Source organism: Podarcis gaigeae, assembly GCF_964106915.1.
Source record: "Podarcis gaigeae genome assembly, chromosome: Z".
Classification (NCBI taxonomy): domain Eukaryota; kingdom Metazoa; phylum Chordata; class Lepidosauria; order Squamata; family Lacertidae; genus Podarcis; species Podarcis gaigeae.
This window is the reverse complement of record NC_139691.1, coordinates 47183379-47292084: the sequence shown is the minus strand read 5'-3', so window position 1 is coordinate 47292084 and position 108706 is coordinate 47183379. Positions and strand designations below refer to the sequence as shown.

General features: G+C 49.9%; 1 protein-coding gene and 1 long non-coding RNA gene across 7 annotated transcripts; one reads left to right on the top strand and one right to left on the bottom strand.

Annotated features, from left to right (window-relative positions):
- Nucleotides 1–21754: 21754 nt before the first annotated feature.
- NLGN3 (neuroligin 3) lies at nucleotides 21755–85805 on the top strand. Of its 6 annotated transcripts, XM_083721022.1 has the most exons (8): nucleotides 21766–21951; nucleotides 53766–54477; nucleotides 55753–55812; nucleotides 62821–62883; nucleotides 66841–66990; nucleotides 69766–69951; nucleotides 80649–81438; nucleotides 82799–85805. In XM_083721022.1, the coding sequence occupies exons 2-8, from the start codon at nucleotides 53997–53999 to the stop codon at nucleotides 83643–83645; spliced, it is 2577 nt and encodes an 858-aa protein (XP_083577148.1). In that variant the 5' UTR covers nucleotides 21766–21951; nucleotides 53766–53996; the 3' UTR covers nucleotides 83646–85805. The 6 variants fall into 6 exon arrangements, with proteins under 6 accessions (XP_083577153.1, XP_083577151.1, XP_083577148.1 ...); XM_083721025.1 differs by lacking the exon at nucleotides 66841–66990 and having other exon boundaries at nucleotides 21765–21951; XM_083721023.1 differs by lacking the exon at nucleotides 55753–55812.
- Nucleotides 85806–96568: 10763 nt separating this feature from the next.
- On the bottom strand, nucleotides 96569–99634 carry LOC310836138. The gene is made up of 2 exons (XR_014559881.1): nucleotides 98429–99634; nucleotides 96569–96966 (listed from the first exon to the last, which is right to left on the bottom strand). It is a non-coding gene; the product is annotated as an uncharacterized lncRNA (long non-coding RNA).
- Between the last annotated feature and the right edge of the window lie 9072 nt (nucleotides 99635–108706).

Below are 108706 nucleotides of genomic sequence, written 5' to 3'. Positions count from 1 at the left end.
TTTGGGTTGCAGAGCTGCCCTCCGTGCAAACCACGTGTGAGCTGGCTGGGCCCACAAAACCTGATCAGAGCTGAAAGAGACAGACTTCTCTGCTAATGAGGGGGGACAGCTCTGGGCAGAGCTGCTTCCTGTGCACTTCCCAACCTGTCCTGTTCAATCAGCTTCCAGGTCTGGGAGCAGCCACCTCTGCTGGGCTGCAGCACACCACCCTCTTCCCCCAGAGCCTTCTCTGGGCTAGATGAGCCCCCTGCACCCTTTCGTAATGGGGCCAAGTGTGGCCACTTGTGCATGGCCCCAAGAGAGGACATGGGTCTGCATATGCTACCACAAATTTATAAAAGCAAATTTATAAATAATCACTACAATTTCAAGAAAACAGGGCAAGTATGCCCATGCAACATTTTTTTGGGCAGAAAACAGTGTTTTGTGCTGCTCACCTTGGAGCAATTGAAATCCAGAGGCCCTTTCATGAAGCTCCCTTTGGAGGAAAGCTTCTGGAGACTGTAGCAGTGCCTTTGTAATACTTTTATGTGTAACCATACAGGTTGAGCAGACTTTGAAAGGACACAGAAGCAAGCACACATTCAGGCTGGCCTGCTTCCAAAGAAACCTCCACCCTGTTTTTGGCTATCCGGCCACATCTCAAGCTTGGTGTTTAGAGCTCCATACACAAGGTATATTTGTTGCTGAACAGCCCTGAAGCTGGCAGAGATCATGGAGTCTAGCAGTGGATGGCAAGTACCCTATTCCACTGGGGTTAGTGACCTCCTGCCTTTGTGACATGAGATGTTTTAAGCAGAGCAGAGCCAAGGGCCAAAACATACAGGAGATGCCTGGAAAGGGGCGCTGCTCAGTCAAAAGGGAAAGGCTCCAAATCTGGTCCTGAGGCTGGGCAACAGGTCTTGCAAATGTACTAATGTTCAGGTTGAGTGGGCTTTGCAAGGGCACGGAAAGAGCCAAGGCAAGCCCCACCCACCCCAATGTCTGTGTTTCTTCTGCCATCATTATCAGACTCTTAACAGATCAATCAGAACTACCAGAGTCTTGGCGCACCTGCAGGGCTGTTGGATGGCAGGCTGAGTTCCATGTGACCCACACTGATCCAAGCAAACTTCTGTTTGGAGGCAGACACACACAGAGAGAGCCCATGGTCTGTCTGCCTTTTCTTGCTGCACTTTGGTCCCTGCTTTCATCTGCAACTGGAGTGTATCAAACCTGCCCCCGCCCCACTATAAAGCTTTAATCTGGGCTAACAAAGACAGAGACGCTAATCTGGATTTCAGCAACACAGATGAACTAATCAGGATTCAGCTATAACCCACCAGAGCTAATCTAGGCTAATGATCCCAGGCCAGCTAATCTAGACCAGCTAACAGCTCTTTGGCCAGTCCAGCAACAGCTGCCAAAAAATCTGCCATCGGCATCTGCCTTTTTTTGAGTTTGTGCAGATCCTTCACAAGGGCTTTGCTGAGCTGAGGTTTCCAGGAGCTGGGTGTCCTCTCCCAGCTTTCACCAGCTGCTCTGGACTACAAATCCCATCAGCTGCAGCCAGCACAATTGGAAGTCGCTTTCCAAAACAGCTGGAGGGCAGTGCCAGGCTGAGCTTCCCAACCCAGGGCCTAATTTGGTGTCAGTATTGCTGCTGCTGCTGCTGCTGCTGCTGCTGCTGCTGCTTGATGCTATTATTATTATTATTGATATAGTACCCTTCATCAAAAGACCACAGCATGGATGGAGGACTTGACCTGGCATGTGTAACAGAGACTTGGTTGGATGAAGCAGATGGGCCTGTCCTTGCCACTGCTTGCCCACCAGGTTTCTCTTACACACAGCAACCCTGGTCATGTGGGCGGGGAGGGGGGGGTTGCAGTGATTTTTAGAAAGTCACTAGCTTGCATCAGGCATTCTATTGGGAAGACCCAGTTCTCTGAGTGCATATTATGGAAGTTGGGCAATAGGGGCAGTGCAGGATTCATTTTGGTGTACCAACCTCCCAGCTGCATCAAGGATTCCCTGCCTGAGTTGCTTCAGGTCATGGTGGATGTTCTCCTGGAGACACCTAGTTTGGTTGTCCTAGGGGACTTTAACACCCATTTCTACACAACCTTACAAGGGGCCACTCGGGACTTCGTGGAGAGCATGGCCTCCATGGGGCTGTCCCTGAATATGTTTGTCCCAACTCATAGTCGCAGATATGCCTTAGACCTGGTGTTCACCTCTAGTGACGTGGGTAATCTGACAGTAAGTAAAAGTGAAACAAAAGAAGTGCCATGGTCAGATCACTTCCTAATGCAACTGGACTTCTCCACGACCCTTCCCCTCTTCAGGGAGGTGGGACCAATTTGGATGGTCCGCCCCTGCCACTTAATGGATCCAAATGGTTTCCAGAGAATCGTAGGGGATGCTTTATCCCATGTTGATGGCCTTTCAGCTGATTCCCTGATGGCCCGCTGGAATGCGGAGTTAACCAGGGCTATCAACTGTCTGGCTCCGAAGCGCCCTCTCCGATTGCATGGAGCCCGGACAACCCCATGGTTTTCCATGGATCTGAGGGCAATGAAACAATCGCTGAGATGGCTAGAGTGCCGGTAGCAGAAAACTCATTCTGAATCAGACTGGACACTGGTTAGAGCTCAACATCGAACCTACCAAGTGATGGTAGCAACGGCGAAGAAGACTTTCTTCACCGCCTATACTGCATCTGGTGTTGCTGGTGTTGACCTTTAAAGCCCTAAACGGCCTCAGCCCAGTATACCTGAAGGAGCGTCTCCACCCCCATCGTTCTGCCCGGACGCTGAGGTCCAGCGCTGAGGGCCTTCTGGTGGTTCCCTCATTAGGAGAAGCAAAGCTACAGGGTACCAGGCAGAGGGCCTTCTTGGTAGTGGCGCCTGCCCTGTGGAACGCCCTCCCATCAGATGTCAAAGCGATAAATAACTACCTGACATTTATTCAACATCTTTATCAACGACTTGGATGATGGACTCAAGGGCATCCTGATCAAATTTGCAGATGACACCAAACTGGGAGGGGTGGCTAACACCCCAGAGGACAGGATCACACTTCAAAACGACCTTGACAGATTAGAGAACTGGGCCAAAACAAACAAAATGAATTTTAACAGGGAGAAATGTAAAGTATTGCACTTGGGCAAAAAAAAATGAGAGGCACAGATACAAGATGGGTGACACCTGGCTTGAGAGCAGAACATGTGAAAAGGATCTAGGAGTCTTGGTTGACCACAAACTTGACATGAGCCAACAGTGTGACGCGGCAGCTAAAAAAGCCAATGCAATTCTGGGCTGCATCAATAGGAGTATAGCATCTAGATCAAGGGAAGTAATCGTGCCACTGTATTCTGCTCTGGTCAGACCTCACCTGGAGTACTGTGTCCAGTTCTGGGCACCACAGTTCAAGAAGGACACTGACAAACTGGAACGTGTCCAGAGGAGGGCAACCAAAATGGTCAAAGGCCTGGAAACGATGCCTTATGAGGAACGGCTAAGGGAGCTGGGCATGTTTAGCCTGGAGAAGAGGAGGTTAAGGGTTGATATGATAGCCATGTTCAAATATATAAAAGGATGTCACATAGAGGAGGGAGAAAGGTTGTTTTCTGCTGCTCCAGAGAAGCGGACACGGAGCAATGGATCCAAACTACAAGAAAGAAGATTCTACCTAAACATTAGGAAGAACTTCGTGACAGTAAGAGCTGTTTGACAGTGGAATTTGCTGCCAAGGAGTGTGGTGGAGTCTCCTTCTTTGGAGGTCTTTAAGCAGAGGCTTGACAACCATATGTCAGGAGTGCTCTGATGGTGTTTCCTGCTTGGCAGGGGGTTGGACTCGATGGCCCTTGTGGTCTCTTCCAACTCTATGATTCTATGATTCTTAAGGCAGCCCTGTTCAGGGAAGTTTTTAATCTGTGATATTTTAGTGTATTTTTGGTTTCTATGGAAGCCGCCCAGAGTGGCTGGGGAAACCCAGCCAGATGGGCGGGGTACAAATAAATTATTATTATTATTATTATTATTATTATTATTATTATTATTATTATCTGCAGAAAATAGTAGCAGGAGACCCTTGGAGACTCTGGTTAACAATTTAACGGAACCACCTTTACCATTGGGGATTTGTAAAGACCCCAAGATCTCCTGCAACGATTTTGCAAAGTTTTTTGCAGATAAAGTTGCTCAGATTCGGAAGGAGGTAGACACCACCGTGGGAGCAGGGCCAGGGCGGGAGAGTGCTAGAGCCCTGTCTGGTTGAGTTAAAGGTAAAGGGACCCCTGACCATTAGGTCCATTCGTGACCGACTCTGGGGTTGTGGCGCTCATCTCGCTTTATTGGCCAAGGGAGCCGGCGTACAGCTCCCGGGTCATGTGGCCAGCAGGACTAAGCCGCTTCTGGCGAACCAGAGCAGCGCACGGAAACGCCATTTATCTTCCCGCTGGAGCAGTACCTATTTATTTACTTGCACTTTGACATGCTTTCAAACTGCTAGGTTGGCAGGAGCAGGGACCGAGCAACAGGAGCTCACCCCGTCGCAGGGATTCGAACCGCCGACCTTCTGATCGGCAGGTCCTAGGCTCTGTGGTTTAACCCACAGCGCCACCCGTGTCCCTTGTCTGGTCGAGTTGCATGGAATCAGTTTCAGTCTGTTACCCCTGAGGATGTGGACAGGCTTGCTTGGACGTGTGAAACCAACCATCTGTCTTCTTGATCCTTGCCCATCCTGGCTAATAAAAGCAAGCCGGGAAGGGCTGAGCAATGGGCTCTACGGAGTGGTGAATGCTTCCCTTTGTGAGGGAACATTCCCAGACCTGCTGAAAGAGGCGGTCATTAAACCGCTTCTTAAAAAACCATCTTTAGACCCGGCCAATATGGCCAACTATCACCCAATCTCAAATCTTCCATTCTTGGGCAAGGTGATTGAGCGGGTGGTTGCTGAACAACTCCAGGCACACCTGGAGGATGCGGACCATTTGGATCCCTTCCAATCGGGATTCAGGCCTCATCATGGGATTGAAACTGCCTTGGTCGCAGTGGTTGATGATCTCCAGTGGGCTAGGGACAAAGGTGAAAGCTGTTTCTTAGTTCTGCTGGATCTCTCAGCGGCCTTTGACACCATCGACCATAACATCCTTCTGGACCGTCTAGAGGAGCTGGGGGCAGTGTTATACAGTGGTTCTGTTCCTTCCTCCTGGGCTGTGTCCAGAAAGTAGTGTTGGGGGGTGAGTGTTCAGACCCCTGGGCCCTCACTTGTAGGGTGCCTCAGGGTTCCATCCTCTCCCCCATGCTTTTTAACATCTACATGTAGCCACTGGGAGAGATCAGGGGGTTTGGGCCTGGTGTCCCATCAATATGCAGATGATACTCAGCTCTACCTCTCTTTTAAATTGGAACCAGTGAAGGCGGTGAAGGTCCTGTGTGAGTGTCTGGAGGCGGTTGGAGGATCGATGGCGGCTAACAGATTGAGGTTGAATCCTGACAAGACAGAAGTACTGTTCTTGGGGGACAGGGGGTGGGCAGGTGTGGAGGATTCCCTGGTCCTGAATGGGGTAACTGTGCCCCTGAAGGACCAGGTGTGCAGCCTGGGAATCATTTTGGACTCACAGCTGTCCATGGAGGTGCAGGTCAATTCTGTATCCAGGGCAGCTGTCTACCAGCTCCATCTGGTACACAGGCTGAGACCCTCCCTGCCCGTGGACTGTCTCGCCAGAGTGGTGCATGCTCTAGTTATCTCCTGCTTGGACTACTGCAATGCGCTCTACTTGGGGCTACCTTTGAAGGTGACCCGGAAACTACAACTAATCCAGAATGCAGCAGCTAGACTGGTGACTGGGAGCGGCCACCAAGACCATATAACAGCAGTCTTGAAAGACCTACATTGGCTCTCAGTACGTTCCAAGCACAATTCAAAGTGTTGGTGCTGACCTTTAAAGCCCTAAGTGGCCTCGGCCCAGTATACCCGAAGGAGCGTCTCCACCCACATTGTTCTACCCGGACACTGAGTTCCAGCACCGAGGGCCTTCTGGCGGTTCCCTCAGTGTGAGAAGGAAAGCTACAGGGAACCTTCTCGGTAGTGGTGCCCGCCCTGTGGAACGCCCTCCCATCAGATGTCAAAGAGATAAACCTGACATTTAGAAGACATCTGAAGGCAGCCCTGGTTAGAGAAGTTTTTAATGTGTGACATTTTAATGTATTTTTAATCTTTGTTGGAAGCTGCCCAGAGTGGCTAGGGAAACCCAGCCAGATGGGCGGGGTACAAATAATTTATTTATTTTTTAATTATTATTATTATTATTATTACAGCACAGAACACAAAAGTCAACAAAGCAATATCTATAGAGCATAATGCAAACACAATCATAGTAAGAAATACATGATAAGAAATATATGTGTAACAGTGTTAAAAATTAGAAAGGAGAATGAGCATCTAAAATACAAAAAAATGCACAACTGTAAAACCTTCTATCTATCCAAAGGTCTTAATCTCCACCCCTACAGAAAATGCAAGAACTTCCCAGCTCTCATTTGGGAGCTCTCTTCTTCTCTCCCAGTCTCTCACTCTGAGATATCTTCACTTCCCTGTCTTTCACTCAGGGTTCTTCCACCATCTATGCCACTTGGATGTGGCTGTGGTCCGTGGCCCCCAGTGACATCCCAGAAAGACAGTGAGAGGTCAGGCTCTTGGCGCTGGAAGTCCTGCCTCTTATTCCACATGTGTGATGGAATTTTTCCCATTTACTGAAGTGGGTGAGGGGAAGCAGTGCACATGTTCAAGTGCACTCCCTTTCATTGCAATTCATGAGGGCCAAGGCTGGGCCATGGAAATAGCTTCTGGAGGAGTTCAGGTCTGCCTACATCAAGACACGTCTTCACCAGGGATGGGGAACTTGCGCCCTCCAGGTGTTGTTGGATTCCATTCCCATAAGTCCCAGCCAGCATGACCCAGTGGGCAGGGGTGATGGGAGTTATAGTCCAGGAACGTATGGGGGACCACAGATTCCCCATTCCTGATCTCCACCAATATACAATTCGGGGAAATAGTTTGGATGTCTTTAATCAAGTGATCCCAGCCACATAAAAGAGGGTATCTGAGTTGCAGACTACATGTTCTTTGTCACTGTAATTGCATGCTCAGTTACAACCTGTCTCCTATGCAAAGCTGAAATGGCACATAAGATTATGCAAAATGTAGAGAAAAGTGGGTGGCAGTTTATTTATGTTTATTTACTACATTTATATAGTGCCTTCTCCTTCAAGGTGGGGTGTATGGTTCTCCCTTCCTCATGAGGTAGGTTAAGCTGAGAGATGGTGACTGGCCCAAGATCCCCCAGTGAGCAACCCTGGTCTCCCAGGTCTCAGGCCGACACACTAACCACTATGCCACACAACACTAGAACTGTATGAATCTATCCAATGAAGCTGAAGATTCAGGATGGACAAAAGGAAGTACAGTGGACGCTCAGGTTGTGAACGTGATCCGTGCGGGAGGCATGTTCGCAACCTGCAGCATTCGCAACCCGTGACCCACATGTCTGTGCATGCGCAGGTTGCAATTTGGTGCTTCTGTGCATGCGCAAAGCACGATTTAGCGTTTCTGTGCATGCACAAGTGCCGAAACCCGGAAGTAACCATTCCAGCACTTCCAGGTTCGGTGTGTTGCGCAACTCGAAATCGCACAACCCGACGCATCTGTAACCCGAGGTATGACTGTATGTTTATTTGCTCAGCACGTAGTTAAACTACGCAGTTCACCAAGTTATTCCTGATGGCCACCAACAAGGGCAGCTTTAAAGGACGGTTAGATAAATCCATGGAGCATAAAAGTATCAGTGGCTACTAGCCACAATGAATCAAAGAATTGTAGAGTTAGAAGGGACCCTGAGGACCATCTAGTCCAACCCCCTGCAATGCAGGAATATGCAGCTATCCCATAAGGGGATTGAACCTGCAGACTTGGTGTTAGCAGCACTATGCTGATGGCTACGCTTCTCTAGTGTTGGAGGTGCTTAGAGGACTGTTGGTTTCAGATCTTGCTTGCAAGCTTCCCACAGTCTTCTGGTTAGCCACTGTGAGAACAGACTCAGCTGGATGGGTCTGTGACCTGATCCAGCAGGTTGTTCTTATGTTAAAGGCAGGCCTTTGTTTGGACATAGGGCTTCTTGGGTTGTGGGCCAAAGACAGGGGCACCAGGAACTTTTTGCGGGGAGGGGCAGCTGAAGACTGACATCAGCCCCAGTCCTCAACAAGGGAGCGCATATTCAGTATGTGTGCTGAATTCTTAAACTAGCCCACTGCATATTGCTTTTTACATGTCCAGATCCCAGTTTGTTATGACGTGACAAACATAGGGTAAAGGATGAGTACCTATGCCAAGACAAGTCAAGATCTGAGTACAAGGCGAAACACTCAGTGCAGAAGGAAGCTATGCGATTTCCAGTTGCTCAAGCAAGCCTCCTCTCTCCCCTGCTGTGGATACCCACTTCGCCCTGCCAATGCACCATCAGCCTTGCTGGAAGCCTACTTGCTTTATAGCAGACCATGCCTGCAACATCATACATGGTAGCCAAATGTCCTTTCTTTCTGAGATTGCAGAGCTGCAATACCCACTTGCACTCCAACTACAAAAACATTTCCCCTTGTCCCAGCTTGGGGGCCTGATGTTGGGCCAAGGCTTTCCTGACCCGTGCAGGGGCCATGCCCCTCTGTCCTGACAGACACACCAAGGCCAGGCCTCTGGCAGCTTAGCTGTCAGGGTGGGCTGGTACCCTGTCCATTAGCACCAGCCAGCTTCTATGTTAAGCTGGACTGACAGATCCCAGCCTCTTTTCTCTTGACTCTCATCTTCTTCAAGTTGCTGCTAAACACTACTTGTGCCAGAGCCAGCGGGGATGAGCAGTCTCCTTGCATGCCACTGTCAGAGCTGTCTCCTTGCCCTTCTGGGGGCCTGTTCATCCCAGCCCAGTTGCTACTCTCAGTAATAGACAGGCTGGGGCTCTAGAGTGGCATATGCTGCCAGACTCTGGGCATTGCTGCTGTCATGATCCAGCTAAACAACCATCTGGGTTATAGGGCAGAGCCCATGGGCTAGTGGCATAGATGATCCAGGATGTTTGGAGTTGAGAGTTCAACTCAGGAGCATCTGAAGACTATGTTTCTCCCCACATCTCAATTGTGTGTGGGCGTGGGAGCTCTTGTACCTCTCAGTGGTTGGTAAGAATGTATTTGCTAGGAGACTTGCAAACCTGATAAGGAAAGCTTTAAAATAATAAGGAAAGCTTTAAACTAAACCCTGAGACTGTGGTGCAGGCACCAAGTACTGGAGATAATCACTTCATTGATGTACAAGAGACTGTGGCACAAGAACCTGCAAAAGGTTGGGGGGGGACCATAAAGTAATGAGGGGGAATGACTCATCGTTTCACTTTTCTTTGTACTAATGCACAGAGCATAGGAAATTAAGATGAACTTGAGCTCTTAACACAGGTTGGCAAATAAGGCATAATGGGCGCTACTGAAACCTGGTGAGATGCAACTGATGACTGGAATGCAGTAATTGAGGGGTATAATTTATTCAAAAAGAAAAGACCAAACTCGATGGGAGGAGGAATAGTATTAAATGTAAAGGATATGTACACCTGTGAGGGGTTTCAGCTTGGAAGGCATGTTGAAAGTACTGGGGTAAAATTTTTAGGAGGGGGAAACAACAGTGACTTCAGTGGGGTATACTCTAAGCCAAACTGAAGTCATGGATGATACCTTCCTAGAACAGATTACCAAACATTCCAAAATGAGAGATATAGTAGTCGTCATCATCATGGGAGACTTCAACTACCCTGATATCTGTTGGAACTTAACCTCTGCCAAGAATGTAAAGGTAAAGGGACCCCTGACCATTAGGTCCAGTCACGGACGACTCTGGGGTTGTGGCACTCATCTTGCTTTATTGGCCAAGGGAGCCAGCGTACAGTTTCTGGGTCATGTGGCGAGCATGACTAAGCCGCTTCTGGCGAACCAGAGCAGCGCACGGAAACACCGTTTACCTTCCCGCTATTTATCTACTTGCACTTTGATGTGCTTTCGAACTGCTAGGTTGGCAGGAGCAGGGACCGAGCAACAGGAGCTCACCCCGTCACAGGGATTCGAACCGCCAACCTTCTGATTGGCAAGCCCTAGGCTCTGTGGTTTAACCCACAGGGCCACTCATGGCCAAGAATGTAAGGGCCAACAAATACCTTGAGATAACAATCATTTTCTGTGATCTGGCACTGCAGAAACTGGGCTTAAGGTTAAGTAGACCCGGGATGTTGGTCTTGGCCTCAAATCTGTGTTCCACAACCACCCATGCCACAAAATAATAACAATAATAATAATAGCCCAGTTGTCCAAGTGATGGAGGGAGTAAGCTCACACCTTGCTTGAATAAGCAACAGTTTTTAATTAATTAATTAGTACTGAGAGAGAATAGACGCTAAATGGTTAATGTGTGGCCTTCCTGAGCTGTGAATTTAGCTTCTCTTACATTGTTCCTCCTCGCTGCTGGCGTAACCAATAATGGTGGGTGTTGTTAAGTAAAAGGATCCAGTTTAAAGCTTATAGCAGTGTCTGGGCTCACCCATGATTCCTCTTGTCCAGGTACTTCCTCCTGGAGAAACCGGCTCCTTATTGTTGAATCACAACAAACATCAGTTGGGTTTGCTGTGGATTCATATTTACTCTGATTCAGCAGTAAAGAGTGGGTTTGCCTGGGGAAGACGGTGGGGCAAATGGAAAACCACTTGGATCCATGCCTAGAAAGCATGCAGAAGTATGGGTGAGGCATCTGTCTTCATCAGAATGAGACAAAGAACCTGCTCTGCAACACTTCTTTCCAGAAAAGAGGACAAACATGGGGCATCTTCCTGGATTGTGTGGTGCATCATCCTGCTACTGCTATTGCTGTAGCAAAGCCTCCAGCACTGTCAGATGAAATTAGAGACTTGTCATGTTTTCGGAAGGAAATATCAAACAACTGTTACATTTATATCCTACATTTCTCCCACGCACCTCAAGGCAGCATACAATGGGTTAGGTGGGGATGCTCCCAGGTGGTCCCCTATCCAGGCACCAAGACCTGCTCAGCTTCACCCAGTGGAAGCTGGCCTATTTAGGGCAGAGGGTGGCACTGTACTACCAGCTTCAGACTGCTCTCAGCCAGCTGCCTCCTCCTTAGTCTCAGTGGTGCCCTGGCAGAACTCAGCAGAGAGCAGGAGGGTGAGGACGAAACTAGGGTGAGTTGGCTTTGCTTATCTCTGGCTCTGGCTCTAACTGCAGTTGGGCTCCCTGCCTTCCAGTCCAGATTGGCACCAGCAAAGTGTCTGACCAGGTATCCTTATATCTCTACAGCAAAGATAGGGTGCCTCAGGCCTGGGGAGGGCCAAATGGCCCTGGGAACCCTCCCCATGCCACATCCCTCACTGGCTCTGCTTTGCACCCTCCATGAGTGTCATGGACTAGTTGAATGCAGAGGAATGGTGGGAGGAACTAGCTGGGAACCACCAAAAGAAGAAGGCTCAGAGCCCAGGGAGTGGTAGTGGGATGATGATGTTTAGTCAGAGGGAGAGGACTGGGAGGTGGTGTTGGAAGCTGAAGGGGTAACAGGGCTTAATGAGCAGAGAGAGTCTGTGGCAGAGAGAAATCCAGAATCAGAGGTAGAAGCTGAAGCAAGAAAGTGGGAGGAGGCAGGCCAAAAGGCATTGAAGAAGCTAGTGAAGAGTCACAGGTGTCTCCCACTCCTGCTGCAACAAGCTCCCCTTCTTGCTTGTCTCCCAGAATCAGGAGAGGCGTGAACCGGGCAGAGCAAAGACAGATGGCACACAGGCACTGTCTCTGATTGCATGGGAAAAACCCTCAGAGTTGCACTCTGTTCAACCAACAACTCTGGATCACAACTGGGTTTGTTCTCACTATCACTTGATGCTCTTGCTCTCATTTTGAAAAGACATCTATCCATATTCTGCAATTAAAAATGATTTTTTTATATACTATACTACGCTTCACTCCCTGGAATGTTTAAATGTTTCTTTGATTGTCCTTGAATCTTCCTGCCACATTTGCCACCCTCTCCTGCCACACCAGGGTGGCGCACGCTTCGAGAACCATTGCCATAGACCAATGGTCCATCTAGCTTAAAACTGGGTGGTATTCTACAAATAAGTCCCATAAGCGCAAGGGATTCTCCTTGTGCAATGGGAGTCCCTCTTCCTCATGCATTCCTTGTCCCCGCAATCTGATCCAGAGGGTTGAGGATTTAAGACAGATTTAAGGGGAGCAGGGGTGGGTGAGAGAGGGGGGAACGTTTCATTGTGCAAAGATGTGCTGATAGAACAATTGCTTTTGCGCTTTCCACTCATTGTCTTCACTGACTGGCAGCAGCTCCTGTGGGTTTCAGACATGGAACATTCCCAGCCCTACCTGGATATTGCCATTGGAGATTGAACCCTGGACCTTCTGCAGGCTCTGCCGCTGGGCTATAGCCTGTTCCTAACCTCTCCAACAATGCCTGCCCAGAGAATGGCTCCTCTGACCTCTGTTCTATGCAGGGGGGAGCAGAAATATTGGTTTAGTTCAGGGAAAAGAACAAGGGAAGGCCTGGGGACCACAGATGCACAGCAGTGTTTTGAGCACACGGAATAATTATGTAACAATTATCCCTTCAAATAGCAGCCGCTAATCAGGATGAATTGCTTGAGCTCAGCAAGGGCCATCTCTTGGGGCTCCCACGTGCATGCGAAAACCAGCCTCCCTCTTGGCAGCTGCTCCGGATTCCCCCACAGGGCAGGTTCTCAAGCAACCTGATTGGGGTTTTCCAAAGCAATTCAGGCAGAGGATTCGGGACTAGGCAAAGCAGCGCTACTTTGGCCATCCCACAGGCCCAGCCATGGATGTGTGGGAAAGCTGAGTGGGGAGGAGGGGCTGTCCAGGCTGCTCCTCACTTTTAAATCGAATCGAACAATAAACCTGGACAACAGCTCTCAGCCCAACTCCCCTTACTGGAGAAAGGGACGTCAACTCTGGTGCAAGGCCACAAATGTACACTGCACCCACCCACATGGAGTTATGCCATGTGGAATGCTATTTTGCACTCTCCAAATGGAGGCGGTACTCTTTTAAACTAGCACAGAGACTTTCATCCTAGATGGATGGGAGAGGAGGAATGTGTGAATCTGGCAAAGCCCTGGCTCTTTAGGCCTGGTAACAGGCAGCTCAGGTGCGCTGCATTTTGCTTACAGGGCTCAGAACCCCTGAGACAGCAACAAAGTCTCTCTTCTGATGCCACCCGCCTTCTGGCCACCTGGCCAAGATCCCGTTCTCAAGCACATGTGACGGTGGAGTCTCCTCCTTCTCCTATGCATGGGAAATCCAGGGAAGAGGTGCCTTCCTCTCCCTCTGTCTATGCCACAGCCTGGCTGGCTGTGGGTGATTGTGGTTATTTTGCTGTTGACTCCTGACCTGATCATTTGCAGTAATGTGTGCAATCTACTGAGCTCCTGGTGGTGCAAAATACCAATGGAGTTGCCTCTGCTGTTTTGCTATCCCCAGCTGGCTGCCCCAGATAAATCATTGTCTCTGGCCCTTGTGCTCTGCAGTAGATTCTGCCTCAGCAGCAGACACAGCACCGTCCACCTACATCAATTGCAGGCTTTGAAGAGGAATTGCACCTTCTGTGCAAGGTTTGCTGACTGCCTGTCAGGTTGTCTCTTCCAAAACCAGGCATTCCTGAATGGAAAGCAAGTACCCTTTTGGGGATGGAGAGCTATTATCAGGGCTCAAGCATGTCATCAGATCTGCAACTGATGTTCATACAAACCTCTCTCACAAAAACACATGCCTGCACACACGCACCAACCACAGTAGCCAGGGCAGAGCAATGCCGGCCTCAGCCACTTATATGAGATTAGAAGGTGCTGTGCTTTAAGGATGCATTAGCAGGTGGAATGTACCTAAGATACAGGAGGCAGCCAAATGGGTTGCTCCACTCAGCATGGCATATTGAGAGGCCTTTTGAAAGACAGTGTTAAGTGCATTTCAGGAGAAATGTTGATAAATTGAGAGGGTGGGTGGGATATAAGAAAGGAGAAGGGAAGGATCAAAGAGGAACCTGCTATGTTTAGCTTAGATCAGCAGCAGAGAATCTTTGGGCATCTGGGTGTCTCTGGATTCCAGCTCCAATCAGCTGCAGCCAACCTAATCAATGGTGAAGAATGATGGGAACTGTAGTTCAGCTATATCTGGAAGGACACAAGCTCAGTGCCCCTGTTTCAGAAGAGTATTAAACTGGCACAAGGGAGGTGCAGGGGGAAACCCTATTAGGAAGAGGTAGCTTGTCCAGGTTTTCACACCTGCACATTCACAAAAAGCAGGGCTGGGGGAAGCTCAGCTGAAAAGAGGGGCACCTCCATACACCACGAGGCACCACTTGAAAACATTCCTCTTCAGCCAGGCTTTTGGCTGATTGACATCTTATACCCCTTTTATATGTGTTTGTGGAAAAGGATGGGTTTACTGGTTTTGTTGTTTATATTATATATTTTGTGTTTTTATGTTGTATTTCTCTGTTGTGAACAGCCCTGAGATCTACAGATGAAGAGTGGTATAAAAAATTAATAAATAATAAAAACAAGAAGCATTTTCTTTTATGTCTGGAATCTTCCAACATTCAGCTTCATTGGATGTCTTCTAAAGGCAAGAACATCTTTTCTGGTTATGCTTTTTAAGGTAGTAGATTTTCCACTTGTGCAATGGTGCTCTCCAAGGTCCTGACACTTTCCTCTCACTTCATTTTTGTTTAAGGCGCTTCTCACAGTAGAGTCCCAGATCATATGCACCAGACAGAAGGTGGAGAGCTGCTGATTGGCTTCACCCAAACTAGGAATTAAATTTCATCAACATCAAAGCAATCTACTTTTCTTTTCTGGGTTAGGGTGTTATACCTGGGCCTTATAATACAGATAGACTTTAACAGAGATACTTCTGTCCATAAATTTAGCTCCTCTGAATTGCTCTTCCCATACTCAGCGACTCCCAGAAGTGGGTGCTTCAGTTTCTTCTGACTGGTTCTGTGTTTGCTGCCTTCTCCTCCTACCTTACAACTCCCAAATAAAACTCCACTATTCCAACTTCTAGGCATGTTCCTTCATATAAATGCCAGACAGAACTTGCTGGCTAGCTAGTGGGTTTTGGTTTCTTTGATGCTTAGGGCTTGTTTATTTAGAGAATGGACCAGAATCTTGTAATGGACAGGAAATAAGAGAGGTGCCATGTTACTGGGCTGCTTTCAAGTCAGGAGAAAGAAAGAAAGCTATATACTTCACAGGCACCCAAAAGGAAAAGCAATCAGAGCAAAGAACACAGTAAATAGGAATGGCAGAATCAGGCCACCAAGGCCCATCTTGTCCACTGTCCTGATCTCACTGTGGCTAACCAGATGCCTGTAGGATGTCCACACTCAGGACCATCGTGCAGCAGCAGCAGCAGCAGCAGCAGCAGCAGCAGCAACTCTCCCCTCTTGTGATTCCCAGCGACTGGTACTGAAAGGCATTCAGCCTTTGACCGTGGACCCACCTTGGCTAGTGGCCACTGACAGTCTTACTCTGCACAGATTTGCCCAATCCTCTTTTAAAGCTGTCCAAACTGGTGACCATTGCTACATCTTGTGGGAGCAAATTCCGTATTTTAACTACATGCCATGTGAAGAAATGCTTCCTTTTATCCACTTGGAATAGTTCAACATTCAGCCTCACTGGATGATCCCGCTGAGTTCTAGCACTCTGAGGGAGAGAAAGAAACATCTCTCCATTTCTTCTACACCACAAATAATATGAGGCGCTTCTGTCACATCTCTAAATGGAGCTGAAACAGTTAAAGCTTCAAGCCTCCCCCCTACCCTACTTTTTGCTATGATCACCTGTGTCTGGTGGACAATAGAAAAGCAAAACCTACATGTGGCTAAAATGCTTGCAGAGGGGTTTGAAAGGTCCAGGGCCTGTTTGACAAAAAGCTATCGCCTCAGTATCACCTTCTGTGCTTCTCAGATGTGACCGTTCTGTTGTGGTTCTCATTTGTTCTGTGGCAAAAGCAGGGCTCCACAGAACTCAACGGGAAGAGGGATGAGAGAAATGCCAGATCTGCAAAAGAGCATCACCCCCCCTCATTCTACACACACACCCTCTTTGTTTTTTGGGTCTTAGAGCATTTGAGCCAGTGATAGTCCAGAGGTTGGACTAGGACCTGGGAGACAGGGATCAAGTCCCTACGGAGCACCCTCTCAATCAAAGGAAACTGGTGCAGGCCTGAGGAATGGAGAAGGGTGGACATTATTATCCCTTGCAGCTTTCTGGGAATGTTTGGCCCAAATGTGACTGGCAGGCAAAATTCCAGATGGCAGGTACACATCTAGATTCCTGTGGAGATAGATGCAGCCCTTTTGTGCTCCCCAGCAGAGAAGGACATACATGGCTTCTAAACAGGAACATTTTGATTTGTTTATTTATGTCACCCGAAGGTCTACAAGCACCTTAGATTAAAGAAAAATATATGTGAATACATTATACCACATGAAAAAATAAATTGTATGATATGTTGACATTTCATACAACGTATGGGTGAACACACCAGTCCCCTAAACAGTAATGAAAACAATAGTAATACTCAAACAATAAACACAGCAATACTCCCACCCACTAACTAGCAGATAAAAAACCCTCAACCCCTACCTCAACACCATGTCAACCCAACATTTCTCTCTCCCCCCCTCCTTTTAGCTTCCACATCATACCCAGAAGTTTCACATCAGGCTATCTGCTTTAAGATGAGTGGGTCCAGGGCTTCTGGCGACTTTTTTCTCCTTTCAGGGGGAGCAGTGGCAAAGCAAAGCAGGGAGATGGTGGCAAAAGTTTTACCTGCTTTGCAGTTGTCCCAGCTGTTGCTCCTCTCCTGCTACTGGAGGTGCTGTCAGACCAATGGTTCATCCCATCCAGCATCCTGTTCTCACAGGGACTGACCAGATGCCCCAATGCAGGTGTGGATAACCTGTAGCCCTCCAGATGTGGCTGGACTACAACACTCACCTTCCCTGGTCATTGCACATGCTGGCAAGGCCGGTGGGAGTTCTAGTTCAGCAGCACCTGGAGGGCCAAAAGTCTCCTGCACCTGCCCTCACAAGAAGCCCCAAAGCAGGACCTGAGTGCAGTGGTGCTCCCCCCATGTGCGATTCCTAGAAACTGGTATAGGGAGACATACTGCCTCTGACACTGCAGGGCTGGCTTAGCAGAACTTTTTCTAAAATGCCCCACTGTGTAAGCCATCTCCTCAAAGTAAAAGCTGTCAAGCTACTGTTTTGGAAGATGAAGGTGAGCCCTCCCGCAGGAGCAAAGCTGTCCCTTGTGACTGCATTGTCTCTGACAGATTTTGCCCCCCCCCCAGCCCTTCTAACATCCCTTGCATGTGTTTCAAAGACAACTTAGGACACTTGCATTTCCCACTTTCCTTTTGACAGCTTGGCATCATTCAGACTGAAGGTAAGGCTGAGGGAGGGCAAGGGCAGATCTGCTCATCAGGGGAGTGGTTGTCTTGGCTGACCTTGGTGGAGCTTGAGCCGTATTGTTTGTGGCTCAAGAAGCACCACCAGGGCAAAAATGGAAAACCTTTGCTCCAAAGAGTCAATTGCTTCTGAGGCAACTGCTGGCAGAAAGCAGCACTCTTCAGCTGAGGGTCGTGCAGGCTTGGTTTCATGGAAGATCCGAATAAACTCAATTCACACAGCAGAAAATGGACAAGGGAAGGTTAATTGGCTGTTAACCGAAATAGAGGTGCTCTGTGGAGTCTCCCTTACTGGTTTATGTCTCCGGTTGTCTTAAAACTCTAGACAGGATCTGTGATAGTTTACCCAAAATGACTCTTCCAATGCTCCCCCCAGGGCCAGATTTGTCCATTCCTTTGCCTTGGTGGTGGGGGCTTGGGATGCAGTTTCCTCTGAGAACAGATGCCTGGGGGCAGCCTCAGGAAGTTCCACCCACCTTGGTGCCATAAAAGCAAGCCTAAAATCATAACGGCTAGGGCCAGTGATGGTGAGTTAGTTTGGGCCCCTGGGCAAGAGGCAGGAGGCCAAGAAGTGTTGTATGGAAAGGTGTGTCAAAGGAAGTAGTATCTGCATATATTTATTAGTAATTTGTATTTATGGTGTGTGGGTGTGGGTGTGGGTGTGTGGGTGTTGCAACATTTTTTAGTTTTCTGCATGCTGCTTACAGATATTTTTACACAGAATATATTCTAAACAAGCAAAATAGAAAGCGTCTAAATGAATAAATGGGCCCTTGGAGGCCACACGGCAGGGTCTTGCTTGCCCCCCACCCAAGTGTGTGCCAGACTTTGAATCTCTCCAGATTGTTGTGGCAAAAGGAAGGTCAAGAGAGTTCCTCTCCCACCCTGAAATGCACCAAGCTTATCAAACACCTTCCATGGTTTCTTACCCCAATGGGAGGATTATTGAATTTTTCTATATATTCTCCAGGATGCACAGCCTTGTCGTCCCTGCCCCCCCCCAAGCTTAGGGTGCAATCATAACCCCACTTTTCTCTTCTTTTTTGAAAAAAATAATATTTATTAACAGTTTAAAGACTACAAAAGAGAAAAAAAGAATTAAACAAAACAATACAATACAATACAAAAATAAAAACACTACATAACACCAACACTAAAACATTGAATCAACAAAACAAAACAAACACAATTCAAACCACATCCAATAATTTCAGTATCTTATCTTTCCTTCACTTGTTTCCATGACCTCCTCACACCTCCCTTTTTGTATTCCACTTCAATTAACTGTTTCAGCAATTCCTTTCCATCTTCCTCTGTTTTCTGTCCTGTAATTTATCTTAACATATTCTAACCTTATTTTTTCCCTTTAATACATTAATAATCTATTTGTACTTAGTTCCTTATAACATTTCTGCTAAAGCCATATAACTTCATTCCAACATCATATCCCCACTTTTCTGGGTGTAAACCCCAATGAATTCTATCGGACTTACTCCTGAGCAAACACAGGGTGCTTCCAGACGGTCACTATTTTGGAGTGGGATTCACTCACATACTGGCAACTGTGGTTGTGCAATCCGTGTTCATTGAGAAGGCTTATGCAATAAAACCATCTCCCCCAAAAGATCAGGCTCTTTGCAATATGGAAATATTAGACAAATTCATGGTGGGGGACAAGGCTAGTGGTTACTGGTCATAATGAAGGTTGAATACAACCACCACCAGGATCAGACACAACATATCACTGAATGCTAGTTGCATTGGGAGAGTGCTTTTGCACTCCTATCCTGCTTCTGGGCTTCCCCGAGGCATCCAGCCTGGATAGCTCAGTGTGGTGCTGATAACACCAAGGTTGCAGGTTTGATCCCTGTAGGGGTCAGCTGCAAATGATTGGACTAGATGATCCTCCAACTCTATGATTCTATGGTGGGGAAGCAGCAGGCTGAATCCAATGGCTCCTTGGCCTAATCCAGCAGGGTTCCTCTTGTGTTTGAGCATTCCTAATTCTGAGCCTCTATCAAGAACATTGGCTTTTTAGATATCTTTTACTTTTCAAAGTGCATCTGGATGTGAAGAATACCATATTGTTACCTACTCAGAAGTTCTTTGAGAGAAGAAAAGGCTAAGGAGTAAACCCTATGCAAATTCAGTGTAAAGTCCCTAAGCTGATTCAACGGCACCTTGTACACTTCCTTCCAGCCACTCCTGCAGCCAAGCTGATGCCAAACATCTTGCTCTCCTTTCCTTTGAACCATATCAGCATGGCTGGTCTTGTCATCTGGGCTGCCCAGGACCTCCAGACACACTGCCCAGGCTTGCACCCGGGAGAGGTCATTTTGGTGCTGCTAATGCAGCAAAGGCAACGCAGGAGGCAGGAGTTATGAGTTGCTGGCCTCTGCAGCCACAGCATGCACTGTGATTCTCTAGCAGTTTGACTTCACCCCTGAAGGCAACTCCATTGTCTCCCAATACAGATGGATACCAACAACAAGGTCCTTATCTTGGGCTCAAGCCAGGAGACCCAATAGGTTTCGCTCACCCAAGGACAAGAAAGATAGGCTACCAGTAACTCACCACCTGTGTGTCAGCCACCAGAGGGCGACAGCACTACATTAACCCAGTGGCAAGAGGCTTCCAATCTTGACCCTTGTTCCATTCCAGCTCTTCTCAGCACTCCCCTAAGGTGGGCACCCAAACAGACAGCTACCAGGTGTCAAGAGGCTGTGGAGTCTTGTAAACTTTCTGGAACAGCCAATAACTAGTAACTTTTAAAGTTGCTGACCAGATGGTATCACATTTATGGATGATTGATCTGGAATAGGTCCCAGTCATTTTCTTGCAGTGGTTCCCCATGGGACTCCTGCCTTTCTGTAACTAGGATCAGGGCCAGCCCTACCATTAAGGTAAATGCCTCAGGTGGCAGATGTTGGGGGGGCAGGCAGCACCAGCAGCTCCCTGGCTCACCTTCCTGTTGCCGTCCTTGACATTCTAGACACCTCCCAGATATTGGGATGACCACCGCATGTTGCCAAGTGCCTATGCATGTGGCACTGCACGTGGGGTGCAACATCTCCCCTCTCACACGGCCAAGTTAGTCTTAGGCGAAACTTAGGAAGATGCATTGCACAGAGTCAAACCTTTGGTACACCTGTTGTCTGCATGAAGTGGTCTTGTCCAGCCCAGGCCAAGGGTGGGCCTTCCGAATGCAAGGCAGGTGCTCTACTTGTGAGCAACTTTCCTAAGCAGTGGTTTCTGATTCTGCTTTGCGTTTGGACATCTCAACAACCTGGGAGGGAGGGAGAGAACTGGAGCACAGGAAACCTCCTTAAATTGAGTCAGACCACTGGTCCATCTCACTCAGTACTGCCTATGCTCGCTGGCAGGAACTCTTTGAGGTTTCAGGGAGGGGACATGTCCAGGCCTACCTGGAGATAGGGAATTGAACTTGGGACCTTCTGCTGGCAAAGCAGGTGCTCTCCCACCGACTCCCCATGTTTCCTGCACAGGACCAAAGTCTGTTCCCCTTTTGGGGGGCTGGGGATTCCACAGTGTCAAAGGCAGAGCCGATCCCGCCTCCTGTCCTGCGTGGGCGACTCACCTCCAAGGCTGGGGGGGGGGGGCTCTGGGAGAAGGTGGAGCAGACTCAGAGTTCCACAGCAGGAACTTGCTTGCCCCCTAACCACCCCACCCCTCGGTACAATATGAATCGCTTGCGCAACCATGGGACGCAGGGGGAATGGGGGAGAGTCATAGGCCGAGCCTAAAGCGGGCGGTGGGCGAGACTGTGCTCCAGGTGAGCTGCAAAAAGGAATAGGATGCTCTGGGGGGGGGAGGGTGGTATCTCGGGAGGGGGAGATGCCCAGACGACCCTTCTCTGCTAGAAACAAGCCCCTCCCCCCGCAAAGGCGAGTCTCAAAAAGAGGGGGTCCCTTTTTGGGGGAGAGGGAGGTGGTCCCTCCTTGCATCATCGGGCAGCGGCGATGAAGGGGTTACCGGCCCAGCAGCCCCTTCTCCTCCTCGCCCCCCTCTCCGCCGTGCACGCGCGCGCCCCTCGCTCCCGCGTGCTCCGCCCGGGCGCGCTCTCGGGGCCGGCTGGGCGAAGAGGCGAGAACCAAAAGACGCCGACGACTAGGCGCCTGGCGAGGGGAGGCAGGCACGCGCGTGCGGGGCGGGGACTTCGGCGGCGCTGACGGCGGCCGTTGCAGGAGCCCTCCCGCGCCCGCCTAGCCGCCCCTCCTCCCGCGCCGCCGCCAAGCCACCACCGCTCGCCACGGCTCGGACTGGACTAGCCCGGCATGGCTGCCGCCGCGGGGTACCCCGCGCTACCGCCTCCTTCTCCTCGCCCCAGCCCAGCGCAGCAGGAGCGCGTCGGGTGAGTGGCCGAGCAAGGAGGGAGGGAGGGAGATGGAACGACCGACCGACGGACGGCAGGAGGACCGACAGGCAGAGCGAAGGCTTCCCCCCACCCCCTCACCCGCCCAGCGCCGCCGGGTGGGTTGCAGACAGCGGGAATCCCCCTTCGCAATCCTTCCCTCCAGCTGCAGCGGCAGCTTCGAGCGCTCTCCCCGATTCCCGTCTCCATTTGAGGGGCGATGTCCGTCGGTCTGGGTGGAGGATGGGAGCAAGTGCGGGGGTGGCGGAGGAGCGGGGGGGGTTGCTGCTGCTGTGACCGGTCTCTGTGGCGTTGCCATGGAGACGGTGCGGAGGAGGATGGCATAGAGGAGAGCCTCCCCCCCCCCCATTCTTTTTTTTTTTAGGCGTAAGAGGTAGAAACACGGGTGGGGCGGTTTTCCCCGGACAGGAGCCCCGGACATGAACCCCGGTCCATCCAACTGTCGGTCCAGGCGCGCGTCTCCATCACCTCTCCGCGCACCCTCCCCAACCCCCATCCCGAAATTTCTGTAACCGGCGATGGTTGTCGGTGTGTATGTGCCTTGGGGGCGCGTGACCGGGCGCTCGTTCCCTCACTCCCCGCCCCTTGTTGCCGAGGACGGGGTCTGGGTGGGTGGCCGGCATCGAGGTTTGTGCTTGCGGGGGAGGGGGAGCTTGGCGCGTGGGGTGGCCCCAATCCGCCATGGTTATGGCTGGAGGGCCTGCCCACGAGGGTGCACAGCCTCCCCTGCGCGTCCCCGTCGCGCGCCCTCCCCCCCTTCTCCTTGGGGAGCCCCGACAGCAGGCCTCGTCACCCCTCCTGCTGCCGCGGCGGACCAGGCCTGCTGGGACGCCGCTTTCCGGCCCTTTGGCCTCGATCCTGGGCTACGGAGGGCCTCAGGGCAAGCGGGCAGACTAATGGGGGTGGGAACTCGGGGCCCAAAGCTGGCAGACAGGGCCCTTAGGGAGCGGCGGCCTGCTCGGCCCTCCTCCCCCAAATCTCCGGAAGGCTGGGGAGCCTTTCCCTATGGAGGCAAGAGGAGCATTGGTGATGTCCCTACGGGAGTGTGGCCATTGGATTGTGCATCCGTACCAAGGTTGGTCCAGGCACTCCTTTGGCACGCAGAAGCCTCCCCCTGCAGTGGCGCGTAAGAGAGCCAGGGGCCCGTGAGCATGTGCAGAGAGTGCCTTTCTCGTATGCTCCCTCTTGGCTGGCTTTGGGAGCCTTCCCGGTCCCATCCTGGTTGAGGTACTTAGGTACCCCTGCCTCCGTTTGTGCGTGTGTTGGTGCAGACGAGCACACCCTCCCCTCACCTGGTGGGTGAGGAGAGAAGGAGTGGCAGACCTGCAGTGTTGGGCTTCTGTAGAGAAAGAGGGACGGGCTCCAGCAGGGGCATCTCCTCCTTGCAGCTGAGCCATGTGAGCCCGACTTTTGCAGCCTGGTGCCCTGCTGTGCCACCCAGGGCATGCTGGCTGGGGCGGCTGCAAGCTGTAGTTCAAAACACCTGGAGGGCACCTGATTGGCCCTCCTTCCGGCCTAGTTCCCATGGTTACACAACTCCCTCCCTCTAGCAGAGGGCAGGAAACTTTGCAGCCCCTGTCCCTGTTCCAGTCTCCTCCGGATTTCAGCGCTGGAGACCTGGAGGTTGACCCTTTCTCAGGAGTGAAACTGCAGGGAAGACCAGATAGGACTAGCTGTAGCACTTACCCTTGGCTTCATGCTTGCCAGCACACTGTGGTGTGTGTTAAGATATGCTTCAGCGTGCTGTAGAATTAGGTCGGTGTCTCTCTCCTCCCGAGGGACTAGTAACTTCGATTTGACCCTCCACGTGTTTGTCAGAAAAGGGCTCATTCCGCTTGGGTAGAGCTTCTTGCTGAGACTCTCTTGAAGCAAGGATGGAGGAAGCCTGGCTGGACAAGGGGCTCCTGCCACTCTGTCTTACAGCTGTGTGGGCATCACCAGTGAACCAGGACTTGCTGAAGCCTCCCAGCTGCCTCTCTGCCAGGATACTGGGGGGGAGGGGGGAGTGATGGCCACGAGTTTGGATGGACTTAAAAGAGGCTTAGACAAAATTCACAGGGGAGCAGAACACTACTAGCCAGAATGGTCCTGTTCTGCTCCCACTGCACACCATTTAATTCCGCTTGCTGGGAATCACAAGCAGAAAGAATGATTCTTAGGTCCTTTATGCAGGCTTCCCACTGGCATATCTAGTTGCAAGCTGTGAGAATGGCACAGAATCATAGAACTGTAGAGCTAGAAGGGACCCTGTGGATCATCTAGTCCAACCCCATGCAATGCCAGAATATGCAGTTGTCCGATATGGGGATCGAATCTGCAACCTTGGTGTTATTAGCACCATGCTCTAACCAACTGAGTTATCCAAAAACTTAGGACCAGGGTACCTCACGGATCATAGAATTGTAGAGTTCGATGGAGCCCTGAGATAGGGGTGTGTGTGTGTGTGTGTGTGTGTGTGTGTGTACAAAATTTACACCCTTTTTTGAGGGTGTTCCCATTTTGCAATTCCTTTTCCTTGTTCCAAACAAAATTCCTTTTCATTTTTCTAATGCAACTGAAGCGAAGGGAAAGGACTGCAATCAGGAAGATTGTGTGTGTCTCTACTCTTGACCATCAGCATAGCAGGCTCTGGGAAGGAGATTAAAGAGATTCTCCCTGCTCCATGGAAGTGAACTTATGTCTAGTTCACATGTATGGATGAAAGGGACACGGTTGCCCTCATGCACACCCTGTTGCCACAAGGCTTTGCTGATGGCAGTGGGTATTGCAGTCACCCCAGAAGATTTCCGCCATAAACCCCTTCCCCCATGGTTCCTGCTATAATAAGCTGCCTCCTGTACTGGATCAGGCCAGTCGCAATGTTTCAATTGTGCTGGTGTTGTTCAGAAGCACAGATGATCTGCTGAGAACTGGATGTGGTTCAAGGCTTGGAAGTCCAAATCCCTGAGCAGTAACCACATGTGCTAAGCCTAGGACTTCATAGCCCTCGTCCAAGGATCTGTCCATTGAGGTAAGTGGCCAGGCTCGCACAGAGGTTACTGTGAGGGTCAGAAGGCAACTGGCCAGTGGAAAAGGGTCTGAATCAGGCCCCGGCAAACAGTGGTTAATCTTGGGTTGGAGATTGCCTGAACTCAAGCCATGCTCTCGGATAAGCCTATAAATCACAGAATCCTAGAATTGTGGAGTTGGAAGGGACTACAGTTGACGCTTGGGTTGTGATCGTCATCCATGCGGGAGGCACATTCGCAACCCGCAGCGCCCCATCTGCGCACGCACGATTAGTTGCTTCTGCGCATGCGCAAAGCACGATTTAGTGTTTTTGCGCATGCGCAAGCACCGAAAGCTGGAAGTAACCCATTCTGGTACTTCTCGGTTTGGCGTGGTGCGCAACCTGAAAACGCACAAGAAGCGTCTGTAACCCGAGGTATGACTGTACAGTGGACGCTCGGGTTGCGAACGTGATCCGTGCGGGATGCACGTTCGCAACCACCCAGCGGCATGTCTGCGCACGCACGGGTTGTGATTTGGTCTTCTGTGCATTTGCGACTGCCGAAACCCAGAAATAACCCGTTCCGGTACTTCCAGGTTTCGGCAGTCCGCCACCCAAAAAACCCGCAACCTGAAGTGTCTGTAACCCGAGGTATGACTGTACAAGCATTCTCTAGTCCAAGGGTGTCCAACTTCCAAGAGTCTGCGATCTACTCACAGTATTTAAAAAATGGCAGTGATCTACTCATTGTCAGAGCTGTTGAGCTTTTTTTAGGAAGCCAGAGTTGTTGACACCCCCTGATCGAACAGTAGATTGCGATCCACCTATTGAACAGCCCTGCTCTAGTACAACCCATGAACATACGACCCTGACCCTCTTCCTACTGCAGGAGGTTGGACTAGACCAGGGGTCTGCAAACTAAGGTCTGCGGGCCGGATCAGGCCCAATTGCCTTCAGGATCTGGCCCATGGACTGTCCGTGGATCAGCGTGGGGATTCTGTTTGTTTGGGATGCGCCACCCCGCACCATTCCATTCCCCCCATGGCAGTGCCTCCTCCCTCCCTCCTCCTGGCTTCTCCCCGCCCTGCCTAGAGGAGGAAGGGGGCTGGGCTGAGCTGGCTTAGTGCCATTTTAAGCAGCCCCTCTCTGGAACCAGCCCTTTTGCGCTGCTCATCATCCCTCCACCACCGCCCTGGTGCTCCTGTGGCCAGAGAGCAGAGTGGACCCACGAGAAACAACGGCAGTGGTGGTGGTGGCAGCGGCAGTGGCAGCCCCTGGGAAATTTAGTGCATCAGTTGGGGGGTGGGGAGGAGTACTTGCCCCCCTCATCTCTTCCTCCAGTCCCCCCCCATGCCTCTTCTCCTGCCCGCCACAAGGTCAGAGGGACAGTGGACCAGTCCGTGGCTAAAACAATTTGCTGACCCCTGGACAAGACGATCCTCAGGGCAGGGGTGGAGGAAGGGGTATGTGCTGGCTGCAGGCCACCCCAGGTGTCACTACTGAGGGTGGTGACAAAATGCTGGGCAGAACTCACTGCGGGGCCTGCAGCATGCCTGAACCACGCATCTTTCCTGGGAGAGATGTGGTGGCTTGAGCACATGCAGGCTCTGTGCTGCCCAAATGGTCTGCCTGCTGCCTCCCTCCAGCTGTAGGGCGGTTGAGACTCCAGAGGCCCTGCAGTGCACCCCGCCCCTATGGGTGGCTCACCCCGCCCAGTGCCAGATTTACGCATAAGCTAAACAAGCTATACCTTAGGGCCCCACTCTCCTGGGGGCCCCAAAAATATTAAAAAGAATTTCACTATTAATATGCTTCTTAATTGTATTTCATATCAACAATTACTTTGATAAAATACATATTTTGTTATGTGCAAATGGCTTTAGATACCTATTAGGTCCATCAATGACCATATAGCATATATTCAACACAAAATAGCAATAAGGACAGCTGGACATATAAAGGGCCTCATTACCTTCATCATCAAACCTAAATCATCACATCCGGTCCTGCCCCCATGCCTATGGGCTGCTCGCCCCACCCCAGGCACCCAAGTGGCTCCCTCCACCATGGCCTCAGGGTCCCTTCCCCCCTACAATTCCAAGATTCTATGCTCTACTGACTGAGCTATTCAGTGGTACCTCGGGTTACATACGCTTCAGGTTACATACACTTCAGGTTACAGACTCCGCTAACCCAGAAATAGTGCTTCAGGTTAAGAATTTTGCTTCAGGATGAGAACAGAAATCGTGCTCACATGGTGCAGCAGCAGTAGGAGGCCCCATTAGCTAAATTGGTGCTTCAGGTTAAGAACAGTTTCAGGTTAAGTACGGAGCTCTGGAACGAATTAAGTACTTAACCTAAGGTGCCACTGTATATAGGAAGCTGCCTTATCCTGAGTCAGACCATTGGTCCATCTACCCCAGTATTGTCAACACTGACCGGCAGCGACTCAATGCGGTTTCAAGCAGAAGACATTCTCAGCCCTACCTGGAGATGCGACATTCTGCATGCAAAGCAGGTGCTCTGCCTCTGAGCCACAGGCAATGAAGGATCCTCTCTAGTGCCCTGGCAGAGAACCTTTTGGAAATGTGGAAGGAGTTCGTCCTCTCCCTTTCTCATTGAAGCCGTTGGAAAGCCGCAAATGACTACTATAGTGGGGCGGGTTGGTTAGTATTTTTTATTGGCCAGTGGCGTTTGTACTCTTACTTGCTTAACTGTAATGTCCTGTTTTTTCTCACTTCCTCCAAAAAAGGATAAATTGGCAGCAGTAGCAATACTGCAATGAAAAGGACCTGACAGCAGATTCTGGGGTTAAAACAAAACAAACCCAAAGTTTATTTGTATGTGTTTGTGTGCATCTTTATTGACATTCCCTGCCAGGTATGGTTTTAGGAGGTGCTGCCTCCATTTACCATGGGTCCCAAACTCTTTGCTCTTATTTATTAAAGGTAAAGGGACCCCTGACCATTAGGTCCAGTTGCGGATAACTCTGGGGTTGCGGCGCTCATCTCGCTTTACTGGCCGAGGGAGCCGGCGTACAGCTTCCGGGTCATGTGGCCAGCATGACTAAGCCGCTTCTGGCGAACCAGAGCAGCGCACGGAAATGATGTTTACCTTCCCGCTGGAGCGGTACCTATTTATCTACTTGCACTTTGACGTGCTTTCGAACTGCTAGGTTGGCAGGAGCAGGGACCGAGCAACGGGAGCTCACCCCGTTGCGGGGATTCGAACCGCTGACCTTCTGATCAGCAAGTCCAAGGCTCTGTGGTTTAGACCACAGTGCCACCCGCATTATTTATAACATGTCTATAAAACTCAAGGGAGCCTATATGATTCCTCCAGCTCCCTTTTCTCCTCACAACGATGCAATGAGGAAGGTTAGGCTGAGTGAGAGTAGCTGACCCAAGGTAACCTGGGTCCATCTGGGGAATTGGTCATGGCTCTGCTCAGTCTAAGGCTTAAGTTGTTTAGCTCAGGAGATGATGGAGGAGTGTCTTTGTGTGCGAAGTCAAACTGAAAGTCACAGCGCCTGCTGCAGAGAGACATGTTTTGTTTCAGGTGGGGAAGATGAAGGCGTCCTCTGCGCTCCTCCTATTAGTCCTTCTTCAGTCTGACTATATATATGTCTATATGTCTATATATGTATATATGTCTATATATGTTCAGAGGCAGTCAGAAACTTGAAGTCCTCTTCCCTACCATTCTCCCTATTGGCCCGAGGGCCGCATTCCCTTCGCCTTAAACTTCCAGGGGCCACATGCCAGCGGTGGGCAGGGCCAGAGGCAAAAGCGAGTGGAGCATTGTGTGCAGTAGACAAGTTTCTACACACACCGCCCGCCCTCTCTCTCTCTCTCTCTCTCACACACACACACACAGTCTCAGAAACTCTGGCATATACTTCAATCGCCAAACGGCACCTTAAGCCTAGGCCACACAATGGAATGTCTAGGCACCTCCCCCCCATGGAGTTTATTATTATGATAAATTTCATTTCTCTAGTGCTTTATATTTTAAAGAGCAGGTCTCAAAGTGGTTTGCAACACGTTAAAGCATCAAATTAAACAATTCGGAATAAAATAAATTCAAGCTTCAAGGAAAATATTTCAGATCCTTCTCCAAGTGACATTTTGCTTCCCCCAGTCGCCAGCCTGGCATCCAGAGAGCTCCACATGGTCACAAGTGGACCCATGTCAGTCGCAATATGCGCCCGGCACCTGGCTGGTTCCTAGCACTGCACACACCTGTCTTCCATCCAGGCAACTAAGCGGTATGAACAGACTTCAAGGGCACATCTCTGGCCAGGGGAAAGCTCTCAAGAATCATACAGAACAGGCCCAGGGAGGAATGGGGTCTGTGGACAAGTGGGAGGTGCGCCTTTGAGAAGGCCCCGAGGACCTGATAGAGAGCCTTTTGGCCCCTGGGCCAGAGATTCCCTCCCATACATTGTTCTCTGCTGTCTGCAGCAGGTGATACCCCACATGACTTCAAAGAGCCTTCTTCTCCTGAGTGTGTTTGTTGTATCAGTTGAAGTTTCTCCTCCCAGCTGCAGTAGCAGGATTGGAATCTTAGTAGAGCTGTAGGAAGGAGTCTGCATTTGGGGCCAGGTTATCTGGGTGGACAGGAGCCGCAGCAGGAGGATGTGCATGGTGCCAGACCAATTCCAACAGAAAAGCTTATTCTCTGCACCACTCTCTTGCTATCAGAGCAATACCCTCCTTTTTTTAGGACAAAACACAACATCACAAAATAGTGTGCCAACTTCCGAGTTCTTCAGAACTGTTCCTCAGGCTAGATGGTAAACAGATCAACCACAGGAGGACAACTCTGGCCCATAAGGAAGATTCCAAAGTTCAGGATTAGGGCAACGCCTATGCCAACCAAGCTGCCACCAAAATGTCTTGGAATATGCAGCCTGTGGCTTCATTGGTCAGAGAAGGAAAGGCCTACCTTGGTCGGATAAACAAGCAGCACTCTCTGTGGATGTCATCTTATGGTGAGTGAGACTCTTGGTCCAGGGTGGTCTATGCTGACAGGCAGGGTTTCAGGCGGACAGGAAGGGGAGGAGGAAGCATTTCCAGATGGTCCCGGGCTCTATTCCTGGCATCTGCAGGTAGGGCTTGGAGAGACAGGAACCTGCCTTGTGTTGAATCAGACAATTGGTCTGCCTAGCTCTGTATTGTCTACACTGACTGCCAGCCGCTCTCCAGCGTTCCAAGCAGGGTTGTCTCCCGGCTCTACCTGGAGATGCCATTGCGGATCGAACCAGGGACCTTCTGCATGCAAAGTAGGTGCTCTGCCACTGAGCCCCTCCCCCTTAGGAGCCACAAGCTCTTGTCATATATTGACCGATCCTGGTGGCTGCTCAGGGCCCCGTGCAGGATGCACCCAAAGAGTCTTCAGCTAAAGAACGTAGCTTATTTCTCTGCCTCAGAGAAGCAAGGGCTTTGCAGGTGTGATGTAGAGGTTGCTTTAAGGTGCTCCTCATGGTCACAGATGCCACATGCAGAGATGGTTGTGCTCCACTGCAAATGGTCCATAAAGTGGGGATTATTGTGGTGATGTGCTATTGTAAAGGTGTTTTCTCAGGGATGGTCCATTGCTCAGTGGTGGAGGACATGCCTCTCCAGTTAAAGCAGACCTGGAAGTGCCTCTTTTTTGCATGAGACTTTGCTGGTGGGGCAGGGGTGTGTGGTTTCTGCTGGCCGGAGTGTCCAGTAGCAAGCCAGCTGGGCCAGTGGTTTCACTCATGCACTCAGATTACAGAGTCTGGGTAATAAGACCAGACTAACAGCCACCACAGGAGAACTGATGTAACTGCAGTGGCTGAGAGCATTCCTTCCCTCGTTCATGCCTTCATTCAGAGCATTCAGCTGGAAAAGCTCACAGTGGCTTGCAAAGCAGTAAATGGACATGGAGCACGCCATCAGGCTTGCAGTGTAAAAAAGACTTGACACAAAAGGAAAAACGGGATGAGGAGAGAAGAGGAAAGTGAGCTAAAATCAGGCACCACATGTTTGATGTTATAGGGTTCTTATAATGACTTGCTCAGATGGACAGTCTATTCACAGTTCAAAAAAACGGTTGTTCCTCTTTATTTTATACCCCACTTTTTACACAAGATTTCTTCTCTAAACAGTTTACAATTAGGATACATCCTATTAGGAATTTGTGGAGGTACACAAATGAGCTGACAATTTTTAGATCCTAAGTTTAGCCAAAAAAAAAAGTTTATCCCCACCTTGCTGTCCTCCAGATGTGTTTTCAAATAAGCACTCTTGATCAGTACCAGCAACGTTGTCTAAAACATCTGGAGGGGCCCAGATTTGGGAAGGCAAAGTACTCTCCTCTTAGCTCTGCCCTCCAGTCCACAATGTAGGGATGCTGCTGCTTGCCTACCCTATGTGGTTGTTGTAAAGATTACTGAGAGCAACCGCTGTTGGATAGCTCAGTCAGTAGAACATAATCTCAGTGTTGTGGGTTTGAGCCCCACATTGGGCAAAAGGATTCCTGCATTGCAAGGGGATGGACTTGATGACCCTTGTGGTGCCTTCCAACTCTAGGATTCATTGTGTGTGAAACGTGCAGAAAAGTGGCACTGATACGCAGAGTATGTCTGCTGCCACCTAAACCAGCCTCTGCCTCCAGGTGTGGAAAGCCTTTGGCTGAACTACAACTCCCATCAGCCTCAGCAAGCATGGCTTGTGGCCAGGGATGGGTGATGGGTGTTGCAGTTCAACATTTCAACCTTGTGGGCCATTGGGTCCCCACACCTGATCTGTACAGGTGGCTGCCCCAGGTGGGATGGCCGCTTGCTGGGGAGAGGGAGGCGGAAAGGGACTTAGATGTACTCAGTGACCAGCTTGTGTTCTGCACGGGGATGATTCGCTTGGCACCTTGTGAAAAGAAATACCGTGTTCGCGTACTAATCCGTTGACTCATGCATTTTGCATTAGCTCTCCCTTCTCTCATGCTTGACTCTGACACCAGGATTTGAGCCTTGGCAGGAGTTGGGATTTCATGGCCAAGAGTGGCACAGAGGCTGGAAGGAAAGAGGCTAGTGAGCGATGGAAGCCACCAGGCAGATTGGCCACTGGGCAGCATTATCTGCAGCTTCGCAGATGTAAAGCCAGAAACCTCCCCCCCCCCTTCTTTCTTTCTTTTTTTTTTTTTTTTTGCTGGAGGGAGAGATTTAAGCCGAGTTTCCCCAAGAATACAGATTCTGTGCCAGTTGCCCGACTTCCTTTGGCATATCAGGACACTGAGTCCTATCCACATGTTGGTGTGCTAAGCTGATGCTTATCATCCGCTGGCTGATGGCTCAAGGCTGGTCCAGACACGTCTCCCTGCTTCTCTTAATGAGTCTCAGCCGAAAGTGTGAAATGCTTCCTATTAAAGTGAGATGTGGGCTTGGGGTAAGGCATGTCTGGTCTCAGACTCTACACAGAAAGACTCTGGAATTTAGGAGCCTGACGTCTACTGAGTCAGACCATTGGCTCAACACTGCCTACACTGACTGGCAGCGCCTCTCCAGGGTTTTAGGTAGGGGACATTCCCCACTCTACCTGGAGATGCCAGGGATTGGACCTCAGACCTGAAACACGCGAAGCAGATGCTCCACCACTGAGCACCTTCCCTCAGCAGTGGTTTCTGGAGGCAGAGATTGGTTTGAATATGCCTAACAGCTCAACAAACTATAGTTTGTTCAAACATGGGAGGAAGAGAATGGGAAGCTGCCTTGTACTGCTTCTGGCCATTGGTCTATCTATCTCTGTACTGTTTACACTGGCTGGCAGCAGCTCTCAAGTCTTTCCTAGCCCTACCTGGAGATGCTGAAGATCGAGCTTAGGACCTTCGGCATGCAAAGCAGGTGTCCTGGCCCTGGCCCAAGGCCCTTTTATCCAGGGGTCAGCAAACCTTTTCAGCAGAGGCCGGTCCACTGTCCCTCAGACCTTGTGGGGGACCAGATTATATTTTGAAGGAAAAAAATGATGCAAGAACACCACAAGCCTCAGTGGCTGCTTACCTGTGTCTTGTGAGCAGCAGGGGCTGGCAGTGGCGGCAGGATGATGAGCGGCGCACGAAAGGGCTCCGGAGAGGGGCTGCTTAAAATGGCGGCTGCTGGAGTGCTGCTGCTGCTGGCACCAACAAAGCCCAGCCCCGTTCCTCCTCTAGGCAGGGCAGGGAGAAGCCAGGAGGAGGGAGGAAGGAGGTCCCGCCGTGTGAGGGAGAGGGAAAGAGTTTTGGGCAGGGGGCTTTTCCAGCTCTATCAGGAGATGCCATCACAGATTGAGCTGAGCCTGAGACCTTCTGGGTATGGAGCAGGTGCTCTGCCACTGAGCTATAAAAAGAAAGTAAGATTCAAGTCCTCATGGTTCTGAATGAACAGCTCGTTCAATTGGGAGCATGGGAATATACCCATTGGTCCATTTAGCTCTGCATTGCCTATGCAAGTAGCCTTCAACCTTCTTGAACCCAGGACCCACTTTTAACACAAACATGCATGGAGGGTGGCATTTCTCAATCCTTTACAATATATTTCCATGGTGAAAATGCTGCTGCTGCTGCTGCTGCTGCAACCCACCTCGGACCAAGCCGTGCCTACTACCCTCCAGTTCTAGACTAGTGAGTGATCTCTGCTGACTGACAGCAGCTCTTGGGGCTTTCAGGCCAGGGGGACATTCCTGACCCTAAGTGGATTGAACCTGGGACCTTCTGCATGTGAGGTGGGTTTTTGTGCAGCCTCCCCTAAAACAGACCTGCGACTCAGCCAGTTCTTTCTCTCCCCAGTAGCAGGTCAGCCAAGGCGTGCTTGTGGTTCAGAGGAAGGGGCACCGCAGGTGGCAGAAAGGCTGGGCCTCCAGTGAGTATGCAGGCCAGCACCACTCAGGAAAGCCTGATTCAGCCACCTCTACCACCCTCCCTCCAGCCAACCTGGGCTTTGTTCAAGGGTGCACAAGTGTGAAATTCAATTTGTAGGCAACCTGTGGCTAGTGAAGAGCAGGCCTCTTTCGCTGGGCTTTTACACCAAGTCCGGGCAGGTTGCTGGCTGCATGCTAAATGCAGCCTCGCTGCCTGCCTCCCCCGGGGAGCCTTACGTCATGCTGGAGGAGCAGCAGCTGCCGCAGGAACCTCTGGGAAGCCTTTGGGGGGGAGGTGAAGGGGAAGCTTGCTGCTGCTGTGGGTCTTTCCTTCTGCTAAGACGGTCAGGATCCCTTCATGCCTCTTTGCACCACGAGTGTCCTGCTGAGGCTGGGGGTTCCCTGCCACTTCCCCAATGGCTGCAGTGACTAATCTGAACACGAGGATGAAGCTCTTGGTTTCCTTTCACCATCCTCACATCTGACCAGGTTAGTCTCCCGCATCTGAGAAGGTGGAGTGGTCCTCTCTGTCCACCAGGGCTTGAAAGTTGTCGTTCTTACTTTCCGTGGCTCCTCTCCTAATCACACATAGGCCGTTTAGCTTTTATTGTTCTTTATTTGTTGGTGAGATCTTTGGGGATCTCTCGGGAGCAAAGGAAGCTACCTGATAGTGAACCAGACACATTGTTCCATCAAGCTTGGCACTGTTTGCACTGACTGGCAGTTGCTCTCCAGGGTTTCAGAGTCTCCCAGGCCAACCTGCAGATGCCATTGGGGATTGAACCTGGAACATTCTGCATGCAAAGCAGATGTTCTGTCACGGAGCTATGATCGTTCCTCTAGGCAAATGTCTTTGACATTGGAAGCTGCCTTACTCTAAGTCAGACCATGGCTCCACCTCACCCAATATTGTCTACATTGGTTGGCAGTGGCTCCCCAGGGCTTCGAGTCGTTTCTGTTCCTACCTGGAAATGTCACTGGGGATTAGACCTGAGGTCTACTGTGCGCAATGTAGAGCTCTTCTAATTTTGTTAGTCTTCACCTTGCATTGCAAAGTGTTCCTAATGGAATAAAGCAGTAGCTTTGCTTTCCTAAGTTGACCAGGGGCTGAATAGGCGACAGAGAATATCCAGGTAGGTCTCCCATTCTTCTATTCGTCTTCTGTCTTCTGTTTTCTGCTGAGACAGGACTGGGTGGCACTGAAGGGACCCCTCCTGCCCATTGCTGTGTGAGGAAGGAAGGTGAACTTTCTTATCACTGTTCTCAAACTTGCAGAACGTGTCTCTGGCCTTTGCCACTTCAGACTGCAAGCAGAGCCTCACACCATAACCTTAATGTCTTCCTTAAACAAAGAAAGCCCATGCAGATAACAGAAGTAGCATGTTGGGGGAAAGGCTATATATGGGTCCCTTCCTGACACCTAATTCTGCAGTGGGTGTGCTTTTCTTGTTCTGTATGGAGGAGCAATCCATCACGTGGGTCTAAAGTGGTACAGGCTGCTTGCGGCAAATTCAGAAGTGAAGGCCCCCTTCATGGTAGCCACAGCCATGCCCCCTTCTAAGATTATGCAGCAACCCAATATTATGCAATAATCTTATAACCATACAGTGATAATAATGAGGGGTGCATTGCAGTGATCAGGACAGATTTTTCCGCACTACCTTTCTGCTAGAGCTAGTGCACAGCAATGGGCAAATGGTTTGAAGTGCTCAAGTGTCTTCTTTCAGAGTGCCTTAACTTGTGTTTTCCTTGAAGTTCCATCATGAGCAACAGCACTTGCACACCACACTCTTGAAACTGAAGTGTTCCTCAGCTTTGGAGCACACAGAATGATTCCTCGTGGGGACTCTTGCCACATGCCTCCCCTGGAATGACCCCGGGAGCCAATCCTCCGTGTCTGACTCGCCTCCTCTCACTCTGGGTGTGAAGGCTTCTTTGCAGCAGCTATAAAGGCTCCCCTTTCATGCTGATTGGACAGCTGTAGGAGGCTGGAGATGGTGCAGAAATAAGAACAGATCCACGACTCCCCATGACCCTGGCCCACTTCACCTCTGTTTGTGAGAAGGGTTCTAGGCCAGGTTTGCTTGTGCCTTGGAGCAGAGCCAGCATTCAACATGTCCTTAGTCGTGGGCCATTCAAGTAAGATTCCCTCACGGTTTGACTTGCTAAGATGGGCCTTGCTTTACACTGAAGCTCTAACCCAAGCAGCATTTACTTATTTCATGAGATTTATATCTTTTTGATTGTAATAAAATACCCAACAGGTAGGGAGAGACCCTCCCTGTAAGATTTTCAGGGATGACCCCAAAGGTTGAGACTTGGGATGGGGAACCTATTGGGCTTCTCCAGATGCTTTTGGACTTCAAATCCCATAGGTCCTTGCAGCCAGCATGGCCAGTGATCAGCGATGATCGCACATGGGAGTTGTAGTCCAGCATCTAGGGAGCCAGAGTTTCCCCACCCCTGGCCTTAACCTTTGGGGTAATTCCTGAAAATCTTACAGAGAGGGTTGCTGAGGTTCTTCCCTCTCCTTCTTACTTATCTAAGTAATCTGTAGTATCTTGAGGGCTGGACTCTTGGGTGAAAATCTGAGTTCCAGGGAGTCCTGCATATTTTTAGTATCCCTGCTGTCAGCTTCCTCATTCTGTCGGGAGAAGGACCTTCTGCTTCACCTGAGTATTCCTGGGTAAATATTTAGATAGGCAGTCAGGGGTTTTGAATGTTGGGAAGCAGAGGGTCATCTTGGCTCAAAGAGAGTGGTCAGTTCTGGGAAAATATAAAACTGTTTCCTACCTTGCACTTTGACCGTGTGTGAGAGAGAGAGAAAGAGAGAGAGAATTCCCTACATTTGGTAGAACAGACTGTAACACTTTGGACTGCAAGTTAATAGCTTAAAAACCCCCACTCCTGTTTGCTAAAAACTCTGCTCAATGAGAAAACCTTGATGTTGTTGCCACTCTAGTTGCTACTATGTCCCATTCCTCACCCTAATTTGCTGACCCAGCAGAACTTAGTGTTTTATGCATTGATTCGATTGCTTAAATTTTGACACTTGTCCTTCTTACAAAAAATAATAATGCATGGGTTGTACCCAGCAAAGTCCTACTCAAAGTAGAACACACACCAAAGTAGATGTGCAACCCCCCCCCCCCGTGTTTTTCATAGAATCTTAGAATTGTAGAGTTGGAAGGGACCACAAGGGGTCATCTAGTCCAACCCCCTACAGTGCAGGAATCCTATGTGCAAGGTGGGGCTCAAACCCACAACCCTGAGATTAAGAGCCTCATGCTCTACCAACCAAGCTGTTAGGTGACTAGCAGATTACATAAATAGCAATTTCTGAGGGTCGGAAATTCCTGGTTGCTGGGGATGCCAGCAGCCCACGAGAGAAGGGGTAGCTGCTGCTGCTCAGCCCAGGGTTCTTCCTGGCAGGGCTGGCACTGTGGCCCATGAGCAGCTGCTCCATATGTATCAGGCGCCAAGGCTTTTGGAGACAAAGGTAGGATTCTCTGCCATCCTGCTACAGAGAACTGTGGAAGACCAGAGGGGTGCCGCTCTGCTGAAGCCAGGATGGGGTTTTGTGTTTGCTTGTTTTTAATCCGTGGGGAAGTGGGGATAGAGGCAAGGGCTTAGTCTGGTAAGGGATCCAAGGTTGAAGGGATCCAGGAAGGGATTCTGGCAGAAAGGGGTTCCCGTGTCGGCTTCCTGGATAAGCAGTCTGTAAGAAGCCTCTGGATCATTTGAGCCTGGCATCAACGCCAGAACTGGCACCAGAATTCAGGATGCCAGAAAGGTTGCTGGCATTTTCTGGGGGGCAGAGCCTCATTCTTCCATATTACCCAGCTTCCTTTCGAGAGCAATTCTTCGTGAGACAAGCAGAAGCAGAAGGAGGACTGGTTTCTTCTATGGGGAGGCTCACAGCTCTGCAACAGAAGAGGAGGGCTGGGGGTAACCCAAGAGGCTTTAGTCAGGAAAGCCTTTTAGGATTTTTATTGTGGCAGGCTGACTTGTTTTGTTGTTGCTTTTTTCGTTGTGATCATTTTTAGCTGTTTTGCAAGTTGCCTTGTTGTGAAACTACCTCCCTCTGCTTAAAAGCAGAATATAAATATGTAAAAACAAGCGATAAATGTGGACAAGAAATTCTTGAACTGTCAGATACTACCATCTTAGGATAACCCTTGAAGATCTGACTCTTGATTGTATAAACAGCCCCCACCCCATTGGACACAGGCAGTATTACTTAGCCATCAGGACGCTAACTGTTCCCAGAGGGCTGTGGGATTTGGGGTGTGTGGTTTTGTTGTTTGTTTGTTTGTTTGTTTGTGGTCATAACTGCTTGTTTGTCATTGTGGCCATAGCTGGTTTTCTGACCCAGGCATTAGCCACTGTGTGCAGCTCATGCATTTAAAGCATGTGGCTTCCACCAGATAATCTTGGGAACTGTAGTTTAACACCCCCCATGGAACTACAATTTCCAGCATGCTCAACAAACTACAGCCCTCAGGGTTCTTTGGAAGAAGCCATGTGCTTAAAGGTAGGATGTGTGCCACAGTTAAAACAGTGTATTTGTTGTGTAGGTGGGCAGTCTTAAAACAAAGACCAAACATGCTTTCTGTGGGACTGCAGTTTCAGCCATGTCCCTTCAGGGCAATTCCTTGCCTACTGCCTTCGCAAAGGCTGAGATCCAGTGCTTCTAGGGTGCTCTCCAATGGCTGTGAAGAAATGGTGGCTATCTTAACTGAGGGCACCAAATGGCTGCTTTGCTCAGCAACAGAGAAGTGGTAGGCTGGGGCTTGTGTCTTGAGGTTAAGCAGGGAGTCTGCTTAAGCAAGTAAATTAAGGTGGACACTGATAATTTGTGCCTTTCTTTAGAGCTTGGTGCCTCTTCAGCAGGAGCTACTCCTCCAGCTGAGATTAGGGACAGGAGTGGGTTTTTTGAGGTGGTAACACCTTGGGCTACATGCAGCCACAATATAAATAAATGGACTGTTATCGTGATGGAAAGATGTGCGAAGCTATTCATTAGTTTGGAAAAGCCTTTGGTTTTCTGAAATACCTAAGGAATGACAGCATTGAAAAAGGAATATTCTTCGGGGGGGGGGGGTTGTGGCTGCTGTTAAAAAGCATCCATCAGAAGGCCGGACTAAACAGCTCCTTCTTACAATGGGGGCGACAGTTTTCAGCCTCCCTACTCCCAAAGTAATGATTGCGATATACCAGACAATGGCACATTATTGTGGCTTTCACAGACTCTGTGGTTTCTCCCTTCCAAGCAGACTGCACTGCTGTCCCTAATCCACCTAGATGTACCATTGTCAGGAAACCATCTCCCCTTTTCTCCTGAGCACTCAAGACTGCTAAATGTAGTTGCCGGGAAAGAACCTTTTGCCCTGGGGACTGGCTGCCTTGGCACCTACTGGACAGCACTCATGGCATCATTATGGGCAGATACGCCACAAGTCCATTCCCCTGCCCTTGCGCCATTTTGAGCAGCCCATTTATTTGCCAGCTGCTGCTGCTGGAACCTGTGAATTTTCCAGCACTTGCTGCCATTTTCACGGGTGGGAGGTGGGAAATAGCATTGCCCTCACTTTGCAGGGTGACACCAGGGCTGCATGCCAACCATGTGTTTAAAGCATGTCCCTCCAGAGACTCCTAGGAACTGTAGCTTATCCCACATAGAGCTATAGTTCCCAGCTCCCTTAGCAAGCTACAGTCCCCAGGATACTTGGGGGTGGGAATACATGCTTTAAATGTGTGGGGTGTGTGCAGCCAAGATTTCCCCTCTTCCACTGTGACTGGAAGAAGGTGGCTGTGTTCCTGCAGGCAGCACTCACAGAAGAGCAAGTGGGAGGCAGGCAGGAGCAATGAGTTGCTGCACCAGACTCCTCTGGAACAGGTTGGCTTATGGAGATGTCACCTTGTACCGTATTGGCCTGAATATAAGCCTCACTTTTTGCCAAATTTCGACCTTGAAAAGTTATAGTGTGGCTTATATTTGCGATCTTACAGTGGGCAGCCAGGAGCACGGGGCAAACAGTGCCAGGAGTGCAGCAAAGCGGTGCCTGCCCCATATGTAGTCCCCCATCCTCTCCCCCAAGGCCAGGAAGGGGGAAAGGGAGGAAGGGGAAAGACTGCCAACAACGCAGCTCCCCCCCCCCCCCACCTAGTATGCAGCCAGAAGCAGCAAGGAAGTGACTGGCTTATATATGGGTATTTTTTTCTTTTTCTTTTTCTCCCCCCCCCCTCCAGCTTTAAAGGCACAGCTTATATTCGGGGGTGGCTTATATTTGTGCCAATATAGTAACAATAGTTTTTGGGCTTAGTGTTGCAAACGTGCTAGGAGAGGGAACCATAGCTCTGGGGGCAGAACACCCAGTGGAAGCTGTTCCATTAGGACAAATGGAGCACTGCCTTACCAACCTGCCTCTTGATTCCTTCACGCTCACTTGCTTTCTTCCTGCCCACTTCCTCCTCCTTGGTCCCGGTGTTGCCCTTGCAGAACTCAGCAGGGAGGAGCAGAACTCAGCAGGGAGGAGCACAGGGATAAAACGAGAACCATTTGGCTCTGGCTGCCTTTGTCTCCAGCTCCCCCTACAGCTGGCCTCCCTGCTTTCCCCCAGTCCCTATGGTCACCAGCCACCACTGAGATCACCTGCTTTGGGTGCAGAAGGCCCCAAGTTCAACCCCCTGCACCTCCAAGCAGCCGGCACCAGGGAAGACCCTTCTTCTTTGCCTGAGGTCCTGGGGAGCCGACAGTCCTGGACTGGCGGGATGAATAGTTCAGCCTAGTATTAGGCAGATTTCCCTTGTTCCCAGTTCTTGCCCTGTCTTACTGGGGTTTCTTGCTGGGCAGTTTCCTAGGCCAGTAGTTCTCAAAGAGTGCAGCAGGAGAGGTTGGCAAACGTGGCAGGAAGATTCTAGGACAATCAAATAAACGTTTAAACATTTCAGTGTAGTTTAGTATGAAAATATTTTTATTTTCAGAATATGGATAGAGATTATTTTTTTTCCCAAAATGAGAGCATCAAGGGATACTGTGGACAATCCTGGTTGTGATCCGGTGTCACCATTCAGAGTGCTGGAGAATGGCATTGTCTATTCTTCTACAGTTCTCCACAACATTTTGTTGCGAACATGTGAATGATCAGAAAAGAGAAAGGCTCCCTTGTGTTGATGAGGAGATGAGAGCTTGACTGTCTCAAATTAGACCTCGTATAAATGAGATCACCCAGCAAAAGCAAGTTCACACCTCTCACTGAGTTTGTCTACATACTTAAGGTACATACGTAAGAGGCTCGTTTATAGTTATATTTTGGGAGCAGTTCATGTTCTTAGGTAACCTGCTTTGTTTTTATACTTTCTGATGCTCCGTGATGATATAATAAAGTAGTTGTGTTCTGTGTTGTATAAATCAAGCCCTGATCAGAGTTGCTCCTTTTTTGTTTTTCCAATGTATTCCTTACCAATTAAAAAATCGATGTGGCACGAGAAAGTTTTTATTCCGAAATCATGGCCCAGAGGAAACAGCTTGAGAACCACTGGCCTAGGCAACTGGTGCTTCTGTAGCCACACTGCCAGGCACTGGGAGTCTCTGAAGGCCATGCCTGGACAGATGGGGAGAGGGGTGTGTTGATGTGGAAACCTCTGGATTTTGCATGTGGCTGCAATGTAGCCTCCCATGCATAGGAAAGGGTCCAATCCATTGTTCCTCCCCTGGAAGGCTGCCCATAATGGAATGTGGCCTCTGGGGGCTGGAAGATGGCCCCCACCTCCTTTGTAGGCTGTGGCCTCTGAGCACGTGCAGGCACTGAACAAGAGGAGGAGAGGGAGGTCCATGGGAGGAATCTCTCCTGCCAGCTTGTGTACAATGGAGATAGAGCATTTGGATGGTTTGTTTGGACCATGCTGAACCTGGGTCGCAGGGCTGCCACCTGGCCAGCTGCAGCCCTCTGCCTGGAAGCACTCCTCACCTCTCTAGCTGACCCTCTTCCCACCAATGGCATGGTGGTGCTCAGCACTGAGCATGCTTCCCTGGGTTTCGTCCTGGCCCAGTCCTGGCTCCATTGCAACGCAAGCTCCTCGGGTCTGTTTCCCTGCCCCCACCCCGGCCACTCCGCTACCCCACATTGCTGCTTTCAATGGAGCCGCTCTAGATGTGAGCAAGCGCCACTTGCCCAGAGCTGCCTCTGCAGCCGGCAGGCCACTTTCTCATGCTCCAGTAATTCAGAAGCGGCTTGGCGGAGCCCTTTTGAGCCCTCCCCAAAGAATCATCTGCCGGATTCAAGGAAATTACTGTCTTCCTCCCATCATCTCCTGTGTTTCAGCGCCCTCACAAGAACATAGGCAGAGCCTGCTGAGTCAGCCAGTGGGTCATCCAGCCCAATACCCTGTTCTCACAGGGGCCAACCAGGGGCCTCTTGGGAAATCTGAGCGCAACAGCCCTCTCCCAACCTGCAGTTGCCATTAGCAGGGATTCAGAGGCATAACACCTCCAACAGTGGAGGCAGAGCATAGCTACCATAGTCATGGCCGCCTCCATTAATTTATCTAAATCCCCTTTTAAAGGCTGGCCGCTTTCACTGCTTCCTGTGGCGGCGAGTTCCACAGTTTAATTATGTGACACATGAAGGGCTCTCAAATGGCTACTGGGCACAATGGGGCACAGCACCAAAGCGCAGGAGCATTCTTCCGTCCTGCGGCATTCAGAAGAATTGTCTCCAACTGCAGTGGCAGAGCAAAGCCATCATTGCTAGGAGCCACTGATAGCCTTGTCGTGCATGAAATTGTCTACTGCTTAAAGCCATCCAAGTAGGTGGACATCACTATGTCCTTTGTGAGTGAATGCCGTTGTTTGAACTATTTGCTGGGTGAAAAAAGGACACTTTCTTTAACCTTCCAACATCCCGCTTCACTTGATGTCCCTCATATTAGCAGAGAGAGAAAGGAAAAAAATCTTATCCCAATCCACTTTCTCTGCAACATACATAATTATAAGCCCGTCTGTCCTGTCTCCTTTCACTCTGCTTTTCTCTAAACAAAAGAGCCTCAAATGTTATTATCTTTTCTCATAGGGGAGTTGCTCCATCCTGCTGATTATTTTGGCTGCCCTTTTCTGAATCATTTCCAGGCCTACCTTACTGCTTTTGAGACGAGGCATCCAGAACTGTGAACAGTATCCCAGGTGCGCCTTGCACCACAGATTTGTACAATGGTATTATTGTTCTAGCAGTGGTGGTGGGGAAGCCTCACGTGGTTTGGTCCGCAGTGGTCCCCACCTGCTACATAGGGTGCAATTTAAGCAGTTTGGCTTGGCCCTTCCACCTCGTCCTCTTACGGCTTCACCAAAGGAGAGATGGTGGACTTCTCCACATGTATTTCTCCATAGGGATATAAGGCAGCAGCTATTTCCATTCACAACCATCACTGTTTTGTTCCACTGCAGTTTGGTGCCTGCCAAATACGACGTTATTCATCTCATTGCCTGCTATTTAATGTAACTCACCTAATTATTTATGTAAGCTGTGCATTTAATGTAATGAATGACGTAATTAATTCCACACCATTCCTTTCTATGCAAAGGCCGTTTAGTTCAATGCTAAAGACACACAATTTAAATGGGAACCCCCTCCCCCCACTATAATTTGTGGACTTTAACCCCTCCACCCCCAACAGCGAATACCAGTCAGTGTTCGCCGGATCAGTTTCTTTTCTGCTGGACAATAAATCAAACTTTAGCAATTTTTGCGTCTGTTTCCATTTTCATCAGGGTTCTCCCGACTTCCTGATTTCTCTGCTTCCCTTCTCTGCAACCTGTGCTTGCTTCTTTCCTTTGCCTGCTTCCTTGCAGAAGGCAGCTCTTGTCTGGGGTGAGGGGAAACCTGCCTTGCTGCTCATTGCATGATGCTGAGATGCTTCGGGATGATTGTAGGTGAGATTTGGCATTGCCGGTCTAAGCAGACTGGTTGCCTTGCTGGCATCTCCCTGCCCTACCCATCCAAACTCTGCACCACCCCGTGTCTTCCCAGATCAATGAATTTCCCCTCCCCCTTATCGCCAGGGCTGCCAAAGGCAGGTGTGTTTACTTTCTGTTGCAATTGTTCTTGAAGTTGTCACACTGACCTGGTTCCACTGCTTCCCTGGTATTGAGAGGGATGGTTGTGCCCATCTCAGAGCCAGGTGCCTCCCAGAGAAGAGGGGTTGAGCTGGCAGATAATGAGGGCCCATGGCAGGGCCTAGAACATGGTCCACTGCCATCGTCATCAGTGATAATATTCATGTTTATTTGTCTATTTACTGATTTCTTTTATTACAGCATTTCTATCTGTCTTTCTGCCAGGGAGTTTAAGGTGGCATAAATGGTTCTCCCACCCACCCCATTTCCATTTTACCCTCACAACAACCCTGTGAAGTAGGTTAGGCTGAGATATAACAGCTGGCCCAAGGCCAGCTAGTGAACTTCATAGTTAAGCGGGGATTTCTCTGCTTTCCCAAGCTTCAGAAAACAGCAAGCGTAATTATCAAGGGGATGGAGCAGTTCTCTTATAAACGAAGGCTGCAGTGTTTGGAACTTTTTAGTTTAGAGAATAATGACAGGAGTTGGGGACATCCAATGAAGCTGAATGTTGAAAGATTCAGGGTGGATAAAAGAAAGGATTCTTTGTGTGGTGCACAGTTATGGCCACCAGCCTAGGTGGCTTTAACAGAGAATTAGACACATTCATGGAGGTAGAGCGCTTTCAATGGCTGCTAGCCATGATGGCCAGGCTGTGCCTTCATAGCGGGAGGCAGCAATGCTTCTGATTACCAGCTGCTGGAAACCACAGGAGGGGAAAGCGGCTCTTGTGCTCGAATCCTGTTTGCAGGTTTCCCACAGGCATCTGGTCACCACCGACTGTGAGAACAGGACGCTGGACTAAATGGGCCATTGGCCTGACCCAGCAGGCTCTTATTAGGTTCTTGGGTTTCTATCCCAGCACTCACCACTATGCTGCTCTGGCTATCAATATATGGTGCTTTCCCCAAGTGCACGTCATGCGCATTATCTTGGCATGCCTTACAACTGCAGTACTGCAGGTAGGCCAGTGTTCGTTTTTTAGAGGTTTTAAAATCCCAGCCCTTCCCCATCTATGAAATTCCAACTCAAGAAGACGTAAGTTGGATAAAGTTCGCGCAGAGTGAAAATACCTATCCTATCAGAAGCCTTTTTTTCTTTTTAGTGACTCCTTTGAACAGTTCCTACAAACTAAAGAAACTAAGCATCAAGTTTCCATTTTCTGGACTGGTGAGCCACTGTCTGATGTAGACTGATGGATGCTTTCCTGCCCAGGCTCCAAAATATATAACTTAATAAGCTTTAAGATGTGTCACTTGATCTGCTTTGCATGTCCTGGCTGGCATCTCTGTAAAGCACAAAGTCTCACAGGAACACATCTCACACTGCCAGATTCAGAGATCCAGAAAAAAAAATTAAAAAAATCCTGGCATAGCAAAGCTTTTATCTAAAATATAAGGCGGAAGAACATAATGTTTGCATCTGAGATTTGGACTTACTAAGGACACAGGCCAAAAACCTCATTTAACGAGTGACGGGGGAGGTGAGCAAGGAGGTACTGGGCTGGTTCCAAGGTGAAGTTAAGGATGCTAATTGTAGCTTCAGACACCTGAGTAAAGCCAGTCAAGTGCTTAAATTGCGTTAGCCTTGTGGAACACTAAAGCTGTTTAAACAAAAACAAAAAAAATCCTTCCAGTAGCACCTTAGAGACCAACTAAGTTTGTTATTGGTATGAGCTTTCATGAAGAAGTGTGCATGCACATGAAAGCTCATACCAGTGACAAACCTAGTTGGTCTCTAAGGTGCTACTGGAAGGATTTTTTTTTTTATTTTGTTGCGAATACGGCAGAGGAGCACAGCTACCTACCTGTAACTAAAGCTGTTTGTTCGGTAAAAATGATCCAGGGGAATAATGATCAGAACAGTGTGTTAGGGAAAGACCCCTCCATGTGCAAAACATAGAGGCAAGGTAATAAGATATGTAGGAACCCACCAGGAGCTGCTTTTGTGGGGGCTCTGAGCTGTGGTTGTGTCAGACCCCTCCAGCCCTCGGTGCTTTCCTTTTGAGTCCTCATGGATTCAGTTTCGTTGGCGCGAACCATGCGTCACATTGCGAACGATGCAAACACATTGCAAACTCTGCCTAGTGCAAAGCTTTGGATAGTAGCTTAAACTCAGCTGGCAGGATTAGCCCTGAAACTTACAGAGTTATGCTGAAGACATATGAGCATGTACAGAATACATCTCTCTTGCCCCTGGGTCATTCGTTCATTGATTGATTGACTCCAGTTAATTGCTTGTTGCTTTTCAGGTCAAGTCTCTCTCAAAGCATTTTACAGAGAGGAATAGGAAGGCTTTTTGACCCCACAGCTCTGGAATTCACTTCTAGCTGACCTGCGTAAAGTTGCCACATTTCAGGATTTCAGAATGGTCTTGAATAGCCACTTGTTCTCACAAGTGTTATTCCCTTTGCTTTACTGTACTCCTTTTGCTTGACGGATTTGCTAAAAGTGTCCTTTGTTTCCATGCTAGATATGTACGTGCTGTTCCTGGTTATATCAGTGTTATGGTTGTTTTGAAAGTTTTGTATTGCATTTTTTTTTTATCACTGTTTAAAAGTTGCATTTTTATTTGTGTGCAGGTTGCCTTGAAAGTGTTCTGATCAACAGTAATCTATACATATTTTTAAATAAAAGCAATAGACTCTCAGGCGGAATAAGAAGCAGTGCCCTGGGGTTGTATCCAGTGCAAGTTCTACTCAGAATATAGTGGTACCTTGGGTTAAGAACTTAATTCGTTCTGGAGGTCCGTTCTTAACCTGAAACTGTTCTTAACCTGAAGCACCACTTTAGCTAATGGGGCCTCCCGCCGCTGCCATGCGATTTCTGTTCTCATCCTGAAGCAAAGTTCTTAACCTGAGGTACTATTTCTGGGTTAGCAGAGTCTGTAACCTGAAGCATCTGTATCCTGAAGCGTATGTAACCTGAGGTACCACTGTAAACTTGTTTAAATTAATGGACATGACTAACTTACATGCATTACAATAGTAATAACAGCTTATTATTTATATGCCGCCCATTTGACTGGGTTGCCCCGGCTACCCTGGGTAGCTCCCCCCAAAAATGATAAAAACACAATACAACATCAAACACTAAAAACTTGTTTTAAATGGGTCTATTCTGAGCACCGTTGGAAACTACCCCTGGTTTGCTCATAAAACTAAGGCCTGGCTTCTTTAAGAAACTAGATGGTCAAACAAACCATGGCTTGTTTCCCTAGAGTTTGTTTTGTTTTCCGGCCAACTCTTGCCTTGTGAACTTTGTAGCTTGATGAGTATCCGGGGTGGTGTACCAAACAAACCATGGTTAAAGGAAGGGTGCTGGGTTCTCCTGTAACACTAAGTCATAGTTAAAGCAGAGCAAGGTTCATAAGCAAACAAGAAGCCACAGCTTCAGGTCACATCTGTTGGCAGTAAACAAACCATGGTTAGGCCACTGAGCAGTGTCCACACATGGTACAAAATCATGGTTTAATGAGCCATAACTTACTGTTATGTGTGAGCTGAGACCACTGAGCCATGAGTGATGCTGAATTAGACTACTGAAATTGCTTAAGGAAAGTCAGCAGGGAAAGTTTTTAGGCCTTTGTGACTGCCATAAGAACGTAACAAGGGCCCTGTTGCATCACAGCCAAAGAGGACTTGTCTAGTAGTCCCTCATCCTGTTCTCACAGTGGCCAATCAAATGTCCTAATGGGAGGTGTGAAAGCAGGACCTCTGTGCAACAGCACCTCTCCCCACTTGTGATTCCCAGCTGGGGATGGGGCTTGTTTCTTGTCTGTGCTCAGCTAACGTTTGTGGTTTTTTTGTCATGCCGCCTGGGATAGTTTCAAAATGCAGTTTGCATTAGAGCAGGGGTCGGCAAACTTACCGCGCCTCGGGCCGGTGCCTCCAGCACCAATCACGCAGTGGGCCAGAGGGTGGGGGAGCGCATGCCCATATGCATGAGCACACGCTATTTCTGGCACACTTCCGGGTCGGAGGAGCACAAGCTATTTCTGCAGCACAGCGGGCAGTAAGACCGGGCGGCTGCAGCAGGCGGTGAGGGTCGCCGCGGGCCGGATAAACGAGTCCTGCAGGCCTTATTTGGCCCGCGGGCCTTAGTTTGGGGACCCCTGCATTAGAGGTACCTCTCAGCCCATCACAAAAAACATTGTTAGCAATCTCAGTTCTATTGTTGAGCTCTGATCTGCCAAGCTTGAAAATGTCTTCATTGATCTCTGCTCTGCTGCCCCATACCTGCCTATGAAAAACGAAGTGCCACTGAATTCTGTGCAACTTACTTCTGAGAAAGTGGCATATTTGTTAAACAGATATATTGGTTTAAGAACTATTCAAAGCCTTAAGCATGCAGCCAGATAATGATGGAGAGGGAAAGGTGGAGATGTTTTTTTTAATGAAAGGTATTTGAGTGGGGTGTTAATACTACTGTTCCTCATGCTTTCATTGAGAAACTGAGAATCTTTTTTAAAAGAATCTTACAGGGTAATTCTAAACCTTTCTACTCAGAAGTGAGCTCCGTGAAACGTGGCATATTTGTTAAACAAATAGACATTGGTTTAACGACAGAGCTCTTCAAAGGCTTTAACATGCAGCCAGGTAACAATGGGGAGCAAGGAACACAGAGAGTTCTGATGTACCTTTAAGCAAATCGGTTTGGACGGGAACCAGAAAAGCAGTTACAAGAAGTGCGGCAGCTTATTTTCAATCTCTTTCCTAATAATCAGTGGCGTAGCGTGGGGGGTGCAGGGGGGGCCGGCCGCACCGGGCGCAACATCTGGGGGTTAGGGAAATCCACGGGTTAGGGGGCGCAAATCCATGGGTTAGGGGGCGCAAATCCATGGGTTAGGGGGCGCAAATTACTTGCCTTGCCCCGGGTGCTGATAACCCACGCTACGCCACTGCTAATAATCCCAAACATGCTATTTCTTTTAAGCAAGTGCCACACACTGGGTCAACATATTTACTATGTTGTCCACTGTGACTTTAAGGTCACCCCAGATCCTGCTTATTCACCACCAGTTCAGATACCGTTTGTGTCATGCCCAAGACTGGGGGGCTGACTTGTGTCGCATGTGCATGATGTCATGCACACATGACATTGGGAGGAGGCCCAGTGCAGAGCCCAGTGTGGCAGAGCTTCCTCTCTTGTGCTCAGGAGGAGTCAGCCACTGAACCGCACTGCATTTGTCGTCCTCTGCCCCCTCAACATTGAGGAGGGCAGGCCCCCTGCCAGCAAATATTGAGGGGTCAAAGACCCCTCCACCCCTAGGAGTTGGTGCACCTGATTAGAGTACAGTGGTACTTCCGGTTGCAAACAGGATCCGTTCTGGAGGTCTGGCTGCATCCCGAGGAATTTGCAACCAGAGGACTGCTTCTGTGCATGTGTGTGGCGCCATTTACTGCTTCTATGCATGCGTGTGGCGTGTAGAGCACTTCTACTCATGTGCACGGGGCGAAACCCGGAAAAATACTTCCGGGTTTGCCGTGTTCGCATCCTGAAGTTTACGTATCCAGAGGGATATGTAAGCGGAGGTACGCCTGTATGTTCAAACTAGGGGGGGGGGGTGTTGTGTTGCCCCATTGTGACCATTTTACCCTTGTTTACATGGAACTGCATTTACCATGTTGCTGCCAACACAGTTTGGAGAGGTCATTTTGGAGCTCCTTACAATCCCTTTGTTAAAACAAGAAACAAAACAAAAAACCCAATCTCTTTGAACAATTTGGTATCATAAGCACATATGCCGCCTCATAGCTCACCCCCAACCCTGGATCATTTAGGAAGAAGTTAAAAAGCACAGGTCCCAATATTGATCCTTAGGGGACTTGGCATTTTACATCCCTCCATTAGGAAAAATGACCATTTATTCCTGCCCTGTGCTTCATTTTGCTTAAGTAGTAACTGATCCATAAGAGGACTTCTCCTCTTGTCCCATGACTGCTAAGCTTACTCAGGAGTCTTAGGTGAGGTAGTGTATCAAAAGCTTTTTGAAAGTCTGAGGACACAGTGTTGACTGGATCACCTCTATGTGCTTATTGAAGCTATCAAAGAACTCTAAAAGGTTAGTGAGAGTGGTCTGCTTCAGTGCAGTGGATCTTCTATGTTTTTTTATGATTCTATCGTTAATAATGCATACCTCCGGTTTCCCAGAGCAGATGCTAAATTGGCCACTTCTCTCAGGTGCGGAAGCTGATCTTAAAGACGAGATACAAAATTTTGTTAGAAGCGCAGCAAATTCACATCTGCATTCTTAAATAACTCTTGCGTGAATGCCATCTGGACCCAGTGATTTGTCAATTTAAAATTTGTCAATAAGGGTGCATTTTACACTGTGGAGACAGATGCAAAGAGTTCATTCAGCTTCTCTAAAATCTCCTTTTCCTCCTTGAGCACTCTTTTCACTCTGGTGTCATCCGAAGGTCCAACCACCTCTCTAACTCGTCTCCTGCTACTAACGTATGTAAATAATTTTTATGTTGTGAGTCTTTATTTTTAGCCATATGCTCCTTGAAATCTTTCTTTGCACTCCTTATTGTCTGTCTCCATTTCTTTTTGCCAAATTCCACATTCCTTTTGTTCCCTCTTGGGCAAGATGTCCCTTCTCTGAAGGAAGTCTTCTTACCTCTAATAGCTTCCTTGACTCTGTTCTAGCAGAGATTCTGATATAGTGGTTTCAATCAGGACCAGAGCACAGCAGCACTCTCCTCACTTGGGATCCTAGCAGCTGGTATTCAGAGACATACCACCTATGATGGTAGAGGGAGAACATATAGTTGTAGCTTTATTCTCCATGGACTTATCTGATCTTGTTTTAAAGCCATCCGATTTGGTGGCCATCGTTACCTCTTGTTTGCGGACCGTACCTCCAGGTGCGCCTGGTGCATCAAAAGCTTTCATGTTGATTCTGGGGGTGGGTGAAGATAATTTGTTCCAAACCTTCCTCTGCAATCAGTTTAAAATCTATTGGTTTTAAGTACAGCAGCCTGGTTCTGTCCTGGTTCAAGTGGAGCCCATCTTATTTTGCACAGGTCCATTTCATCTGAACACATGGCCCAGTAACTTAACAAATCCTAACCTCTCCCTCAGATGCCACCACCTCATCCATGCTTTGAGACTGCATCTCTGTGCCTGTCTAGCTGGTTCTGCACATGAACACCAGAAGCACTCTGAGAAAGCTACCCTGAAGGTTCTGGCTACCAACCTCCTACCTAGCAGCCTGCTCTAGCGGCCAAAATTGTGGAAACCTTTTGGTGAAAATCTATTTCCAGGGTTTGATGGCTCATAACACCTGATTGGCTCTCTAAACACTCCTACTCATTGGCTACATTCAAATGAAGGAAAGCTGCTGCATATCAACCTAAGCAAGTTGTGCCTCCCTTTTCTGGTTATTTGGCTATAACTTTTGATAGGATACAGATAATTGAACAAACCTTGCTGCATTACATTCTTCATTAAATATCTTTCCATTGATATATAATTTTATGGTATTACTCCAAAAAAGTGGTGTTGGTGAGCCAACAAACCTCAGAAATACACTTTCCCCAAAAGGTTTCCACAATTTTGGCCACTAGTGTATACTTTGCTTCCTGGACAGCACAACTAGCATTTCTCCAACTCCCTAACATGGACCATGACCACACACTACTCCTGAGCACTATCCACCAGGCTGTTTAGATCGCCTAGGACATCTGCAACTAGGGCAGGCCTGTTACGTTGCAATCTGCACACCCATCACAAACAAAGGCTGTCTGTGTCCCTAATGGTGGGCTCCTTCCATTACTAGGAAAACTCCAGCCTCTGGAGGATAACCCTTGGCATGAGATGCTAACGACTTGCTCCCCCTCCCCGAAGAATGAGTTCCTATGCTAAGGAATAATAACTTCTTCACCTGAGTTGATGCTCTCCTTCACCAAGACAATTGTTCTCCATGGCAGCAAGGAAGTTGTCATACTGTGGAAGCCGGACACAAGCCATCACAACCCTAGAGGCCTCACCCAACAGCCTCTGTGCCTCTCTCAGCTTCTTCAGGTCGTCCACCCTTTGTGGCCTCAGGGAATGAGATTGTGAGCAATCTCATTCCCTGAAGACCAGAAGCTCATTGCACTGAGCACACACACACACACAACTTCTGTTCAGCGGACAGGTCACTGTACATGTGACATTCTGTGCAAAATAGCTCCCACGCCCCTATTGACTTTCCACCTGCATATATGTTTCTGTAGCTTATTGGGTTGATTTACCTGCAAGCCTGGGATTTGTTAGGACACTTTGAGGAGGAACTGCCTTCACATCTTTGCCCTGCTGTTGCACATAATCAGCTGCTTAACTCACTTGTTACCTTGATGCTTTGTCGCTATACCCTTACTCTTTTGCTTATATGCTTCTGTTTTCACCTTAAAAATGCGATCTTTTTGACCCAAAAAAACCTGAAGCCTTAACACTGAGCTTCATCTACGCCTCTCTTCTACTTTTTTTATTCTAATCCGTCCCTCCCACTAGCTAGGGCCAGACTGTGGAATGATCTATTAGTGGACTATTTACAAAATGCTTTCAAAACAGCCTCACACTGCACTTTGTAGTCCTGGCAATCGGGCTTGAAAGCACAGCAACATCTGAACCTCTGGTTTTCTTGGAAATTCAAGGAGCAGTCCTGGAAGGGAGAAGCAGCTTCCCCTGCACTTCTGTGACCTCCCATAACCCTTCAACTGATATGTGGGTGGGAGTGCACCATAGACCAGCAAAGGAACAACCAGGAGCTCATTTTAACCTCCTGATTGTTCCCTTGAAGCCCCAAAGGAAGGCTCCCTACCCCTGGCTCAGCACCTCCTCTCACAGCTACATTGCTCAGATGAAGGATCCAAGCCTGGGGCAACAGTTATATAGGTCCGACCAACCCCATAAATAGGCTTCTCAAGGCACCTGGGCAGGTTGGGCTGGCAAAGCAGTAGTGTGGTCTCCGGCCATTGCAGGGGTTGTTCTGCTTGACCAGGCCAACCTGTTTGGACTACACCTCTGCTGCTCTGAGCAGAATTGCCCTGCCCTTTCCACTCAGTAGGTGGAGGGAGCTGGGGGCATACTCCTTGGGGGGGCATGCAGAGTTTGTTTCTCTGAAAGGTTGCTCACCACCCAACCTGGAACCTATAAATTATCGTTGCTTATTTATCTTGTTCTGTTTCATTTATCTCAAAGCAGACATTGGCTGGCCACCTTTCATGTATGATCTAGCTGAGATCCCTGCATTGCAGGGGTTGGAGCAGAGGGCCCTTGGGGATCCCTTCCAACTCTTATGATTCTATAAAGCGATTAACAATTTAAAAAAATTATAAAAGCAATAATAAAAACATCAACAATGAAAACACAAGCCATTTAAAGTTCAATGCGGTTGCAGACTAGAATACGGACCTCCACTTAAAAGGCTTGTTGAAAAAAGGAAAGTCTTCAGTAAGGTGCAAAAAAGACAGAGGGGGTCTGGTGCCTGTCTGATATGAAGCAGCCAGGAGACCCAAATGTTAGGTGTCACCAGGCTAAAGTCCCAATTCTTTCATTGTAGCACATGGACCTCCTGATAGGTTGGCATCGCTGCAATGTATAATGATTGGGGATATAATCAGCAAGAGTGCATCTGAGGCTGCATTCACATGGCAGCTTACCCTGTTTTACTTATTTTCCCCTAACATTTAATATCTGCATTGTATTTGAGCTGCCACACAACTTCAAAGCGAGTTCTAGAAATATGCTGTAATATAGCACATGTTTAGTGCCTGATGTCACCCCCAACGAGGCTGTGGCTATTGAACTCCTGTGTGTCCTCCTCTTCTTCCTCCTCGCAGAACCATTAGCACCGGAGGAGCTGCAGCACCTGCCAAAAGGGAGAGGTCATCGTGGGCACACCGAGGACTCTGAAGACAAACCCACTGGCTGCCACCTGCCTTGCTCTGCCTTGCTTCTGGACGACGCACCCCCCACCCCCTCTCAGAAAACCTTCCCTCTCTGCCATGGGGGTTCTGTGAGCCCCAAGAATCTGCTTGAGGCCTGGCTTCCGGTGCTACCCTCCCCAGACCATGTGGTGGTCACTCCTCCGAGGCCCACCGCTCCTTTCCCCCTTTCTGCAAGTGACCGAAGTTGCCACCGGCTGGGAGGCCCGCCTGGCACTGTGGATCCTCAGCTTCGCCTCAGCCGTGGTGCAGATGGAGAGCCAGGCGTACTCTCCCACCGTCAACACGCACTATGGGAAGCTGCGGGGCGTGCGGGTGCCCCTGCCTAGCGAGATCCTGGGGCCCGTGGACCAGTACCTGGGGGTCCCCTATGCAGCGCCCCCCATCGGGGAGAAGCGGTTCATGCCCCCCGAGCCACCCCCCTCCTGGTCGGGGATCCGCAACGCCACGCACTTTTCCCCGGTGTGCCCGCAGAACATCCACACAGCCGTCCCCGAGATCATGCTGCCCATCTGGTTCACCTCGAACCTGGACATTGTGGCCACTTACATCCAGGACCCCAATGAGGACTGCCTGTACCTCAACATCTACATTCCCACTGAGGATGGTGAGTCCCCAGCGGGGTTGCCTCCAGGAGACGCGGCGGCTCTCTGTTTCTCGGTGGTTGGTCTCATGCGGTTGCAGCATGCCAGCGTTGACCCCCTTCCCTTCCTGCTCCTCCCTCCCCAGCCGCCCAACGCATGTCTGTCTGTTCGTGGAGATGCTTCTCTCTGCCCATGCTGCTTGCATTGTGCCCTACTCCTGGCTGACATTTTTTCTCCCTGTTCCCTCTCTCTCTCTCTCTCTCTCTCTCTGCCGCATACACTCCTTTCTCTCTGTCTCATATGTGCTGTGCCTCTGCCCATCATGCCCCTCTCCTGCCATGGCATCCTCATCCTCATCACGGCCTCCTCTCTTGTGTTGCAATAACAACAAAACAAAACAAAGAAAACTCTCTGGCTGACTGCAGATCTTCATGGCGAGTGGCTGGTTCCCGGGCACCCAGGTTCGGCCAAGTTCGGCCCTGAGTTTGGTTTGGGGTTGTCCTTCCCTCCTTCCTGTTCTCTTTCTCTCTCCCCCCTCCCCACACCTTTTCTGAGGTTTCATGTGCTGTTATTCTGCAGAGGGCAGGGAGTAGGGACTGTCTCTCTTTTTCTCCCTCTCTTCCCTTTCCTACTTTCTCTCTCTCTCTTTCTCTTTCTTGCTGGGACAGCATTGCTTCTGAAACTCCCCAGAAACCAAGGCTGAGTTACAGGACTTCCCTCTCTCTCTGGTGCCACTGTTAGTGACAAGGGCTTGCATGGGGGGGGCACAAGGGGGCCTGGCCCTTTGTGGTGAGGCTGGGTGCCCTTCTCCTTTAACCCTTCCTTTCCAGGGGGTTCTCCTTCTTCCAACCGTAAGTAGCACAGCATGGAAAGGACCTTTTTTCAGCCTCACCACAAGGGGAGGGGAAGCCCAGCCATAGAGACATTGGGGAAGACAGGGCAGGGGGGGGCTTTTGTCTGTACAGAGCAGCACTGGGGAGGGCTGGTGACCCCTTCCCCCCCCCATGGGTGAGGTGGCAGCTTCCTGCTTAGCGTGCCCTCCCCTCTCCCCCCCCCAGCTCACTTTTTCTTGGCTCCAGAGTTTTTCTCCCAGAGCAGCAGCAACCCCCACCCTGAATTTCCCCCTCTCCTTCCTCCTGCGGTCAGTCCCAAGGGTGGGGGGAGGGAAAGGCTGCGGGTGGAGGGGGGACAGGGTGTGGGTGGTGGGGGACCGGTGGGGTTACAATGAGGCTGGATTGCATGCCTGCGCCGTCCGCTGGAGCCTCCTGTTATTTTGTAGTCTTTTATTCATTTTACAGTAAAACGGATTTCCAAGGAATGCGCCCGAAAACCCAACAAGAAAATATGTAGGAAAGGAGGTAGGTAGCGAGCCGGGGGGGCGGGGCTGGCAAGAGGGGCGCAGAGAGAGGCAAGAGAGAGGGAGCGAGCGCGAGGGGGCGCCTGGCCTGCCCCATCCACTGCAGCGTTCCCCCCTCCTCATTCTCTGGGAGGGAGGGGGAGGGCCCTCCTCTGGAGCTCACACTGGAGGGGATCTGTCTGTCTTTCTGTCCGTCCATCTTCTGTTGGGAGGGAGGTGGCTCCCCCTTGGAACACCCCACTCTCTCCCTTTGCCATTCCCACTCTGATCAGGGCTTGTCTTCCTAGTGATGCAAAGCTGCCCTGTAGGTGTGGGCTGCCTGTCATCTGGGGAGGGGAGGGGCCTTCAGATATGGGGGTTCCCTTTGCCCTCCCCACTGGCAGAGCTGTGAGAAACACCCAACAGCATCCGTCTCTGGAAAAACCGTTCTGCTTCTTCTCCTGCAGCAGACCAGGGATGTCATGCATGGGGGTGGGTGGGCAGCGTAGCAGCAAAGCGGAGAGGGCCATACAAAATGGAGTCTGTCCCCCTCCCCTGGCATTCCCCCCCCCAGGCCCCGAGCTTTGTATGTTGGGTGTGTGGCTAGGGGGACGTGACTGGCTCGGGTTGCCATAGGAACTGCCTTGTTCCCTGTGCCATCTCTGTCCTGGCATTGCATCCTGTGTAGAGCTGCTGCCCGCCCCCCCAGTTTCTTTGGTGGGCTGTGCTGTCAAACACACCTGGGCACCCAGCCGCAACCCCCTCCCTGCCTTTCCTCTCTTTCACGCGCTCCCCCAAGAGACCCTCCTCTCAACACACCTCACTTTGGGGGTGGGTGGGTTTCCTCCTTATCTCCCCTCCTTCCTGCCGTGGCAGAGATGGGTAAGGCAGCATGTGCATCTCCTCTGAGAGGGGGTCCTGACCTGAGCCATGGTGAGCTTGGCCTTCTCTTCCTCAGCTGGTACTTTACAAGGCAAACTGCCTTTGCTCTCATTCCTCACCCTGCCCTGGTCCTCTTCGGACTCTTCACTTTGCTTCACCAGCTTCTGCCTGCCCCGGCTATTCAGACAGTATCTCTCTGGGCACCAGGGCTGCTTCTCAAGGGGCCAGCATTGGCACATTGTCATGGCCACTCCAAAGCTCTGGCTCACCTCCTGAAGCTCCTTGGCTGGGCCTGTTAACTCCAGGTGTGCAGAAGCGGGCAAGGAAAGGCTGGCTGGCAGGGAAGGGAGATCCAGCTCTGCCTGGAGGGGCTCCCAGCACGGGCCCTCAGAGCGATCTCTGGTCTTCCAAGCACTTGCCAAATCGGCATAGATCCACAAAGCCCCAGAATGGCCTGCACACCCTGTTCCCTTCTTCCTTAGCAAGCATTTGGCTCAGCTTTAGCAATGGAACGGCAGCTTCCAGATGGATAATGCGACAGTAAAAATATTGTCAGGATATATATTTCCATTATTCCACAACTGAGTCCCCAGGGTGTCAATGTGGAAGCCCCACAGCTAATGAAGTTCCCTGGAAATGTCCTCTGCTCATATCCTTCTATGCATGGCAAGAGACCTAAAGCACTTGGGGTGGTGGAAGAGGGGGAAACCACTTGGGAGGTTGTCAAAGTCCCCCAAACTGCATGTAAGTGCACTTTGTTTTTGTTGCAGCACAATGAACTTGCATGGTGCATCACGAAGGATAGGAGAACAGGTCACTTTCCCCAAGGAGGATGTGGTTGTAATGTTCAGCAAAGGAGGAGCATGGGTTAAAGTGGGGAAATGAACATAACATTATATCAGGGTTACACCTGAAGCACTGTGATATCACTTTAAACAATTATGGTTTCCCACAAAGAATCCTGAGAACTCTAGTTTTCTAAGGGTGCCGAGAGTTGTTGAGAGACCCTTGCAGAGCTACAGTTCCCAGTACCTTTAACAAACCACAGTTCCTGGGATTCTTTGGGGGAAGCCAGGGCTGTTAAAGTTGTTTAAGAGTTCTTTAAATGTACACTGTGGATGTGAGCGTCTGTGTACTCAGCCTAGGATGGGAACAAGGAGATTGTTGAGTCTTGAAGACTTTGAAGAAAAGGTGGGTTTTAAGGCAAGATTTGAAGGAAAAGATGGAGGAGGGAGTAGGTTGCTATCCTCAAAGTTTGCCAAGCTTAGGAAACAAACTTTGCAGAAGAACAAGACTTGGCTCCTTCAGGATCCTTGAGTCTACTGAAATATCCAGTACAGCTGTGTCAGTGGAAATACTCCACTGATTTCTCCAGGGGGGTTGATCTCAGATGGGCCCAGCCAGGTTCCCAGGCCACCTGCAACTGGGGAAATTGGAGGCATAGCCACGAATACTGAGACCCCATTGAAGAAAGGTGTGCCAGCCCTTTGGTACAGCTTCCAGTGTGGCCCTGTGCAGGTGTGTCCACTGTTTCAAGCTGGGCAAGCATTCCCATATTTGCTCAAAGACTCACTGGAATGAGCTTGTAAGAGCTGTTTGACAGTTGCACCCACTCCCTTGGAAGCCAAGGGTCTCTCCTTCATTGGAGGTTTTTAAACAGCGGTTGGATGGCCATCTGTCAGGGATTCTTTGATTCCTCCATTGCAAGGGGCTGGATGAGATAACCCTTGGGGCCCCTTCCAGCTCTACAGTTCTTTGGTTCTGTGATTATAGGTCTGTTGAGAGGAAGTCCAATGAGAGAAAGAGATGGGGATTGCTCATCTGCAGAAATGTTAACTTTTTTGTTGACTAATGCTGAAGTAGAATTGCATTGGAGGTTTTGGTGCTGGAAGGGCAGAAACTTGACTGAAGCTAGCAGCCGGAAATGTTATCCATGAGGCCATGTCCCTTGACTGCCACTTTGGAGTCTATGTCCTTCTCTGTTTTACAGGAATAATGTGGCCCTGGGCAGCAGCTTGTGGGAGGGGTGTTTTTGATCAGGACTGCAATGCAGGAAGAAAGTGTTAAACCCTTCATTCCACTGGCAGCAGCCTTTACTGTTCTTCAAGATGAGATCTTGCATTTCTCTTGCCTCTTGTTTAGAAGGCTTTGGTTAAAGCAGGCTGCATGCGTCCCTTGCTGTTAGTCCTTACATCCTGGCTACTCTGTAAAAGTTAACTTGAAACAACAACCACCTTCAAATTATTTAAGAGACATGCAAGTCTTGAGTATCAGTCTGCAAACTGGAATGAACCCTGATTCTGTGCCATTTCGATGAATTGCTTAGTTTTTGCTCCTCTGTGGTGAGATTTCAAGTTGAGGGCCACACCATTGTGCACCATTCACAAACAAAGGAACCAAGATGGTCATTTCAAGTAGTATAGCCTTGCACACTTCCATTCAAACACAAACACTCATGCTTCTGATTCTGATTGTAAGTAGAGAGATCTGTTATGTTCTAATGACTGGGATAATTTTTACTTGTTCCTCACCCACCCTCTCTGGGTGTGGGGGACGGAGGCTGCATTCTCCACTTCAGAGAAAGGAACTCAGCTAGCCAATGAAGGCAATGAGATGCCCAGGGCTGTCGGGTGACACCATTCTCCTCCCCTGCCCTCTTTCAGGACTGGGCTGGCAAGTACATAGGAGGGTGAGTACCCTCTGCTGCAAACATGCACCTGCACACACAGAGGGAGTTAAGGGCAGTGGGGTAATGAGCCATTCCTGAGGCCCCAGTCTGGAGCACAATAGAGAGGCATGTCCTTTACAACTCTTGACTGCATTTGCAAATAAAAGGGCTGTTTCTCTGGGCCACGCTTTGTTGCTGAAGATGCCATGGGAAGTTTTTGCCAAGGACCCTGGTTTTTGTCTACCCTCCTTCACCCCTGCATGCCTGTCTCCTCTGCCTGGTGCAGCTGAAGCTTCATCTCCCATCTCTGCCTGGCTCTCCGTGGTGACAGCAGCAGCAGCCCCAGCCCATCAGCAGAGACTGGTCCCTGGGTGCGTGAGTGTGCCTTTCTCTTTCTGCTGCCGGCAGTTGGCCTTGGGAATGATGCATTGCATTGTCTAGGCCTTCTGGGGTCCCCAAAGGCTGCCACGTCCTGCGTGCAGCAAGCGGGGATGCGGGGAGAGGAGTGGTGGCGGGAACAAGGAGCTACCACCTCCCGTGGATTCCTCTTGTCTCCAAAAGTCCGCTCCTTTTGAGGGGAGAGGGGGGTGACAACAGGAGGGGAAACGGGTAGATATTGTGCCCAGCCCCAGCAGGATGGAGGTCCCTATAGGAGCGAGCGGAAGGCGGGAGGGACTCTGGTGCTCCTTGATGGGAAATGCAATCTCTTTCTGCCTTGGTTTCCATGGCAACAGAGCAGGCCTGGAATCTGAACTGCGGCTGCAGACAGGGGAGCTTTGTTCAGTCCAGGCAAGGCTTTGTTCTGGCCCCAGCCTATCTCCTGCCCCCCAGCGTTGCAGGGTCTTTCTTACCCCCCTGCCTCATGCTTTTCTACGCAGATTCCCTTGCGCTGTGGTGCAAGTGTTTCAGGTTGCCAACGGCTTTGGCCGGGGTGGGGGTGGGCATTGGGAGCCCATTTGTGTTGCAGCAGACCAGAGAGAGATGGTGATGCTCAGGGCCACTAGTTTAACTGTAGCCCTTTTTTTCCTGCCACTAGCTTGCCTGCAGCCTGGAAAATCAGAATGGTTTGCTGCAAAGTGTGCAGGCAGGTGATCCCCTCTGACCAGGGAATTGTGGCTCAGTCACAGTGACACCTGTGCAGAGTAGAAATGGAGGGGATAAATTCAGTTTGGTTCACATTGTAAAGCAAACCTGTGTACTTCATACTTCCCAAGACGCTATGCAAACCAAAGCACTGCTATCCTCCAAAGTTTGTGCTTTCCCAAATATTGAAATGCACTTCTCCAGCCAAACGAAAGGTGCACAAGGAAGCAGAAACTAAGGGCAAGTCTGCATTAAAATGCATATATTTCTGGAAATAACATGCAGAAATGTGTTGCATTGGGGGAACTGCTTGCAAAATCTTTACATTAGGATAAATGAGGACTTTCCCCCCAAAGATTTTTGCAAACTGATGTGGAAATACCAATGCACTGAACATTGCAAAAATGAAAACTTGGAAAAACAAATTGACAAAAGTCACTCATTGCTTCTGTGATATAGGGCTAGGTGGCTGGGGCTGTTAGCCTGTGCTCTTGTGTGGGTGGTTAAGGTCAGGGTTTTCTGTCTTCCAGAGGCAGTGGTGGGGAGCAGCATAATGGGTCCTGCAAGCTGAACTGATAACCTAGTTCTTCTGGGTAAAAATATGTTGGCTTGTCTTTGCTTGTGGCTGCTCCATGAGCCCATGGCTCCCTCTCTGCATATCCTTTGGCTTGCCCGTTTTCCAGCAAGCAATAACTTTTAAGATGACCACAGCCAAGTTTCTGTTCCCAGCTGTCTCCTGACAGCCATGCCAGTGATGGGCCTGCAAGGCAAAGAGCCCTTGGCTGTCTACATTTGGAAAACCAAGCTGGCCTCAGACAAGGGAAACTAGAAAGGTAGTCTGTGCTAGGTGGCTTTCTGGAGTGTGCATTCACAAGGGAAGTGAAAAATAAGGGAATTTTTTTAAAAAATAAAAAATGAAAGGGCTACTCATACTAGAATACATGTCTTTGATTCAGCAAGTGGCTCATTTATGCTTTCTGGAGCGCATGAAGAATGCTCAGGCATTAGAGAATAAAAGGCGTCCGTGGTGCCATGCGTGTGAACTTGCTAGGAGCCATCCTGTGATTTGCCAGGCGAAGAAGTAACTTGCTGAACTACCTCTCTGCAGTTCTCCTAAAGTAGCAATCTGCCTGCCTCCTCCACAACACCACCCTGCAAAGTGATGGAAAGTTAAATGAGCCCTCCCTGTGGCGAATATTGTATCTATGCATTGCATGCAGAAAGTCCCAGTCTTTGGCAACTGCAGTAGAAAAGATCAAACAAGTGGACAGGAAAGGCGCCCCCCCCCCGCCCTCTCTGTGCCTGATACCCTGGAGAGCTGCTGCCAGTCTGAGTAGGTGGTATATTGGGCTTGGTGCATCAACACTCCAAGGAAGCTTCATATGTTCATAGAAGGCTCTACTGCCATGAGCAACTAAGTTGTTGGCCAGATGAGATGGACACAGCCTCTTATCCCCAGGAACCTGGGGAAGATGGGGTGGTCCTCTCTGTCCCTTGCTAGGACTTCCCACTGTCCCACCAGCCTCTGCCACATGCATGTGAGCATGCTCACACCAATGTGCACGCACACACCTCTTCCTCCCCTCCCTCCTTCCCTCCCACAAACACACACTGGAATTGTGCATGTACAGCGTGGTTGGCAATCGGCAAGTGAGGGCCTTCTTGTTCACTGGCACCCATGTGCAAACAACCAATGACTTGAGTCTGATCACAAGGCATACACTGATCACGTATGCTGCTGCCTCCCCAGGCAAAGGCAGCTGTGGCAATTCTCTCTCCTTCCCCCACAACTTCCCCTCTGGTCTCTTGAGGGTTGTTGACTTTTCCAAGGGAACTGGTACCTCCCAAAACTCGGGCATCAGTCCTGGAGTCATCCCCGCCCGCCATGGGATAAGGAAGGGAACAGGCGGGTACCTGGCCTGAAGCCGCAGTGTGAAGGGTCCCCATGGGTTCTATCAACCCCTCTCTTCCCATGCCTTCCTCGGGCTTGACTTCCAGAATCCCCTGCCTGGAAGAGGGCAGGCAGGTGAGCACCCTGAAGGAGGTGTCCCTGCTTGCCCTTCTCCCCTTGCTGTGAGTAGCCTCTTGCCTCACCTGGAAATGGAAGGGAAACTGCTCCAGACAGCCCCTGCCTCCCCCCCCCCCCAGTGCTGCTTTTGGAGGTCAGAGAGAGTGGGGGGGCAAAAAGATGCTTTTTAGTGTGGAGCCCAAGCGCTACCCAGGTAACGTGCCACTTTCTCTGCAATCATGCTATTTTTGAATTCTCTTTTTGTTTCTTTTTCTTTTGTTTCTCTTTTTCTTCCTTTTTTGTTTTTCTTCCCTTCCCCCCACCCTCCTCTTCATTTTCTCCCCCCTTTTTTTTTTTGTTCTGTCTCCTTCATGTTTGGTCCCCCCCAGGCGGCTCCAGCGCTAAGAAACAGGGCGAGGACTTAGCGGATAATGACGGGGATGAAGACGAAGGTATTTGTGTGCGCGCCAGGTGGCTGTGGCTGCATGAACCTGCTCTCTTTCTCTCTTTCTCTCTCACGCTTTCCTTTTCATGCGCGCTCCTCATTTGCTGCCATCCCAGGAAGTCCCCGCTGGTTTTTTCTTTTTGTGTGTGTGTCTTTCTGTCTCCTTGTGCTGAGCAGCTGCATGGGAGGGGCATGGTGGTGATGCTCTCTGAGCCTCGGCCTCCTCTTCCAGGGAGGTGGGCAGGGTGGGCAGGCAGGGGGCAGTGAAGGAGGGAGATGGAAGGGGCACCCAGATCTGGGCGTGTGGTTGCTTATGGGAGCCTGCTCACTGCCCCCATCCCCAACCCCACCTTGTCTCACTTGGCGATGTGGGTAGCATGGTGAGCTGGGATAAATGTTACATACCAGCTGTCACCAATCTCCTGTTTGGACAAAAAGGTGTCCCCTTTGGATTTCCTGCTCAGCAGGTCTGGTCTCCCAAAGGCCTGCTGCCTGCTGGCTTGTTGCAGGGAGCATGTATTGTGGTCGCAGGAGAAGGCTCAGGTCTGAAGAACCTCTGTGCACCCTGCAACCAGCAATGCATGTCTCTCACAGCTCTTTCTCTCTGTTTCTCTCTCACACTTGACACCTGCCCCCCACCCCCAGGAGGGAGAGTAGCCTTCCACTCAGCTGTGCCTGCCAGCATCTTTTCCCAAAGCAACTATACCCGGAGGGGTGGGGAACAAGATTGAGCCCCTCTGGCACAAACAGCCTCTCTCATGTTGGTCAGAAGGGGCTGTGCACCTGCCAGGGGCAGGAGGACATTGTCACCTGACTGTTGCAAAAAAAAATTGCTGAAAAGAGACTTGTTCTTTTTTGCACCCAGGCAGGCATCCTGAGGACGCAGCCATCCCGTTGCCGAGAGGGCAGACAAAGCGATCAGGAGATGCAGAATCGGGGGGGGGGGGGATGGGGACAGACCTTCATGTGCCCAGGGTCCAGGTCAAATCACTCTGCAGCAGATGGAATGCTCACACCAACACCCAGGTGTGGAGAATGAAGCTGTCCTTAGGCAGTGGCTGTATTTAGGGCAGGTAGATGCAGTGGATGATGGAGAAGCCAGAGACTGCAGCAAGCCATCCCAGGCCCCCCTCCTGAATTGCAAGATGTGCACCTCTTTGGGGCACTGGCAGATTCATTGCAATGAAGAACTCACTCATGAATTAATTGCGTGTGTGTGCAGCCACCTTTCAACAGCCGAAGCTACTAAACTTGGAACCAACAGTCGCAAGTAGCCATCTGACATTTCCCCAGATGCCGTGCAATAACCACAGAATGGTTGCCAGTCTGGGAGACTGTAGCCAGGGTGGTGCCCTCCAGGTGTTATGCCTGGTCATTGGCTCTGCTGGTTGGGACTGGTGGGAATTTAAGTCCACAGCATCTGAAAGGCTCAAGTTGGATACCATTGCATACCTTGTGGTGTCCTTTGAAAGAGCACATGGTAACTCATGCCTACTACTCACCACTCCTGAACCATAATCAATCAAGGGATAAACCTGTCTTCCTTGATGGGCACCAAATTTTACAAAACAGCTACCATGCTGGGGGGACACTGTAAGCCCCATTGTATTGGTTCACTCTTTGGGTACGCTGAAAATGTCAAGAGACGTTCAACCATTTTCCAGACGCTTCTCCTGGCTTTTCCCCCGTATGGGTTCATAATGCTTTGGGGAGCATTATGTGTTTCCTTCTAGGTGGTAACTTCCCAACTGTTTATACCACCCTGATCAGGGCACTGAGGCATCAGCTGGAGGCTGTGAAGCCACCATAAGACTGTGTCTGTAACACCCAGAGACCAGCAGAATGGAAACCAGGCATGAACAGCATTCTGCATCATGGAAGGTTTCGGAGGTGCTGCAATGATATATTGGAGGCAAGTGGGTGGGTGGGCGGGTCGACATTGAGATCATGCCCACTGTTGACAAGGACCTGTGGCTTCACTTCAGACTGATGAACTCGACCTCCACCCAGCTGTACCCATGTTGGAAGCTGATTATCAGACTTGCCTTTTTTCCCAGCAGGGGGTCAAAATTCTGAGTTCTTCATGAAACACCACTGTGATAAGGCATTTCACCAACCCCATGGAGCAACTTTGCCACCCATGATGGTGGGCAGCCTCTGTGAAAAGCAAACAGGGACTGGACTTGGAGAGCCATTCCAGGAGCCAACACTCTTCTTTCTTCCCCTTCCCTCTCTTCTGCAATGGAGGACTCCATAACCTGAACTTGTTTCAGAGCTCAGAAGGCCAGCAGCTTCCATTTGAGCTTGTTGTGAATTCCGGCTGGAGGTCCATGCTTGGTGGCACAGCGTCCTCTTTGCCTGGAGAAGGTCCAGGGTTCAATCCTTACCATCTCGTGGTGGGTCTGGGAGAAACCCTTGCCTGAAACCTGAGAGCTGCTGCCAGTCAGGGTGGACCAGTGGCCTGGTTCAGGATAAGGCTGTTTCCTGCATTCTCGCCATCTTCCTACCGGATTCTCAAGGATGCTGCTCCAGGGCCAGCCCTCAACCTCAACCTTCAGCCTCGGTTTGGGTTTTGGGGGCAGAATTTGATGATGAGTCTCTGGATGGAGTGTTGGAAGCTTCTGGAGGTCTGGACCCTTCAGGAGCAATGCTGACGCTTTGTCCTTTTTGTCTTGTTTGCTGCCCTTCTGCTTCTGGACTTGACCTGCTTTGGCTGCAAGACCCCCCCACCCCACCCGCCCAGTCCGTTTGGGCCAAAGTCGTATGCAGGGGCCTCTAGCACACAAAGACTAAATTAGGCAGTGCACTTCTTTCTGAGTCCCTGTGCTGCTCTCCCCTCCTCTGCCGAGGCTGCTGCCTCGTGGCTGTGCTGAGAACGTCAGCAATAAGCACCTGGATAGAACCACAAGGGTCCTCGCTGAGCTGTTATTTGGGGGGACAGGTGGCTACTGAGAACAGGGCTTCCTTCAGTCAATTGCATCGCCTCTCAATTGGATTTCAAAGAAAGCTCCCCTCCCCCCTTCTGTCCATGCCTGGTGTGCCCTGCGCAATGTAGGCCTCCCTGTTAGGACGCTTTGATCTGTGCATGTTGGAGTGAGGGGTCTGGTGCCCGTGAGTCACCTTGGCAGGTGTAGAGTCCAGCTCCGTGAAGCTGGGTCAGGCACAGCTGTTGTGGATGCAATGGGGCCATGAGAGCAGAATGGGTGGGCTCTTTGGGAGGAGGCGTTCCCAAGCCTCTTCCCAGTACAAAGCTTGCTTGTGATGGATGTGTTGTCTTTAAGGAACAACACCCCCCACCCCACCCCCACCCCACACACATACACACACACACACACACACACAGAGAGAGAGAGAGAGAGAGAGAGAGAGAGAGAGGAATATGGAGGCTGAGCAAGGTGGGATCACTCTGGTGCAAGCCCTTTCTGGCAGCATCTGTGGAAAGGGCTGGTTCCCTGGCAGAGCGAAGAGGCGGTGTTTGCTTTCTGTCCTCTCCCTCTGGCCCTGAGACCTTATTGGCCCCAATCATCCCACCTTTCAAATCACCCTCTTATCACACAAATCTGGGGGGAGGGAGCGGGCTGCCCATTTCCCTTCCTGGCTCCCCATGCCCCCTCCCAGGGGAGGCAATGCAAACCACAATAGTTTATTCACAAGGTGGAACGCTGGTCCTGCGCCGGCCGCCCCTGGCCCTATTCCATCCTGGGTCTGGCTTTGGAAGTGCAGCAATTTGAGACTCAACCGAGCTGTGCATCCTGCCAAGTCCTCAGGGTTTCCTCATGCTGGCTGCCTTGCTGGAAAAGTCATTGGGCTGAGCATCAGCCCGGGGTCTCTCTGGATGCAGTGGGCGGGCTGGGCCTCTTTCCCCACACCCCTGTGCCAGGAGCTGCCCCCCATTGGCTCAATGAGGCTGGAGGTGAGGAGGTGGTTCTGTCGGACTCCTGTCTCTAGCTTCTCCCCCTTGCAGACATCCGAGACAGTGGGGCCAAGCCGGTGATGGTGTACATCCATGGCGGCTCATACATGGAAGGCACAGGCAACATGATTGACGGCAGCGTGCTGGCCAGCTACGGCAATGTCATCGTCATCACCCTCAACTACCGTGTGGGAGTGCTGGGTATGGATCCAATGGGCCCGCTTCACAGGGGGGCAGAGGTGCTGTGGGGGGCAGGGGGGGAAAGAGGTGCTGCAGTAGGTCATGAGCATCTAGATGGGCAGAGATGCTTCGACCTGTGCCTTCAAGACCAGAGTGGGTCAGAATCTGGGTGACCCAACTTCCCTGCTGGGCCAAAGGCATGCTGGTTTCCATGTGGCTTCTCTTGACACCGTGAGAGCCACATTGGTGGATGGCCACAACCACAGCCATTCAGCAAGTTGTCCTTGCCTATCTCCATCACATCCTCGTAGGCTCCTTTCCATGTTGGGAGCAAACTTTGCAAGGATGAGGAAGGGAGTGACCTGTTCTGCTCTGCATGGAGCTGGTGCCTGGATACAAGCAAGACTGTTCAAACCCGCCTTCTTCTCAGTAGCCACCCCTTCCCCCCAAATGCTATGCTTCATGCTGACCCCCACCACCCCAGGACCTGGCCTGGCGAATTGAACTGAACCTTTTATCGCTTAGAGCCTTAGCTCTATCGCAGTCCGATACCCACAGAAATATGGTCAATTTTAACACATTGCATCAGGAACATTCCATCAGATGATATGCATAAGGAAAAGAAGGGGGGGGATTAAAATAAGACTTCCTCTCCAGAACAAAAGGGACATCATATAAATTAGTGCATGATGGAGCAAAAGAACATCCCACCCGCCCTTCTAGGTTGGTTTGTTTCTAATGCCTCGCCCTTAATTTTCTAGCAGCCAGAGCATTTTGCAACCTCGATACTAATAAATACACCATCACCTCCTGGCAGTGTACATATCTGTGAAGGGTGGGAAGGGCATGTCTGACCAGGTGTTTATTCCAAATGTTTGAGGGGCGCAGACATTGCCCCAATGATGTTTCCTTGGCAGGGGACCCTCTTGCCTTCTTCCACCCCTGCCCAACTGCTCCACATATGTGCCAAAGGCATGTTGAGAAGGTGTGGTGGAGGAAGGTCCCCTGCCCCATACCTGCTGTCTAGCTGGCGTGGGGGCATTTCTCCACAGGCAACGTGTCTCCAGCACAGACCCTCCATTTCTCTCCAAGCTAGAAGCTGTGGCAGTGGCCAGTTGGCTGTGCAGAAGGGCGTTAGGTCCCTTGCTTGGGAATTCTTTCTCATTTACACATCCTGACACAGCACAGAGCAAATATTGATCTGCGGTTAAATATTGAATAAACGTGTTTACTCACCTCCTCCCTCCTGCGGGGCCTGGCAAGCGGCACTAATGAGCTGCACCAGAGGGAGTATTCTATGTCCCCATCGCTGGGGTGCAGCCAAGCTTCCTCTGGAAATGGACTGGCAACATTGCTAGACCTTTTGGGGGACCTGAGGAGGCTTCCACGTTCCTTTGCATTCTGAATATGGGCCTTTCCTTTTCCCGAAGGGAGTATTGCTCACTGTACCCTGGAGCTCACTCTGCCCTACAAAAAAGCAAACAAGCCACGCTCCCTAACAAGTCCCTACCCGAGGCCCTGTTTCTTCTGCACCGGAAGACAGAACAGTGGACCTTGGCCACTGTTCATGGCAACTGCATCTCTGATTTTGTGGGTGCCTGTGTGGTAAACTGGGGCACTGTCTGGAAATAAGATACATTTGCTACTTTAAAAGAAGATTTTAGTGAGTTGGCAACCCTTCTAAGCAGGAGTACTAGGGTCAACTTGTGCATTTTGCATCCTAGCAAATTAATGTTTGTTAGAGACATTTGCTCTTAAGATATATATCATATACAATAAATAAATAAAAACAAGAATCACACAGCATTCATAACTACATGGGGAGGGAAGGCCTGGGCCAGAAACCAAAGGAAATATCCACCATAAAATCAGGGGAGAAGAACAAACCCCACCTAGCTCATTAAGATTCATCAGGGTGTGGGTGTGTGTGTAAACAAAAAAGTAAAACATCCCACTTGACTCACTAGTGTCCAAAAGCTGCTTTTCTAAACGTTGCCCAAAAGCAGCTTGCAGGAAAGTATGTCTATAAAATATATCAATTGTTCCAAAAGGGGGGGGGGGGGAAGCATCCAAAAGGAACCAGATAAAAATTCCCCCAACAGGCTAACTGCTTTGTTCAGTGCGCCAAAGTAGGTAAAGGCTCTGCCCTAGTTAAGGCCTGGAGGCCTTAGATTCCCTCAGCAGGCCCAAGATGGCAGAGGGCGCCTGGGTCAGCTGTGAGGGAATAGAGGACAAGTCTTGACCCCAGACAAGGTCCTAGCTGCCCCCTCGCACAGAGGCTGACTTGTTTTGACCCAACACCCACACAAACACGAACCATCACTTCTCCCAAAATACGGTGGCTCTCGTTCCTGAGGCAAGCCCTCCAAAATGGCTGTACGCCACAGGCAGACACCAAAAGAGCCACAGCCGCATGCAGAGCAGACTGCACCCATTTGTTCTTCTTGGCTGTGTATGCACTGTACATTTAAAGCACATTAACTCCACCACCACCCAAAGGAATCCCAGTAACTCTACAGTTTGTTACGCATGCTGAGAATGGCAGTTCTGTGGGGGTAAATGACAAGTCCCCAAGATTCTTTGGGCCAGGGTGAGGAGGTGCGCTTCAAATGCACGGTGTGGGCGATCTCCGCAATATTGAGAGGGAATGGAGGGAAAGGGTCAGTCGCAGCTGAGAAACTGGGAGCCACGGCAGTGGCCTTTGCCCTTTGTGGTGCGTAGCATGGGGGGCAAGGGCAGGCAAGAATTGCCTTGGGGCCAGTGCTGCCCATTTTACTACTATCATCTTGCCTGCAGGATTCCTGAGCACCGGGGACCAGGCTGCCAAGGGCAACTATGGGTTGCTGGACCAGATCCAGGCTCTGCGTTGGATCAGCGAAAACATCGCCTTCTTTGGCGGCGACCCCTTGCGCATCACTGTCTTCGGTTCGGGCATTGGTGCCTCCTGCGTCAGCCTGCTCACGCTGTCGCACCACTCCGAGGGTAAGAGACCGGCGTCATTCCAGCACCCAGTTCTGCATTTGCCAAGTAGGTGGAGTGTGTCGGAGAAGGGTTTGGAAAGAGCGCAGATTTTCCCCCATCTCCGTCCTGAAATTACTGGACTTCTCTGCCTCTCCAGCCATGCTGACATGAGAAGCCGTGCTATTCACCCTCCTTATCCTTGTGTATGGCTGTGCACAAACACACCATATACATTTAAGGCACATGACTTTCACCCAAACCCAAGGAATCCTGGGAATTGTAGTTTGGCGAAGGTGCTGGGAACCGTAGCTCTGTGAGGGGTAAGCTGCAGCTCCCAGGATTCATGTGCACCTCCCATTGATGCATTAGCTCCTCTGGGAATGGCAGGTTCCAGTGTGCTTAGCCGGTATGTGTATGCCTCTTTGCTCTTGTTGTTAAAGTAATTCTGAATTAACGCTCACATAATCTTGACTGCAAAGATATACCATAGGCGTTGGCAGATCAGGCTCTACTTGTAGAGGTTTGGGCGATTGGCAAGGATTTCGGACCCCTAATTGTTCTAACAATATCAATCACAAAATGAGTGCCCTCCACTCAAAATGAGACTGTCAAAGAGACCTTGGGGTAAATAGGAAAATAATTTTTTGTGGAAATTTGTAATGTTCTGTTGAAAGCCACCCAGAGTGGCGGGGGAAACCCAGCCAGATGGGTGGGGTAAAAATAATAATAATAATAATAATAATAATAATAATAATTGTTATTGTTATTACTGTTAATACAGTGGCCTTTGCTCAGTCCTGGTGTTCAGAACAAAACCCCATTTTTAACCCAGCAAGTGCTGAGAGGCACCATGCCCTTCAAGTGTGTGGCTCTTGTACCTTGGTCCAGATCTTGGAGATCTAAGTAAAATGCAAAGTGGATTCAGGAAAGAAGGAGTGGCGCATGGTAACAAAGGCTTCTGAAAGTGTCGGCACTGAGGGATCAGGAAGTGCCTAAGCTGCTCCTCTGCTTTACAGGAAACGGGTAAATGAAATTAACAAGCAGTCTATCGGAAAGGTTGCATAGGTACAACAGTGCAAATCCACATATATATGTGAGAGGCAGAGGACAGACAAAGTATTTCTTTGTGCAGTACATAGTTAAACTGCAGGACTTGCTCCCAAAGGAAGCAGGGATGGCTACCAACTTGGATGGCTTTCAAAGATGATGAGACAAAGTCGTGGAAGATAAGACCATCAGTGGCCACTAGCCATTATGGCTCTGCTCTGCCTCCACTGTCAGAGGCAGTAATGCTTCCGAATACCAGTTGCTAGAAATATCAGGGTCCTGCTGGCGGGTTTCCTACAGGCACCTGGTTCTTCTTAAGTTCTTCTGCACGTTTGTAATATATTTTAACCAAGTTAAAAACTCCTGTTTGGAATGGTTTGGAAAGAGGGTTAGCATTCTACATTTGATATTTCTTTTAGAAAACCTCTGTAATGAGGATGATTCTCAGGGTGCTGAGTTTGGTGCCCTGTGCTGTGCTTTGCACACTTGCAAAGAAATGAAAACACACAGCTCTTGCTGGTGTGGAATGGTTTGGCGGTAGAGTTCAAATGTGGCAGAAGGAACTGTTCGTTTGAGAAGAAGAAAAAAGGAGCTGGGTGGACTGAAGATGGTCTGAGGACCTTCCGAGGGTCAGATTCATAGAAGGCATGAGGAGTTGAACAGAGGCATGCAAAACTCCTGAGCCCCAGAGGGAGCCACGCTAAAAGAAATGTTGGCTGTATAATGGGCCTAAAGGGGAAATCAGCAGCAGCGATGGGAAACAGCTTGATAGCCCATGAAATAGCCAAGGCCGATAGGGGTTAAAAGTGCTGTAGAGGTATTTTTCAAGTCTAAAAAGAACAGCTGCAGCAGGTCAGGTCTGTTGTGAGATGTTTCTGCTCAGCTTCGGCAAAGAACCAGAGCAGCCCATCCATCCATTCCAAGTGACCTTGTAAAACAGGTCTGGAAGCTTGCCATGCATAACTAAGGAAGCTGTGAACAAAATACCTGCTTAATCTTTTATTTTTATTTGTATTTTACAAAACCTGTGGGGCTGACTAATGCAATACTCAAGAGTTTTAATTAGGTCAAAGGCTTCACGCTCTCACTTACTCTAAATCCTGGCTGGCAGGTTGCAGTGAGAGTATCTTACAATTGAAGCAAAGGTTGGGCAGAATGAGGTTAGTAAACTGACCGTGGAAACCGGCAGAGCTGATTCAAGGCTGGGTCATCAAGAACATTCTGCCTTAAGACAGATGGGTGCCAACATCAAGAACATCACAGGCACCAGTACAAGCCCCGGTGGCGCTATTGGTACTGCTGTCGTTTGAGTGTGAACAGTTGTCAGCAGACCCTATTGGGCAGTGCCTGTGACATCACCAAAGACATCACATAGCAGATACACCAGTGCTTTGCATAACATTTTTAGAAGGGTATTGGGTCCATGTATTAACTGACCAAGCAATCATATGATCTGTTTTTACAGATTGAAGAAAGTAATGCCATACCACTTTCCTTCTCAGCACTGTCTCACAATTTAAGAGCTATTTTAATTGGGCTGCAGTTAACTATACCAGAAGCTGCTTGACTCTGGTGTAGTTAATTTCATCTTTCCATTGACTTGTTTGGGGCTAGGAAACCGCTGCAATGCAGAATCAGAAATTCTGCTAGGAATTTGAAATTGCAGGGTTGTTGTTGGTCTTCTGGAATGTGACCTATGTGTGCATGAGTCTCTGGATGCATGCGTGGAATGAATTGTGCTTGTGCCTTGTGCTATTTTCCAGAATGAAAACCCAAACTGGCTGCTGCTAAAAGAGATAGAGCAGGATGGAGGCTGTCAGTCATTTCTGTCTGTGAGCTTGCACTATGGAAGAGGCTGACTTATGGAAAAGGCTCATAGCTTAGTGGAAAGCATATCATTTGTGTGCCTAAAATCTCAGAATCAGTCTACCCCAGTTAAAATGTTCTTGGGCAACAGGGCTAGGAAACACCTTTGTCCAAGTTGACCTCTGAGAACCATTGTCAGTGATGACAGGACCGAGCCAATACAGGTCACCTTGATATAAAGGCAGTTTCATATGTCCTTATATTTATGTTTTAGCAGCAGTTATGTAAATAAGGAGAAGCATTAATGAGTCTTTCGTGATCCATCATTCTTTGCCTTTCACTGCATGGATCTTCAGAGGTGTGTGTGTGTGTGTGTGTGTGTGTGTGTGTGTGTGTGTGTGTGTTAATGGAATATGTAAATGGAAACTGAATTAGCAAGATGGGAGTGGGGCAACGGCAGGTAGTTTGTATTAACTCTCGCCTCGCGAATCGTTCCAGACCCTGCACTCGTCATCTGAGGCTCTTCTTTGTGTCCCCCCCTCCCTAAGAGGTTCAGAGGGTGACAACACAATAGTGGGCCTTTTCTGCAGTGGCTCCCCATCTGTGGAATGCTCTCCCCAGGGAGGCTCACCTGGCACCATCATTGCAGGACTTTAGGTGCCAGGTGAAAACTTTCCTCTTTACCCTGGTCATTATTATTATTATGCTGTGTAAATTATGCTTTTGATGTTGTACACCACCCTGGGATCTATGGATAAAGGGTGGTTGTATTATTATTATTATTATTATTATTATTATTATTATTATTATTATTAAAAGGTCACCCAGAATGTCGCTGATTACAGGGGAGGGCATGTCTGCACTGTGCTGATAAATGCTGGGAGCCCATTGCTCATGTTGCACATGCTGAGCCCATCCAGGATTGTGTTCTCTCTCTTTCCCTCTGTTGCTCTAAAGCATTAAACTCTGGTCAAATTTCAGCCTGCAGAGCAGAGGCCTAGAGCATTCATTCATTTATATGCCTCCTTTCCGTCAAGGCAGTTTTCATCTTTAAAATACAGAAACAAATACACGGTATAAAGCACAGAGCAATATGAGTCCCCCTCAGGCCAACTGAAAGCCTCTTCAGGAATGGCTGGCGCATGCTTCCTGAACTTGGCCCTCCTTTCGGTCAACAACCCCATCACACATTTTAAGCGCATGGCTTCACCCAAAGAATCCTGGGCACTGTACCTTACCAATATCTTACTACAGTTTCCAGCACCCTTTGCAAACAAACTACAGTGCCCAGGATTGTTTGGGAGGAGCTATGTGCTTAGCATGCGTAGTCTGGTGTCTTACTTTCCCACATATCTTCCTTAAGCAGCCCCAAAGAAGTTGGAGAGAGGCTGCCGCCAATCTCTCTCTGGCCCGTTGATGGTTCTGTCAAGAGCCAGCAATACACCTCTCATCATCCTGGCCTTCCTCACTTCTGCCTGCAGGGAACTGATTCCAAACAGGCTCTTGTACGTCTGTGGTGGAACCTCTTCGCTCTTTACCGAGGCTCATAAACCAGCAGGCGCAGGAAGGGTCTCTGCCACTCCCCCTGCTGCTGTCGTTCAGCTTCTGCAAAACTTGTCACTCAAGTTAGAGGCGGTATCATCCTGTGCTAGCAAAGGAGGCTGGCAGGAATATGCCAGACTCGGGGAATAAACAGGCCTCTTTGAGCCAGCCAGGGGAGGGGACCAGGACCAGGCAGGAGGGAGCTAGCAGACCATTTTCTAATGGCATGGCAGCAGGTGTGGGGTGCCTTCCCCTACCCGTGCATGTACCGGGGAGAATGTTTCCTTTTGGATATTACCTCACTGAAAGGCAATATCTGTTATCTGTCGAGCTGGGAAGGCAAAGGATGCCCCTGTGGCCACTGGAACCCAATGAAACCATGCTGGAGAAGTGTATATCGGAAGCAAAAAAAGGGCCGACATGCAGCTTAGTGGTGAGCACAAGGGACAGTTTTAGCACATGGCTGCTTTTGTTGCACATGCTACGGGGATGGGGAATAATGCTCAGTCAGAGGACCACATCCCTTTCTGTGCTGCTTTCCAAGGGCCACATGCCAGTGGCGAGCGGGGCTGGAGGCAAAAGTGCACAGAGCAATGAATGCCAGGTTTACCTTTGTGCAATTGGATAGCTTGCATGTGCATGCACGCCCGTCCCTCTCTGTCCTCCATGCAGGCAAGCAAGAGTCTAGGGACACATTCCGGCCAGGCAAAAGCATCCAAGGAGGAAGGTGCAAAGCAGGGGCAGTGAGGAATGTGTCCTGGGGAGAGTCCTAGGGACCTGGAGAGCTGCCTAATTCCCAGGGCCCTGAGCTTCCCCACCTTTAATTTAGTGAGCGCACAGAGGTGACCAAACTACTGCATAGCGAACACTTCCTTGCCCTGGGATCCTTGAAGTGATCCTTTCAGGGCCAGCCAAGAGAATGGGGGGAGAAGATGTCGATGCAGTTTAATGAGCACCACAAAACTATTCTCACCATCACCCTCTTTCAGAAATAGCTACAGGCTTGGCCCTTTTCTCAAGGACCTTTTGATGCATCTGTTCTGCAGCAGAATTGACACAAACCTTTGCCCTTCCTGAGTTGGCTGGCGGGAGGCAGCCCCTTTGCTGGAGACAGTCAGTGTCCCACTTGTGCAAACTTTCCATTGGGGCAGCTGGCTGATGGTTTTTTTAGCATCCTTGTATGCTGAGGATATGGGAAAGCTTGTGGGGTTTGTTTGCTTTTGCTTCATCTGTTCGTATTGCTCACTGGCTTCATCACAGGTGTCACAACCACGATCCACAGCTGAACATAGTGGAATCATTTCTCTTCAACCAGGCCTTTGGCTGATAGACAATCTATGGCCTTTTAAACATGATTTTTTTCTGTTTATTTTTTAAAAATTACTATTTATGAATTTTGTGTTTTTATTTTGTAAACGCTCTGTGATCTTTGGACGAAGGGTGGTACATACATGCAATGCTAATGATAGAAATGCAGTAAATATTCAAAGAAAGCTTTTGGTCACACCTGCTCATCCAACCAATTGGCAAGGAGGTGGTTGGTTGGTTGGTTGGTTGGTTTGTACCCTTGGTGTGTCTCAAGGGTAGGTGTGTGGAAACTGGGACCCTCCAAATGTCACTCAACACCAGTTTCCATGGTCAGGAAACATAATGTTGTCCAGGAACGTGTGGAGGGCTCCCAGTTCCCTCATCTCTGTCCTGGGAGCTCAGTATTAGTGGCTACTTGGTTGCAGGCTATGGGTTCCTCTCTTTAATTAGTAGGCTGTCAGCACCTTCCAAACCTGAATTCAGGAGGCACAATGCTCCCTCCGGTTCCAGCCAATGTGTATACAGCAGAGGTTGAAATGTGATCACCTACATTTCACATGTCAATAAAAATTACATCTGTATTTTCCTGCAGTGGTGAAAGGGTGTGTGTTGGGGGTGATGCTTGGCAAGTGAAGGATGTGAAGTTCAATAGCACGAGCTTCAGCACACCAGCAAATCTGGTCCTGGGCACAGAAGAGCGGAAAGGAGGGAGCTGGGGGCTGGTAGTTCTTCAGAAGGGCAATAGGGGAGAGGCACACCCTCGTGGCGTGCCGATGCAAAGGACAACCTGGAACGATTCCCCAGCAGATCGATGTGGCTGCACAAGGAGATTTCCTAGCAGCCTGGAGATTTTATAAAAGCAGAACTTACAGGAAACGGGAGGCAGTACATGTGACTAAGGAGAAGGAAAGCACAAAGCTGTCAGGACTGCATCCAACAAGGCGAAGGCCCAAGATGAGTCACAGTGAACAAACGGCGTTGGTTTGGGAGCACAGAGAAAGGGAGACGTGTTAAGTGCCAGGGGGCCAGAACTAGACAGTGACGCGATGAGAGCTCCCAGTGACTTTTTCTTTGGTTAAAAACAGACACACACACACACAAAAACAACAACAACAACCACGTGTGTGTGCACACATATACGGGGAGAGAGCTAGCCTGTGTGTTTGTATCTGAGGAAGAGATGTGTCAACTGAGGATAGAGCCCTGTGAGAAGGGGGTCCCTCTCCTTCCGCAGCCACTGTCGGCCGGGTTTAACACCCCCCCCCCCACTTTGCCAAACCTGCAGTTCTTTTGGGGGGGGATGCAGATACTTATATTGTGTTTTCCATAATAGCTCCTGGTAGGGGAGGAAGAGTGGATTTTTATATTGGGCCTGTGGGGTGGGAGGGGAGGGTTTTTAAAAACAACTACCCTCCCCCAGTGCTGCTGCCCCCTATTCCACCCTCCTCCCGAAAAGGCACTGGAATATCCGTTCATAGGTCAGAATACGTGCCCATCTAGGATGCCCCCCCCCCATTGATAGGAAAGTTTCTGTGTGTTTGCTTCTGCTGTTAATGGGCTTCCAAAGTTTCAACTTGCTGCTTTTCTTTAAAAAATAAGCCCTCAAACAGTAGCTATGACTTTGCTGATACGATCAGCAGAAGGAATGGACCCAGGGTCCTCTTCTCATGGCACACATGCATGCATATGTAGTTTTATTTGTATATTTTTGCACAGTTCAAACCATGTTCAAGGCGGCTTGCAGCATGAAAGAAAATACATAGCTACGACATAACAAAAGCAATAAATAAAACATTTAAAAAATGCATAACCAAACTGAACAATTTTCACATGTGCATCAAGATCTAAAATAAAGATACAAATAATAGCAATAACACCTCCCTCCAAAAAAGAAAACCACTCCCTAAACAATGCCCCAGCCCAAGTGTATTTTCAGGAGCCTCAGCTTTTGCAGCTGGAGTCAGTCCGGGCCCCGGCCTCCCAGTCCAGGTGAGAAAAGGCCTGCAAGGTAGGCAGGAGGTCTTCCAGGACTCACAGCCCAGATGGCAGCATCCGCAGATGAGGGCTGTGGGAGGAAGCTAGTTTTGGACTGGTTTTATATGCCCACTGACCCAGTTGTGATGCTGCAGGGAGGTCCCTGTGGGTTCCCTGCCTTTTTCCCTGGCAGTTTACTGATAAAAATAAGAACTGCTAAAACACAGAAAAAAAAAATAATTGAAAAACAAATTAAACATTGATAGAGTTTAAATTTTGTGTGTGTGTGTGTGTGTGTGTGTGTGTGTGTGTGTTCCAGCAATTACTATAAAAACAGCATGGCAACAGCCCTTTTCTTAAAAGCAGTCAGTTCCCAAAAGCCTCTTGGAACGAGGAAGTCTTCACCTGCTTGCAGAAGGACCACAGTGAGGAAGCCAGTCTAGTGTCTCTCAGGAGGTAGTTCTTAAGTCGTCGGGCAGCAGCCACCACCAAGGAGGCCCTGTCCCGTGTGTGTCCACCCCAAGCATGCCTGTAAGGGTGGTGGGACTGAGAGAAGGGCCCCTTCATAATCCTTACAACACATCTTTCTAAACTTTTCATGCTGGTGACACACTTTTTAGACATGCATCATCATTCAGTAATTCAGTTTCACTAGCAAACTGGAAGTTAAACAAACCCCTTTCCAGCCCCGGCAGCAGTGCAGGAAGTGTTAGTGCAACACACCTGCACACTGCAGCTGACATGCTAATGTGTCACAACACACAGTCTGGAAAACTCTGCCTTACAACACCTCTGTAAGGTAGAGGAGCATCGTTATCACTGTGTAACAGTGGCTAGAGGCTTACAGAAGAAAAAAGACAGAGGGTGTGTGAATAAGTTTAGAAGAAGAAAAACGAGTGAGAGGGGACATGGCAGAGGTGTGTACAATTACACCTGGTGTTAAAGGGGGGGGGCAGAGGATGAGAAGTCTTTCCCTCCCTCTCAGTGACCGTAGAACTTGAGGCCGCTCAGGAACCTGAATGTTGGAATGTTCAGAAGAGACGAAAGGAAAAACTCTTCACAGCATATAGTTCAGCATGTAGTTTTGCTCTCCTGCAATGCAGCGATGGCCACTCAATTGGACAGCTTTGAGAGAGGATTAGACAAATCCCAGAGGATCTGGCTGTGTTCTTTGCCCTTGGTCAGAGGCACTGTGCCTCTGAATACCTGGGAATTGCAGGTGGGGAGAGTGCTGCCTGTTGTGCTCAGGCCTGGTATATGGGCTTCCAATCGAGACCCCCAGCTGGCCGCTGACCCCAGTCAGGGTGCTGGACTTTGGCCCAAACTAGCAGCCAGGCCCTCATTATGTTCTCATGGCTGGGGCAAGATTCAAAGCAGGGATTTCCCCCAGCTTGTAGCTCGGTCTCTTTAGCCGCCCCAGCCTTGCAAGAGCCAGGATGCCTTCCAAGCACTAATTCAAGACCTCCTCCACTCGGCGGATGTCCTGGAAGGCTTTGGTGACGCAGCGCCCTTGCAACGGTTGTTAAAATACCGACAGAAAATGTAGGCAAGAGGCAATTAACGCTGACGAGGTATGCAGCTGGTTGAGAGGATATTTTGCAGCAAGAGAGAGTGTGATTATAAATAGACATCTACCCCCCTCCCCAGGTCGGGAGCCAGGGGGCTTCTCCCTCCTCCATCCAGAGAGACGAGGCCTGGCCTCGGTTCCCTGTGTGGCATTGCTCTTTTGGGGAGCCCAGGCCAAGCGCTGAGTGCTTCTGCCGCCGCAGAGGGAACGCTGCCCTCTGGCCCCTTCCCCCTGTCTCAGCTGCGGAGGCTGCCGTTTCCTGGGGCCTTTTTGTATTCAGAGGACAAGCTGCATGGAAGGGGCCTTGGCGCCCAGCCCAGCATTCCTCTGCCAGCCCCAGGCCCTTTGTGGGCCTGCTTCCTAGGCTCTGCGTTGCCGTCGCCGCCCCCCCACCCCCACCACCGCCCCTGCCGCTTGTGTTCCCTCCAGCAAAAAGGCTTCTTTGTGCCACTGGGCATTGGCACGGAGCGGGGCCCAGCTGGGCAGGAAGCGAGGGCTGCTCCCGGTGGGATGCACAGGGTTAAGTGGAGTGGGGCTTTAACCCCCAAGCCGCCAGCCTGCAGCCTCCAAGAGCCCTGCCTGCAGGAGGGAGGCCGCTGCCAACACCCCCTCCTCCCCTTACTGCTTATTGTGGCGGGCAGGCGGGGCAGGACGGAGCCACACTTGGCCCTGCCTGAGCATCCCGCCAGAGGCTGCTGGCGATGGGTTAGTGAACACTGGAGGGGGGGGGCTTAAGCTAATGCCCCAGGGTGCCCCACACTCTGCAGCCAGGCCAGCATCTAAGAAGAAAGTGGCACCGTTTCTTCCCATTTCTGGAGCCCAGCAACAGAAAGAGGGGCTGTTGGGTGTGTCTTGTGGCTTCTTGTGTTTCCCAGAAATAGTTCAGGAGAGGCCAAAGGTCCGCAGGGCAGCACCAACTGTTCTCTCCCTTTAGAGCTAGCTTCCCGCAGAGGCTGATGGCTGCCACATTGTTTGTGGGCAGGAAAACAGGGTGGCGTATTGTTTGTGCGTTTGTATGTGTACATATATCATTTTTATTAAGTCTCCAGCAATATTTGTCACCATAATACATTTTTTAAAAAACATGCAAGTTCCTTCTTGACTTCCCACCACCCTTCCTTTCCTGACGTTTGGTTTATACTCCTTTTTATAAGCTGTTTCGTAACACATGTATTTTCATTATCTAAACCCCGCTACCATTCAATCTTTCATTCATCTGCTGCTCGTATGCCAAATCCCGCCCACAACTTCATAGATTGCTGATATTTTGGTAGGTGATCCCTCAGGGGTTTCTGTTCCACCGTAAACACTCTTGTCATGACATCCTCTTAATTCAGCAGTCAATTCTGCCGTTTCAGCACTTGTGGCAGGGTGGCATCCTAAGGGGTTCCTCAGCCTAGGCAGGAGAGAGAGAGAGAAGGTTGATGTTGATGCTCAAGCCTTTTCTGCTCACCTCTGTGTCTCCCACCTGCAGGCCTCTTCCAGAGGGCCATCATCCAGAGCGGCTCTGCCCTCTCCAGTTGGGCTGTCAACTACCAGCCAGTGAAGTACACCAGCCTGCTGGCTGACAAGGTTGGCTGCAACGTGCTGGACACGGTGGACATGGTGGACTGCCTGCGGCAGAAGAGCGCCAAGGAGCTGGTGGAGCAGGACATCCAGCCGGCACGCTACCACGTGGCCTTTGGGCCCGTCATTGATGGGGACGTCATCCCTGACGACCCGGAGATCCTGATGGAACAGGGCGAGTTCCTCAACTACGACATCATGCTGGGCGTCAACCAAGGCGAGGGGCTCAAGTTCGTGGAGGGCGTGGTGGACCCAGAGGACGGTGTCTCGGGCAGCGACTTCGACTACTCCGTCTCCAACTTTGTGGACAACCTGTACGGCTACCCTGAGGGAAAGGACACGCTCCGTGAGACCATCAAGTTCATGTACACGGACTGGGCTGACCGGGACAACCCCGAGACGCGCCGCAAGACGCTGGTGGCCCTGTTCACCGACCACCAGTGGGTGGAGCCCTCAGTGGTGACCGCTGACCTGCATGCCCGCTATGGCTCCCCCACGTACTTTTACGCCTTTTACCACCACTGTCAGAGCCTCATGAAGCCGCCCTGGTCCGACGCCGCCCACGGGGACGAGGTGCCTTACGTCTTCGGGATCCCCATGATCGGGCCCACTGACCTCTTCCCCTGCAACTTCTCCAAGAACGATGTCATGCTGAGTGCTGTGGTCATGACCTACTGGACAAACTTTGCCAAGACCGGGTAGGTTTCCACCACCACCCCTTCCCAACCCAGGGGCCAAGTGGGTGGGGGGTACCCTAGTGGACGAACCTCAATCAAAAAAAGAGGTGAGGGGGGTGCTGGACAGGGATATGCAATGGTTGCAGGGGCTGTGTTACTTGCAAGCTGTAGACACCTCCTGCCATGCTGCCTACCTGTGCAAAGTTGTGCATTAAACAGGTTGGTTGATTTTGGTGATGGAGCAGGAGGTTGAGACAAAGGCTGCGGCTCATTAGGCTGTGTAGGCATGAGGGTCCTAGGTTTGATCCCTACCTCCTTCAGTTAAAAGGGTTTGAAGTCAAAAAGGACCACTTCCCACTGGAGTGGGCAGTACAGAATAAAAAAGATCAACCATCAGGCTAAGCAAAAGGTGGTTCCTCAAGAAAAGCCTCGTCTCCATCTGCCAGACCAGGGGTGGGGAATCTTGGTCCCAGATGAGGCTCTTCAGGGCTCTCCATCTGGCCCCTGGCTCTCTCTCTCCAGGCCACACCCCGCTATGGCCCTCCCTCTCATCCCTAGTGCTTCTGATTGGCTGGAACGTGTCCTTGAACTCCGGTAACATCTCAAGCATGTTTAGATGGAGGGTGGGGAAGTGAATGCACAGCTTACTGGACAGAGGTTTGAACTACACATGTTGCTCCACCCACTTCACCTCTGGCCCACCCATGAGTGGCATGTTTTCCTCAGAAGCTTGCCTAGACAGGAACATGGCCTGAAAAAGTTTCCCTATCCCTGCTCTAGACTGAGCTCAGATTTACAGAACCAGAATTTCAGGGCCCGCCATTTAAATCAACCGCCTATGTTTTAATACCTCGTGGCTTCTGCTTTGGTGTTAACTACCCCGGACAGGCCACTTGTCTTTCTAAGGCCTCTGAAGCTGGCATAGTGGTTCTTTCTCCCTCGAGGGCCCAGCTGGCGTAGTGTTGGACTAGGATCTGGGAAGGCAGGGTTTGAATCTCCACTCAGCCGTGAAGCTCACTGGGTACCACCTTGGGCATCTTTTACCTTAACCTACCTCACAGGGTTGTTGTGAGGATGAGGTGCGGAGGAGAAGGAGCGCCATGTATGCTGCCTTGAGGTTCCAAGGAGGAAAAAGTGGCATATAAATGTGATAAATAAATAAAAATCTCACAGTCTTTTAAAATGTATCTGTGGGAGGGTGTGTGTGTTATTGTTTTGGTTTAATTATTTACTTGTGTTTTAGCTTGTATTTTATTCTGTGAACCACCCTGGGATCCATTTATGAAGGGCGGTAGATAAATTTAATCTAATAATAATAATAATAATGTTGTCCAACGTCACGTTGCTGACTTTGTGTTCCCTCTTTCTATCACACTTCCAGGGACCCCAACAAACCGGTGCCTCAGGACACCAAGTTCATCCACACCAAGGCCAATCGCTTTGAGGAGGTGGCGTGGTCCAAGTACAACCCCCGCGACCAGCTCTACCTGCACATCGGCCTCAAGCCGCGTGTGCGAGATCACTACCGCGCCACCAAGGTTGCCTTCTGGAAGCACCTGGTGCCGCACCTCTACAACCTGCATGATATGTTCCACTACACCTCTACCACCACCAAGGTGCCGCCACCCGACACTACCCAGAACTCCCACATCACCCGCCGGCCCAATGGCAAGGCCTGGAGCACCAAGCGCCCAGCCATCTCCACCGCCTACACCAGCGAGGGCTCACAGGAGAAGTGGAACCCGGAGCAGGACGGGGCGGGGACCCTGCTGGTGGAGAACCCCCGGGACTACTCCACCGAGCTGAGCGTCACCATTGCCGTGGGTGCCTCGCTGCTCTTCCTCAACGTCCTGGCCTTCGCCGCCCTCTACTACCGCAAGGACAAGCGCCGGCAGGACACGCACCGTCAGCCCAGCCCGCAGCGGGCCGCCAGCGCCGCCAACGACATCGGTCACACCCCAGAGGAGGAGATGCCATCGCTGCAGGCGAACCAGGCGCACCATGGCGACTGCGAGGCCCCCCACGACGCCCTGCGCCTTGCCGCCTTGCCCGACTACACGCTCACCCTTCGCCGCTCGCCGGATGACATCCCGCTCATGACGCCCAACACCATCACGATGATCCCCAACTCCCTGGTGGGGCTGCAAACCCTGCACCCCTACAACACCTTCGCCGCCAGCTTCAGCAGTACTGGGCTCCCGCACTCACACTCCACCACCCGGGTATAGCCTGCCCCAAGCACCCGTGCACTCCCCGTGCGCCCTCACCGGACCTGGCACTGCTGGGGGGAGGGGGAGTGGCGGCAAGGTGTGGCGAGCGTCCCTGGACTACTCGCCCTTTGGGGATTTCGTTTGTATCAAGTGCTTTGACTCTCCTGGAGGCCCGGCAAGGGTCTTGGCCGAGCAGAAGGGGGCCAAAAACTGCAACCAGAGCCGCCTCGCTCCCTGCTCCCGAGTCCAGACACTGTGCAGGAGGGGATCGGGGAGCCCTCTGAGCCTGCTGGAGGCCCCTCCTGGCACCTCCCCAGAGCCACAGGGCACTGCCTGGGGAACCCCAACTGTGGGCCTCGGGGTGGCTCCTGCCTGCCGTTCCCTCCTTACCACTAGAGATTTACCAGTCAGTGCCATGGGAAAACAACTCTCGTGGGCTGAGTTGCCATGCCAAGACAGCGGCTTGGGACCGCATGCCAGGGAGCTCTGGGCAGGTGCAGTCAGGTGCCCAAAGCCCCAGTGCTGTGTCCTGGATATGTAGCCTGCGCTTGGTGCTGGGCCCAAACAGATGCTGTCCAGGTGGCTCTCCTTTTCCCCCCGCCCCGTCCCCCGCAACCCTCACGCCTCTCCTTCGTGTCGTGGAGAAAACTTTTTTCCTGTCCGTCTGTTTCTTTCCAAGAGACGTTTTTTAAGCAGATCTTTAGTTCTTTAAAACACTAACGGAAGACGCTGTGTTTTGTCCTTTGTAAAAATTTTAAACTTAAGTGTTCTTGATATAAAAAAAAGCCAATTAGACACACACACACACACATACACACCACAAATACACAAACACAGAAAGAGAGAGAGACCCCTCCCCATACACTGGGAAACACAGACATGCACCCGCTAACCCAATCTGTGCTGCAGCCCCCCTCTGCCCACCCCCGTGGCCCTGCCAGCATTGACCTGTGCCAAACCGAGAAACCAGCCAGACTTCCCTTGGGGCAGCAGTGGCCCCCAGCAGGCCACCAGGTCCTTTTGTACTTTTGATATGCCCTTCCACAGCCATTCATTCCTGTATGTGACAACCAACCAACCTGTGGCCTGGAGGCACCCAAGGGATGACCTAGTTCCTTCTGCCTCCTGCCTCTCCTCCATGCTGCTGCCCCCCCCCCCAATTGCATTGGCCAGCCTGCCCCGTTCCCCCCCCCCCACACCTGCTGTGCCAAACCTCCCGTAGTTTTCAAACCCCTTTTGGAGCTTGGCCAAGCCCACCCTCCCATCCCCCTCAACCGCTCCCTGCTCCATGCCAGCCGGACACACCTATCCTGGCCTCCCCAGCGCGTTGCCCTCTTGGGTGGATCAGGCCAATGGACCTCAGTGGCATTAGGTGGGGCAGGAGAAGGAGGAGGCCAAGGGAAGGCTGGGCACAGAGAGGAGCAACTGGGAGGGTTGGGCAGGGGGGAGGGTATACAGCTGCAGGGCAGTGCAGTGTAAATGCAGTGTGCCCAGGGAGATGGCAGGGGTGCTGCATTCACGCACAATTGGCTTTCCTCGCCCACTGCAAAACCCAGGTGCTCAAGGTCATGGGGGAAGGCACAGAGGGCTGCATTTGGTGGGTGGGGGTTGCTTCTGGCAGAGCTGGCAGAAACTCAGCCGCCGGCCGATCCGGGGGACTGGGGTGCAGACAGCCCAAATATGGTTGGACCAGGGCTTGGTGGGGTGGGGTCTTGGAGGTCTGGGGGGGAATGGGGGTCCTGTGGTGGAGGCGGCACAGCCCTGCCGTTGGGCAGCAGGAGCTGGGCCCAGCTTGTGGCAATGGGGTGGGGCGGGGGCTGCGCAGGATTAAGGGAGAGGCAGGAGCACCGCCCAAGGGTCAGATGGACACCGAGGCTGGGGAGGCTGCAGGCGTCACCCACATGGGGACTGAGCCGGGATGGTTTGGTGCCGCTTGTTTGCCCTCCCCCGCCCCTTGGAAGCTGCAAACTCAACTTCGGGGGGCAGGGTGCAGAGGGCATTTAAGAGGGCTCTAGACCTGACCTGCCCCCCTGTCCCGCTTCAGAGGGTACCTTTCAGAGCCAGCAGCGGAAGGTGGCTTGCAGGCGAGCGGTTCTGGCTGAGAATGTATTTACGTGGCCCTGTCAATCACCTGCGCAGAGGAAAAGAAATCCAAATAAAGCGGAAGGGGTATTTTTAGCTGTCTGCTGTCCTGTCTGCTTCTTGGGGCGGGTGTGGGGGTTGGCACAGCAGTGGGGGAGGGGGACCGTGGCTCCCCATGCTCTTTGTTGTAGTTAGAGGGTGGGGGAGCAGTGCAGCAGGGTCCATCTGGGCCCCCAGAGAACAACTCCTGCTCCCCAGAATTGCCCCGCATCTTTGTCAGGGGGTCAGAAGACCACTTTGACTTAACAGAGAACAGAGAAAGCCACCTGAGGCTGAATTGGTCCACCTAGTGAGCATCGCCTGCCCTGCCTTGCAGAGGCTGTTCAGGGTTCCACCTACAGGGCATCTATGCTTGGAGTTTTCATTGGGAATTGAACCCCTGTGACTTCCTGCACACAGATGCTGTGCCACTGAGCAATATGCTCTAAAAACAGCCTAAATGAGGAGGACCACCACCGCCCAGCGAGAGGATGACAACAAAGCCCAGAAATAGGAAGCACCTTTTAAAAAGTTTTTTATAAAATATATAAAAGTACATGAATAATGAGGATACCTTGCGCCCTGTGGTTGCCTAGCAACCACCCCATCACACACACAGAGAGAGACCCAATATCCCATCAAGCACAAAAATGACCAGAGATTGCTCCTTGCCTAGAAGCACACAGAGAAGTGAGAGACGCTCCACTTTGTTGCATGGATGGGAGAAAGAGACATTTCAGTTTTCAAGGCCCTGACCCAAACGTTTCCACGTACTCCAGGGGTAACCCCACATTATTGCTCCTTCCACCCATATTTTACCCCTTCAAGCCTAGGGCAAAGCTTCACCTGTTGACTTTCTGCCTGCCCCACAGCTACTGCACTTTAGTAAAGCAGCGCTCCCCACTGCTGTTGTGTTTTCTTGCAAGAGATCCATCTACACCAAAACATCCCTGAGAGCAAACGTGGTGATTCTGCATGTATCTGGGCATGTACAGTTGGTCCTGTCTAGGAGCAGGGGGGCAGAAGCATTGCATCCCTCCCTCCCTCTGTTCTTGCATCAGCCCAAGCGAAAGGGGCTCCCAGGTCCCTCAGCACATGCACGCACAGATGCTCTTTCCCTGATCTCCTTTCGTGCCCAGCCAAGGAGCTCCCGGTTTCATTTCTTTTTAATGCAATTTCTAATGGCGTTTCCATGGCAACCAGGAATTGAGGGCTGAGTCCTCTCCCAGCGAGCACATGGTCTGTTGCACCGGGCGAATGGTGTGGGGTGGGGGAAGAGCAGGGAGCCGGGTGCACACTCTGCACATGCATGGACTGGCCTATGTGCATTGGGGAAGGGGGAGCCCCAGAGGGCGGAAGGAGTGGCCCCTGATTCTCAAGAGCAAGGGGGCCAGGATAGGGAAAGGATTGCAGGCAGGCAGTTTTGGGGGCAGCCCAGGCCCCAGGATCTGCCAACTACCCACTGCTACAAGGGCACTTCCTGGGACAGGAAGCTGCCTTCATTCCAAGCCCATAGGCCCCTCTAGTTCAGTGTTTCCTGCACTGACTGGCAGCAGCCTTTCAGGGTTTGAGACAGGAGTCTCTCTAATTCAAATAGGTTAAATTGGATATATTGAATAGTACAGGCAGAATATGCAGCATTTAAGGGTAAATATGGAAACCACAGAAGGGGAGGGTGATAAGTCAACAAATAAAGCAATTTACGGTTTATGTCAAAATATGTAAATATATTTTTGTGAAAAATTAATAAGATTTTTTTAAAAAATGACATGGGAGTCTCTCCAGGCCTGCCTGGAGATGCTATTAAAAATCAAACCTGGGACCTTCTGCATGCAAAGCAAAAGCTCTACTGCTGAGCTGCAGGTCTTAACCAACACCATAGGAGCCATGTCCTAGGGGCCAAGGTCCTTTTGGTCCCTACAATAAAATATTTGAGGGGACTGCCCCCTCCCAGGTTGAGGGGCACTGCCATTCATATGGCATGCATGTGCTGCATCTTGTGATTGCTTATGTGGAGCAGGCCTTACCTGCCCCACCCTAATATTTTATTCAAGTAGGCACCCCTGCCCCACACATCCCCTTGCACCAGTTTGAAGAGATCAACTGAATGTGCATTGAAGGAAGCCCTGCTCCCAGTTACCACCTTCTTCTTTCTTCTTCTTTGGCGATCACTCGTAGCCGAGTAAGATTGTCTTCCATAAACACGGTTTTAACAATGAGTCCGTAAGTGACTGTGGAGGCCAATTCTGGACCCCCACGTCCTTCTGCAGTGGGGACATTGGTTCCCGGGCAGAAGTTGATCACAGTGTGAATTTGCCAGGCGTGCCTTCCTCTTGGCACGTTTCTCCCTTGTGTCCTGAGTTCGAGTGTCTTCAAAGCCCATGACACCTTTGGTCAAGGCTGTTCTCCAACTGGAGCGCTCGCAGGCCAATGTTTCCCAGTTGTTGGTGTTTATACTACTTTTTTTTAGATTTGCCTTGATACAGTCTTTAAACCTCTTTTGTTGACCACCAGCATTACGCTTTACATTTTTAAGTTTGGAATAGAGTAGTTGCTTTGGAAAACAATCATCAGGCATCTGCACAGCATGACCAGTCCAACGAAGTTGATGTTGAAGAATCATTGCTTCAACACTGGTGATCTTTGCTTCTTCCAGTACACTGATATTAGTTCACCTGTTTTCCCAAACGATGTGTAAAATTTTTTGGAGACACCGTTGATGGAATCTTTGGAGGAGTTGGAGATGGCGTTGATAAGTGGTCCATGTTTCACAAGCATACAGTAAGGTTGGTAGTACAATAGCTTGTAAACAAGCATTTTGGTTTCCCTGCGAATGTCCTGGTCCTCAAACACTCTGCACTTCAATTGGGAGAAAGCCGCAGTTGCAGAGCTCATGCGATGCTGGATTTCAGCATCAATGTTGGCCCTTGCCAGACCACCACAAACAACAAGTGAGCAATAACAAGCTCCCAGCTTCACGGAGCTGGACTCTACACCTGCCAAGGTGACCCACGGGCACCAGACCCCTCACTCCAACATGCACAGATCAAAGCGTCCTAACAGGGAGGCCTACATTGCGCAGGGCACACCAGGCATGGACAGAAGGGGGGAGGGGAGCTTTCTTTGAAATCCAATTGAGAGATGATGCAATTGACTGAAGGAAGCCCTGTTCTCAGTAGCCACCTGTCCCCCCAAATAACAGCTCAGCGAGGACCCTTGTGGTTCTATCCAGGTGCTTATTGCTGACGTTCTCAGCACAGCCACGAGGCAGCAGCCTCAGCAGAGGAGGGGAGAGCAGCACAGGGACTCAGAAAGAAGTGCACTGCCTAATTTAGTCTTTGTGTGCTAGAGGCCCCTGCATACGACTTTGGCCCAAACGGACTGGGCGGGTGGGGTGGGGGGTCTTGCAGCCAAAGCAGGTCAAGTCCAGAAGCAGAAAGGCAGCAAACAAGACAAAAAGGACAAAGCGTCAGCATTGCTCCTGAAGGGTCCAGACCTCCAGAAGCTTCCAACACTCCATCCAGAGACTCATCATCAAATTCTGCCCCCAAAACCCAAACCGAGGCCTGAAGGTTGAGGTTGAGGGCTGGCCCTGGAGCAGCATCCTTGAGAATCCGGTAGGAAGATGGCGAGAATGCAGGAAACAGCCTTATCCTGAACCAGGCCACTGGTCCACCCTGACTGGCAGCAGCTCTCAGGTTTCAGGCAAGGGTTTCTCCCAGACCCACACGAGATGGTAAGGATTGAACCCTGGACCTTCTCCAGGCAAAGAGGACGCTGTGCCACCAAGCATGGACCTCCAGCAGGAATTCACAACAAGCTCAAATGGAAGCTGCTGGCCTTCTGAGCTCTGAAACAAGTTCAAGTTATGGAGCTCTCTGTGTTGTCTCCAGGACTGGCTAAGCTTTCACCGAAGCTCTGGAGTCCTCCAGTGCAGAAGAGAGGGAAGGGGAAGAAGAGCCAGGCCACTGGGTGGATCTGGGTCATTGCCAGTTCCTACGCCAGCTATTGGGGACCTTCTGCATGCAAAGCAGCTGCTCTGCCATTGAGTTCTGGCGCTTCTCTTTAGATCCTACAACCACCAGCTCTGAGAATTGTTCAGTCGCTTTGGAGGGCAGGAGGAGTGAACAATATTGAGATGCTTCCCGCTTCCCTGGCTTGATATTCTGTATCCTCTAACTGTACTCCTCTTGGAGGTTTGTGTGTGTTCGTCTATTTTTCTCGCAAGGCGTTCCAGTCCCTGGTGTGTACTCAATTTGTACCTAATAATAACAGCCCTTCCAGGTTTCACCCATCTGGCAGCCAATGAAAATAGCCCAGCTTCTTCAACCAGAAATGTGCTAAACAGTCTAATATTAACAAACTGTGAAAGAGCAAAGAATTTTGGAGCTAGATTTTTACAACACTTGCAGAGCTCTCTGCGTATTGTGAAGTTGTCCTTATTTAATGCAAGCTGCCTTGAGAAGCCTGTGCAGTCTTGAAAGGTTGCTTAGAAGTGTGTGGAGGAAATATAAGCACATTTCCCGAACTCCTTTTGTGGGGATGCTACCTATGGAGAAACTTCAGAGAAGTTCTTTGCTTCTGCTCTTCTGTTCCCAATGGGAAGCCAGGCTGTAGTTTTGCAATTGAACCTCTGCTTTGCATGCAGAAGGTTCCTGGTGCAACCCCCAGCATCTCCAGTGTCCCGTCTGAAACTCTAGTAAGCTGCTGCCAACCAGTGTAAGTAACACCACTCTAGATAGACTCATGTTCTGAGTCTATATAAGGCAGCTTCCTGCACTCCAGAATCTTTTTTTTTTTTTTTTTTGTATTTTACAAAAGCAAGCATTATTCTGCCAAATATTCATGCATGTGCAGAGGTGCTGCTGGCTCAGGAAGACCCAAGTTCCTCCAACCCCATTCAGACCCCAAAGCAGTGGTTCTCCAAGGTTGCGGCATGCCACCCTGGTGTGGTAGCAGAGGATAGCGAGTGTAGCAGGAAGAATAAAGGACAAGCAAAGAATCATTTAAACATTTCTGTGTAATATAGAACAGCATAGTATCTATCTATCTATATCTATCTATATCTATCTATCTATATCTATCTATCTATCATCTATCTATCTATCCATATATCTATATATAAATTGCAGAATACGGGTAGAAATATTTTCAAGATGAAAGGAACAGCATCAAGTGAGACTGAGAGCCAGAGCATCAAGGGATAAAATTCTCAAGGCCCGAGCACATTTTTATTCTGAAAGTGTGGCCCAGAGAAAAAAGCTTGAAGACCAGTGCCCTAAAGGCCTGCAACCAATGTGTCGAAGCTAAGCAGGTGTAAATTTGGTCAGTGTCTGGATGGGAGACTGTTTTGCAAGCACACATATGCTGCCTTGCATTCCATGATAGAAGAAAGAAAAGTGGGGGGAAATGGGGGGGGTGATACAATGCTCAGCTTCTGACTTGATGCGCCTTTCATATGACAAGGGAGCTCTTCGAATGTTCTGCCACGACTGCTTCAGCAACCTTCTCCTGTCCCCTCATTCATTCATTCATTCATTATTTTTTTGGCAACTTCTCCATGACTCTTCCGATTTTCTCTGAGGCAGAAGGGCCCAGTGGGTGTCTTATTCTGAGAGTAGACTGTTTCCCACTTTTTAGAGGTGGCCTGTGCATTTTCCCTGACATGGGATCCTCCTCTTGCCATCCCAATGAAATGGAGAATTTCCACGGCAGCAGGTAGGTGTTCCCAGGAGCCTCTGCCACACATGTCAAGGGACTCCCTACATGAGGGGGGTTGGCAGTAGCTAAGCTTTTCCACTGAGCATGGAGAGCCCTACCTCCCATTTGAGTAATGTGGTCCACCAGCCCTGAGGCAAACTTGGATGGGGATTGACAGACTATTTCTGATGCAGTTGCCATAGCAACTGTGATGCTCAGAAGCTAGTGGTTCTGCCAACCTTCTGCTGGGGTGCCACTCTCCTTCCCCATTTCTGCAGATATTGAGATGAGGGGCATCCCCCCCCCACGGTGTGTGTGTGTGTGTGTCAATCTGCAAATGCTGTTGGCATCCGTCTATCCTGAGAGACAATAGGGCGAAGTCAAACTCAAACCGCTGTGTTCGCTGCACCAAACTGATCACCTCAAGGCACAAGCCTGGGAAGTGTGAATGGAGGTCCTGAGCTGCCCAGACAACAAGACCACCACACACCCCCTTTGGCCTCACTGATGTTGTCCAAAGGAAGGAGGAACAATACATTTGGCACCAGCCTGGGTGCAAGAGTTGCCAGAAGGAGGTATACAAGGTGTCATCCAACCGCCTTAGGGACTTTGGATTTGTGAAGGGTTTACTCCTGAGCATTTTCTTCTCCCAAAGATATCCCACAAGGCAGCAGAGGTTTAGGATCAGAGCTTTCCTTCTCCTAGATGGGCTCCCTTCCCAGGTGAACAAGCCCAATCTGCCCCTCACTTCCCTCTACAAAACATGCAGAAACCACCTTCTTGACCTTTGGACTCGGTCTTGTTTGTTCCATCCAATCTGCCTTCACACACAGGGGAAGTCCCTAACTCACCAATGGTTTAAGACCCATCAGCTCTCCTTGCCTGGTTTAGCTGGCCAGTTGAAGCCGTTTCCTGGGGTGTGGCCGCTGTCTCATGCCAACAGCTTCTAGGAGCCCCAGGTGAGAGCAGAGTGCAGGTTGGGGACCAAAGGTGAACAAACTACCCCAAAAGACAAACTACCCCAAAAGGAGCACAATGTGTCCCCCACCAGAGGTACTACCCCTTCCCTTTACACTCCATACACCCCATGCACAATCTGCATATACAAGATCACTTAACAGTTAGCCTTAACAACCTTTTAACAGCCTCACAGTCAATATGGCAATTTAAGAGTGGTGAAGACATTGGGTTTTTTCCTGCCTCTTCAAGGTGTCTTTGTGACTAGACAGGGAATTTTAATGTGCAATCATGACTAAGATCCTAAAATGCTTATTTTTGGAGAAATGAGCATGCAGGGCAAGGGCTTGGGGCAGGTGTTTCTATCCTGCAGATTCTTCCAGGCCCGCTTTCTATACCGGACACACACACACACACACACACACACACACACACACACGGCTGCAGAATCCCACGGTCACCTTGCTCTCAAAGGCACAATGACTGCTATTTCTTCCCCTGCAGTCCATGGAGATGCAGGACAGACAAAAGAGAGCACTTCTTCACAAAGAGCACCGTTAAACTGTGGAATTTGCTCCCACAAAAGGGACCGGTGACCACCAAAGTGGACAGCTTTAAAAGAGGGTGAGACAAATTCACAGAGGAAGTGGATTAGGCTGTCAGTGGCCACCAGATACACAATGGCTTTGTTCTACCTCCTCTATTGGAGTTAATGTGCCTCTGAATGTCAGTTGTTGGGAATCTGACAATGGGTGGGGGAGAGCTGTGGAGCTCAGATTCTGCTTGCAGGTTTCCCATCAGGGCATCTGGTTGGTGGGCTGGATGGGCCCTTGGCCTGATCCAGCAGGCTCTTCTTATGTTCTTATGAAACACCAGGTTCCGTGTCTGCTTGTCGCTACAAGAGTTTTCTCTGGGATAGAGTAAGGAGCATTAAACTCCACTGGGATTGTCAGCAGCTCATTTTGACACAGACACTATGGAATCTGACTTCCCCACCCCCTGGCAGAATAGATGTCCCTTTAGCAGAAATAATAATAATTATTATTATTTCTTGAATTTGTAGGCTACCCTTCATCTGTAGATCTCAGGGCGGTTCACAACATACAATCACAACACACACACACACACACACACAAACATGAAATACATAATAAAAATAAGAACACAAACAAAACAATAATCCCTGCTCACACATTTTTTATTATTATTATTTATTGAATTTTTATACCGCCCTGCACTTGCAGGGCTCATTGGTTCACAAGATAATATCACAATATAAAAACATAAAATACACAATAAAAATAAAAGCAAGAGCAACCCAGTACCACCCCAACACATTTTAAAGGGGCATTGGATGTCAGTCAGCCAAAGACCTGGCTAAAGAGGAACGTTTTCGCCGGGTGCTAATGAGCAGTTTGAAAGTTCTATGGTTCTAAGTGAATAAGTGGGTGAGTGTTTTTCCCCCAGTAGATGAACCCCTCTACCTGACTTGGAGAAATTCTCACCTGTCGGATTTCTGCTTGCCCTTTGGCTGTTAAAAAGACACAGGACTCCAACCAGAATTCAGGGCCTGGCAACCCTGAACTCCTTTTGTGGTCTAGCATTGAATCCACTGCTTTATTATTTTATTTTACAATAATTGCCACTTAATCAACAAAAAACTCTCAGCAGTGCACATTAAAAAAATAAAAGTAAAATCAACCATTGGAAAATTGACGCAAGAATTTAATCCAAATATAAATAAAACCAGCAGTTTTAAAACAAATATACATCATAAGATTACATGTCTGGATAGGCTTGCCTGAATAAAAATGCTTTTTAGAAGGTGCTGAAAGCAATACAGTGAAGGCGCCTGACTGGTTTCAGTTGGTGGCAAGTTTTGGATACGTTGGTTCTGCTACACTGAAAGGGTCAGTTCTTGAATCAAACGTCATGTGGCACTTGAAAAAAGTGCCAGTTGCACAGATCAAAGTACTCAAGTTGGTATATATGAACTAAGACGATCCTTCAAGTCAGCTGGCCCCAACCTGTTGAGGCCTGTCAGGGGTTTATATGATAATGGTAAAACCTTTAATTTGGCCCTGTAACAGATAGGCAGCTGGTGCAGATCTCTGAACAGTGGAGTTATATATTGACTGGGTCTCACTCTTGTCATCAATTTTGCTGCAGCATTCTACTACATGGCAGTAACCCAACCTTGAAGTCACCAGTGTTTGGACTACTGTGATCTAGTACAACAGAGCTGGCAGAGAATGATGGGAAATGTAGACTGAAATGTCTGCCAGGAAAAACAGGTTGATGAAGGCAGGATCAGGCCGTACTGGGTAAGTCTGTGGCTAAAATTTATATGATGTTTGTCACTCACATCTTAGTTGGAAGCATTCTTTGCATGCTCCCTTTTGTTCTGGAGAAAAAATAGCCATGAGGCCCTGATCTGGAACATGCTCCCAACCCATATCAGGCTTCTGAACCACTTTTCTGCTCCTAGGTTAAAGCCATGGTTTTCCCAGTAGTGATGTATGGAAGTGAGAGCTGGACCATAAAGAAGGCTGATCGCCGAAGAATTGATGCTTTTGAATTCTGGTGCTGGAGGAGACTCTGGAGAGGCCCATGGACTGCAAGAAGATCAAACCCTGTCCACCCTTAAGGAAATCAGCCCTGAGTGCTCACTAAAAGGACAGATCCTGAAGCTGAGACTCCAGTACTTTGGCCACCTCATGAGAAGAGAAGACTCCCTGGAAAAGACCCTGATCCTGGGAAAGATGGAGGGCACAAGGAGAAGGGGGCGACAGAGGACGAGATGGTGGGACAGTGTTCTCGAAGCTACCTGCATGAATCTGACCAAACTGTGGGAGGCAGTGGAAGACAGGAGGGCCTGGCGTGCTCTGGTCCAGGGGGTCACAAAGAGGCGGACACCACTAAACGACTAAACAACAAGGTTCCTTTAGTCCCCGGAGGTGCTGTTGATAGGAAAAAGCACCTTCAGGGGCAAAATAGGCAATATTCTGGATGGGAAGCACCATTACTTCTCCAAAGTGGAAGCAGCCAATTAAAGCACATTTGTTTCAAGCACATGGCAAGTTGTTTGGGCCTCTTACATTCATATTTAGGAAGGGACAGTACCTTAGTGGTAAATGCACACCAAACCTCAAAGGGTTGTTGTGGGGATAAAATGAGGTTGTGGTGTGATAGGAATTTTATGGTCTTAGATATATTGTAATGTTCATACGTGTACCAACCAAGCACATATATAGATCAGCACAGGAAGGCCAACCTGGAACCTTTTTGATTCCTAAATGTTTTCTCTGCTAGGTCAAAGTGGGAAACCTCCCCATTGTCTCTTTCCTCACAAATCCTGCCCTAAGGACACATTTAAGATATGAATAGGGTGTGAGCCTGTGACTTGGCTCAGGAACTAAGTATTTATCACTACAAAAGAATGGCCAGGCTCCCCAGGTAATCCAATCAAGTAACCTGCCAGACAGGAGATAAACAACAACAGGAGAAAACCAATATTCAAATTTAAAACAAATTTCCTGTGCCTTTTCTGTGATGTAGGTGTGATGTATCTGAGGGGTGGTCTTAGGTTACACCCCTTCTGTGATGTATGTATGATGTTTCTGGGGGTGGTCTTGATCTACACGATGGGAATTTCAAAAGTCCTTGCATGCCATTTTTCTGGGTCCCTCCTCTCTCCTGCGGGTAAGGGGAGCACCCTGTTGCAACAGATCAATAAAGATCAGGCTTACTAGCTGCTTTGCTTCTCAGTATTCTCTGGTTGGCCTCTGTTATTCTCTCCTACCAATAGGGAACCTATGTAAGGACTCTATAAGGGGAAAGGGCAATTTTTGTTTACAACAGTGGGACCATGGACACAACCTCAAGCTTGTTGGAGGAACGTGGTGGAATATAAAGCCAATTAATCAATTAATAATAATGTTACCCTCCCCCCTCCACTGCTGTGTGGCACCCACATCCAAACCATTCCCTGCCCCCGCAGCCCTAGCCTGAACCAGCCTCCCACCTAAGAGTCCAGTGAGGGTACTTCTCCAAAGAGTTAGTGTGTGTGTTTTGGGGGGGGGGGTTACGGACTCAGTTCTCCAGGCAGCGGCTGCACCAAAACCCATTTCTTTGCCACTTAGATGCAATTAGAGACATTTAGATAACAAACTGCTGCATTAAATTTAATTATCCCAGCAGTAATTGGTTGCACTGAGAGGATGCTAAGCCCAGCACAGAGGGCAACTAATTAACCAGCGGAGCCGGGCGGCGGGGGCTGAGTCTGAACCCGATCAAGATACCACCACCCAGGTCGCCTTCTGCATCTGACCTGCTGACCTAACTACAGCCAAGGCTCTGCGGGAACAGGTTTTCTCCCCAGAGCCTTCCAGTCCAGGAATAGGGGCAGAAGTCATCTAAAAAGAGGTCATCTGAGCATGCGAAGAGAACCTCTCTCTCACGACAGAAACCCTTCAGTGGTTCTTCACTCTTGAGGAATTGGGTGGGGACACCTTCCAGGTCCAAGGCCATGGATTCCAGGAGAAGTTGTGCTCTGCACTTTCTATTTTAAAAAAAAGCAATTGAAGCAGTGAATAATTTCTTTTTTGTATTTTCAGGTCTTAGGCATAGGGTTGGCCATAGGTCCAGAATTTCCTGGACATAGCTAGGATTTGCCCATCGGAAACAGTGTCCAGGTGAAAATCACCGCAATGTCTGGGAGAATCCAGGCATATGGCAACCCATGTAGGAAGTGCAGGTTATGGTGAATTTTCTTTAAAATAGATCAAAAACTTGTGTGCGGATTTTCACTTTTTGAATTATGGCAAGCCTGTCTAGTAGGGTCCCTTCAAAGGCTCACCATCTAGTCCTAGACGCCAGGTGTGGAGCTACACATCCTCTGCATGCCCAGAGTTTCTCTTATTTACCTATTCCGGCCCAGGGAATAGGTAAATAAGAGGAACACCATGACACAGACAAGAAAATGCCTCACAAGGAATTGTACGTCACATCTTATTATCCCCTTTCCTGGGGTCAGCGTGGGGCTTCCAATTCTCTCTGACCCCTCTGCAGCCCTGCCCACAGAAGCCTTGGCTCCTGCTCCCCACTTTTGACAAGCCTTGCAACAGCTGGGCTGCAGCTTCCTCGGTTGCTCTACATGACTTTGCAACAGATCGAGCGCTTCTGCTGAATGCAGACTGCCTCCAGTGCAGACCTTTAGGTGCTGTTGCACAGCTTCCAGCTGGAGGTCTGGAATGGGCTCTGGCTGGAGTGCAGCCGTGCTAAGCCTGCTCCAGGCAGCTGCTCATAAAGGCATTCTGCTGGTGCCTCCACCATTGCTGCAGCGGCAGCAGTTCCTATTGGCCTCCAAACAGCTGCTAATATATGGCCTGGGCAAGAGTGAGAAGAACAGGCAGCCTCTGGGCATGTGCAGAAGGCCATCTTGGCTTCAGGGGATGGAGCCCTGTGCTTTTAATAGTTGGGCACTCATATGATTTTTATTTATTCCATAGAATTTAAATACTGCTGGATGATGATGATGATGATGATGATGATTATTTGTAGCACCCTTTACAAACTGCAATTCCCAGGATTCTTTGGGAGAAATGTGCTTTTAATGCCTGTTTTTCCTGCAGCAGGCATGCTCAGCTACCCCTCTGGAAGCTCAATCCCACAGAAAGCTGTGACAGCCACCAACCTGGATGGTTTTATGCAGGAAAGGCTATCAATGGCCACTTGGCACGATGGCTATGCTCTACCTCCACAGTCAGTGGCAGTAACGTTTGTGAACAGTAGTTGCTGGAAGATGCAGGAAGGGAATACAGAATGCTCTTGTTTCCACAGGCCTCTGGTTGGCCACTGTGAGAACAGGATGCTGGACTAGACAGGCCAAAGTGGCCTCATCCAGCAGGCACTTCTTATGTCCTTACGTGGTTCAAGGGTAGAGATTGTGAGAAGGCATCTTCCAAAGCAATCCCACCCCGCAAATAGCTTTGGAGCCTTCTTGCCTCTAGCCTAGCCCTCACCCCTTTTCCTGTTCCCGCTGGAGTCTTCTTTTGCTTGCCACCACGTCTGCGGGCTCTCTTCCGGCCAACGCTGCCCATGACAGATCTTAAAAACTTGGGGTCAATGAGATTCGGCAATCGCAGCACCTTGCACCTGCTGGACCTCCTGAGCGGAGCGGGTTGTGTCTTGCTCCTCGTGAAGTAGGGTGAAATGTGAGGAGTGTTGCAAGCCGGTGCAGAGGCAGAAGGTATGGCCGAGATGGTAGAGCACGGCTTCTCTGTCAGGGGCTTCTTCCTAACCCAGTGGAACACCAGTATCATACACCTCTTAGATGGGTTGGACATGCTGAAGAAGGTGCTGGAGGCCCAAAGACCAGGGTGACTTCAAAGCGGAGGACGCAGCAGGCAGTTCCCTATCAATGGTGCCAAATCCAAGCAAATGTTAGCTCCAGTCCTGTTAAATCGATCCAGCAATTATGAACGTTAAAGAAGGGATTAATTCCTCAGGCAGTAGGAAAAGACTTTCTGTGGCTTTTTAATAGATGGGAGCCCCCAACTACTGCCACTGTTGACAGCCTGTTGCCCCTTCACTCTGCTTGAATGGGTTATGTCACAATGGTTCCTTCATCAGGTGTTTGTGGGCATGAAAATGCTGTTGGGAGTTTCAGCAATGAAGGCTCAGGCATAACATACTGTTTGAAAGTCTGAACATTTCCTCTTTTTTTATTTAACAAAGTTTATACAGCACTTTTATAATTTATATACAAATTATTAGGAGAGTAAGTTAAAAATATACTGTAGTTTATTCACTTAGAGGCTAGTTTACATACTTTATTCCTTCTTATACTTCCATCCCACCTTTCCTCCACAGAGCATACACACTTCAGCCTCCACCTTCTCCATTTTATCCTGACAGCAAAATTGTGAGCTAGGGCCATAGCTCAGTGGTAGAACAACTGCTTAGCATGCAGAAGGCATCAGGTTCAGTCCCCAGCATCTCCTGGTGGGACTGGGAGCGCTCCCTCTGCGCTTCGGAGGCTTCGCGTTGCTATCGCTGAAGCCAAGGAGCCTGCATTCGCTCCATAGGACGCACACACATTTCCCATTAATGTTGGAGGGGGGAAAGTGTGTCCTATAGAGCGAAAAATATGGTATATGTTGGCAGATCCATAAGGACTGCCGTACGTCAGGAATTTCCCAGATATATCTGGAATGCTACAGGCGGAAGCAGTGCCTGGGTGGAAATAGACAAATTTTTCTGGGAATTTCTGGACGTATGGCAGCTCAGCAGCTTTGGGCAAAACTGAAAAAAGCTCAACAGCTTTGCCCCAAAATAAGGCAACCCTAATTTATTTTATGCCATACTCTGCCCTGGTGGGGTATAAAATCTCTTTAATAAGCCAGGAAACGATAAATAACAGCATGTTGGGGGGACTGTCCCAGAACTCAAGAGTAAATGAATTGAGGGTGGAAGCAGAAACTAGCCCCTCATTACTACATGCTGCGTTGGCAAGTTCAGCTGTGATCCCGTGATCACTTTACCTGGGATTAGGGACTATTGGGCACAAGGAGTAGAATTCTGAGTGGTGTTCTTGGCATCCGTCTGTCTCGACTCTCAAGAGACAATGGAGTGTGCCTCTGGCGGTGAAGTCAAATCGCCGCATTAGCAGCACTGAAGTGACCTCCCCGGGGCACAAGCCTGGGCAGCGTGTCTGGAGATCCTGGGCTGCCCACGTGATAAGACTTCCATTCTCTGCCTTGCTGATGTGGTGCAAAGGAAAGCAGAGGTATATGTTTGTCACCAGCTTGGCTGCAGGAGTTGCTGGAAGGAGGCGTACAGTCATCCAGCTGTCTTAGGGAATCCCAGATTTGTATAGGGTTTCCGCCTTATCCTCAGTGCTTTTTTCTGGGGGTATTCAAGGGTACGCAGTAATGGCACTTTCCCCCCCTAGAAGTAAAAGCACTGGTTTAAAGTGTGGCATTTACTGTATCAACCTCATGGTGAGGATCAGACCATTTTTCTAGAAGAAAAGCACTGCTTAGCCTTAAATCATCATCATCATATGTTGCAGCTGAGCTAGGTGAAAGCACTGGACAAAGAGTTTGTGAGGGGCACAGACTTGTGAAAAGTCTCAGAGGCCAGGTAGGAAGGAATGAGGCAGCCACATTCAGCCTTTGGGTCTGGGGTCCCCATTCCAGTTCAGTGTACCTGTTCAGTGTCAGAGCTTCAAAGAGCCCTTTGTCTTCCAGCTTCGTCTTGTGTGGCTGCAAAACTCACAGGCCTGCTTGTAGCTTTGTCTGTAGCAGCCTGGAGTGCCTGTTCCATCATGCTCCAAAAAAGGCTGGTATACAGTTGGGATCCTTGTAATATTGGCCCCTGTCAGGACTCCTAACTCATGCTTAAAATTCCCACCTCTTCCTCCTTGGTGAATGGACAGGGAATGGACAGATCTGTCAGTTTCATTTTATCTCCTTTTCTTTTCTTTTTCCTAATCTTAATTTTCATATTTTCACATTTTTAAGTCCTCATGAAAATCATCAGCATTTTAGCACCCTTCTTAAGCACATTCCCCTGTGTAACACATGCTTGCTGGTCATTTTCACTAATATATGTGTTTTTTAAAAATATGTGCACTTTTTTTAGTTGGACAGATGCCGCGCAATATTTGGAAGTGCAAATTTCAAAGGGCAGCTGTGCTTGGGGTTGCGTATTGTTTCAGGGAGCGTGAATTAGGTTGCTCTGCATTTAAAACGTGGACTGAACTGAACTTGTCTCCCCATCCTTCCTTATTATGCTGATCTCTTGCGTTGTGCCTCCAAAGCGGCTCAGCTCTTCCTCTGCTGCTAAATGAAGCACCTTTGCGACTTCTGTGGGGGAGAAAAAAGCCTCCCCCCCCCCCACTTTCTCCAGCACGGCCTTGTGAGAGTGTGTTCACTGAAACCCAGATGGCTTGCTCCCTTCCATCCAAGTTTCCTGCTGCCTGCTGGGCCAAAAAAACACTGTTGTAATAACCACAAGATGCTTCAGCAAATAGGAAAATCACATTGAGTTGTTTGGTTTTTAATTAGCCATTCCGCTCCTGCTATCCCAGCTGCAGCTCCCACCAGTCACTGGCTTGGGTCCTGGAAGCCATGCTTCTACCTATGTTCTGCTCACTTTGTGGGAACTCCTATGCCTTTTTCGGAGCAATCCAGGAACATAAAGCCAAGTCCTCCCATGTACACATTGCCACCCATCCCCAACACTTGCTGGTTCTAGAAACCCCTGGGGCGGCAGCAATCGCTGCCTGTCTTTTCAGCCTCTTAAAATCACAGGCTTATGAATGGAGACGAGAGAGGGGCAGGCCTTGGAGCTGAAACAAAGAGGGTGGTGGCTTTGTGGTTGAGTTCCTTGCTGATCTTTCAGCCAGCCGATAAATGCCACCATTTTGTGCAGTGGTTCTAATCCAGTCTTTTATACTACAAATCCAATGAGTCCCACCATCGTTAAGGCCATAAGACAGGGGGGATCATGGGTGCTGCAGTCCAAAACCTCTGGAGCTCACCAGGCTGAGAGGAAGAATGCAAGAAGAGCCTGCCGGATCAGGCCAATGGCCCATTTAGTCTAGCAATCTGTTTTCACAGTCAGGGGTGTACCGAGGCTTTGGCCCAGGGTGTGTGTGCACAAAACATGCCTCTCCACTCTGGTTCACAGTGGCTATGAAACCTGTTCATCCTCTCACTCCTTCTGTGAGGGGCAAGAGTTACAGGAGGAGGAAAATGGGAGGGAAGAAGCAGAAGGGAAAGCAGCAAACAGAGATGATGAGGAAGGAAGGCAGGAAGGAAGATGGACTGACAAGAGGAGGAGGAGGAGGAGCAGAGCAGAGCAGAGCAGAGCCTACTGGCTGTGGAGAAAGTCACTGACAGAGTGCAAAAGGCGCTGAAAAGCAAACTTCTTAAGTTTCTAGTCCATGGTCTTTACAGGCTTTGGAGGCACCAAGGCTAGATCTACACTCACCTTTTAAATGTTATTAGAACAATATTAGAAATGTCATTCTAAAACATCAAGACAGGAAGAGTCCTCTTTGCTTTCCCTTCTTTTGTGTTTCCACATGGTCTACCCGGTTTCTGGTACAGGATAGCTCTGCAGCACCCTCTGGTGTCACACTTCAACAATGCATTGTGAGCATTGGAAATAGAATGTCAGGTGGCTATATGGTTATCAGAACCATTCCTTAACTATTTGTTAATGTTAAAAAAAGAGAGTGTAGATCTGCCCCAAGGCAGCTCCTTGTTGAGGGCACAAGGGAGCCTAGGTCAGCCTCTGTCCACAGTGACCAACTGGGTGCCTGTGGGAAGCCCGCAATCAGGATTCAAGCACAAGAGCCATTTCCCCTCCTGTGGTTTCCAGGAACTGGTACTCAGAAGCATTTGTTGCCTCTGGTTGCGGAGGCAGAGCTAGTAGCCATTGATAACCTTCTCCTCCATGAATTCGTCTCATCCTCTTCCAGAGCCATCTACATTGGCGACCATGACATCCTAGCATACAGCGTTGCATTGTGGTGTTTATTCCCCCTAGTGGTGTAGAAGATCCAGTCACAATGCACACCTGGGTTCAGAAGATGCGGCCTACTGGAGGCTTAAGCCGGTTCTCTAATGTCTAAAGCTATTGTACAAATGCACACAGTCGGCATAAGCAGGAGCAGTTTCTTCCTGCTCCAACAAAGCAAATGGACTATTCCCACATCATCTCTTCAGATGCACCCTTGCACCCCCAGGTGCTGTTAGCTTACAGCATTCAAAACTCAGCTCAGACCCCTTTGTCTCTCTCTCAGAACTCCATTTCCCTCTGAAAGCTACAGTTCCCAAAACACTTAATGAACAGCAATTCCAAATGTTATTTGGAGGGAAGTCATGTGTTTTAAATACATGGTTGTTGCATGCAGCCCAGTAATTTTTTTTTTGTAATGCTATTTGGAGATGGGACTGTGAGCTGAGTGCTTCAAGCAGGTAATTACTGATCAGCTGGGTTCATGAACAGAGACACACTCTAATGTGTACGGAGGTTCTTGGGTGGTTGCTGATGTTGTTGTTGGGTCACCACAGCATTGGATTGGGTGAGGGGGGAGGCGGAAGGTTGGGGGTTTGGGATCCAGTCACTAGCTCAGAGAACACAATCACACAGCACCTATTTAAAGCGCATGATTTCCTCGGGGAGAATCCTGTCATGTCCCATCAATTTGCCTGACCCTTCCAAGATATGTATGGGTGAAATATATGGCATAAAGTGGATATTCCAGCTTGGTAAGGTTGCATTTCAGCTGATGGGGGGAGTTTACAGTCCCAAACACGTGGACTGCACTAGGTGGAATCTTTCCTTGCAGAAAGATTACCTGCCACTCCACCCAGATCTAATATGTAGGGCTGGCAATCACTCCAAGTTTGGGACAGACACGATGTGTTGCTTAAGGTGCAAAACTGCTTTGATTTGGGTTGTGTTTTTAAAAACAACTACAGTACCTGGAATGGCAGAAAATCCTTGCCACTGCCACGAAGTAACTTTGGAGGAGCAAGCACTCCCCCTGCTGGTTGTTATTATTCCTGCGATTATTTATTAATTTTTCATACTGTCCTTCACTAGAAGAGCACAGAGTGGTTCACAACATAAAAATACAAAACAAGAACACAAAATACATAATAGAACAGAAAAAACCAATAACTCACCCCCTCCCACAGACAGCACATTTAAAAGACCATCAATTGTTAATCAATGTAAGTAAAGAAATGTTTCTGCCTGGTGCCTAAAGATAACATAATGAATGCATCAGGTGCATCTTTCTGGGGAGAGCATCCCAAAAGAGGGGAGCCACCACAGAAAAGGCCTGCTCTAGTATTGCCACCCTCCGGACCTGTCATGGAAGGGGCACATAAAGAAAGACTTCAGATGATGACCGCAGGGTCTGTGTTGGTTCATATGAAGAGAGACAGTCCTTGAGGTATTGTGGTCCTGAGCCCTCTAAGGCCTTATTGGTCAGAACCAGCACTTTGAACTGGGCCTGGAATAGAACTGGCAGTCAGTGCATTGGACCAGGATGAGTGTAATAGTCTCAAATCGTCTTGCCCCAGTGAGCAACCTGGCTGCCAAATTCTGCACCAGCTGAAGCTTCTGAAGCATATTGAGAGGCAGCCCCATGTATAACATGTTCCAGTATTCCAACCTAGAGGTTACCAGAGCATAGATAACAGAAGTTAGGCTGTCCCTCTCCAGATAGTGATGCAGCTGGGCCACAACCAAAGCTGATGGAAGGCACTCCACACCACTGGGGTCACTTGAGCCTCAAGCACAGGAAAGGATCCAGAAGAACCCCCAAACTATGTAGGTGTTCATTCAAAGGGGATCTATACTCCTCAAGAGCAGGCAGACTCCCATCCACCCAGCCTAAGGAACCGCCCACTCACAATGCCTCAGTCTTATCAGAATTTCATGCAGTCCATTACCAAGACAAGGCAACAGTCCAGCACTTCCACTGCCTCACCTGAAGATGTAAAGGAGAAGGAGAGCTGATGCCTTGTGCAGGTGCAGCATGGACGACACCCTCTGTGTGGAAAAGCTGCAGTGTTTTACTTTCGAGAAAAGGCGAGTAATAGGCAACGTGAAAGAAGTTTATAAAATTATCCACAGGAAAGGGATAGAGCACATAAGAATAGAACTTGTGAACATCCAACAAAGCTGAGTGTTGGAAGATGTGGGACAGGTTTTTAAGAGGTCCTTCATGCAAAGCATAGTTAAACTATGGAACTCACTCCTGCAGGAGGCGACCAGCCTGGATGGCTTTAAAAGAAGATTGGGCAAATCCATGGAGGAGGAGGAGGCTGCCAAGGGCTACTAACCATGATGGAAGCTCTGCTCTGCCTCTGAAGTTGGTTGGATGTGGGCGATGCTTTCAAAAGGTTCCAGGTTCCAAGGGGCAAATAGATGAAGCTGGTGGGTCTGGGCTGCTTGCTCTCTTGTCTGCCTTCAGTACCTATTTATCTACGTTACTTGCACTTTGACGTGCTTTACTGCTAGGTTGGCAGGAGCAGGGACAGAGCAACGGGAGCTCACCCCGTCACGGGGTTTTGAACTGCCGACCTTCTGATCAGCAAGCCCTAGACTCTGTGGTTTAACCCACAGTGCCACCCATGTCCCTTATTGAATGAGGTACTGCTGCAGTTATGGGGCAGTTATGGTGGTGGAGGAAATAAAATACATTGTGGAGTTGGGAGACCCTGCACCTTCTGCTTGTGGCATCTCTCTCTGACTGGACCATCACAGTGGGTTGAAAGCTCCTCCCACTCAGTGGGGTGACTCCCCCGCAAAAAACAGCTGCAGCTGTATTACCAGAGACACACAACTCTGCCCAGAGCTGCATGCAAATCTTTGGACAACCTCTGACTTTTGTGGTGGTCTCTTCCACTGTCTCAGAGCAGATTTCTGCCTGTGGGTCTCCAGATGTAGTTGGAATCCCAGAACCCAACAGCCCCAGCCAGCATGTCCAATCAGCAGGGATATCGGGAGTTACACTCCAGCAATAACTCAACGGCAACAGGCTGCCATATAATTTCACAGGCCTAACATTTCTCCACTGGTGTTCAGAATATTCATAGGCAGATGGTGGCTGCTCCTTCTCAAAGCTCATCAGTCTTATTTAGCCCAGCTATGCTGGCAGGACGGGGACGCAGGTGGCGCTGTGGGTTAAAGCCTCAGCGCCTAGGACTTGCCGATCGAAAGGTCGGCGGTTCGAATCCCTGCGGCGGGGTGCGCTCCCGCTGCTCAGTCCCAGCGCCTGCCAACCTAGCAGTTCGAAAGCACCCCCGGGTGCAAGTAGATAAATAGGGACCGCTTACCAGCGGGAAGGTAAACGGCGTTTCCGTGTGCAGCTCTGGCTCGCCAGATGCAGCTTTGTCACACTGGCCACGTGACCCGGAAGTGTCTCCGGACAGCGCTGGCCCCTGGACTCTTAAGTGAGATGGGCGCACAACCCCAGAGTCTGTCAAGACTGGCCCGTACGGGCAGGGGTACCTTTACCTTTACCTTTATGCTGGCAGGGGCTGATGGGAGTTGTAGTCCAAAACACCTCACTCACTCATATGCGCCTCTATAGCCCAGAGAGCATCCATCCCAGACTTCTCTGGCCTGCTTTCCTCCAGATGTTGGACTCCAGCTCCCATCAACCCCAGCCAATCGTACAGCCCATGGTCCAGAGCAGCTTTTATTAGCCCAGGGACTCCAGGTGTTACACAACTACAACTCCCATCATTCCTAACCAGCAAGGCCAGTTGTCAGGGGTGGTGGGAGCTGTAGTTCAATAACACTTGAGGACCCGAGATTGAGAAAGGCTGGTCCAGAGTGAGGATGGGAGTTCTTGGGCAAAACTGATGTAGAGCAGAAACTACAGATAGAACTCTGGAGGATTTAGAGCAGCACTCCAAAGATTTCCGATTCATCAGGAAAATAGCAGCAACTTTAAAAACTTCCTCACCTCCACCACCAAATCACGGTAAGTTGTTTAATAGAGTTGTGGGTGGGGACAGGAGAGGGACCAGGAATGGATTTTTGTGGGAAAGGACTTCTATGTTTACTTGTGCTGATTACGTCGTACGTCCAGAGAGGGGCACCCTTGCTCCTTTAATTATTCGTGTACGTCTGCTTGGCGTGAGGTGCTATTTTGTACCTGGCTCAGGTTCGTTTATCTTGGCACTCTAGCAAACAACATTAAGAATAGATCCTGCAAGCAGGGAGCCTGCCCACCCAAGTCTAAGGGAAGTAATCTTTGACTTGCTTTTGGCTCCTTCCCAGGTTCCCTCCCAATCTGCCAACCCCCCTCACCTGCTTTCCATTCTGCTCACCAGCAGGTGGCAACAGAGCCTCTGATTGAAGACTGGAGACCATGCAAAACACACTCCCAAGCCACCTCTTTTGTTGCAAACCCACAAGAGGAAAGGCAGGGCTAGGGAACCCACCCTTCAGAGAATCCTAGAATTGTAGGGTTGGAAGGTACTCCAAGGGGTCATCTAGTTCAACCCCCTAGGTAAAGGTAAAGGTACCCCTGCCCGTACGGGCCAGTCTTGACAGACTCTGGGGTTGTGCGCCCATCTCACTTAAGAGGCCAGGGGCCAGTGCTGTCCGGAGACACTTCCGGGTCACGTGGCCAGCGTGACATCGCTGCTCTGGCGAGCCAGAGCCGCACACGGAAACGCCGTTTACCTTCCCGCTGGTAAGCGGTCCCTATTTATCTACTTGCACCCGGAGGTGCTTTCGAACTGCTAGGTTGGCAGGCGCTGGGACCGAGCAGCGGGAGCGCACCCCGCCACAGGGATTCGAACCGCCGACCTTTCGATCGGCAAGTCCTAGGCGCTGAGGCTTTAACCCACAGCGCCACCTGCGTCCCTAGTCCCTAGTCCCTAGTCCAACCCCCTACAATGCAGCAATTGCAGCTGAAGAATCCATGGCAGCTGACCATCCAACCTCTACTTAATTGCCTCCAGCGAAGCAGAGTCCACCTAACCCAAATGCTTAGAGCTGTAGCATTCACACACACCCTACCAATGTAGAATCATAGAATTGTAGAGTTGGGGGGGACCTTGAGGGTCATTTAGTTCAACCCCCTGCAGTGCAGGAATCTCAACTAGATTCTACATGACAGATGGCCATCCTACTTCTGCTTAAAAACCTCATGGAAGTTGTCTCCCCTGAGCAAAATTACATGGTACGGGAAAAGGAGATGCTGGAGCCATTTCCTAGAGGGGGCACAACATGCAGTTGAATCCTGCACCCATCATAAACACCTAGAGCATGGAGGCTGAACCAGTAGCAGATTTGGTAGTCCCAGTTCTTCACATGGTTCTAGTGCAAAAAATAAAAATGAAAAATTGAACATGGCCTGGTAGCAAATGGGAAGTCCATACAGGAGTTAACAACAATGTCATGTGTTGGCAGTAGTTTTGTCCTATCGCCAGCCTAGCCGCAGCATTGTGCCCTAGCTTAAGCTTCCAGACCCAAGAGCAGCCACACAGAGAGAGCTTTGCATGCACAACTGCATTTTGACTGCAAGGGAATGACCGTGGCCTGGTGGCAGAGCACCTGCTTTACATGCAGAAGGTCCCAGGTTCAATCCCCAGCATCTCCAGGGAGAGGCCACTGCCTGTAACCCTGGAGAGCTGCCGCCATGCCTATGTCAGTACTGAGTGAGAGGCGCCCACCCACAGCGGCAGAGCTTCATGCTCCGGCAACAGGGGGCGGAGAGCAGGCAGGGCAGGGCAGGGCTGGCGCACGTCCCA

Excerpts from the sequence above, each read along its gene's own strand:
- NLGN3 (XM_083721022.1), top strand. The coding sequence starts at position 53,997 with ATGTGGTGGTCACTCCTCCGAGGCCCACCGCTCCTTTCCCCCTTTCTG. Across the intron at positions 69,952-80,648 it reads GCTGTCGCACCACTCCGAGG|GCCTCTTCCAGAGGGCCATC; the intron begins GTAAGAGACCGG and ends TCCCACCTGCAG. Across the intron at positions 81,439-82,798 it reads ACAAACTTTGCCAAGACCGG|GGACCCCAACAAACCGGTGC; the intron begins GTAGGTTTCCAC and ends TCACACTTCCAG.